Source organism: Anguilla anguilla, chromosome 1, assembly GCF_013347855.1.
Source record: "Anguilla anguilla isolate fAngAng1 chromosome 1, fAngAng1.pri, whole genome shotgun sequence".
In the NCBI taxonomy this organism is placed as follows: Eukaryota; Metazoa; Chordata; class Actinopteri; order Anguilliformes; family Anguillidae; genus Anguilla; species Anguilla anguilla.
This window is the reverse complement of record NC_049201.1, coordinates 51,066,758-51,210,936: the sequence shown is the minus strand read 5'-3', so window position 1 is coordinate 51,210,936 and position 144,179 is coordinate 51,066,758. Positions and strand designations below refer to the sequence as shown.

General features: G+C 42.8%; 1 protein-coding gene across 3 annotated transcripts; it reads left to right on the top strand.

Annotated features, from left to right (window-relative positions):
* The first annotated feature begins 51,947 nt into the window (after positions 1 to 51,947).
* nfatc1 (nuclear factor of activated T cells 1) lies at positions 51,948 to 127,218 on the top strand. 3 transcript variants are annotated; one of them, XM_035379157.1, is made up of 10 exons: positions 51,948 to 52,539; positions 56,962 to 58,003; positions 59,677 to 59,836; positions 73,859 to 74,061; positions 77,781 to 77,953; positions 79,037 to 79,177; positions 89,322 to 89,377; positions 93,297 to 93,429; positions 103,215 to 103,844; positions 123,514 to 127,218. In XM_035379157.1, exons 1-10 carry the CDS (start codon positions 52,410 to 52,412, stop codon positions 123,567 to 123,569), a joined length of 2,724 nt encoding a protein of 907 aa, XP_035235048.1. In that variant the 5' UTR covers positions 51,948 to 52,409; the 3' UTR covers positions 123,570 to 127,218. The 3 variants fall into 3 exon arrangements, with proteins under 3 accessions (XP_035235048.1, XP_035235067.1, XP_035235057.1); XM_035379166.1 differs by lacking the exon at positions 51,948 to 52,539 and adding an exon at positions 54,969 to 55,401; XM_035379176.1 differs by lacking the exon at positions 103,215 to 103,844.
* Positions 127,219 to 144,179: the final 16,961 nt, after the last annotated feature.

The window sequence follows — 144,179 nt, the reverse complement described above, 5'->3', positions numbered from 1 at the left end:
CACTATTTATTCTTTGGGATTATGAATGTGTACGCAACGCCATTGACCCCTTAATGAGAGCCCTTTGATATTACAGCTGCTAGCGATTAAATTATTGCACTCCTTAGCCCGCAACCTCCAATGTAAATAAACAGCAAATTTGCACCGCTATTGGAAGGGAATATGTTAAACGCTGGAATAACAAGCCTGATTTGGACATCTGGTGCGGCATTAGAATGGCACTTGTTGCCCAAAGTCTGGGTGAGGGACAAGTCTGGGAGTGAGAACGTGGTCTTGACAGGCCCTGTGTGGAGGCGGCGTCCAATGAAATGCTCCAGGCCGGCTCTTAAGGCTTTTGGGTCCCACCTGCGTCTGCAGCTTTGCACGTTTGCTGAATTCATTCAAAGACACATGCTAATTGGCAACACAAAGTTGATGTGTAATTTCAGTGGGTGAGAAGACATTTTCTTTTTTTGTGTAAAATAGGTGTCATTTCTATGATAGTTTTCCTGCTCCGAATAATGGGAGCTACACAGGAGTTACACTACAGAGACTTTATGGAGGACTGGGATTAATCAAAATTCGGGGACCACACACTGTTTCCCAGCCTGCAGTATGTTCATGGTCATAGTGGGGATCCCACCTGGACACTGTCCACAGTGGCCTTTACCACGGCAATGTCCTTTAGGGCCCTTACCTGAACACTATCCACTGGAGCCCCGGCCTTAACACTGGCCTGCGCCAAGCGTTGTGTCAAAGGAATTGCCAGGTTGAAAGTGTGAGGCCACCGCACATGGAACATGGAACCCAAAGCACTGACCTCACACACACAAGCAAGTCCTCGCTTTTGACAGAGCGGCCAGTTTTAGTGAGAAGTTTTCCACTGCTTCACTCCGTGTCCTCGGACTTAAAAATGCCAGCCCCCGCTTTCTTCCCATTGCTTGTAATCACTAATCAATCTTGTTGAATACATAGTTTTTTAACCTTGACTTTCCTGATAAAGTTGGGCCTGTCGATGCGAAAGGTCATTCCCAGATGTTAATTAACCAAGAGGGAAATTAACCAACCAAGGGTTTAGGTGTGACATTTGCACAGAAAGTTAATCCCGCTGAAGCTCTAGTGAGTGCCCTGCCCCCCCCCCCCCCCCCCCCACAAGGAAAGACAAGATGAATATAGGTTATATTTAGAACCTAAAATGCTACATCTACAAATTAATGCAATAAATCGAAGAGTAGTCGGCAGGCATTATTAGCGCACACGTCAGTGATTGTTCACTGTGGAACTGTTTTGACGCCAGTCCTGCCTGGAAATTATCAAGGGCTGTCTGTGAGTGGAGCCTTGTCAAACTGTTATTATTTCGACTGCATTATTGTATTATTTCCATAATAACAATTATTATTTGTGTTATACATCTAATACCTGTGTGTCCTTGCGTGTCTGAGGGTGTAATGAGTCATTGTTAGTGGAGTAATTAAAGGTTCATCATTGCCCAAGACCATTACTGCCTCCTGCTGCCGGCAAGAAGGCAATACTATACCTACTATACCTGAAGTAACCTGCAATGAAAACAAGTACATTCAAAAAGAATGCAGCACTGCCATATTTAACTTTGTACATTGAATACAATGAGAGCAGATGTTAAATAAACATAAAAAGACACAATCTTAGCTTATAGAAAGTCAGAATGAACATTAAGGAGAAGCTAATTAAGGAGCACTGACATCATTGTTGATTCAGTTTTAATCATTGCCATATGTTAAAGGATGTTCTATATATATTTTCCATAAAAAAGTGGTTTATTGTAAATGCTGTGGTACAGCAAAGGATGTGGAGAGAGGTGCAATTATGCAGGATGTGATTCATATTTACCATTTGTGTTCCTGTTGTTATCCTGTTTCTTGTGGGATATTTCCCTTAAATTTTGGTGAAACATTGTTTAACTCTAAAATATAGCATAACCAAGAATTTTTGAGAATACACGTGGCCATCTTTTTTGGGAAAATAACGATTTATGCATGTGTGTTAAACACTGGTGGAAAGGGTTGTATTTTGCTTGCTTTAAGTAAAGTTCTGTATTTTGTGATCAGGATAATACGTCTATTATTATTAATGGTAGTAGTGGTAGTAGTAGTAGTAGTATTTCTGTTGTTTTTATTATTTATTTATTTATTTATTTATTATTGAATTTCCCTCTTCTGGTCATTGTTGTTGCTGTTGCTGTTGCTGCTGTTGTTGTAATTTTTGCTTTAGCCTCGTTTGATTTGGAGTAGCTTCAGAATGATTAAGTATCTTTTTTATCGTTTTTAAGATTTTCTTGAAATAGACACTGATATTTCTGTATTACTCTCCTTCCATGTGTGGCCTGAAATTTCAGTGAAAAACGTGAACTGAAGATTATATTTAGCTGTGGAAGCCTTGTATGTCTTTTCTCATAACGGCTTAAAGTTTACCTAATTAGCAGCAAGCACTACTAAGGCCGCTTATATGGAGCTTCGATGACACAGTCCAGCATAGTTTGACCTGAAGTGTTTTGAGTTCAGTGGTTATTTTTGCAGTATCCAGCAACAATATCTTCTCTGTCCCACAGATTTGACTTAATATTTGTGCTGAGGCTTACAATAGCCCTGTACATGTGACACGGGTTAACATCGTAGCACGCCAGCAAAACAGAAGAGTCACCGGATAGTGTGGCTGACAGAGCCCTGATCTTTGCTTCTTTTTCCTCTTTATGACTTTTCATTAACTTAGTATTAGTCTGTCATTAGCGGTTTTGCCCTCTGATGTAGAAAGCGAGGGACGGGAGATAGCGGTTGCGGAACACAAGCCTTTATCCCCCCCGCGGCGCTCTTTCTGGTTCTCTGTGACCCTCACCCGCCATCTGGTCCGCACGGGGAGTGCCACTGTCATCTGCAGATAATTAGTGTCACCTGCACATTGCGTTCGGCGATAAACACGCCGCTGTTACCAACGGCAGCTATGCGCGCGCCTGTTTAGACAGTCCTGCCGCTCGCGGAGAAAGGGCGCACTGGCTGAACGTAATGGAAGGGTGAGCTAGTCACCAAGATCGGTAATTAGACGCCCCGTCCCAGGGATCAACATGAAAAGCCACTTCTCAGCAGGCTGTGCTTTCGCCAGCGTGTGCGGAGTGGCGGTTTGCAAAGTTCTGGCAGAAGAAGTGACATTAGAGAATAAGTTTGACGCTCGCCGCTTCCTGGTTTCCCGTCAGAAATTGTGTGTGTGTGTGTGTGTGTGTGTGTGTGTGTTTGCGCACGCGTGTGTGTGTGCGTGTGTGCGTGCATGCGTTAGGAGTGTGTCACCTCAGACTAATCTTCAGACTTGTGTTCCATAATGTCACATATATACATAATAATGTACACATATTTGTGTCCTCCTCAGACAACAGTACAAACATGCTTTCAGTTAAATTTTATTTTAATTTTTAGCAAAAATCTTTTTCTTGGCTATTGCTTCATATTCCTACTCACTGAATGTTATTAGTGTAACTACACATAAAACTGGTATCTTTAACCTTTTAGTCATATTTTGACCTCCCATGTGCTGATTGTGTCACACATGTGGTTTTGCACTCAGATGTTTATACTGCAAAATCATTGACCTTTGCATGTACAGGAAACCCTTCTGGCTTATACACAGTATCTCAAAAGATAAATACTTCCCGTCAAATATTTATCATGGGATCTGGAAGCAACAGGAAGATATTAGTTTGAATTAGGCCCATCTAAATTTGCTAAATTTCTCTAAGCAAAGAATTCCGACTGATGTGTTTGAAAGTTAAGCTTAACAGCAATGAGCAGTTACATGTTGTGATGACTGGTCTCCTAAATGTTAACACTTATGTTTTAAAAGTTCCACAGATGTGATACTTTCAACACTTTAGAGAATTTAAACAAATGTGATCCACATCGCCTTTAAAAATTATCCCATGCCATATTTTTTTATGCCATGGCAGCTGGTCCCCTGTGTATCTGGACTATGACAATATAAGAACAGCTGATGGGTAGGAAAACACCTTCTAGTCCATCTTGGCTTGTCATTTAAGTGCAAATAACTAACAACAATATTTTATGTTGCATATCACACTAAAAGCAGGTAAATCTATTTATAAAATAAATAATTATAGAAATAAAATACTGTTCACATTGTCAATATAAAGAAAAAACACAAAAAAGATATGCGTATTATATCTATTATAAAAGAGGGATCCTACTGATTCTAAAATTTAAACCCACATTGAAACCATTACTTTGTTTAGTTTGGTCTGGGATCGAGATTATCAAGGTTAATATAATACATTAACCTTGATATTTATTCTTTCAATATAATAATAAAAAACAGTGGCCCGAACACTGACCCCTGTGGCACTCTATTTCCTGAAACCTTCTTGTCAGTGTTACGCCTGCAGTATTTGCAACTTATACTGCAGCCAATTATGAGTCCACCTGGTGAAATCTCCTTTAAATTTACAGTAAATTCATGTCATGAGTTTTACACACAGTACTTAAAAGATTTTATGGTAATCAAAATCATGATGATTACCGCCTATACTTAATATTACATTTTTTATCTGTAAAATAGCTCTAACTTAGCCCTAATTATTGATTACAATGCTCTTCACTATATGTTTGTGGAACTAATGGACTTGTAGTTTCCTAATCCTCTAAGTGTGAACATCATTTTTATATCTGTCACTTCTGCTGTACTTTTCCCAGATAGCTGCATGCCTGTTGTACAACATGTCACCTTGCTGATTTCGCTAGTAGTTATGATGTCAATTAATAAATCACATGGCTGCATTTTTTTCACCAGCAGCATAGCAACTGTCAATTGAGGCTTAACTCCCATGCTGACTGTTTCCCCTGCCCTGACATATCTGACTGGGATTTTCCATTTATTCAATGGTTGCCTTGACTGGCTTTCATGCCACTGTACTGTGTGAGCTCCGCAGCTGAGGGAAATTCAATATTTCCAGGAGGCGTTGTCAGAAGTGCCAATATCGAGAGCAAGTATGGGAGAATGTCAGTACTGTACAGCTGAATCCACAAGAGCAGTTGTTTTCTCTCTCTTTTTTTATTTGAACAGTTTGCCCCTATACTCAATGATTTTGTCTGCTCTGGGTGACGGCTTATCAGAAGCATCTTCACGGCCGATGCACAGTTTTCAGAATGCAGTACAATCCAAATCTAAGAATGAGTAGCAAGGACGCGTGACAATAAGCTCGTTCTTTTAATGTCATCGATTTTCATTTTTCTTCTCCTCTCTCAGTGCCCTTGAATGCAGGCGAGATTAATCCTGTATGTTCCGTGCATGCATAGTTCATGTGCAAAGCGGTATTTTGAACAGCCTCCTTGGAATGCTTGTCTGTCTGTCTGTCTGTCACGCTGTCAGTCTTTCTGAGGAAGGGCCACAGTCTCATTTTCAGCTTGGTCTAACACCCTCATGCCACCGGTGCTACAGAGCAGGAACAAATAGAAAAATCTGGATTTTTATTGAAACTCAAAGTCAACTTCACGGTTCACGTGCCAGAGGCCGCTTAACAAAATGAAACTTGATGCTCGATTCTTCGTTTTTGATATTGCACTTTTTTCTCCCTTTTGGCACTCAATGACAAACGTGATCACCCTCACGATGAAGTGTAAAAACGGCGTCAGAAACGCACGTCTCAGCATCGCGTTCGTCGTTTCCTTAACAGCAGCTAAATGAGTGATGTCGACCGCAAGGCCTGCAGTAATGTAAGCTGTTCCGTTATACCGATCCCTTTGGACACTTTCAAACAGGAATATAAGCAGGTTCTCAACAAATAATTATATGCTTAGGAGAAAGAAAAAAAAAAAACATTTTGGACAGACCCACAGGTTTGTTACATAACGAGAGGCTGTTCTTATGTAGCACTTCTCCAGCTGGGGGAGTTTGTTCACCAGTCCGGCATGAAACAGGGAGACCCCTCATGCAGTGGTGCACGCTGCGCGCCCCCTTGACAGGACATTATATTAATGCATTTCACTTGTAATTTGGGGAAGGGGAAAATTCTCCCGGATTTGGGGGGCTAAGCTGTCCCCAGTGGCCAGAGCGGAGCTGATAATTGTGAGCTGGATAGATGTGTATATCAAATAGTTTACAAAATGAAGCCAGCTGTGTTTCCCCGCATACTGTGGCTTCCTGACACGCATCATTAAACCTTATTAGCTACTTCCTTTTGCTGAGATCCTTGCCGTCCTCCGTGCCACATATTAACATTTTCTGTCCCTCCAACTGGAAATTATTCGCTTTATTGTAGAGTGTCAACTTGCTCTAGTTTCTGATGCGCCTGTAATTGGTACCTTGGAGTATAATCATTGTGAAATACCGCGCAGAGCTTTTCTGTATTTGGAGATTACAGCAGATTGTCTGTGTCCTTTTTCTCTTCTTCTTCTTCTTCTCTCTCTACTTTTCTCTCTGCTGCACACTCCAATCTGGCCACCTTTTCCCACAGGTCTGCACTCCCCCCTGCCCTTTGCTAACGATCCATTTATTGCAAAATGGCTCACAAAATCAGTTCAAACTCGTGGCAGGAACAGGTAAATAAGAGGCTGCAGGTTTTTTTTTGTTTTGTTCTTTTTTTTCAAGCTTGTGCATACATTTTCTGAAAGCCAAAGCTAATTCTTTTGTAATGACACTGACAACAAAGCCAAAGTGGATGGCAATTGAAGCAGGTTACGTAAATGGTGCTGTTAGTTGACCGTATGGCAACTGTTTCATTTAGCTGCTCAGCCTGTGTCAATTGACAGACAAAATAATCCGGTGCATTATTTGTATGTGTGCATGTGTGTGCACGTGTGTGTGTGTGTGTGTGTATGTGCGTGTGTGTGTATGTGTGTGAGTCTCTGTGCCTGTGTGCAGAAGCATTTTGCTGGTGTACAGTTCTTTACAGTTTTCAAAAATATAATTTTGCTGTAAGTATACACCAGCTCTGCTCTTCAATATCAAGCCTTCATATGCCTTGTAGTAGTAGTAGTAGTAGTAGTAATAATAATAATAATTATAAGAATAATAATAATATAACAAGAAGAATAAGAAATTTTAATTAATCAGTGCTGTTCAGTGATTCTAAGCAAAAAGGACTAGGCATTTGACATATCAGACTCTTCGAACAGCTCCTCTGTACTCTTTTGTGTTTCAGAACTCATCTCAAAGTGTTTCAAGAGAATGTGTATTTACTTCACGCAGGCTTTCAAACCTGAAAACAGAGTATAAAGAACGTATTGATGTTCATAAAGACAGACTTGGTGCATACGAGGAGAGAGCAAATTAGAATTAATGTTGCTAGAATGAAGTCTCACTTCTGAACTCTGTTTAAGAAATCCATCGCTTTCTCAACTCTATAACCCGGCTGGGTAATTGCCTTTAGATAATCATAATCAAAAATCAAATTGAATTTCGGAGCAGAGGATTAACATGTTCTTAGCTTCAGCGGAGACTATAAAAAAAAAGAAAGTCATTCACTTCAGAAGTAGCAGAGTGATGCAAAAGAAGAATTTGAGAAAGACTTGTGTTTACGTACGGAGCAGGAAAACACAGAAACACGCTAATAAAAGGATGATGGAAGCGAAGGGGGAAAGCATGTGATGCAAAGGTTACTGGAGGAAACCCGAGTTGTAGTACAACCGGCGTGCTTTAAATAATGCTCTGTTACAGGCAGGGCCTGCTGATGCAGCTCATGTTATTGCAGTAATTATCCTCAGTACCTGGGTGGTCCAGCGCAAAGGGAAATGCTGTTTACAATTGATAGCTTCCTATGAAGAGAGAAATATTAATAGCAGACTGGTATGGGTGCCTGCGGAGACCATTAACCCTTTTAAGCCCAAGAATACTGGCTTTGTGTAGTGGTGCTCTTTGGACACGCCTGCCTTGCAAAATAATTCATATATTAATATAATGTATATAATCTCAAAGAAATAGGGAGCTCTGTAAATGTAGTCTTTGAAATGACAGCACACATCCTGCTTAAAAATCTAAAACGTATCTAGAGAGTACATGCTACTAAAATGCACTATACAGTACTAGTGCAATTAAAATCAGTTTTAGTTCTTAACCTGTCTACTTTAAAAATGTGTGAATCTGTAAATAAAAATAATCTGTTAATTAAGTTCCAAATTATTATTATTATTTTTAAATAAGTGGGAAGTGCTTCTTGTTGTTATATGATCTCAAATAGTTTCAATTTACTGTAGTTTGATTTACAGTATGGTCAATGTGTTCTAACTTTTTACCGGGCTCTCAAAAAACATTATCATGTGGTGCACTGTTTATTTTAAATAGCAATATCCATATAATGCAAATATGAAGATTCATTATCATTGTGCGCATTTGTACATTTGTCTGTGTGTGTGTGTGGCATATTTTCCTTTTTTGAAGTAACTTCACCCCCCCTCCTCCAGGATTTCAGAACCGGAAACAATGCTTTGCATTTTGAGAGCTCGCTCTCTCTCTTTCAGTGATATAGTGTGTCATCTTTCATGTGCAGGTGTTTTTTATTGTGTCAACCTTCCCGGCAAATCTTAAGCTTTGCCTTCCAACTCCCTTTGGTGAATTATAGCTGGAGTGTGGATCTTGCGGGCCACCATCTACCACAGTCCTAATTGTATAATTGAAGCCATTGCCTTAAGTCTCCAGGTATTACAGGTGTAGATCAGACTCTAATTGAAAGCTAGCTCTAAAAGGCTTCAGAGCTGGCTCTTGGGGCTTGGACGTGCCCATCCCTGATATATAAAGACAGAGTTCCAAGGACTCGGAATTGGAGTCACTAGAGTGGAGAAAAGCTGTTAAAATTGGAAGAGTGTGCATTTCCTGTTACTCAATCCTGGTCTCATTCCAACCACAATGTTCAGTGTTTAGAGAGGTTCTTTGAACAAAGTAAAAAAAAAAAAAAAAGTTAAAAGTAAAATGCATATATCGATTGCTCCCCATGGGATGTTTTCTGTAATGGTATGTCTAACCAAATGTGTTCCCTGGATTTTAGATACTTCTATTTATATAGATTATTATTATTATTTTTATTATTATTATTATTATATACCTTTTTGAATGGCTTGGCTGCATGGCCGCAATTGGCCAAATGGTGTTGTTAAAAAGGAAAAGGAAACTGACAGCTTGTCATGAATTGTGATAAACAGGTTATTACCCTCATATCAAACAAATTTGCCTCTAAGACCTATAAATGTGTGCCACATTGGTTTTTCAGCTATTTTGTTTTTTCGATAAACACTTTTAATCATAAACTAGGTTTGACTGAAATTCCTTTTTTGTATTAGACCTTTCCCTTAGCCACCTTTCAAAAAAAAAAAAGGAAAAAAAAATATGGCTTAATTGGGAACCATTTAAATTACTGTAATTAATTATGTACTTCATATACTACATTTTTTTTTCCAGAGAACTAAAAATGAATTCAAAGCAGTGATGCATAAGTTAGGCGATGATAGTAAGGTTAAAGTATTAATGATTTTTCACGGGGTAACCCTAGATACCCTTGGAGCTTGGCGAATATGATTGTAAATGAGAGAGCCGTGTAGGCAGGCCCTGGGTGTTACTCTGGGCGCTCCGGCGATCAATTAAAGGCAGACAATAATAAATGTATACATTTAGACTGATTTCACCCTTGTGACGAATGATTTTACCCTTGAGCTATTGACATTGTCTGGAAAAGCGGGAGCAGTCCCTGCTGAATATTCTGTCTGAAATTTCACAGCTCTCCTCAGCTGTGATGCAGGACCCCGGCGGTTGAGTTAGTGGATATGCTCGTTGCAGGAAAGCGATCTTTTTTTTTTTTTTCTTAATTTTTCACACACAAAAAAGACCAATTCCAGAAAAGCCAGATTAAATCATTCCTTTCACTTTTAATGGGATTTGGATGAATAGAGTAAAATATGCACTTTGCATTCATTGATAGCATCTTTAGGTTGAGGTAATTGAGTCCTTTCTCTCTCTCTCTCTCTCTCTCTCTTTTGCTCTCTCTCTCTCTCTCTTACTTTCTCAATCTCTCTTTCTCTCTCTCTCTCTCTTACTCTGTCCCTCTCTCTCTCTCTCTCTCTGACTGAATGAATAATGACTTCATCTGATCCTCAGCGAGGCTTGAAAACTTTGCTTGCCTTTGTCAAGGCAGAGGGGTCCAGGCTTTGAGACATGCTCCCTGTCTGCTACCCTTAATTTTTCTTCATTTTAATCCTCCGAACCTATTTTTCTCAATAATTCAAGCATAAAGCATGTGGTGGCTGGAGGGACGGGGACGGGAGAGATATTTGTCCTGGCCGCTCGGCGTTTTTAAATACAGCTGATAAATCAAACGCCGCTCCCTCCGTCCCCAGTTCTCAGGGGAAGGTCCAGAGAGGGCTCAGGAATGCCGGAGTTCTCTCCCTTGTTTTCAGCCATTTAAATATAGTCTTCTTTTCAGCCCCTCTCTTTATGTGGAGAAATGTTATGTTTTGCTGTTTTGGTAAGTGCGGCGCGGGAGATAAAAGAGCGCTGCGATGGCGGTTTTTTTCCTCCGGCCTGTTTTGGCGGAGGGGGAGAAATCCTTTCTGACATCATTTTCCCACATGCCTCAGTGGCCCGGAGACGCACTTGAGAAAGAAAAGAAAAGTTTCGACTTTTCAGAGAGAGGCCGTTTCAATATGGGAGCTTTTTTTTACCCCTCCCCCCACCCCCCACCCCCACCCCCACCCCCTTCTCCGGCACTATTCAGAGAGGTTTATACAAAAATACATTTTATGGTTTAACAGAGGAGTGACACAAACACTCCCGGGTCCCTCTGTGCGTTTCCCCGCTTTGCATGATAATGGGGCTGAAGTTGGGACGGCCCCCATAAGTGGCCACATTGATTTCGGCTCCTGTATTTTTTCCCAGGTTCTGTGTGTGTTTAAACACACGCTCCCCGTGGAGTCTTGAAAATAAAGAAATGAGGAATGTTTATTATTGAGCCGGACTACAGTTTTCTGCGAGTCTTGTTCAGAGACATGTTTGTAAATGTGAATTTCTTCCCCTTATGCTTAATTTAGCAAAATATCGTGGGTACTGTAGGTCTGTGTAATGTGGATAATGCAACTAACCCACCGTATGAATCATTACATATAGTCATATAATAATAGAAAAATATGTATTCTTATTATTGTTGTTGTTGTTGTTATTATGCCATTTCTTTTTTGTGAGGTCACTTACAAACTCTAATTTAGCAATCTTGGACTTTTTCCTAAGATCTTCCTCACTTAAATGTCACATAATTAGTTAAACATGACATCACCAAATGTAGTTGTGCTTTCCGTCTTTGCCCAGGTTGGTCCTCTGTACCTGGCACCAGGAACCAGCTGGCTGTGGCGCCACCTGTAGCTGGCCATTACTGGGCAGGTGCTCTGCGGCTTTGCTTTTGTGCTGCCCTTGGCAAGATCGCAAGGGAGGGGGTTTGTAGGTAGCGTTCCATGGTGGGGAGAGTGGGGGTTGTGGTGGTAAGGTTTGGGGGGGATTTTGCTGACTAACATGAATGCAAAGCCTTCTATGTCCCCACTTATTTCCCTTCGGCTGGTGCCCCCCCATGCAGAAGGCACCCAAGGTGACCACCGACATTTCCAATGCCTACAGCCGGCCCTGTTTGGTCCCAAAACTTCTTATTCTCCTTGCTTGTATTGTGCGTATTCCGTGCTGCCATCGTGTTACCTAACACCTGCTAGCATGTCCGCGTACATGTTCTTACTAGCATTACAATAAGAAGACTCATGTTAGCATTTCACTGTAATAATTCAAATACACATGAATTATCCAGTTCCCATGACCATTTGTGTAATTAACCAGGATAGTGCAGGTTACCATCTAAATTAGATAGCTGTGTTTGCCATTGTGACAAGGTTTCAACCTCTATGCCCCACAACCTCAGACGCTTCTCCAATTTCAGTGGAAGACATGAATAAAGTTTACCCACGGATGGACGTTCATAACGGACAATAAGCCTGCAAATAACTAGCGACGGTTCTCCAGTGAAGGGTCCAAAGTGGGCTTTAAAATGGCGCTGGCTCTGGCTCACCAGAAAGGCTCTCGGACAGGGACCGGAAAGATCTGCATTGCAGCAGTGGCGTCTCTGCAGGGCAGTGGTCGCCCCGCTCGTTACCTGTTTGTAAAAGAAGCGCAGGAAAAGGGAGACGAATTGTAGTTGTTGGGGCTGAGGAATGTCACGGCACTAACATAATTGGAAGGTGGCTGCCTTATGACTGCAAATTGGGTTTTGCGCTTCATCAATACACGTTTTGACAAGCGGGCGTCCATCACTGCGATCCTCGCTTTTTGCCACGATAGAATACAAAATGAAGTGTCCCAATAATTACATTACAGGTCCCTTATTGTTGGACAAGAAAGCAATATGGTATAATTAGGTTTGATTGGAGTGCATGTTTCCGGTACGATCTGCGATGAACGATGTTGCTATAGTGACACACATCTGTGGCCACCAGTGCGTGAAACATAAAGCCATTCATTCGACAAGCGAAGACATCTGTTAACTGCGAGGATGCAGGGCATATTGACACTGACCAGAAATACTAGACGTGGACTGATAAATGAACTAATGGTGCTGAAACAGAGAGAGACAGATCATTTGTTCTTAATCTGCTGGGAGGGTATTAATCTTCTCACTGGTTGCGTTTGAAAGGGCCATTGTCAAAGGGAACGAATTGAGGAGGAGTTTTTGCGAGTTTCACAACTCGTCTCTGGCCAAACGGCCAATTAAATACGAGTGTGTCCCTCAGCACTGTGTCAACTGGGAGCACTGCACTGTTTGCCCCAAGTCTGTCCGCAATGCAGTTTAAGTTACAATTCAAGAATTGCAGCTTTTTTGTATTAAAATGTACACGCATCGCAAGTGTTGCAGTTACAAATTTATCACTTAAGAGATTGGAAGACTATGCATTGCACTTAGATGGAATGCAGATCAGTGTTTAAGAATCTGAAGTTGATTGATTCTTGGACAATAAGTATGTGGGCCATTGCTATTTAATGCTGTTGAACTCAAGGACAAAATATATCAGGCTGTTTTTCACTCTAGGGACAAATAGATGAATCAATTCAGCAATTCAAAATTTGACTCCTGTTACAGTTAATGATACTTGGCACCAAGTTGACAATGTGTAGAATACGACGATGCTACTATACAAATTTTACTTTTTCGGCAAGCCAGTGTTACTGTGTCTCAAAGCTGGTAATGAAAAGTTTCTCTGTTGTTTATCGAAACATGAAACGAGTCACAGGCATGTCAGAGGTTTGATTTTCCTGTGTCTAGACTCAGATTGCTTTCTCAGCGGGGGACTCAACACAACTTACAATTTTTTGAAATTCTACAAGGTGAGTCTTTAATGGAACAACATGTTGCCGGAGTGTTACCAGAGTGAAGTATGTTATATATTTTTTTAATGGTATGGCATCTTTCCTCTTTTTTAAATTTTTTTTTTTTATATAGTATGTTGCGTGCCTCTTCTAGCTTTCTGCTTACAAACATGAACATAAACAAATAAAATGTTTGTTTTGAAAACAGCAGGAAGTGACTCAGTGAAAGGTATTATCTGTGGTACGGATTGATGTGCCATTTAATTTGGTTTCTTTTTTCTTTCTGTTTTTGTTTTGTCCTGTTTAAATCTTTTTGTCCAAGATGTACACAGATAACATTTGTTTAGTACATAGCTTGTTTAGTCTTTGCATGTTATTGTTATGTCTATCGTAATGATGATGATAATAACAATGAATATTACAATGAGTAAAATAACAAAGCGGACCACCAGCAGCCTGTCAGTTGTTTGCCCGAACAGACAACAATATTTGAAATGCTGGCCTTGGTGTCGGTACCTCGATTTTAGCAGGTTAAATAGTCCTTCCGTGCCAATGTAAAGTGCACATTTGGAGTGCCCTACGGGTGAAACAGTGCAGCTGAAAATGACAAATGCACCTGAGTGAATGGGGTCGGTTTGGACTGCAGAAAAGCCGGCTAGAAAACTCTAATCGTGTCCACGAATCTAGAAATACAGGTTTTTTTTTCTCCCTTTTTCTTCCACCAGGTGTTCATGTGTGTGGTCCTACCATTTATTAAACGGAAACTCATAGTGGGCATCCGAACAAGTAAATAGGGCACGCAAGTTACTGTGCGTGCTATAACTCTTCTTTCCACACACCGACGCTCATTTATTAATTTGCTTAGTCAGTTTTTCCTTCTTCCATTGATGTTGTCCTAAAAAAAAAAAAACACATTTTAACCCTAAGCTACACCCTTCAGTATTCATGTAAGAAAGGCATTAGATGATTCATTGCATTCAGTGCTGTTTGTTAATGCTCCTGGTGTTTTTGTAAGGGTATGAACTGCTTATGAAATCCCCTTTCGCTATATTAACAGCAGTTTGTGTGCATACAAAGGAAGGTAAATATAAATGATGAATGCATTTACATCAAGAATATCAAAATGTGATCTAAAACGTATCTCTGGTATATATTTTCCAAAAGTAGAACTCTTTTCTAAATAGCATGGTAAAGAGATTCAACCGCAATCACATGTGAGCAGAGGTAGTACACCAGGTCTAAAGGAACACCAAGGTGTGTTACAGGAAGAGGAATGGGCAGAGGTTGCTGGCCTCATTGTGTGTTTCACATTTCTGTTAGTCTCAGCAGGACAAGGAGTTAAAATCACCTTTATATACAGAAGTATATTTCCTTTAGATTAGGCGGTCTGAAAACACGTAATAAACCTAAGTGCTACAATTAGGAAAAAAATGGCTTTTAAAAGCTGTCTGCATTGGAGGGCTGCACTGAAAATCAGGTGGCCTTAAAGATATTAAAGTAGCCTATTAATCCTGTGGAGCAAGCACTTGCAAGAGGTAAATAGAGATTAAGTTAAAAAGCAATGGGAGTGCATGCTTCTTTTTAAAGGAACTTGATAAACAGTACCCCTAACGTAACAAATGGCTTTTTGATATGGAAAGTGAGAAGCTTTTTCTTAGGCCTGGCTGCTGTCAGTTACTAATTCTTTGGTGCATAACATCTGAAAGTCCCCTCACTTGTGAACGTGACTTAAAATATAAATAAAATTATAAGCGTGTGTGTGCAGGTACGTGGGTCCGTGTGTGTGCGCTTGTGCATCTGTGTGTGAGTGTGTGTGTGTGTGTTTAGGATGGGGTAGTCAGCTGTGGAGTAGCTAACAGAAGTGTTAATAAAACATAAAATGTCATGACGAAATATGAAATAATTACTCAACTATTAATTTGTTAAAGTATATACTGTAACTATATACTACAGTACAGTTAGGAAATTATACAGTGGAATCCATAAGTATTTGGACAGTGACACAATTGGTGGTGAGCTCAGCAAAGGACCTGGTAGACCACTGTAGCGGATGACCAGAATACTTTCAGTTGTAAAGAAAAATCCCTTTTCAACTGCCGAACCGATCAGGAACAATCTCCAGGACATAGGCACAGATGTGTCAAAGACTACCATAAAGAGAAGACTGCAGCAACAAGACCTCAGATGGTTGACCGCAAGATGCAAGCTACAGGTTAGCTTCAAGAAGAGAATGGCCATGTTAGAGTTTACTAAAAAGTGCGTCACAGAACTGTAATGAGTTCTGAAACCAAGTCTTTTGGGCAGATGAGGCTAGTATTAAACTGTACCAAAGAGATGAAAACAGGAAAGTGTGAAGAAAAAAAGAACTGGTCATGATCCAAAGCCCCCCTCCCATCTGTGAAACGTGGTGGAGGTAGTGTTATGGCTTGGACATGCACGGCTGCCACTGGAACTGGCTCACTTGTCTTTATTGACGATATGGCTGCTGACAGCTGCAGCAGGATGGATTCTGAAATGTACAGAAACATCTGCTCACATCCACCCATATGCCTCAAAATCATTGGATGGTGCTTCACCTTGCAGCAGAACAATAACCCCAACACTGCTGCCCAACAGTGCTAAAGAGTGGAATTTTCTTGACTGGCCAAGTCAATTACCCATCCTGAACCCAACTGAACATGCGTTTCACTTGCTGAAGACATGAGTGAAGACAAAAGGCCCATGAAGCAAATAGGAATGGAATGGATGACTGTAGTACAGCCCTGTCAGAGCATCACTTGGGAAAGTACCCAGTGTCCGGTGATGTCTTTGCCATCGAATGCAAAGGATTTATAACCAGGTGCCAAATATGACGACTTTAGCTAAGATTATGTTCATTTGTCTAATTACTTTTGATCCCCTTAAATGAGAGAACTGTATATAAAGAGGACTGTAATTCCTACATGGATCACTTGCTATGGGTGTAAATACCCCGGAATTAAAGCTGACAGTCTGCACTTTAACTTTGTATTCATTGCTTCATTTCAAATCCAATGTGCTGGAGTACAGAGCCAAAAATACCAAAATTGTGTCACTGTCCAAATACTTATAGACTGCACTGTATATTGCAATATTATTTGTCCTCATTTTCAGCCATGCCATTCAATATAACTGATAACAAAATACTATTTTGGACCATTATTTAGATATATTGGGAGCAAAAGTGCTTCTCAGTAGTCAATTTAAAAAATAAAAATAAAAACTGGAACATTTCTTTGGCAAACAGTAAAGAACAACATAAATATTGTTTTCTGAATGCTTTGGTAGATGCTGTTTCTTTTGGACCATCAAATTTAAGCCACTTATCACTCACCCATGCCATCTCTGTTGTGTGTGTTTGTGAATATAAAGCATGTTTGTGTATTAGTTATTATTATTATTATTATTATTATTATTACTATTAATAATAATAATAATAATAATAATAATAATAATAATAATAATAAAAGAAGAATAAGAATAATAATTTATTTTTTGCTAGGTGTATTTCAAGGTTTTAAATAATTCCTTTGTATATGTGGCTGTAAGATACGACAGTACAGACATCTGCCAGAGAGTGCATGATTTCAAATGATTCAGCATAGTACTCTTCTACTTATCCTATTCGCTATGAATAAATGCAATTGTGTGTGTGTCTGTGTGTACACGTGTGCCTGCGATCGTGGATGCATACATGCATATGTGTGTGTTATGTGCACTTTTTGCACAAGATAGCATTTTTATTTGGCTAATGCATTTAGTTTTAAGTGATGACACTGAAGATATGTTGCAACAAAAAAATGTGTTTTGGAAGATTATGGTTTAGAACTGTGAGTCATGGTTGGCTGACATTTAACATAGACCAATCAGAATCATCAGCTAGTGCTTAATTCCAGTTATTATTCTGTTTGAACTTTTGCATATGGGACAGGAGGGGGGAGGGCAGAGGTTGGCAGTAGACATCTAAATGACATTTTGTGCTTGTCTTCAAGCTCAGCCTGTCACTGTTCTAGCTGCAGGTTGGAAAATGTATTTCTCGTGCTTAAACATATTTATAGTCAGTGCGAGAAACAGGCCTGGTTCTATCAGAGACTTGTCTGAACCATTTATTTACAGATGCAGTGCATAAGATTTAGGGCCGTATCTTAAGTCAGATACACAGGTATGGCTGTTATTTATACCGGTTTCACATGAGAAAGATGTACGGGCAATTCCTAGAGATACATTACAGATAACAGGTGGTGTTTTGTGCATAATATTATCAAATAAAAAAAATGTACATGATTTAGATATTTCGTTACATCGCTGTCAATTAAAATAGTTATCTCATCTTCCCGTATTTTAGCACTATGCACATGAGGCGCAGTTCTTTAAATTTCTTTCTTCTTGTCACGTGGGAAGATGTCTGTGTGCTCCCTTATTTTTTTTTCTCTCTAGTTGATTTTCTTTCCTTTTTAACACACATTATGACACCTGAGCCAGGACTTCTGTGTTTTCGTCAAAGAGAGACCTGTATTTTTTTTAAAAAAAAAAGGAAACTCAGCAAACACCCACCACAGTTGTTCTGTGCTGAAACCATCTGCCCGGCCACTTGTAATCTCTGGTAATGAAAACTGCCTGTCACTTAGTACGGTTTGGCGGCAGCGATACGGTGCCATCGATTAGTATGCCGTCATTTGCGCGCTCCTTTATTATTGAGATGACAATAGTCTAGCGGGTCCACTGTAATGCAACACGCAAATCTATTATAACCCGATTATATTTCCCCCCTGGAAGCATTTTGTGACAGAGGGCATAATCTTTAATGGAATTTGTGTGAAATTAAATTATACAGGCATCAATAAACATAACATAATTCAGAAGAGTAAATCGGCTTAATTTATTTGACGGCGTAATGGCACCGGTGTTTGGAGAAGGCAGACGTGGGGCCGAGCCGAAAGCGGCTGACAGACAGATCCAGAAGAGATGGAAAGTTAAACCTTTTATTAGAAAACACTGTAATTTGATGGGCTGAGTGTTCACGGTTCAGGGGGCCGCACACACCCAGACGGGGGCCTGAGAGGGAGGGAGGGAGCGAGGGAGGGAGGGAGGGAGGGAAGGAGCGGAGGAGTGCGGCAGAGGCTGAGAAGAGGCGAGGGGGGCGAGGAGGAGGAGGAGGAGGAGGGGGGAGGATTGAATAAGACGGGCTTGTGATTGAGCGGCTCCGCGGCTCGAACAGTCAAGTGTTTGATAGCCCTGGCAGCATCGCGGAAGGTTGTCATTTCACATCTTAACCTTTAAGGTGCCTTTCTTCGGGCAGGAGGTTAATAATCAAAAATGATCTGGTTCAGTAGAGCAGATAAATTCTGTCAAATACAGCTGGGACAGTGTGGGGCCGAGCAGCCACCGCCGAGCTAAATTGATGGTTGTTGTAAGAGGGAGGAAGGGAAAAAAAGGGCCCTCAAACTACTGTATGACATGAAAAGACTGTGAGGTGTCGCTTTTTTTTCGCACTGTGTCATGTAGCGATGAATCACAGTCAAATAAAAGTCCTCCAGATGTAAAGCACGTTCTCTGTGATTTGTGGAAAATGGTGCTTTATATTTTTCACGCCACTCCAAGACTGTGTGAGAGAGGAACATTCCATTTTTCGAGAATTTAAATGGGAGTAATATTTAAGTCTTTCTCTTTTATTGAACGTTTGGCAATTTAATGAAAAAATTTTGGTGAATAATTTTCATGCAAACCCTATGCTAATTCCATCACCTGCTGAACAGGTTTCCCCTACAGGTATGGTACTCGTTCCCTCATTGCTCTAATCTCGTTTATCAGCTGTTTCTGGACTCTTCCCCCTCCCCATCCCCATGTTTACACCCAGCTCTCTTTCTGTCGTTGATGTCCAGATGGGGGTCAACAGCCCAAGCCCAAGATCCAATATATTAAAATTTTCAAAATTCAGTATAAAGCATGAAGTGTGTCTTAATAAAACCTATTACCCATTTTCAGATGTGTAATTATTGCATTGAAATGTATTTACTGAATTTATTTTTAATACTCCCTAAGTAATGGATGTAAATTTTTTATATTGTTTTGCAAATAGAGTGAAGGATACCCTGTGCCTGGGTACACTGAAGATTCAACACGAATGCTTTCATCAGAACTGTTGCCACCGAGACACAACTGGCCAGGCTGATCTCATTGTGCTCGCAACTTGTCCTTCATTAAAAGACAGCAGGTATAAAAGACATCATTCTCTTTCCTTTACTTACAGAATGTGCAACCTTATGCATGATGTTCCCTTGGGTATGACATTTGCATGTAATGTAAAATGTATTCAAAATTCTAGTTAATGTCTCAATGTTTATGAGATACGTAATGGAAGATTGCAGTACGACTTGCAGGCTTGTGGTAAATGTCTGCATTTTGACTAAAATAGATTTACCTTGAGTATATTTGCAAAAAAACAAATGTGTCACAGTTAAAGGCGATTTACACAGCCCCTGTTCTAGCATTTTACTCAGTCCCCTCTGTTCGCAGGGTATCAAAGGCATTCTTTCACTGCATTATAAATCAGTTTGTGACTTTTAAAAAAGAAAGAGGGCAGATTAGTTTACTTTATCATCTTTTATCCGCCAGATTTATGGCTGCAGTTGGGGATAACTTACTGTATAATCCTGTTTGTTCCTTTCTTAAGTGGAGAGATAACATCGCTGGGGATGATGGGAAGGGGGATGGGGGAGGGCGGGGAAATGTTGCGTGTCTTTCTTTATGCCGAAACGTATAGTTTTGGCGTTTACGACCCGGGCCGGCATTTGCTCCGCTTCGCGATTTACAGCCCTCCCAGCAGTTAACATAAACATTGCGTTATCACGAGAACTAAAGAAGGAACGTAGTAAATATCCAAGATACAAGGGGTCAGGAAAGGTCGCCGGCGAGGAAGGTCCCTGTCATAATTTGTTTAAAGAGCTATATTCAATAGATGTTTTAGGCTTGTCGATGCCCCGTGAATAATGCAAATGGTTTATCATTTACCCCAATGAAATTTGCCTCGGTTCGGGGGCAGATGTGGCTGGCCCCTCCACCAGTTCTTTATCGAATGAAGCTTTCTGAAAATTGCACCCCAGGGCTTTGTATAGGCAACTAGTTTTACTGAGATCCTTCTTTTTTTGCGTATATGCGTATTGTGTGAAGACTATATGTGCCGCGTATGCACACTGCTATGTGCTTATGTGAATCGGATAAATATTTTAACAATGTAAACTAAAATGTAAAGTAATGATTTATGTTGATTCTTTCAAAGTATTTATGTGGTAAAATGTCCAGCGTAAATTCAACTCTAACAGAATGCATGAGTCCCATTGGGACCACATGTCCTCTGTAAAAGTTGATTTAACATTGAACGTTTTACAGTGTATTTCTGTAGATCTTTTAAAGCTGTGCTCATCTGTTGGTGTCATCCCAGACTACTTTCTAAGTTTTCTTGCCCTTCATCAGGGAGTCCAGGTTTTGCATACATAGGCGAGGCATTCTGTGCATTTCATTAGCGCTAACATACTGTGTGAAAGCGCCCTTTATTCACTTTTCCTGAGAACTGAAATGTACTGCTCTGACAAAGCCAGCCAGTCTCTCATTAGGAGCGCTTCATAAATGAATGGCTCGTTAATAATTAAAAGCCCGGCTAAGGCTGGAATGTTGAGAGCAAAAATCGAAAGCAGAGGCCACATTTTCCCCAGTCTGGAAGGATCTCACTTTTAGACCCCGACTAGTTTTCAGGTGAAAGGAGCATGTTATTTCTCCTGGCCTTCCATCCCCGCACCACACACACACACTCACACTCGCACACGCTCACACTCGCACACTGCCCACACCCCACTCTCGTGCGAACAGAGATAACTGCTCACGCTATCATTTAAGTGCGATTAAACTGCTTGATGGTGCATCGGCCCTGTTATTGGTGTTGCGGTGCGAGACTCCCCAACAGTAAACGGAACCCACTGTTTTGATGAAACCCGGTGCCTCAATTATCTCACACCATTTAATTTAATTTTTTTTTTTTTTCCCGCCCCCATTCTGCACACCGTGTTTTGGCAAAGCAATCATACCTGTGCAAGGCCATTTCGGGCCTTTTCCGTGGGACGGTCCACCTTCTCCCCTGATGAGGGCGTGGCTGACAATTGGCAACCTTTCATCAGGTCTGGAATTGCCCCCCCCCCCCCCCAACCGGGGTCGTATATATTTATTTATTTCCTTTAATACTCTTCTTTATCTCTCTCATTGTTTGTAGGCGCCAATTGATCAATATTTAATTTTCTCGGAGAGGGACTGAGGTGGGGAGGGGAGGGGGGGACAGCCGTGCTGGTGGGTGGAGGGGGTTGGGAGACTGGCCACAGCAGCGCGGGGAACGCTTTTCGCAGCGTCGGGGTCGTCCCGGCAACAAGGCCGGCCGGCCGGACGGATCGCACTCCTCCGACCGGCCCCGGGCCCCCTGTCAGCGCCCAATCGGCTTAAGTGTAGGGGCCGCTGACTTCAGAAGCCGTCGATTCTTCGCGTACAGGAAGATGACGGCGTGACCCTAATGTAATGAAGGATCATAAAAGGAGATGTGAGGGGCGGAGAGGAAGGGAGGTCAGGGGTCACGAGACCTGCTGTTCGGGAACCATGCTATGAACAGGACCCTCTCAGGACCTTTGGTCCCCTCCGCGGTTAGAGGCCATCGCTTGGCATTGGCCTTTAATGACCGCTGAGTCTCATGAACTAGCTATTTATTATGCTGCCGGTGTAATGGGGGGCCCTTTTTTTAACCAGTGAGTTCTGCGATGGCCCGTGGTGGTGCGGTGATTTGAAAGGGAAGCTGCGTGGGGTGGAGGACTCGTGGGGGAAGGGGAATTATGATACACCTGTGGGCAGATGAGTGAAGGTGACACAGCATTAACACGGAGGGGAAAGGGACGGGCTGGTATGGGGTTCGGTCCTGCGCCGTGCGGGCGGAAGGATCAAGGTGCGGCTGCACGGCTGATAAATGCTGAGGCAACTGCTTACTCAGGCTCAACTAATCATGTCCCTTTGTCAATGTATTTGAGAAGAGCGAATCATTGTCATTGACATCGGCCATTACAGTCCTGACCTCACAGACCTAAGGAGGATAAATAACCCATAGATTTTATTTAAAGTGATGTGTTTTTGGGTTGTGTGTGTGTGTGTGTGTGTTCAGAGAGTGGGAGGGAGGGGGCGGGGGACACAGTTTGTTGGGTGATCAGTTAATACAGTACTTGGTGGCACAGAGTTAAAGGTAGACTGTGGAAAAGACAAATTCTGAGGAAGGCTGCATTGGTACCAGCTCTCCTGTGCTGCTTGCATATTAGTGTTGGTACTCTCGTACTTTCTTTTGTCTTTTCTAACTGCACAACCAGTTATTTTTTCTCCTTTCATAACTAATTAAACCAAATTTCTTTCCCACTGTATTTCGTCCAGTGAATTTACTTGAGAAATTAAGGCTTTTGGCAGACACAGGCATGTTTGCTTGAAAGGCTTAATGTGGATTCAGGAAACATGATATTTAACAGTAAGGTCAAAGTTCAAAATTTTAGGGGATGCAATATCTTTGTTTTACTTGTGTAGATATAATAACAGAATGCACTAATTCTATTCAATATGTGAATACGGGGGAAAATATACCATGTCACTTTTTTTCAGAAGTTTTACCCATAATACAACCCAATAGGAATGGAAAGTGGAACATGTTAATGCAGTGCTGCATGTCAAATTCAAAAAGGCTGAAAGCTCTACTCTTTGATTTTGCTCTTATCGTGCCCAGATTAACATGAAAAGAGTCAACAGTTATCATTCCCTGCCATATAAGGTCAAGCATGATTAAAAAAATGTGGCCCAACAACTGTCTTTCTCATTACTTAACTTGATAATTGCTCATGAGAACAGGAAGGAATTTTGCACACATGGTCTTGTTTTGTTAAGAATCTAATGCATGTTCTCTTATCCGTTGATAGTTGCGTTCGCTTTTATATACGGCGACCAAATCTACTTCTATCTACATCGCAGAATTAACTGCCAACTTTGAGATACATGTACTTAAATAGTAGCGATTAAATGTTATCTTTGCTTTCCTTATTTATTTTACTTCAACTCGAGCCAAAAAACCAGTCCGAATGCTTGAATTTTTGTTTTGGGTAACACTGGGCCCCAGGTGTCTCTAAACAGGTGTTTCACATTAGTCTGCAACCTTTGAGCACCTGTATGGCTGTACGTTTTGTTCTGCGGAGAGCTGGATTTGACTTGGATAGCTCTGTGCCTTGTTAGCGATGCTATTCGACCAAGACATTCTTTAAAGTTGTTTAGCTTTGGAGATAAAGCTGTGTACATTAAACAATTGGAGGATTCCTGGGAATGCAAAGTGGTGGCTGATGCGAGTTTGCTGGCTTGTTGGGAACGGATAAATACAGTATATCTCCTTTTGAGAATATGCTGATCAGAAAGGAAAAATACACTTTTGTTATACACCTACTAAGCCATTGCTTGATCTTTACTTGCTAGTGCATCGTGTTGTGAAGTATTTTAACTGCAGTTAGTTAAACTAGTAGTTTAATTTCATTTGGCAGCAATTTGCTGGTAGTTCAACTACATTCAGATTTGTGAAGCGGTTGTAGCAGTAGTACTTTTTGTCATTGTGAGGTCTAGTTACAGTAAGTGCTGTAAATCCCAGGCACTTTTGGTATTTTTTGAAAATATTTATTTTTTCCAAACCCCTTGGACCAAATACTGCTCTCCTCTCCTTTCCCTCTAATCTTGATTGGTGAGAAGCACTCCACTCCGCTATAGTTGGCAATTGCCAACTGCCAGTCAACTGCCAATTGCCACACAATGCAGGTTCTTCCCACTGAGCTGTATAGTGATTCTCACCATGTGCAAAAAAAGGCATGCATGTCATGTTTGAGGGATATGATAATAACATTTTTTTTTAAATAATATTTTAAAATTTAATTAGAACTACATTTTTTGAGTAGGCTAATTGTAGTTTCTCAAGCATTTCCATTTTTAGGGTAGTTTGGCTGTAGTTCTACCGCTTTCAGTGTGAAGTAATTGGTAGTTTGTACAACTACGCCTTCTGAGTAGTTTCCCCAACGCTGCTAGCCTGCACAGCATAGCGACACTAGTTTATCCGTTTGTAATAAAAGCTCATCATTGTGGTCCTGCTGGAGTCCATGATTACTGACCTCCAGGAGTTGCACACTTCCATTTTTAGCCACTTGCTTTGTCACACTGGCAGCGTTCTTCAAGTCCGCGGGTGGGCCAGGCTTAAACTAGTGGACAGTGTTTGTCTTTAAAATTTTAGCTTCCTGAAAGCCCCCTAAGAAAGTACGGCATTCATTTTCAGGATTAAAGTAAAAAACTGTGTCTTTGATATTAACGTCAATCAAATGTGGATCACGTCTGAGTTAGTTTCCTCCAAGGCTTAATCATATTATCAGAGTTAACGTGACTTTAATAGGCCCAGCGGGACTGATAAAGTGGGTTCCAGGGCCAGGTAGCCTGAAATGCAGAGCTTCAAGTCTCTAATGCAGACTGACTGTGTAGCCAAGCATGAGCTCAATAATAAACAGATGCTACTCTCCAAATATAGCATGCTTGAGTCCAAACTACAAAGGGACACAAAATGAAATGATAGGGTATTAGCAGGAAGATGCAATTTGCAGGTCAAAATGTAATAGTAACCTTTCACTGTGCAAATTGAAAATTAACCTTTGGAGTATTGAATCATTCGCAGCTGAGGCCGCATGTTGGGCGGAAATTTCCTCCGGAGCAGAAAATGCGAGAGGGAAAAGGGGGGAAACCATCATCCGCGATGATGAAACAGGATAATATTTATTGCTCCGGGGGTTTGTCGTTCACATGTTTCGAGACCAATTTCATGCGGGCGAGAGAAGAGAATCGGGCGTCGCGCGAGCGTGCCGCCGCGGTCGGGGTCGTTTCCGCTCCTCCGCCTGGCAGCCGCGCAGGCTTCTGCGGCTGGACGAGGGGCACGTGCGCGGAGGTCGTCTCGGCTGGCCGCGCTATTCCGCGCTCTCAGTGAATGCGAACGTCGGCTGCCGGGGCTATGGTGGAGGAGAGGTCCGAAACGGCGCTTAGTTCCTCACAGAATTATGATGTGCAACAAAAAAATAAACAATATTTACCTTTCACCCTAAGGAATCACGAAACAGACCCACCGTGGGTTAGGCTGCGATTAAACCCCGTCCGAGAGAAAGGCTTATAATTTCGGACCTTGTCATATTTAGCCGCCGTCAGCAAAAATGCCACTCTATTGGGGGAGACACATAAAGTGCTCCATTCATTATACTAATCTCATTAGTTAAGATCTGTTAAGTAGAGAGGGGTTTTAATGCATGCTTTTCCGTTTTAATTATTGACCATAAATACGTTTCAGTACATTAGGGTTCCAGGGAAACCAAGGAGCGTTCAAATAGATTAGAGGGCAAACACATTATCTTAATGTACATATTTAACTAATCTTGCATCTCAAGGATATCAATGCTGCCATGACATAAATTGCAGTTTGACATTTGACCTTCGGGCTACCCTCCGCGAGTGAGTCACGGAGAGTTTCCTTGATTGCCGTGTCATGACCTCAATGTTCAAGGAATAAAGGGACATTTATTTTGATTGTGCTCCCTTTTTTTTCTAAATGCTATTATAATATTTCTAAATTGCTTAATGTGTAAGCCTATTATAGATTAAATCATTTGCAGATTAGCAAAACACATGAATAAGCGCTGCATATTAACCCACATGCTAATCTCGTGGTGGAAAAACTCGTCGACTGTTGTTTGTTATTTTGCCGTTTTACTCGGACCATTGGAACACTTGTCTTTCATTTCCTTTTTTATTTGTAAATTTGCAGGCGAATAAAGAGGCGTATGGTTGCGGTCCGGTTCATCGCGCGCGCAGATGCGGTCCCCGCGGTCGCTTTCGCGCGGGTCGGGGTTGGTCGTCGGGGCTGCACACTGTCCTTCATTGTGCGCTGATTGTCCTGCTGAGGCCGGGCGAGAGCGGTCGCACGTGCGCGCACTTCCTGTGCGAGGGGGAGCCCATCCCGTCCGCTCAGGGGGACGAGGAAGCGTGTGGTAGGGAAGTTGACCTCTGACCCTACTTCCTCCGTGCGTAAGCGCTTGTGTGTGTGTGTGTGTGTGCGTGCGCTTGTGTGTGTGTGTGTGTGTGTGTGTGTGCGTGCGTGCGCATGTGTGCACAAGCTCTGTGTGGCACGAGCACTTGACTCAGCAGCCGGCTCCCACAGGCGTGTGCCTGACCCCTGACCTATGACCTCTGACTCACTGGTGTCCCTGCTGTTCCTCAGGTGGCCCTGGTGCCCTGGACAGGGAGTGTGGGCTCGTGGCTGGGGAGCACGGGCCCTGACCTCCATGCAGCTGAAGACCCCTGCTGGACAGACCCACGCGCACTACATCCTGCAGGCTGCGGACTCTCCCCGCTACGTCACTGAGCTAAATAATGGGCATCATTGTGAGGGTCAGGACGTCTCTATAATCTATAAAAAATGAGGGAACCAAGCAATGTTGTGTGTGTACAGTATGTGTGTGTGTGTGTGTGTGCACGGTTTGCGTGTGTACAGTATGTGTGCATGTACTGTGTGTTTGTGTATATGGTTTTATATTTGTGTGTGTGCAAACAGTATATTCCTTTCTGTGCCTATGTTAGTTTTTGTTGTGTGTGTGTGATTAAATCTTGACGTACAGTGAGCCAAAAAGAAATGCAGCCTGTGCCGTTTTTCTCTTTTTTTGAGCTTTTGAATTTGGTTGTCTGTACTTGGAGGTGTGGTAGGCCTTTTTAAGGGTTGAAGGTTCTATTTAGCCATCATAGGTATATGGCATAGGTTGCAATACACTGCAAACGTGTTTTATAACATAATTATGTGTATCTGTGCCTATTAAGTCGTTTGAGAGATTAAGTCCTTTCAAAGTAATTGCAGGCAGTACAGAAACATCCTTGGATAAAATTATGCACTGTACGTCGTAATGAACACCTCCATTCTCTCAGACTGAAGAAGCACACATAATTGAGTATTTAAAATAATTATGCCAACGCCAGGCAAAAAGAAAGGGAAGTATTCCTCGCAGGAAGCACAAAAGCGGAGGAACACACGTTTCTTAATACGGCACTCAGCTCAGTCCTTTATGCTCCTCTTTCTACAGTACTTTATGTAATGACCTTTTCAGAGCTTCATAATTATCTGCGCGTCCTGCCCATTATGAACTCCTAATAAGAGCAGGCAATCACGGAAGGACCAGCTCGGGAGGCCCAGTGATTTGTGCGCGTATGTTCATAATTGTATTGGCAATATTTCCCAGTCAATAACCGCCAGAGGCCGTTTTGATTTAATTAGTGACCTAAATAAACTTATTTCCCAGGAGGCGGTGTAAAATGTCATAATCATAACGATGGTGTTAATGATGTACAATTCATTGTAATATGCTAGTGTCCAGGCGACGGGGCGGCGAGGACACGTCGATAAGCGTTCTGCACGACCGATTCAGTTGATCGCATTTTAATATCAAATATAAACAAGCGGGGCGCCTTTTTTTCCTGTCCTGTCCTCCGAACTTTGCCGGAAGCCATATGTTTTCGCATCGATTCGCTCTACGGTACGCGCCGCTGTTTGAGTCTCTGAGGCGGTGGTTAATTGGGCTTTGTGCGTGCGATTCGTCCGCGGCGACCCGTCGTCGGTTATTATTCATCGATGATTTATTCGCCCTGTTTGTCTGTTTGTGCGGCGAGCGTGATGCTGATGGACCCGTTCTGTTTTTGTTACTTTTTGACTGAGAAGAATAGCGGAATGCCTCTTTTGACCCCTCGCCCGCAGTTAAAATGAATGTTTTGCTTTTAAGGATGTCAAACACCTTTACCGACCAGTGGCAAAATGCACAGAGAGAATGAAAAAATGGAGCCTCTCGGAGACTGGAGTTGCAGGCAAGGCTGTTCTGTCTGAATCGCAGGATTCAGGCTGTCATTTGTGACGTGAGTCATTTTCAGAGAGCAGCTTTTCTCTGAAAACGATGGTAGGCCTCATTCTTGCATGCTCCCCCATATTGCTTTGTGCCCAGGTCAGAACAACACAAAACTAGGCCATGCACGCTTCTGCCATATTTCACTTTTTACAAACTGCATTGTAATAGTCATGCCCAAGTTGCAACGTTTGCCCATAGAGATGGACAGACAAAAATGTGCCAGACATGGTTGTATTATTTTGTTAACTTTCCATAAATATCTACACTGGTCTCAAATTACTGGCCTAAAACCTCTTTTTGGTCAAAATTCTCTTGCCTTCAAACACTAGCGAAATGTCTGTATTCTCAAAGAAATCGGATCTCAGTTCTTCCCTGTTTTCATTTTATGTACCGTTTTATATACTTTATGAATATATCCTAATCAGTTTTTAGTGCATCAGCTACTGTATATGGTATTGTTTTCTCATAACTTTAATCTTGTAAACCTATAATCATAATTATACAGTGTCTGGGAAATGTAAACAGTATGTTAAATTATATGCATTGTGCTGTAAAGTGTATTCAGTAATTTAAAAAAAGATTTAGTAATTAGTTATTGACACTTTCATTATTTTTATAGATTTTTTGGTATATGCCTTAAACTAGGACAGTAGGAATTCCAGTGTGAAATTCAGATAGCAAATAAGCAAGTATATAATAGCATACAGATCCTTTGGTGTCCAGTTATTGACAATACTGTAGTCCTAATAACAGAAAAGACTAATCGATCTTACTTGGCTCTGTTGGCACAGTTAGCTACCCCCTCCCCCCTCCACTGACCCCCTGCAGAAGTTCCTTTGTAGCCTCCCTAAAGTCCACATATTCCTGCTGCAGAAGCCGTGTAAAACCCACCTGGACGTCATCGCGGCCACATCATTTCCTGTATGCGGCAGGGACTGCTGGTTGTGTTCTCAGGGCATCCGGTCTGTTTTCCAGCAGTAGCTGGAATACCCTGTCCGAGTGTCACTGTACAACACTAAAGGGCACTGGACAGATTCGGATAAAGCAAGTTGGAATGCATGGGCACTCATATATGTGTGCATGTATGTATATACGGCCACTTTTAATGGGTAACATCAAAGCATTACATTTCTTTAAAATGGTTTCTGCCCTTTGCACATATGGATTTTAACAGGAGACTGGCTTGAGATAGTTTGCTGAATTAAAATGAGTCTACTTTGCCAGAGGCCGATATATTCATATCTCCTAAACAGCGTTCCTCCCCACCCCCTTTGTATGTATACAATTAGATGACTTGCCCTGTTTCTCTGGTCTCTTTAATGAAATAATGCAATCACAACAAATTCTAGGCAAACTTGACATTTAGCCTTTGTACATCTGTGAAATTAGGAGGGTGAGGGTTTTTGGGAAAAAGCCCTAAACCCAGCATGTGTTATACCAAAAGCTAATTAATTTGCCGACATAATTATTTAGATATAATTTACATATAAATGCATTTGTACTAAAATAAATAAATAAGAAAAATAAATAAAATAAATCAAAGTAATAAATGACACCCTCAAGACTACAATTTACAATTAGAATGCTAAAGCCACCTGATTACATTCAAGTACAATTTCTTCTTGACCTTCTGAGCTCCAGGAAAGAGAGAGCAGTGTTGGGTTTCACACAAACCATGTCCGTTGGCCTGTTGTCACAGTCTGTGAATACTGAAACTCTGACCTTGTGTTGATTCTGAATGCTGGAAATTTCTGCCTTGTGTCACTGTCCATGAATACCAAAATTTCAGCCTTGCATAGCTTCTGAATACCAAAATTCAGACACCATGCAATATTCACTGAATACTGAAATTTTTGTCTTGTACACTCACTCTCTCTTAAGACTGAAATTTCAGCCTAGTACCACCATTGCAAAATACTGAAATTCCAGGCTTGTATTACTTTCTCTTAATACTTGTATTCCAGCCTTTTTACTGTCTGTGAATACAGAAATTCCATGGCACAAAACTATGATCATGGCAAGCAATGTGTTCTGGTGTTCCTTAGTGTCACTGCTGCTAATCCTGTTGAAAGGTTTGTACTGGGAGATATTTTCAGTCTCAAGGTATCAAGGTTTTGCTGAAAAATCCAGCAACTGGCAAGTGTGATTTAATGGTGAAATGTATAGGGAATTCAAATGTTTTATTTCCCTACAGATTTCACAATTAAAACACACTTTTAAATGCAAAAGCTGAACTTCCTAGGTCCAAAAATATTAAACCTTCATTTTTATGGTTGTGCAAAGGAAATTACCCAGCATCCACTTCACTGATCATTATCCTGCAGCAGGTGCCAACAATGGCTTTTTCAGCGTGTGACATGGCTTTTGTCATTGAATTATGCTGTGTTCCCTTATAAAACCGTATTCCTTTAGCCTCTGCCATGGCCTGAGGCTTGGAGATAATTTTGTTCAGCTAAAACGGAGAGCGTCGTTTGTTACCCCAGCAGAGGTGAAATTTTGTGTGTGCCAGCTTTCATCAGTGATGTTTCACCGCCGTGCTCAAGGGAGATGAACTGCGTAGCTCTGGCCACTTCACCTCCAACCAGTACTGTACTGTAGCGCAACGATGTTTGTTAAACTAACCGGTGAAACTAACCGGCTGAAGTTGAACCATGTGTAGGATTTACCTTCATCTCTTTTACATTAACATTTATTCATTTTCAGACACTCCAGACATTGTCTAAAACAACCAAGGCCATTATGAGAAGCAACCTAAATGCAAACATCAATGGTAACCGCAACCACCAGAATAGAGTAAGCCCTCATGCTGCAGATAGTGCAGAGCTGGTCTGACTCAGACTTTGTACAAACAAATGGACGCTTTGGTAGATGAAGCCGATGCAGTTTGTGTACTACAGGCTACTTTAATGCATCACTGTTACCCTCACAGAGCGCTTTCATAAAATGCCCCCACTTCATAATATTCCATGATGTGCTCCTTTTGTTCCACGTAAGACATTATTAAGAGCTTAACTTGACCCAGTCTGTCAGGGTCAGACATGACGCCTGTTTGTTTCTGTATGCGCAGATTTCTGCTTGAACCGGCCAGCAGGCAAATTGCATTAGCTAAAATGATAGCAACAATAAAGCATTTTCATTGAATTAGGAAAAATCTCGCTTACAGTAAAGTATCAGAATTAGTGACGCAATTGAATTAGAAGGGCAGTTAAAGCCCTCAGTGATGATTATGGCGGGTGAAAAATGAGCGGAACCAGCAACTGTTCTTCAGACGGCGAGAGCGCATGAGCGTCTTTCAATGTGAAATTGGAAATGTCTGTGTGTGCGTGGACCCCACATACGTGAAGGCCAGATTATTCACAAACCGACGATCAAACTCACTTTCTAAGTTTAACTGGGCTGGATAAAAATTAGAATCTATATCCCAAACTCTAAGCTCAAACTTGACCCATCTTTTGTAGTTTATTTGACCAGTAAAGGTGTCATTCTGTAGGCTTATATTTTAATCCAAAGAACATGACTCCTGTTAGCTACATCAATAAGAATTCTTTGTCATGCGTATATGTTCATATTTTCAGTTTTCATTACCAATAGTCCTATATACAGTTTAACTCCATACTGAAATGTAATAATTTTGTGTCTAAATTAAATCTGTAAATCTTATGTAGTAAATATAAGCATGTGCTGTAAACATGGATGATTTGTAATCTAACCCAGGATAAATGTTTTTTTCCTACGGGGAGCTAATGGTTTGTGCGAGTTATGTTATTATTTTGATTGCACTGCATTTACTTTTTTGTATATACATAAACATGTGTATGTGTGCGTGCAAGCTTCCAGTCCTCCAGTTGTGTTGGTCTTTCAGTAATTTGGTTCTGGGCAGAAGACATGACATTATCCAGCTGTAGTGTGTTATTGGGTGTCTGCTCTCACAATGAGCTGAAATACAGGGCACAAGAAAAGGAGAGCGTGGGCCTCAGAGAAGCAAAACGTTGCCATTACTACAAATGTCCACAAGGTGGCAACACAGCTGAGAACCGCAAGTCTTTCGGATGATCTTCGAAGGCACACGCAGGACAGGCTTCTGTTTTTCGGGCGATATCATCAACCGAATCCAGCACCGTGCTGAGGACCCTACCCAGAATCCTTCAGTAGCTCCCAGGTGAGGGAGAAAATGATGGTCGGCTCGAACCAGACGGCTAAGAGCGGAATCAGCAGAGAAGGAGAGATTGCGATGGAACTAGAGAAAAGACATTTGCGCTAAACGCGCCATCATTTGCGCCCTAAAAATAGTCCCCCCCCCCCCCAACCCACCCCCCCAACACCCCCAGACCCCGTGTTTATCAGTGACGATCTCACCCGTCTGCCTGGCACTGTGGGCTTGACGGACGCAGCAGCTTATTACCAGTTAGTGATGCTTGAGGAAGCCCAATCTGGGCACTGTTAGAGTCATCACTCAACTAATGACTCGCTCCGATTGTTCGGAGGGCACAGCTTATTAAAGAGATCCAAAAATAATGTCTTTATGCTACTAAAAAAGTGCCTTGCGAATAACTGAGTCCCCTTAAAATTAGCAGCGCACAAGTGGCCATTGATCCTCGTGCTTCTGTCTCTGCTGAGCGAGAGTGATATCACAATCTATTTGATTTTTTGATTTTGTTAAGCGGCTAAATGATTTCAGATCCATCTCAAGTTATATAACTCTTTCTTGCAGTTTGGATTTTTCTCATTTGGGTATTAGTAAGGAATTCTCTGTGGGCCCGTTACTGTGTGGAGTTTGAATAACTCCGTTCAAACTTCTTTCTCTCTCTCTCTCCCCCCCTCCTCTCTCTCTCTTTCTCTCTCTCTCTCTCTTTCAGTTTCTCTCTCTCTCTGTCTCTATCACTCTCTCACCCTCTCTCTCTCAGTCTGTTTCCCAGTATCTTAAGTTTCTTCATGTCATCAGCGCTCACACGCAGCTTTTTGTCTATCCGGTAAATCGATCTTAGTGTAATCGGGGCAGGCGAGAAGGCCCGGTGTTCCTATTGGTGCGTAACATCTCGACCGCTCCTCCTTTTTAATTAAAGGCTAATACCGGCGGACCAAAATGAATAGGGGGCTAGATATGAGCAAAAAATTTAAATCACTATCGCGTTTCGTTTATTACACAGACTCTGGGTCCCCGGAATGCCCGGAATGCTGGGAAATACAATTGTGCGATCAGTTAAAGGCCATTGAGCACAATTTATGCAACATTATAAACAGATGAAAGACTATCAAAATACAGTAAGCGGCGCCTGAACGTCCCTCGCGAAAGCCAGGAGGATAACAGGAGCTGTATTTTACTTATTTATTATTTCTTTTTTTTAAATCTGATTACCTTTCCCGTTTCTCCTTTATCCTCTCCCTATCTGCAGTCTACTGTGTCTCAATAGACGTAATTGAACAACCCACTCATATACTCTATAGGCATGGAAAAACCACATCTAAAGTTACTGAGATTAGACATATACTACTGTAAAATGATTTTATTAAAAGGCAAAAGATTTGTTCTCCTGGAAAAACGAACATAGTGCTTGGTCAGATATACTGTACTATCCTGCACCTTGCGCGTAATAGTTGACTATAAGCTGATTTTGTAAGGGTCATTGACTTTATGCTCAAATATGACTTTAAAATTTATTTCAAGCACCAGGCACACAGCTTTGTCTCAATGTAACTTGCCACAGTATTACACAAAGGACACACACAATGTGCTATTACATAGATCTCTGTGCCCTTAATGTGTGATCATACTGTAGGTATGCGTAATGATAAGAACAGTTGATCCTGCCCATGTAAGCTGGTTGTGTTGTCTGCTGTATAATATTTTTCCCAGCAGTTTAAACTTAAGAATTGGAGGGAGTGATTAAATAGGCCAATACTACAGCTGTGAAGTACAGTGTAATAGCTACATGCTTGTTTCAACATCTCCAAGCTGCAGCCAGCATTTTATTTTTTTTGAGGTTTTTCTCTTAATGGCTTCTTTGGATATATTTACATATATTTGGTATACACAGGCAGTCTTGTATACAAGCAGTGGCGTCCCCAAGCAAATGGCCTGACCTTACACACGCATATTCCACAGAGATGGAAAGAGAGGAAGAGAGAGAGTGAAGAGTAGGGGTCTGTCACAAGGTCTGACAGGGATACGAGAACTTTCTAGAAAATAATTTCTCTGGGCCTATGCCTGTCTTCTCATTTTGTGACCCTATCATGACCCTACCGTGAATTTAAAACCCACAAGTTTCAGTCAGAAAAGATTCTTTCCATAGTCGGTCGTGTTGAAGGCGTTCGGTTCCGTTTCATCTTGCTTTGAGAGTGGCCTTGCAGTTGTTGTGCCAAAAGGGTGACACTGCTGCCTGTTCAGGCTGGAGTTGAATCAGCTGTTCCCCTGGCTGTCCTCGTCCATGCATTACTGGTGAGCTCCTAATGGAGAAAGTATGACATATACCTTCTACTGGCCCATCGTTCGTATATGATTCTTCAGTTTTAGCTGCCGTGTGGCCCTCCTCAATTCCCTCTGTGAGTTCTTTCGTTTATGGCACAATGTGTCCCTGTAAAAGGTTTTGTTTTATTTTATTGTAATGTACTGAGCAGAGAAGTTTTGTCGTGATAAGTATTCTCTGTTGTTCTTCTCATGGTTTTTAATTGCTTTCTGCCAGTGCTCCACTAGATGGGGCCAAACTGTTGTGTTAATGAATTGAGCTTCAGGGCATGTAAAACTCAGCGTGGGTTATAACTGCTTAAATAGACACAAATTTCCACACCTTGTAAAAAGTCATTTGTGTGTCTACATGTACACATGCATATGAATCTGTGTGCCCAACATGCATACATGTGAGTATGTGTTTATATGTGCATTTGTGTATAGTTTTTATGATGCAAGAACAGCTGTTGAGTGTGCTTGCTACGTTTGAGGGTGTGTGACGGTGTCCATCTGTGTACTGTCTTTACCTCTCCTTCTGTTCCCCTCCTAAGGTTTCCCTTGAAAAAGGCTCCCTTGTCTTCTTCATGGTGCTTACCTGCAATGCTCATTCATTTTAAAAACATTAAGGAGGTATATGCTGACGGAGGATGTTGTAGTGATGGGACAGGCACAAGCTTTCATACAATCTTTCATTTTAAAATTGGTGGAAAAGAAATATATTATTTGTTAAAATTGTTTTGTCTGGATATTGTGATGAATATTCAACCAGGAGATGCTGTTTCCCGAAGTGATTGCCAAAGCATTGCCAAATGCTTTACAGTTTCTTTCATAGTTTCACTCTATAAAATTATTTGCATAGAATTTATCTTGCATCTATAAACATGTTTGTTCATAATGCCTACATGTCAAAACCCAAGTACCGGTGAGCACTCCTGTAGTCCTATGGCGTATACTTATTTGTCACCAGCAGATGGCAGCAGATTACTATTGTTGTGAGTAAAATGACATAAATGCAACTTAAACTCTTTTTATGGATGGAATGGCATTCAAAGCATCATACAGATTAATGTCAATGTATAATAAGAACATTTGCATTTGTGTCATAAAAAATATGTGCGTAATGTTATATTTTCGTTGGTCATACTCTCTGCTCCAAGCTTTTCAGTAATGTACAGTGATCATTCTATATTTTTGGGGCATTGTTATGTTGTAAAAGTGATGGGTTTAGAGTTTTTTAGTGGGGATGTTTCTGGGCGTGCATTGACGGAATTTTATTTGCATTTGATACTCTTTGACACTCAGTTCTGCTGTTTTTCCATCCTGACATTTCGTTTTATTCTTTTAAAGTTTTTAAAGCACTTTACGGAGAAAGACATTGCCAAACATTGTTTATAAAATGTGCCTTGTATTTCACATGAGCTCACTTTTGAGCATTTGCTAGTGGTTGCGCCTGACAATTTGTTTTTTATCATTGAAAAATGATATTAGTGTCTTTTGGGGGAAGATCTCTGTTGTCCACTTCTAAGGCTAACATTTAATCTATAAAAATCCTGGACAAATGCTTATGTCCTTCAAATCTTTTAACTGTAGAATTAAATTTGGATGTTAATCTCAATATTAAATAAATTCTGACACAACTGATATCAGCAGGACTGATATGTCGACCAATAGAATAAAAATGAAGGAAACGGTTATGATGATAATATCCCACTGTTAAGTGTACAGTGGACAAATTTTCTGTGATGGTCCAGTGACTCAAGGATTATGGTGAAACAGGCTTATTTTTTCTTTCATATTTATTTCATTCTGATTGCTTGGAGCAGAGCATACGTCATGGCACAGTTGTGCTGTCAGTTTCTAAATTAAAAACAGATTTGATATAATTTATGATAAGTGTACAAAACCATCAGGATCTCAAATCCAGGTGCTTAATTGCACCAGCAAATCTACAGTGGATCTATGAAAGGGGATGCCCACACCAGAACACCTGATTGTTTTCTCTGTCAGCCGAGCACAGTTTTTGCCAGTCAAATCTGAGCACCCATAGTGCTTTGCGTGCGGGAGGGGTTGGAGATGGTGTGCCGCTCCTGGTGCCCTGCTGTTTTTCCTGCTGCCAGCTCACCTCACCCCTGTACCACACACACTCCTTCCATTCCGCACAGAGCCTGTTCGGCTTATTTACATCGGCCTTAATGCTTGAGGGACAGCCCTGCTGTAGCTGCAGATTTGAATCCTTGGGAGTATAATATTTCCCTACATTAAGGCATGTGTGTGTGCAGACAGGATATGATGTCATTCACCGCACGGCTTCTGTCTCCGTGCTGAAGTTAAAGCTGTGTGTGTGTGTGTCTATGTGTGTTTTGGCACCTCTTTGGACTTAGCCTATTGAAAAGGTTATTATGTACACGTTTGCGTAAAGATTTTAGGTGCAGCAATGATTTGGAAGAAAAATTATTTTCTTCCAAATCATTTTCTGATTGCATTTATTGAAGCAGAAATGTGTACTGAACAGTTAATTTTTCAAAAAGTTTTATCTGATTAGAAGTGTTTACTTTGCATCTGTTGTAGCTCCCAGATTTTAAATGTATATCTTATCAAATATCAAATATATTCTAATATGAATCATGTATGTTCTTATGCCATTAATTTTGTGATATACATAATCGATCATATCATAATATTATAATATATAAATATTGCAAAGGTTATCTAAATTATTTTGTCGCGTGTTCCCTACTGTGCATTTATGATGAGAAACTCTGCTGAGAACGTGTTGCTTGTTGGCTGTGAAGTGGGTTCACTCTAACATAGGGAATGAAAGCCATGCTACAACCATGTAATTGGGCTATTATAGCTTTCCTTTAACAGAGTTCAGTATTTGTCCCAACATTTCTCCACCACAGGTTTGACACCCCAGTTATAACACCCAGCTGAATGTAGGGTCATTTACATTGTCAACTGTGGTATGAGGGCCGTGTACAAGATGTTTCCACCCTCTGTGCTTTTAGGGACAAGAGTTGAGAAGCAGACTGAGGTGGTAATAGGATCTGACTCCCCCTCTGTAAGGTGAGGTAAATCTCAGATGCCTCTAAGCTTACAAAATCACCCCAATATCCAGGAACTGTGGAAAGTGAGTCACTCATTCTTACACGTGGGTCAAGGCACCCCGCAACCCCCCCACCCCTTCCCCCCCAAAAAAAAGAAAACCTTAAAGTGACACAAAGTGCATGCCTAGCTTCAATCTGGCTTTGATGATTCCTCCTGACAAGAGCTAAACCATCTAATGATGTGTATGAGTGCACGTGCACGTGTGTGGGGTGGGGGTTGCGGTTTAAATTTGCAAGGTTTGCTTCAATAAGACCACGTGAGAGGTAAATGTCAGAAACCCGTGGCATCTCTGATTGGAGACCTAGTCCTGTCCATCAGCGAAAGCTGTGAATTCCATGGCTGTCATTCTTGAAAATCTGAAGGGAGGGAAACAGGAGGGGTGGGACTTGCAGGGCTTACTCCTGGGATAGGGCACAAGTTGGCAGGCAGACATGCAGACAGACACATCAGCAGTCCACTAAGTATGGGGGTTGCCAGCTCAGCTGTGAAATCTGCAGAACCTGGCCACTGTTAAAGGTGGTTCTACAGAAAGCCAGGAGTCTCAAACCTATCCCGCACTGTTCACTTTTATTGATTGTGGGACAACATCTGGCACTTTATGCCTACACTGGCTCGAACTGGCCCCAAACCTGTGCCATCGTCTCCACGTAGACAGATGACTAACTTCACGCAGGGAGTTAGGCTTCCCAGAAGCCTCTGGAAATAGAGACCAGACTCATGACACATCGCAGTGCTGAGCAGCCCTGGCTGACCTGTTGGAAGACCACACACTACAGGAGCACTGGTAGAGTTGCAAAATCGCGCGGGGGCATGATGGGGAAAATAGTTTTCTTTTTAAAAAGATTTTAAAGACAAATGAATCTTTTTAAGAGGTTTTGTTTGGACGAATTCACATTCATTTTCGTTCTTTAAAAAAAAAAAAAAAAAAAACGAAATCCATCTTCCGATGAAACATAAAAATGAGAGCCACGTTTTTATTCCATTTCTCTTAGTTAAGGCTGGGTGGGTTTGCCGAGGACGAGTTCATTTCAGGTTTGTGCCTTTGGTTTATTGGGACAGGAGTACAACCGCCTCAATGTCCATGACTGCTCTGTACATTGCCAAATATTAGGATGTCTTTTGTTTGCCCGCAGAGAGTTCTCATTGCTTAAATATACAGCTCGTGAACAGTCAGTCAATAAGCGCACCGTAGCTCACACACTGAGGGCTGCCTGTTTGTGTTGATCCTGGCTGGAGAGACGCTCGGCGTGGGTAGGTGAGGCCGCGTATCCTGTTTACTCGGTTCTACCCAAAAAACCTGTGCCGAACCCTCCTGACCCCCCGCCCCCCGAGTCTCTGCAGAGTATTTGATTTCAGCTGCAGGTACCTGCAATACTACTTAACTTCTTTAACGCACGCGTGTACTACTTTATGCCCCGAAAACAAAGCAGCTTCCAGCCCTTTGTGACCCAAGTACAGCGTATACAAGTGCAGACCCTCGGTCATTTACAGTAGCTGAACAATCAGCCATCTCAGAAATGAATGCTGTACCGGTTGTTGAATTCGAGAAAGTAAGTTTGAAAAATGTAAAAGGTTCATTGTTAAATTTTTAAACACGTCACCGAGGTGGTGAAAGAAACTGCATCAAGTAGCCTCATGTAAAACAAAGTCTATTCTTGTAAAAGCCCTCTAAAGTCACTGACATTGTCTGCCAAGTGGAAAACAGAGCAGTCACATGGAACGTTTTCAGTCAAAAGCATTTTTCGGGGAGAAAGGACCCCAATTATGTTATTATGCTATTCGGTTACAGCGAATGAGCAAACTGCATCTCCAGCGGTATTCCACTTGATTGGACCCGCTGTAGAGTTTAGGAGCACCCTGTTTAAATTAACGTGGAAGGGGGGGACCGACACAGATGGAATTACCAGCAATTGTGGCTCGGTTTCTTGGCAGCGGGCGAGAGGGGGTGCGACTTCAAACGGGCGGCTGTGCCCCATGTTTTCTGGTGAGGGATATCTTTCAGCGGCTCCCGATTACGTCTCCTTGAGCCGGGAGGCCGACCAAAATCGTTTCGTCTCGTAAATTTAGGAGGAAATGAGAATAGAATGCCACTTTTGTATTCCGCAGACCCTGCGTTCATTTGAAAGTTTTTTTCCATTTCTTTTTCTTTTTAAAAAAAATCCCGTTTCTTTTCTTTTGCCATCGCTGTCGAAAGGGATTTCCCAATTAGTGCTCTCCCAGGGTGTTTCTGTCAGAGGGAAGCCTGCTTTAGCTCCTTGCTTGGCTGTATCTGAACGGGAAAAACCGGCAAACGGACTGGGCAACGTTGTGTTTTTGCTACATTGTCCAGGGAAGCTATACCTTTCCAGGGTTTCTCATAAGAAGGGATTTCCCCCTGTGAGGCAGAACAAGGGTCCCCCCCGTCTGGGCTTTCAGACGGCCAGGGTCAAAGGTGAGCGGTGGGAAGATCCTCGAGGGGATCCCCGGAATGCAACCGGTTAGCGGGGGGACTCCCCCCCCCACTTCAGTTGACAGACGCATCGCGTGTGTTTCCCGGGTGGGGTGGGCGGGGTCTGACGTCAGCAGGACGGACGGCGGGCTGCTGGGATATCCCCGGCCCCCCTGAGAGCCGTGCCCTCCGGCAGGCACGCTGACCTCAGCTCCTCCAGTACGAGCACCGGTGTGTGTTTACGTGTGTGGGAGGCCATCTGGTCAGCGGCTGGTATGGCCGTCTGAGTCACCGCGACCCACACACAAGTTCACCCCGGAGATATGTGGATGAGGTATTCCCTGTGCGTGCAGTGTGTACGCTTGTAAGCGTGAGTGTATGAGCGTGAGTGCGTATGTGTGACTTCATGTTTTTTTTCAGTAATTCAGGAACACAACGGCGGTAATGGTTTTTGGCACAAAAAGTCAGGTTTCATCAAAGGATCCTCCTCCAGGTCCCTCTGATTGGTTAACCATCTGGCTACCCTGGGCTAGCACACATGGCTACAGTATGCAGCTGTAGCGCAGCTCATCTCTGCTCCCTTAGCATCCATAAATATGACTCAAATATTTACATCACAAGCTCCCAGTTCATACTTTCCCACATATTTCTGTCTGAGTATGACCAGGAAGAGATGGTGGCCTGGTGCCGGAGCGCATTCTTAACTCAACGTTACCTTTCAGGAAATGTTCAGTGTGAACAAACAAACCTTCTCCAGCCACGCTGCGAAGCCAGGAATGACACATATATACCGTAGTGTTTTCTTTACATTATTTTTAAATTGCGGTCCTCGCCTTATTTATTTGCTTAGTGAATGCTTGCATCTGAAGCATTCATTTTACGTGATATCATTTCGACAGCGAGGTACTGAAGCCTCTCGCTTTTTAAACATCTTGCTCACGGTACAATAGCAGCGCCACGTGTTAAATACAGATGTTCCACTACGCCGGCTAAATGCGGCAGACTGTGTCCATGGTTCGAAAGGGGAGGAGCCTGACGGGTGGCTTATTCATGGACGTGCCACGTGACTGTACTCCCCTGCTGGGGAGACCATAATGGGCCTTGGATAATATACTCCAAACGATGTGCAAACCTTTCAAAAAGAAACCACTGGCAAACACATCCGCCAAAAAGTGTGGTCAGTATGCGCAAAACAAACTCCATGTTCTTCATTTTATGTCACTCCACACCGCTGCAGATTTTTTCCAAGTTGCTTTGCTCAGCTCAGGATTATTGACACCAGATACACTTTGCTAAAACTGTCTGTTGATACCAACTTCATGGAAATTTTGTACAAGAAATTTGAGCACATTTTGTTGTCTTTAAAATCTGTGTGATCGATCATGAAGATGATGACATCCTACTTGCACAAGTTTTAACTGAAAGCTTTGTTCAAAAGTATTAATTTCAAAAGTATTCAAGTCACAACAACTATTTTACCGCTGTTGTGTCTAGATGGGATTCAGAAGATTTTAGGAACTGGAAGAATTAAATCAAGGAAATTCTGACCTCATTTGTCCAACTGAGGTTAAATGATTTGGACAGAAAATGTAGCCAAATAAAAGGGGAAACTAGTAACTAGCTAGTTACGAGTTAGCTACCTTGTTACTAGTTTCTCCATCTTTTATTTGGCTACCTTACTGTCTAAACAATTTATCCATAGTTTGGTTAACAACTGAGGTCAAACTTTCGTTATGGAAGAAGGAAAGAAGGCATGATTTAGTTCTTCTATTGTGGTGAACCTATCGTATAGTTTACAACTTCCCAAAATCTCATGTATCCCATCTAGACATGACTTGCTATGGGGCAATGCAGTGATGAGATGAACAGGAAAGTAAAGTTGAACTTGTGACGCAAACAACCATGTGATATATTGATGGAACAATTACAGACGGGGGGAGGTCTGCGTACTTGCGAACTGCTTGCGAACAGTTCACTCTGGGGTCTTGCACACACCTTGGGGTACAAACTCAAAACACGGTGTGTTTTTGTTCATCTCTTGTTCAAAAATGGGCTTTTAAAAAAAAAAATGGTTTGATTTTGAGCAGACTAGTACCATTAGTGTTTCTCTGGGAGGGAAGGTCTCAGTCAGCAGAATTATCCTAGTTTCATCATGCACCAGTAACCCAAATGGTTGATTGAGAGCCTGTATTCGATCTCCCAGATGAAGTGTCGGCCATCTTACTCAAAGCAGTTGCTCCACAGATAGCTGGTAGACTGTGAGGTGAATTGAAATAAAACTACAGCTAGTAGCACATATTACAGGGTGGGCCACCTGCTTGCATGTGGCGACTTGAATTGACAAAAGATGTTGGGGTAATGAGACAGACCTATGAATGCAACTGAGTTTTTAAAACAAATGATTGACAAATAGTTTCAGTCAACTTTGTCCTTAACCTTGATTCACAATTAAACACAAAAGCAAAAAACAATCTCACCAAACTATTTATGTGAAGGACAAAAAATGATAATAAATGGCAGTTATTTGTAAATCAAAATTAAGGGCAACTGTTGAATGAACTCAGGCCAAAGAAACATCGTAATTGAAATGAGCGGTTGGTTGGGTGATTATTTTCAGGGTCAATGAGAGGAGAGGACACAGCATCGCCAGGCTTTGCCGTGTGTTCCACTATCCAGCAGGTGTGGTCACTGCGAAGAAAGTGAAGGCATCGCCTGTCCAGCCTCAGAGGGGGTCCTGGAGGGGCGCAGACAGCAGCTCTGGCCTGCGAGGCACCTGCATTGGAAGGTCTTGTTGCCGTTTGGGTAAAACCTACCAGGAAGAGGGGGGGGGGGGGTGGGTGTCCAGTAACCCCTCCCCACCCCCAACTGTCAATGCTATGCATTTCGTCGTCATGTGAGGTTTAGTCACTTAGGATCAGAAAACAGGATCTGGGTACATTTGCCAAGGATATGTAAAAATATTAACATGAATCACAAAAATAAGCCTTTTTTTGCACGTTGTCTAATGTGCAAGTTCTGCTTTATTTTGATTTTGTGTGACTGGCCAATATCATGCTTATGTGAATTTCTTTTCCTTTTTGTGGTATTTGTTTTTACATATCATCAAATTGATGATGAAACTATTTTTAAAAATGTTTTAATTTATGCTAGTAATAAGTTGTAGGTGCGATATATGATACTTATATGTGTATGCATGAAGGTATCAATTAAGTCTATAGCAGGGACATTACTCATTTCTTATCTACCACAGCGCTGGTAGAAAAACAGACAAAAAAAAACAGGCTGCCAAAGAGGCAACTTTTCATGTCAGACCCCTATTGGTCAAGCCGGCCCCCGTGCCGGGGTTGGAGGGGGAGATCAGGACTGCCCAACGCGCCCTCGGGGAATCCGAACTGGAGGGCTGCCACGGTAACCTGGCAACCCGCTTAAACAGCAGGAAACAGACGAGGGGATTCCGTCACTGGGCCGGACAAAAAAGCGAAGCTTTGACGGGAGACAGGAAGGCTCTCTCCCGGCACCCCCCTACCATCCCCCGCCGGTCAGTCTGACCCCGTCCTACACACACAAGTATGTAAGCGCGCTCTTCTTTTTCACTGCCTACAGTAGCTGCTTCTGCTTCGAGCAGAGGAGTGTCCAGTCCGAAACGTCTCACTGGAGCATGTTTCTGTTCTGTCACTGGAAACTATGCTGCGACTATTTTTAAGCATTTTATGGCAAGGCAGTAAGACGCAGATCATAAAAGTCACAATTAAAGTCCTGCTCTTTTCTGTCTCTCCCTCTTTCTTTCTCTCTCTTTTTCTCTCTTCCTCCTCTCTCTCATGCATGTTTATCCCTGTCTTTTATTTGCTTTTGCGAATATAAATGGATTTGCTAATATTTTATAACATTCTTTTTGTCCTCGGGGTAATTACTCACTGTCTGAAAATGTCTCGGGTTTGTCTTACTTTGCCAGGCACTGTACTGTATTTCATCTTGACAAAATAAAGCGTGGTACTTTCTCATTCTGACAGATAGAGGTGTGGTATTGCCTTGCTCTGAGTGAAGGAGGTACGATATTGTTTCATTCACACAGGAGGAGATGTGGTATTGTCATATTCTGACTGAAGGAGACAGTATTGTTGGCTTACAGATGGAGTGTTCTCTTTTGACAGAAGGAGGCTTAGCATTGTCTTCTGACACATGGAGGTACAGGTATAGTATTATTTCTCACAGAAAGGTGTTTGATATTACCTGACTTCCTTAAAGGGAGGTGTAAAATAATTACTGAAGCCGCTCAATGTTGTCATCAAATCATCAACAAGACAGGGTGATTTTTTAAGATGCAAATGAGTAGCTTTTTGTTCAACATATGACATTAATCATGGAGCATTTAAACCATACCCACTCCACAGTCATTTTTACTTCTGAACTGTACAATAAGATAATTATGGTGTCCCCAATAATCAATCCAGTCTGAGTTTACTCAACCCCAAACCTGACCACAGTTATAATGTGAGAAAAGCATGACACAGACCCAGGGTCAAGAGTGAATCACACACAGAAGGACGCGCACAGAAAACAAAGGCTGGCAGCAGATTCACAGTCAGAGTCATGGAAAGAAAAATGAGCTGATAGCCCTCCCACATCCATCCAACCCCACATCCCCCCACGCTACCCTGTCCCACCCCTTGGTAACAGAGTCAGGCTCACATCAAGCGAGGTTGTAAAACCTGCGAAACGGCGAAGACCAACACGGAGCGGCATGCGGGGTCAGGTGGCCTATGACATCAAAGGGCGTCCCGCCGGGGACCGGGCGTTCCGCTGCAAGGGTGGGCGGAGGAGGGGTGGAGGGCCTGATGGTGCAGGTGTCCCATCATGCAGCGAAACACCCCTGTCCTGCTGGGAAGGTTATGGGTGGGTGGGAGGGGGGTCAACTTGGAGTCAGAGTGCAAAATTAGCTCTGGCCCTCTAGCCCACATGTTGATGACTGGCGCACTGGCATTTTTAGGGAATTCTGACAGAGAGGGTTCTGAGTAAGAGGCCACCTCTTTACCATAAAATATTTGCTTTCCATAATGTTAAGTTATACATGATAAATGCACATATTCAGAATATGTACAGTGTAAATTACCTATAATTAATTTATTGATGCATATAAAATTATATTGTATAGCATAAAACAGTATGCACACAACATTAATTCTAATTACCTTATTAAAACGATTTGGGTGTTGACATACTAAATATGACAAATTAAATACATCTGTGTAAATGTGAAATGTACATTTCACAACCTCAAAATTGGTATTAGAATGTAAGTTTATTGCTTATCTGAGGGATTTTAAGGGTAGAAAACTGCATTAAATTATAAAATATCTCCTTTTTCACCTATGTCAATTCCTATCACCAGCCTTCCATCCCTCACTCTCCCAACACCACCTTTTTTTTTTTTTTTTTTGGGGGGGGGGGTGTGTATTTACAGTAGTACATGAGCAAAATTGAAAGTTGTATTCCCCTGTACATTATAAATATACATACCCCGTCCCTTCTACCACAAACACAATGACATGTTGAATAAGAATACTATTGAAAATAACAAAGCAATGTGAAAGAGGGGGTCTAGAAACTAAAGAAATATAAATTATTTAGCAGCTGTAAGTCTGCTGAAATCAGTGGTACTCCTATAGTTACCCCTCACTACCAGCTCATTTTGTCATGACAATGTCTGACATGCGTTCATACAAAATGTAACATCTGCTCCGTGCTTCTTGGAAACTGTTGTTCAAAAAATAGCCAGGGTGGCTCAGCCTGGCACGATGGTGGCATTTGCATCCACAGGCGAATGCCAGGCAATTAAATATCACACACAGGGCTGCCTGTGCCGAGCTAACGCATCACGCAACGCGGAGACCGTCTCCAGGGTGACATTTTCTGTTTTACTGGGGTTGTGTCATATCACCAGAAAAAATAAAAATGTAAAATCGAGGGCAAATGTCTCTTGCGCTTGCTGGAAGGGGATTATCCGTTTTGCAAGTACGGCTTGGTGAGGGTGCTGTTATTTTTGCGATCTGGCCTTGGAGGCCGAACGACGCCCGCGACATCCCCTTCCAGTTTACACACCGTTCGCCATGCTCCGCCATATCGTATAAAGGCATTTTAATGCATTTCAGCCTTAGAATGTCCTCGTAATAAAAAAGAGCTTGGCATGGGTACCATGGTTTAAATCATTATAATAGACCTTGATGTGACAGTCATAGAGCAGCCAAATGAAACCATTCAGTCTCATAACACCATATCATTACGGGATTTGCAACGATACTGAACTAATAAACGATTCAGAAAAATAGAATAAAATGTAATCTGCTCTAAAATAGAATTTTACTGCTTTGCCGAGGAGTCCAGTTCAATGGCAGATCCCTCTTCCCAGCTAACATAAGATCTTCTGCATTAGGGCATTAGGAAAATGCCCTGTCAGGGGCAAGAGCAGAGTCATACTTCCCCAAACAGCAGAAAATGTTATTAGTTATATATTTTAATAAAATCATATTTTACCAGGTACTACAAACCCCCTTATCTGCAGCGTGGCCATGTCCCCTTCAACACAAAACATCAGTATAACTCTTTTCAAAAAGTTATGTATCAATTACTATGTTCTAAAATACCATGTTTGCTCTTGTATCTAATAAACATTCATAAAGCATGTCCAAATTGATGGAACGTAACTAAATATATGAATAATTCACATTTCCTCTCTCACTGGTATTAGTACATTGGTATTGTTAGAAAAGGAATCCATGCCTTGTTTGTGGCTTACAGTCTAATATTTCTTTGTGAGACCTGCATGACAAGCTTAAATAATTTATGCTTTTAAAGTTACTTAGCTTTTAAGCCAGGGTTCATATCACAGGATGGTGGGCCCTTGTTAATGACTTGTAACTTTGTTTTTACTGCATTCATTTTCCGTAACACAACACAGAGCGGGCATTAACTATTTGGTCTGTTGGCTTCGTAGCTTGAGATCACTTCAGTTTTCCTGCCGCTCATTGAAGTTCATAGCAGTCTGAAGAATGGCTTGTAAAATGAACCTATTGGTTCCACAGCAGCAGTACAGGAATTATTTTTTTTTTTTAATTGAATCAATCAGGCCACTGTGTGGAATCAGGCAAATGGTTGTCTGTATTCTGTACTGTATAAATAATCTACAATAGTATTATTTTAATTTTATCCAAGAAAAATGATTACTGTGATTGAATTCCCAAACTGATCTCACAGTAATATCTGAATGTCTGAATGTGAGTACCTGGATGATTTCCTCAAGGTTAAAAGAATGTGTTATACTGCTAATATAAGGACTACATCTGGTCATGCAGACAAGGTCATCAATGAGACATCATTGAATATTAGCAGTAAAACAGGTCAGTGAAGTTTGGGAGGTAGGATGTCGAAGCATCCAACACAATATAAGAGGGAAAACCTTTAATATGCAAGACTGCTTTCCTTCTCTCAGCGAGCTCTGGGAGCTCAGGACTGCAGTTAATGAAAACTCTCACCATCAAGCTTTTTTTAATTGTGTGTATTTTACGTCTAAGATTTAAGAAATGTGGTTCACCTAGTGACATAAGATAAGACATTGACCCTGACACACATAATGGCATGCAAGAGTTAATCGCTTTGAGACAGGTGGGCCCTATTCTGTCCTCTACACCTGTAGGTTCACCACAGCAGCCCTTCCTGTTCAGAGGAGGTGGGCAGTCAGTCTCTTGGTGCCCATGTGATATTTAGGCTCTTCCTATGGTTGCTTGATCAGACACGAACAGGAGAATCACTCCACTTGAGTTGTTTTTACTGTTGCTAAACTTACTCCCCTGAGCTGTCCAGACTTGCCCAAGATAGCTCAGAGCGGTTCTGCGTCGTGAACGTTGAGCTGGTGAAACGTGTGCCTCTATAAATAGTGCCATGCAGGGAAAAAAAAGGAGAAGTCAGAAATCCCCCCCTAGTCTGAGTTCCGAGTGAGTGGGTGCAGGAGTCACTCCCTTTAGCAGAACGATCGTTTGCCTTGTGAACTTCAGAAAAGTTTGATTTTCTTCATATTGATAGGGAGTCATGGTAGTGTAGTTGATTCATTCATGCATAGCACCATTCACAGAAGGTAGGCTTGGGGATTTCCAATGGCACATGAGACAAAATATAAGGTTATCTCAAAGTTGCATAACTGTACTGTTTTCTGCAAATACAGATATGAGTAATTTGTGTGTGCGTGTGTGTTTGTGTGTTTGTATGTGGGATTATTTCAATATACAGAAATGAATAATCTTTGACAGTTTAAGTCAAAATTGAAACTGACAGTGAACTGTGTTTTCAGTCCCATGTTATCAAAATTCTCCCATGATTTCCATGGACCTTGACAATCCTGGGAAATATTTTAATTCCCAGAAAGCCATGAAATCATCATGGAAAGAGGTTGAATATATTACTGTCCTTAAAATAAGCTCAATCATATTATTTCATTATATTATATACAGTTCATTAACAGCAAGGAAATATGTTCATCTTATTTGCTAAGTCTGCACATTTGTAAATTATCATGGTTATCAGTTCTTCACTTATCGGGTCTATCACTTAGTACTATTCATGAGTGACATTCTCCACCAAGGTCATTTGTGAAACAAAATCAATTCCCCCTGAAATTATCTCTGTAGTCTATTCTAGTTCCGCAGAAATAAAATGAATATTACAAAATTTTAATGTTTTTTTTTTTTCCTCAAATACATTTTTCCCCTATTTGGAATCACCATTTGTTGCTCCCATGTGCACTCCTATGATGTGCATACATGTGAATCGGTGACTATTTAATATCCACAGACACTGTAAACCCTCCCTACCCCTGGTGGGATGAGGCCAAAATGTGTCCTGACCACGGCAGGCTTCTCGTCTTGGTCAGGGAATGAAATGGCCGAGGCTCAATTCTGCAAATATTGGGCTCAGCCTGTGATCGTGGTGAGCGTCTTAACAGATTGAGCCATTCAGAGGCCTGAGGGAAATTATGAATCTCATTTGAGTGGAAATTCTGACATCTATTCTTTCTATTCCATAATGTGGAACATGTACAATCATGTCAGTTGTGATCCAATGGTAATCTATTGACGTAGCTATAGCCTGTCAAATGTTGGAGCCGGTCCACTTGATTTTCATTGAGATCATTTGCTTGCTAATGCTCTTTTGTGAGTCAGAATGTCTTACTGTCATTCCACCATTCTGAATTTGAAAGCTTAAGGCCTAAGCTGCAATACTTGTCCAAATTCATATCTCTCTCATAATTTCTCCTTTTTCCAATAATAACTTTCCCTGTGTCTGTGCAAACAAACCATAATTCCGACCCAATCCAGAGCATGAGTATAAACCCACAATGACTAAGAGTTGGAAAACCCTTCCATCTCCAATCCAGTAATTGTATTTATTTCCCGATTTATTTCTTTTTAGATATTTGTCCAAATAGTGCTTGCAAAACATGGCATAAATGACAATGGTTTGGTTTTTGGGACAAATAGAACAATTTTTTTAAATGCCATTGGGGAATTGCTTAAAACTGTAATTAATATATTCAAATTTGTTTCAGAGATAGTAAAACAATAGCTTTCCTTTATTTGGTCCTCCGTTCAAGGATCTCAAAGCATGCAGTACTTACTTCTGTTATGACCAGGTCTGTTTTGCGCCAGAAAGTTTACTACAAACATTAGTGGAGGTGGATTGGGAAGGATTTATTTAAGTAATTACACTAAGAGATGTTTGGATATGTTCCATGGGATTTTTAATGACCACTCATCCCTTGGTTTATTGCCTCATCTAAAAGATTGTACAATAACATTCTAATATTGCCCCAGATGTTGACTGCCCTCTACTGGCTAACCATAATCACCTCCAGTAGCAAATAGTCATTCCTAAAAGGCCTCCAATCTGACCACTGACCAAATCCGGCCCCATGTAGCTTCAGCTACCTGGCAGGAGAAAGACAGTATGGCTGCTGACAACACAGTTTTATTTGAAATCAAATTGTCTTGTGTGTTCTGACTATGATGAAGCGAGAAGAAAAAAAAACAGAACACTGCAGCGATCGCACACTTCTCAGCTTGTGATGAATGCCTGCTTACAAGGACAACCAGTAATCATTTTCATGTGAAAACATAGTTGTGGGGTTGAGTGCTCATAAATCTCAAAGTGGAGGATGTTCCGTGCTTCCAATGTCCTATGCAGACATGTTGTGGCTTTTCTTCGAGTGTGCGATTCCACGACTCCAGATGTAGCGCTGTAAATTATTTTTGTTTCAGAAATGTATTATTATGGAAAACTGAGGCCGTTGCCCCTTGGAAGAACATTGTGTTGGGTTGATGCATTGGGGAATACTGACATGGGGGCATGGTCATGGAAGCACAGGTTAAAGCATATGGCTGAAGTTCTGGATTCCTAGCTTGAGGACCATTTAATCAAATTCCAGGTGGGATGTTGCTATGGCACGTTCAAACTTAGTGCTTTGCCCCAACATCTCCATTAAAAATTGAACTGCATAAATGGATTGCATTGTGCATTTCATATAAGCCTCCCACATATGAGGGCATCTGCAAGGCAAATGAATCATTGAAATAATGCTTACTCGACATTTAATAGCTTGAAATATCTGTTTGTCATTATTTATCTATGAAAGTCATCTTTTTAAATCACCAACTTGCTTTAATGTTCAAAAGAAGCCTCCAGGTTGCTCTTATTATAAATAAATCACTGTGCAAACTATTCAAACTGTCACAAATCCCAGACACCTGGGGTAGATGCAGATAGCTGTGTTTCTCTATGCAGCTCAGCAGTAGTATTCTCCTCTAATGGGAAGGTCAAATTAGGTTTTTTTCTCTCAAATGAGACAGAAATTCAGCATATAACGACCAAATCCAGATCTTGTATTGCATTTTGGGCTGGTAACAAGATCGATTCGTAACACTAATGTGCAGAACTATACTGTACTCCTTGGTGCTCGCTGGTCCCTATTTTTAAATGCAATGTTTAAGTTATGTAGCTAATACTGGTCTGTTTTGTTAGAATAAATGTAAATTTGCGTTTCCAGTGATTTACCTTATTTAAATCCTAGTTTTGTCAGAATGATTTGAAAAGAATGTTCACTGGACAGTAGCCGTTTTTTTTTTTTTCAAGGCTGTATTCTGTAATTTTTTCAGACTCAGATCACACACTCATAATTATTTTTTATGATAGTGTCATCCAGTGTGTGTGCTCTGGCAAAACCCGTGGCCTGCAATATACATCGTCTATGCGCAGAAAAAAATGATCACTTTTTATATTTGACAGCATATTAATCGAATATTCGAGAGCATAACAAACAAAAAAGCAAAAAAAATGGGAAAAACCTCTGATCTTCAAAACAAACAGGTTGCCTTGAGCGCTCCGCCCGCCGAGATCCCACGTCTGCAGCTGGAATCCCTTGGCGGAAAGGCTCGCGCAGTCTCGAGGCGTTCAGTCTTTAAACCAGTGAGGAGCTTGGCAGTGAGGCAATAACGTCATGCTTTGAGGGGCGGTACTCTGAGCTGGAGGTGTTTTCCAGCTTTAAAAAGGAAGCCGTCTGCTCTCCTGACAAGCTCTGCGTCACGTAGAGTCTCTGGAAATCTCGAGCACTATATCGCCCGGGACAGCAAAACACAGTAAACCATTCCCTGTCTGAAAGAAAAAGGGACAGCCATTCTGTATTTTACATAACTTAACTTAAGAAGCCGTGCAAAGGTCCCTCGTGTTCACATTTAATATCTTTTTCGTTGCCTTTTGGATTTAATGCGTAAATAGACCGCTTCCAGTAAGAGTTGGGATTTTCTCTTTTATTTTAGATATTTACATTGTGTTTATTCCTGCATAACCGATGTTTTGGGTTTTTATTTTTTTATTTTTATAATATCATCAATGTTTTCGTTTCTTTTTTTCCATTTCTTTTTATTTATTAATGTTTTTACAAGTGAGTAGCATGCTTTGAAAATACTATTATTTGGTAAATTATCATCGTCACCATACCAAGAGTAAACCTGCTACAAGTTGGATGCAGAACAGCTGCCTGCAAGTCTTTTCAAAGTTCAACTTCGGATCGCTCGTCCCTTCAGCCGGAGGAAAAGAAACGGGACTGCATTTGATCGCGCCTCTCGCCACCAACATGAAATCTGCTGAGGAAGGTAACCCACTCTTTCTCCTTGTATGGTGGTTTAATTTATTCAGTGTTAGTCTACTTTGTTTTGTTTTTCAATAATTTTCCATCCGGACAATACTTTGCGTTTTCGCTGTAATATTAATGTTAGATTCGTGTAGGTTACTTTAGCCAATCACAAAATAGTAAATTTAAATGGTAAGCGTCGGGAAAGAGCGAATCCCCTCTATTTGCATGATGCTGTGCTTTTATTAGTGCGAGGTCTACCCTTCAGGTAATCGCCAATAGGTGTCTCCTTTGAATGTTTGTTCAGCGTTTAGCCCGGTGCCCGAGTTTGTGAGCTGCTACTGTACTTATTTAGACTACTACTGCTCAAGTGTTTGTTACAATTGATTTTCCTTTTGTGTGTTTTGATAACACTACATAGTGCAGAGTAATAGCATTGTGGCAAGTGGACAAAGTTTGGCCTTCTTGGTGAAAGAGGGTATCATTTGCGCCTGCACTTGCTAACTTCAGACTAATAAGGGTGGAGTAGGAGTGGCTCCCGAAGCCGCCTTCACTGACGTTTATTAAACCATGCCTCCTGTTCTTCCAAATATTACATTAGGTCAACATCTGGCATTTTCACTTTCCACAAAGTTCTAAGGATTTGCAAAAGATTATGCATAATGTAATCAGTGACATTATTTTCAAGAGCTTTAGGAATCGTTTTGTTATATCCTAGGCCTTTCACAGTCCCAAGGAAATCCCAAGGAAAGTTAAATAAAAACAAAATTACATTCTCATATGTTGATGTTGTTCTGCGCATTGTCTGAGGGAGGGGTGTTTGATGCAAATGTTCTTTTTTTGTTTTTTTGCTACGGACCTACTGTACGACATAAGTTAGCTTTAATAATTTTTATAATAATAATAACAATAGCAATACTACTACTACTACTACTACTAATAATAATAATCATATTTATTATTATTATTATTATTATATTATTATTATTCTTTTTATTATTATTATTATTATTATTATTATTATTATTATTATTAGAGCAAATAGCTACCTACTAAAGAAAAGTTCATTTGCATAAAACACTCCTCCTCCAGACATCAGGATATGAAGCATCATTTTGCTTTAATTTTCATTTATTGAATTCAATTATTATTATTATTATTATTATTGATTGGAAGGGAACACTTGCCAGTCACCCATTAATAACTAATTATAGATGTGGTGTTATAAATTTTATGTGTCAGGCCAAATAATTGTCAGTGCTGTTGCTCTCACTATCAAGCGTGAAAAATGGTATAGCTCTATTGATATACTGTAGATTGTAAGATCAAGAACATAAGTTAAAATATATCCACCCTCTTGTCACCCTTGAGTGCATTTTTGTAGTGGGTGTGTCATTAGGCCCTGTATCAGTGCCCAGTTCTGCGCTTTCACAGTGAACACATTATAATTAGGGTTACTAGCATCATCACCCAGATACACATACTTCATGTGGCATTATCCCATGGGCCCTAAGCTTCTATGCTGGTGCCACGGGCTTTGCGGATTTGGAACTTTTTTTTTTTTTTTTGTTCTTGCGGGGTTGGGAGCTTGGATTAGTATTATTCATTTCAGTCACCGCAAATGTTGACTTGCAAGATTTTTGTAATTGATAGCAGACATAAACAGTGGTAAACGTGCGCTCCTAAGACTGGTGGAGACACACCATCTCTCGTTATTACCAGTGTGCTGACTGCAGCAATTTGTTTGCCCCCCTCGCCAGCCCCCCCCAAGCCTCCAAACCCCAACCCTCTCTTTCTCTCCCCCTCTGCGGCTGGCTCTGCCCGTACCGCAGCCAGACGGCCATGATTAACTTCGCTGAGACTTCAGACAGCATGGGCATCTACTTCTGAGGTTTCCCCTGGCTTGGCCGGCCTGACCAATGCCAGCAGACTCCACAGACACGTGCAAAAGGCACTCTGGGGATGCCACCAAGCTGATGTCTTTGAAACGCTTTAAGTCTGGTTGCTGGCTGTGCTCGGGCACAAAGTTGTTTGCGCAAGCTCAAACCACATTCTGAGCAGCGCTGCGCTGAAAGATGAAAGCTTGATATAATTTACGATGCACTGGTCAGCTGCTTATGACGGCGTATGTGCTGCGTATACGGTGGTTTGCTGGTAGCTCATTTTAAACTGTGTGTTTATAATAAAAATGGAGTCCCTCATGCTGGGCATTGTAGCAGATATGGCTTGGTGATAGTAAATGTCTGATGGCTTCATGTGATTTTGTTGGCTGTTATTATCATGGCTGCACAGATATAAGCTTTGCAGTCTACTTTTCCTTTTTCTCATGTGCTGTTTGCAACATGGTTTGTGTCTTCTTTTCTTTTCAAAACCGACGCTGTCACAGACAGCTTATCCTTTTCGCCATCTCGTGTCTTCCGTGGTTTTTAAAAAAAAAAATTTCTTTGCAGACCCGGAAATGTGACGTCATGCGTCTGCAGAGGCAGGATGAGCGAGTGAAAGTTGAAGAGGGAGCGCAAACCCATAAATGTGGGTGCGTGCATGTGTTACGCAGGCAGCCGGCGACAGACAGTCTAAAGTGAACGCAGGGTTCACAAAACCCCCCAAAACGCAGCACCTCGCAGCCAACCCTTACTTCCTCCGTCTCTGGGTGGCGTGAGCTGTGGCATGCCTGCATGCGGAGGGGACTCTAGGAAGAACCCATCAAGAACCCGGATTTCACTTCACCACTTTGTCAAGCTGGTGAAGTGAAATCCACTTAGCTGACACTGTTGAGAACAGACAAGTCCCAAGGCCCAGAAGATGTCCTCGTTGCCTGAAGAGCAAGAATTTGATTTTAACTTTCTGTTTGAGTACAATCGAGGAGCGGAACCCGGCAAGCAAGGTCTGTAAAGGGAAGTGGTATTGACGTAACTGAATCATGTAGCTGTATGCAAAGGCAACAGGTTGTTCATTCATACAGTATAGGGCATCTCAGTACGCTCTTGTATTTTATGCTTTTGGACAAAAGTGTAGTTATCTGTGAGGGGAGAAGCAATGTTTTGAGCTGCACTGTGGTAAAAAAAACATAATTGTACTGGAGAATGTGTACCCGCTGGTGTGATTTGGAAGCCCAGGCTAATTTATAAATGTATGCTGTGCCTCTGTACCTCTTCGAGTAAACTAGTAAGTGATGCTGGTGTAAGGATTGGGCCTGGAGTCTGTGAAACCTGAGCACTCATGATAGAAACACTGAGCCTTGTTTCATTGCTTCTGCTACATTTCTGCATTTTCCATTTATTTGGATGTTTTAAACATTCTTTACTTCTGCTTCCACATTTAATAATAAATAGTGCCTGTATATGATAGCAAACTGTTGTGGAAATTGGCCGTCATTGACTAATTTTAGATCGTCTGCCCACGCATTCTGTGTTGTGTGACAGATGAGTCATTTCACTTGGTGATCTCTATTTTTAACAAATCTATAACCTGACCGTAATATTATATTGTGAGTTGCAACTGTATGCAACCTGTTGCAATACTGCATTACATTTACCATTTGGTTTACATTGGCTAAAGGTATTTGGTCAAATACCTTTAGCCAATAGGTCACTACATACAGTAGTGCAAATATAAAGGCCTTCATATTAAAGATTTACTATGTCGGATATTTATTTTGAAGGTAACATATGTTGTTTAAAAAAGTTTACTGATAAAAGTGGCCCACTTTATATTTGAACTGCCAGCCTTTTTATTGCACCTAGTTACCCAACTGTAATGCTAAACTGTTCCTTATTAGAAGTTGTCATAACAGTGATAATCTTTATTCCTATATTTAATCCCTGTAATCAGCATGGACAAATAACAAAAAACATTTAATATAGAGCTCTGCATGAAAACCTATAAACTTTACATCTTCATTTAGAGTGAAGGCTGTTTGGCACAGTGATCTGTTGTAACATTAAAAAAAACATATTTACAGTGTGCCACATAACACAGTTTTCAGATGTCATTTATTGCTTGTTGCAAACTTTAGAGTCTTGAAAAGTCTTCACCTGGCAGTATGAGAGAAGCTGATGTCCCCTTCGAGTCCAGCCATATAAACGTACAGGTTTAATCACAATCCCAGCTTGGAAATCTGTCTGCTTGCGTGGAGGAAACCGGTAATCTACTCAGCAAGAACAAAAGTGAAGCTCTCAATCCAAACTGTCAGGGTCAGGTGTGCTCACTAGGGTGTGCTTGAAGTGTATGCATCAACAGATTGAGTTGCTCTTGCGTTTTCAGTTGTCCATTGTTCTTCCACAGTCTTATAAGGTGGCCTTCACCAGTCACACACAAAAGTGGTTTTGTGGCAGCTGAGCTTGTTTGGGGGAGACATTATGACGAGTGTCCATAAAAGGTTAAAATGCCTTCGTAGCAGGTTCATAAGAGTGACATAACCCTCCACCTCGTTTTTGTCTTCCAGATGCATATAGCTACACACCCAATGTCACCCTCTCTCTGCCGATCAGCATGGGAAACCCCTGTCTGTCCACGCAGTACCACAACCTGCAGTCCAGCTCCATCATCCCCGTGTCCTCCTGTCACCAGGATGGCTACAGTCTCCACGACAACAGCGGGGCCTCCGGTTACTACCTGACCCCCAACCTCCGTCCGAACGGGGCCCCGGCCCTGGAGAGCCCACGGATCGAGATCACGGCCTACGGCCAGTTCCCCGAGGACGAGATGGAGGAGAGCACCCTCCCCATCGCCAAGCGGGTCAACTCCATCGTCACGCTCACGCTGCCCAACGCCGACGGCTACCGCGACCCCAGCTGCCTGAGCCCCGCCAGCAGCCTGTCCTCGCGCAGCTGCAACTCAGAGGCCTCGTCCTACGAGTCGGGCTACTCCTACAACTACGACAACTCGCCCCAGAACTCGCCCTGGCAGTCGCCCTGCGTCTCTCCCAAGGGCTCCTCCTCCCTCCACTCCTGCACCCACGCCGGCTCCCCCCGTCACTCCCCCTCCACCTCCCCCCGCACCAGCGTCGCCGAGGAGAACTGGCCGGCCCCCCCACGCGGCTCCCGGCCCAGCTCCCCCTGCAACGGGAAGAGGAAGTACAGCTTCAACGGCGCCCCCTGCAGGCACCCCTCGTACTCGCCCGGCCACTCGCCCACCGCCTCCCCCCAGGGCTCCCCCAGGGTCAGCGTGCCAGACGAGTCCTGGCTGGCCAACACCAACCAGTACACCAACTCGGCCATCGTGGCCGCCATCAACGCCCTCACCACCGACGGCATAGTGGACCTCGGCGACAGCGTGCCGGTGAAGTCCCGTAAGACCAGCCTGGAGCACAGCCCCGCCATGAGCCTGAAGGTGGAGCCGGGCCAGGAGGAGCCCGGCCCAGGGGAGGCGGGGCAGGATGACTACCCCGCCCACCGCCTGCCTTTCAAGAAGGAGAATTACTGCGGGGGGTTCCTGGATGTCCCGCAGCACCCCTACCCTTGGTCCAAACCAAAGCCTTACATCAGGTAAGGAGGGAGACTTTACTCAAGCATTAAACCCCAAAGCATTTACTTATAACACATAGCATAGGCAAAGTGTGTGGGTGGCCTTAGCTTTATTCAACATTTTTTGAATCTGAGTACAATTCTTGATGTGTCCCAGAAAATATCACGTAATCTAGTACATGTGTGCATGTATTTTATTACTTGAGGTTTTCTGGGACAAATCAAGAAGCGCACTCAAAGTCAAAATGCTGAACAGAAAAGTGAAATACTAATCTTTCAAAAGAATTGCCCCACGTTAAAATTAGAACACAAACAACATATTTATTTTTAAATTAGCTGCTGTGTAGGACTACTGTAAATAATGTTTCAGCATTTGCACACAGCGTTCCTGAGAGCAACAATGAACCTGGAATGTGTTTATGCTTTTTCATGATTAATGGATGCTGCTGTATCCAGCTCAAGGTCTGCCCCCTGGTTCCCAGACAGGAGAGATCATTTCGGTCACACAGGAATTTTTTTTTTACTGCATCCTATGTTCTTTTTTGACCAAAATTAGACCTGTTTGTTTATCGCAAAGTAATGTTGTTGTATCTTCAAAGGCTGGAGCAAGTGCAGCAGTCGCGGCTAAGTCACTGTTTGCTTCCAGAAAGGATTTTCTTTGAAGATCAAAACATGTCATAATTCATATTTTCAGGGAGGAGCGGCGTATGTGTTCAGGTTTCCATAGAAACGAACCCACAAACACACAGACATGGACACACACATGCACGTACGCACCTATGTGCGAGCGTGCGCGCGCACACACACATGCATATACACACACGCACATACACACACACACACACACACACACACACACACACACACATACACACAGTTACTGGCTTGACCTTTTTTATGACACAGTTTCTTTTAAATTTGCTTTGTCTCCTTAGGTTTTGGTCTTTTTTTGTTCTCGCACTGGCACACTTTCCTGTAGGAAATCAAGTGTTTGATGAAGATAATCTCTAACAGGAAGTGATAGTGACAGGCAGGCAGAGGAAAAGGTTCGGTGGGATAATTGCATTACCTTGCGCCTGCAAGCTGATCCCCTCTCTGTCACCGAAGTGATGTCACTCTCCGAATGGGGCAATGAACAAGACGGGAAATTGGTTCATTTTGGGTCAGCGAACACACTGGGAGCTGGGATACGGCAGTGGGATATTTTGTCTGCACACATGCTCACGCTGAACAGATATCCGGGACAGTAGAATATTTACTTAGGAGGGTTTGTTTTCCCTGAATGTTTTCCCAGCCATGGCATGACAAGGAATTCTCTTTGACCACTGAGCTGCAATCTGAAGTTTATTCTGTGGCATTCTGTAGGACAACTATAGTTCTCACTGTAATTTTCACCATATTTATTGTTATTATTGATATTTTTCAGCTCATAAAGTGATACTAAGTTTTGTCTCAGAGTTTGTCCTTAGAAATACATTTGAATCTGGCTACTTAATTTTGGTGCTTAGCAAACTTAGAAAAACTTAGATTCTGAAGAAGAAAGTAACAGTTGAATTTATTGGTAAGTCAAAGTTAAGAGCTTATTGATTGAATCCACACCACAAACAGCAGATGTACACGCACACATAGGCACATACTCCATGCACGCATGTGTTTTCATGTATCTATACTCTTTTCCCTTTTTTCCACTGCAGCCCCTCCTTGCCTGCTCTTGATTGGCAGCTGCCATCCTGCTCCGGCCCGTACACCCTTCAGATTGAGGTGCAGCCCAAATCCCATCACCGTGCCCACTACGAGACAGAGGGCAGCCGGGGGGCAGTCAAGGCCTTGTCTGGAGGACATCCCGTGGTGCAGGTATCGTCTGTTGTTCTTCTATTAACCTTAACACCTTTCATTTCCCCTTGACAACACCACAGCTGTCCCCCGAATGTTGAAACTGCAGCCTGGCAGTATGGTGACTCACCAACCCTCCCATTTTACAAAACGGATTGATGGCACCTTTGCTAATGAATCTGGGATTAAGCTTGTACCAGGCTGAAAACGTATGACCATGCATTGTATTCTTCGAAAAAAATGTTCAAGGTTGGCAGTTTATCAGGTATTACTGCCAAATGGCTTCATTAAACCCATTTGATTGCACATTGCAGGCTCTGCGAAGCTACAAAACCAGACCTCGGGGTTGGGTTGTCTTATGTGTGCTGGGATTGAAGGGGGTCCGCATGAGTCCTCACACCATTGTGCGGGTGCCAACTTGAATGGTCTGGCTGTGCTGGTTGATTATTGTAAATGACCCGTAGCCAGGGCGTGTTGGCATTCATTCCAAAGTGGTTTCTCACTGCTTCGACAGAACCTGTCGGCCTCCTTGCGGCTTGAAAACTTCACGATTGTGTGTGTGTGTGTGTGTGTGTGTGTGTGTGTGTGTGTGTTCGTGTGCGTGCGTGCGTGCGTGCATGTGTGTGTGTGTGCGTGTGTGTGTGTATATGTGTGTGTGTGTGAGAGTTGTATTCATTGCTGAAGGCTGAGAGCCAGACTTTTGCCACACAAGGTCGTGGTGGACCACCGTCACACATATTGACACAATTAGCATCACGCAGGACCATCATCCTTGGTTATTGTGCTTGGCAGAGGTTAAACGGTGCACGTCACCCTCACCACAACAGTCGCACAGAGAGCTCTTTTCACTGCTTGCCATTTTCGTCAGATTGTTTATACATCTTGGTTTGTTCAAGGATTCAAGTACGAGACCTTTGTGCGCTGTAAGATTATTAATCATACATCATTCATTTTGAATATCCCTGATCTCAACATGATACATTTAATAATCCTTCAGTACAAATAAATTTGCCACATGCTATTTTTATGTAGAATAGCTTCTGTTTTTGTTCCATGGTTCCATCATGTTGGTCCAGTAAAAAGGGTAGCCTTTAAAAGCTAATTAAAGTATAAATTAGATATAATTAAGATGTGTATGACAGCAGACATGCACAACTGTTCTGCAACTATAGAACCCCAACCCTCTATTTCAAGATGATGAAGCTTGCCATGCTACCGATGACAGCATTTCATTTAAGTCATTTTAAAAGCACTTCATTTTTTTCATTGAACAAATAAAAAAAACATTAAAAACCCTTTCTGCCACATATGACTGAGTAAGGACACCACAAATCATGTGAATAAACTTCTTGAGAACATATCGATGTACAGTTTAATCATGCATGTTTATGAGCTCACTTTTTTATGTTTCTTAATTTAAGCATCATAAATGTGAGTATCATCTCTTGTTTTGTTTGAGTTTAATTTTAGTCCAAAAACACAATTTGATATACCATTGATAAACTCTTAAAATGTTTTCAACATGATTAATGGTGTCTTTCAGTGATCAGAGAGGTACTGGCTTTTTTTAAACACGGGTTTCTCCATTCACTACAGTTGAAAACTCAGGCCTGTACAGTTGCATTCTACTACAACTCTAGACTGTAGAACAAATATGGACAAAGTGAATGTGACGTCACCCATTGAGTTTCCCTGGGCTCACGAAAAGAGTTTTTGAAACCACTCAAGTGCAGTTCTTGTTCCCCCTTGTTGTACAAATTGGAGCCAGAGACTGCGCAGTAGGGAAAAGGGGGGACCCTTATATGGGCATGAAGTCTTGGCCAGGTTCGGATCATCCACTAAGCGCATGAGATACAGTGATGCACAGTGACTCGGCAGTGATGCAAACTGTCTCTAATTCATCCACAGAATATTTAAATATTATATTTTTTATAACACAACAATTTAACAAATCGGCACATGGAATGACATCAGACAAAGGAAAAAACGAGACCAGGAAGTGATCTACAAAAACGAAGGCCGTTTTTGGCCGCCTTGCTGCAACTATACCACGTCCTTTACCAGAATAGGAGGTTTTACTCTGGGCTTAAAGGGCATGGTTTGGAATGCTCAATTGTGCATGTGAGCGCTTGATACCTACTATAAAACATCACATGGAAATTTTTTTCACCAGCTTCTCCTTAACAGTGGCTTAGGATTATCCGTTAGCTGGCTGAGTTGTCTGACTGATACTACCCTTGGAATGTTTTTTTTGGTTTTGACAAAACATCTCCGCCAAAGAGCCGCGTGATGCCAGCTCACCAGCTCACCAGCTCAAGTGAAAGCAATTTATGTCCTCACATAAACAGTTGGAATTGTACCTCTCCACAAAGCCACATCAGTTAGCGCCAGGCTATGGTATTTGTGTGCTTTTTGGCACGGAATGCTAATTCTGCTGTGATTCACCGAGTGATGGCGCAATGGCTACTGCATTGACGCACTTCTGTCATTCGACTCATTGCTCCACGATGGATCCAGACTGGATTGCTTCTGTTCTGCCATGATTTAGCATACTTTCCCCCACAATGATTTAATGCATAAACTATTCATTTTTCAGTGCGATATCTGTGGGGAATATCATTCGGGCCAAGTATCTCAGTTTGTGTGCAGACGGTACTGAATTGCACTTATTTTTCTTGGTTTCAGTGAAGCAATCGTGTGAATGGAGCAGAGGTTAAAGAGACTGACTTAAGTTTGGTCTCAGACTTCCCTCTTGCTCTGTATGTTGATTAAAATCATATTGAAATATTAGGTGCAATCAGTACCACTACTCCTTCCAGTATAAATTATTCCTCATGCCACTTCTCTTATCTTGGGGAAATTTAGATTTTAAAATAGAACAAGTACATATCAAAAACCAGTGTTCCGTTTCATTGTAATTCAGTTGTCATTTGTGATACGTGAACCCTGGTATTATTAAAAATGAGTTCTGACTCAAATGTCAGAAAGAGAATCACTGTCAAAAAAAGGGAGTGGTAGTTCCTCACTAAACGTGTCAGAAGTTTAGTCAAATCTTGACAGAATGTGTCATGTGACTCTCAAAGGGGAGGAGCGTGGTAAGTCAACGTGGGACCCATCTCAAAATCAACCGTGGCCCTCAATGAGAGAGGCAGGCTTTAAAGGAAGCGGACCGCCGGGCCGCACACGTCGGCAAATTTTTCTACCATTCCTCCAAAACAAAACACAAAAAAAATCTCCGGGGAGGTGGGGGGTTGGGAGGGGGGGGAGAGATGGGTACACCGCAAACCTCGCTCTCCCTGCAGTGTAACCAGGGCTGTGGGCCCCGTCCCCAAAGTCTGGCGCTAATGAGTTCCAGGCCATGGGTGCCGTGGCAGAGAGGAGGAAGAGAGAGAGAGTGAGGGAGAGAGGAAGCGGGGGATCTGCAGGCAGCTGAGGCTCCGGTGCTCCTCTGAGGACACCGTTTCCGGCTGATTAGAGTCCCTCCCGCCCACCCCACCCCCCCCCCACGAATCCAGCCTCATCACCCGACGAAGCGCAGCACCCACCTGATGTTGCCTGGCTCTTACTCCGATCCGCTTCAGTGCCGGTGTCACCTTTAGGAGTGTGCTCATTCCTCAAATACCTCCTGGGCTTCATCCCCCCATCTCAACGCTGCTCAACAAAAACCCTCCAAACGCCGTCTGCTGTTTTGCTCAGGGCCGGACGGATGCACACCCCAGCTATTGTGACACCTTTATTTTTGAACCTCCGGCGAGGCAGTTAGGAGAAGTGTCGCGTCCAATCTTTCTGTAAGATATTACGGGTGCTATGATGCCTGTGTTCAGAGCCTAGATCACGGGGCTGTTTGTTGATCGGTGACTCTTCTGGCTGTTGTTGTTGTTGTTGTTATTATCAGGGCAGCGGAATCGTCTGGTGGCTTTACACCTTCTTGTCCCTCTGGGATTCGTTGCATCCCAGGCTGCCGATTGGCCATCGCCCAAACTTCTGCATCGCTTCCCTTTAGAAAAAAAAAAAGAGAGTTGTTTTTCTCACCTCCCTCTCAGCTGTTGCCAAAATTGTGCAGGCCTCCCCCTTTGTTTTGGAAAGTTCCCGCTCTGACGCTGACATCATGGCTAGCGGCGTCTCGTCGAGGCCGGCCGTCTCCGACCGCACAGGGGCTCCGGCGCTCTAATGGGGCCTGAATCGAGCCACTCGATCGCGGAAACCTCCAGATTACATGGTGCTCGGCTCTGCGGCCTCTCGCGTGTCAACCCCCCGACTCCTTCCTCCTTTTCCATCTCCCCCACCCCCCCGACCGCGGGCCCCCGCCTCTCCGCCCCGCGCCGCTTTCCTGCACCTTCTCCAAGACTTCCAGCGCGGTTCCTCGGCCCCCGGGGGGCGACCCTCCCGCTGGAGCGCGCGCGGCTCGTTCCCACCCCTCCAGCCGCTCGGCTCGTTTACGTTAGCGCGGCCGGCCCCCGCAGACCGCACGGCCATTATGGGGATGCCTGTTCCTGTCCGCCAGGCAGACTCTCTCCCGCCACAGCTATGCACCGCGTCTGAGCGCCCCGTTTCCAGGCCCGGTCAGGAAAAACACGGCCCTTACCCACCTTCGGAAGAAAACACCGCCATGTGACAGAACATCAGGCACGAGGCCGTAACCTGACACGCGAACCTCAGTGGGCGCTTAGAGTTGCTTTGTGACAACTGGTCATTATATTAACCAAGAACGATTCAGAACTGAAATAATAGCAAGTACATTTTTACATCATTTTCTGTGCTTGTGAGATCATTTCAACAGCCTGGCATGTAGGGATGGTTGTCTTTCCAAAGATGCCAGGTAAAACATTAGGCTTTTGTAGAGGATGTGTTTGGTAATACTGTTGAGAACATAAAGTACACAAACATATGCAAACTCACATGCCCAAGCACATTCACATGCATACAGTCCCACAGACACACAGACACACACAGAAAGAGAGAGTGAGCGAGGGAGAGAGAGAATAATCACAAGAGTTTGACGGGAGACAAAGGGGCGTTGTCCAGCGTACGCGAGCCAGAAAAATCACAGGCAGAGCCGACAACCCCATAGAGTCTTCACTACGAAGTGAAAACAACACCTGCAAATTATTACACCTACTGCAAGCTGCTGTGGAGTATAATAGCTGGCCTTAAAGGATTCGCTTGCCCTGGGCTCTGCTTGCCTCGGGGTGGAAAAGCCCGGCAGAAAAGAGGTGTCTTAGGGGTGCGACCGTCAGGAAAGCAAATGTGCAGATGCACAAGGCTCAGCGGCAGTTGGCTAGATACAGATTCACTGAGGGGTTCCCGAAAGAAAGTCAAGAGAGTTTTTGTCTGAGAATATTTCAAATGTCCATGCAACCTTCCTGCTTTTCCAGATCCACTTTCTATTTGAAATATTTCTTCTTTGAAATTTATCAATGTTTCACATATGCCATATATTCCAATAATCTTCTCATTGCCACTTTCATACTGTAGATGTCATTCACACACATTATAGAAAATATATTCTATAATGTGTGTATAAAGTATGACATATTATACAATATTTGTGTAGAGATAAATACAATGGCCAATAATTACCTACTTTCATATTGCATTTTTCACATTTTGCAATGAAGTATGCTTAGCATTTAATGTGAATATATTTAACTTTTTTTCAGGGGTTAGACTTGTACGCTTTAACAAATATTAGGTTTCATCAGGTGCAGTGTAGGTATTCTATTCTGTATGTATACCTGTGCAATCAATTTGGAAAATGGGGTAGTGAATTGCACCTGTATTTAAGGGAAAAATTACACTTAGTTCATATGGCCTTGCAAAGGGGAAGAAAAAAAAAACAACTTAAAAGAGTGTGGTTTGCTCTAATTGGAAACATATTGTGAACGCAAGGCAGTTTCAGACTAGTCCTCGTCTCTTTTTTTTTTTCCTTGGCAGTATCAGGCGATACTCCTGATGGTGAAAAACTGAACGCTGACGGTTGAATCTCAGAGGGAGTGCGGACAATTCCCGAACCACTCAGTGAAATAAGGGCTTCCTCCGGAGCAAACGGCAGCCCATTGCAATTGTAACTTAACATTAAAACACCGTCTGTACTTTTCTCTGGAACTCTTCTTTCTTTTTTAAATACGTGAGCAATACCGTGTCTTCAGTGAAAGTGACTTGGCAGTTTGAAAGTGTTGCTGGGATATTCATCTACAACTCTCTCGCCGCGCGGTAATCTCTTTTTGGGGAGCTACCCTTACTCATGGTCATGGTATTGACTAACCACTAACTGGGGAGTGGCAACTGGAAAATGACACAGGGAAACTGCATTTTAGTGGTTTGAAGTGGTGACCAGAACCGGAGATTTACGAGGTAACATACCGACAAGCTATAGTGTAAGCCATCAAAAACTACGTCACCCAGTCTTCTGCACATCTTTTCTCCGTCGCTTGTCTACAGTTTCTGACAAGTCTTTAAGTAACTTGTCGTTCTTTTCAGTCCTGTTGATTTATAAGGAGCTGACATTTTTCACAAGGTGCCTCCCCCTCTCCTTGCGAAGCCCAGCAACCTTACTATAAACGCACTTAGCAATTTGTCCGCCTGTGACCTGCACAAAACCGTGTGTTGTTCACCAGCGAAAGAGTCTTACACAATAAAACTTTTAAAACGCGAATGTTGCCCAGACGTCGTTTTCAATTTGTGTCAAAATAGCTGCGATGGAAAGGGGGAGGCATAATTTATGTCAAAACGGCGGAGATGGAAAGGGGGATGCATAATTAGCGAAACTTTCGTGAGTGAGATGAGCCGGTTTTGTGGAGAATGCACGCGGCGCGGCTGGAAGACTTGTTACTGTCAGCACTCGGGAGGGAGCGTGGTAATTGGAAAGGCCTGCGCTCTCCGACAGGGAGCCCCGCTGCCTCCTCTCCCCTCCTAGCTGCGCCACGTGGAGCCGCAGTCATGACATTCCTCCCCACAGTGATAAAATGCGCTGGAGAGGTGGGAGAGCGCGCCCCGCGCCGGGCCTCGTGTTTTATCACTCCTCTCGGCTCAGCCTAAACAAACAGCAGTGCCAAGCAGCAGCTCATTTTCTTAAACAAATATGTGCTTTGCAAGTCATTAACCCCTCACGTTGTCAGCCTTCAGAAGCACCCTGCGCACGAGCTGCTGGACAGCGTCATTTGACCTGTGATTTTCACCCACGTGGCTACCAATTGCTCCCAAGATGCAACTTCTTCCAACCAAAACAGGTTCATTAGACTGGAGAAACTGTAGATACTCCATTTTCAGGTAATTATCCTGCAAGACACACCCTATCAGCCATTAATTGTGAGACATTCAATCTTCTACCGCAGAGAGGGAAACTTAATGCTCCTGCTTTGATTTTGGTTTGGAATAATAATATAAAAAATTCTGAAATAAAATTTAGATAATGGGTGTCATGATTTGTCAGAACTCTGAAATATAAGGCTGTGCATTTAACAGGTTTATAATGTATTATTATACGAAAAGAGTTGGGGTGGTGAACAGTACAGCACATCATAAAAAGTACAAGAAGGCGAAACAGCTGTTTATGATTAAGTAATTGATTGGACAACTGACAAGTAGAGCATTTCTTTGAGATTTAATAAATGCATTTTGACAAGTGTTAGGAAACAGCGGTAGGTCTGTCCATAGGTGGTAGTTAGAGATGGAAATGGATAGGGCATCAGCAGTGGCAAAGGCTGTCTTTTTGGGGAAGTGTGTGATGTCTACACAATGGCAGATACATTACATATCCTGACCCACACTGAGCACCAAATTTATTTTTGCAGCAATTTAAATATTTTGTACTGATTGCACAAGTAGCCAGAGCAAACGTGTCTGGTATGAATTTAACTTCATGCTTCCATCAAAGACAGCCTCTGCCCATGTGGCAGGTGCTCAAAGTTTCGTCCAGAATTTTTCTTGGTAGATTTGCAATCATAGCTGATATTTCTCTTGATATTTACCCTGTTGAGCGTAAACAGATGAGGTCAGCCCTAATCCCCATGGTGCATCTGGAGAAATACTGAAACATGGAGAGTAGGTCTGATGGAGTCAGGAACAGTCCTAAGCAGAGACATATGTTAAACAATTTTGGTGACGACCCTAGAGGAGGTGGGTAGTTTCTAGGCTATCAGCCGGGCCGACCGTCACTGAGGTTTGTGCCCTCTCATTAATCACTTCCTCTCGTGGATGAGGTCATTGGTGCTGCAGTAGCCCGCTGCACCGCAGCACTTGTGAATGGCTGAAATCACCCCCTCAGTTCTCCCCACAACCAGTGCAGAAAGATCATATGCGTCACTGTTAGTTAAGACATCTAAGATAGAAAATTCCAGCAGTCCAAATATAGTACCACAGTGAAAGCAGCACTTAATACAATGTTTGTCATTTTAATTAGCTTTTTATTTAGACTTTTAAGAAAGGTCTTGGTGTGCACTATTAAAGTCACCAGGCCAGTGAAAGTGGGTACCAACACATTTGTTTAATTTCTGCTCTCCCTTAAGTAACAGGTATGATACGTAATAATGATAATGACTGCTGTGGAACGGAGAGTAAAACGTAAATTACTGAGGTTGCCACCTGGATAAACTCATAGCTGGAGAACTCTTGGGACCTTGAAGAAGCTCCTGACCTCAAAGTAACTCACTGATGACTAGCATGTGTGACTAAGGACAGCCAGGAGAGCTACTGGCCTCTAAGAGACTGGAGGGAAATGTTAAAACGAGAGGGAGCCAAATGTCCAAGCAACCACCATATCTTAAGAGCTTTACTTTCTGCTTTCACTGGATCAAATTCAAATTTTATATAACAAAGGCCTGCATTCAGCTGAGCCACAATGGGCTTTGTCAAGAAGACTAAGTAGGGTGTAAAGAGTAGGCATAAAATAGAAAGGTTACTGGCTTGACTGTAGAAATATAAGGTCCCATATTTTAGAAATCAGAGTTTACCTAGTTTTGGAATTCATTGTGTAGTGTGACATGATACTTACTATATGTGCTGGTAAAATATTAGCTTGCTTCTACTTCACATCTTTTATTGTTGTATAAAAAAAAAATTACCTGGCTAAACGATCAGTTCAATACCGGCCCCAATTTGGGCTCCTGTAAAAACAGCCCATCATTTTATTTTATGTTATTTGCATAAACCACACCCTTGGCGAGCCTCTTCTTAAAATGAGATAACGCCCACCATTTTATGATTTACCATCCACGACCACAGAGTATAATAACGAAGGAGCAAGCAAGCGAGATTTCAAACATAACCAACAAGACATGCCATGTTAAATGTGGTGTTTTACATTTTTTTTTATCTTTCCAGCAACAATCAGCTATAATCAGCTACAACAGTTAGAGCTTGGAAAATAAGTGCTGTACAGCTCTCTAGCTAGGCAGCTAGATATGTGATAGGTAACCAGTATTTTATGATTAGATGGAAAATGCTTGCAATTCAGACAGTTCACTGCCTCCTGGTTGAGGTCCGACTGTGGCTCAAACATATACAGCGTACTGGTCGATTTACGGAAGTCATGTTCGTTTGTTCCCTTTTCCAGAGTGGGAGTGTGGGCAGGAGATGGGAGGAGCACTAGTGTCATTCACAGTCAGTTAACCAATCAATGCAGGTGGATTTATATTTTTAATAAATGTACTGCACAATTTTTTCCCTTAAAAAACCTTATCAACATGTTTGGTATACCTTGTTGACTAATATAAAATTGTAAAAAGTAGCATACTTTAATAGGGGACCTTTAAAAGTTGGAAGTATAAGATTATATTTGGATGGCCTTTATTATCAGTTACAGTAGATTACTTCTTCAAAACCCACAAAAAAAAAAAAAAAAAAAAACAATTTAAAATTTGATCTGCGTACATCTCTGTATGCAAGGCAGTGGTCTTGGTTCAATCCACATTTTGCTTAGTTTTTATTACAATTGCATTCAAATTGTATTTTCTTTCAATGTAAACACAATTTTTTTCCCCATTCATTTTAGAAATCACTGAATTAACTGTATTTGTGGAAAAAGACAAAAAAAAACATTTGTTTTAATTTAATGTTTTAAAGTTAAAGTTTAAAAATTTTGGTTTAATCTAGCCTTTTGTCTGAGAAGGATCTCCATTATTTAAGATGTCATTGTATGAGTTTCAGCAAAATATTGCAGATTTGACGAAATGTACAGTGCAAAAAAAAGTATTTTCTGTTCTGATCTGTTTTACATTTGCTGCTCCAGGGTTAACTCTTGATTTCCCAGCTGTGTCTAAGTTGTCCACCATGCTCTCTTTCTCTGCGCTGCACAGTTATGCCTTTGTAAGTTCTGCCAAGGAACTGCTATACGTAGGTCTCAGAGGGAAACACGGCATAACTTTATTGTCATATAAACGAAAGGAAAATAATGATCCACAGGCATTTAAATAGGACAAAACAATTGTACAAACTGCATCTTTAATGCATCTTTAACCAAATCATTACAGTTATATTGAGTGGAAGCCTTTATCTGATATATTTCTCCATCCCCCCATGGTGAAGAATTATCCAACTTTTCCTAGCTAAGTCTTGGCTTTGCTTGGTCTGAAAGTGATTAGGCATTTGAAAGATTTGCATGCTTTCCGGGAGGCTGAAGAGATCGGGCATAGGCCCTCGTGTGTCAGGCCGCACCTGGGGAGAGCCAAGATTTTATAGCGAGTCGACAGGCGCACACGGCAGCCAATTTGCGCTCTCGCTAATTAAATCACCCGACTCCCTTTACAGTTACAGAACAGGCTCATTATCGGATTGACTCAAAGATTAAATGGATTTAATTAAGATTTTTTTTTTTTTTCTTGGACCTCTGAAGCGATTTTTCACATCCCTGCCATGCTAACTCATACAGTGAAGCCTTCATCAGTTGGTGGGGTATTATTATTTTTACAGCATGACAACATCTTTAAATGCCATGGAATTTGATTATGCCACATCTACATCATCTATACCCTCAACCCCACACGCACAAACACACACACACAGTCTGTCACACACACACACCTCCACCACCACCAAACCCCCTTACTATGGTAATTAAAAGTTCATCCATCAGATTATATCATAGGTTACATGTGGTCTACTTCTGATATATGACTCGGTCTGTTAAATGAAGACTGAACCTTTATTTTGAGAGATTTGCCATTCTTATGTGCAATTTGAATTGAGATAGATAGAACTTAGAACGTACACATAGATATGCATATAAATGTAATGGAGAACAATTTGCACAGCATTCAGAAGACTGTTCCTTCACAGTCCATACAATCTCGCACGTGGACGGGAGACCCACATGTTTCCATCCCAGACCACGGCAGAGTTTGCTTTGAGTGTTTAATGTTCCAAATGCGTACCCCGTTTTATTAATGTTGCTGGATTGGAGCAGCCTTCCCCTGGCCCACACACATCTGAACAAATGCAGCCGGGGAGGGTAATGGGTTAGAACAAACCAGAAGCTCTCCTTTCTGATTTGGGAACACCATGGCCAGGATTCTTTCCCAGAAGACCTCCCTCCAGCATCTACCACCGTGCTGGTGACGGGGCAGTTCTGCTACCAGGAATGTTGTTGTTCTGCCAAATTATTCCACCATTTTCCCCATCTCCTACTGAATTCAAACCTCAGTGTGATCTCTTTCGGTGTAAGTAATTTCCAAAGTCTGGCTGAAATTTGAGGTTGGAGCAGCACATCCTGTGATTCAATGGCCAAATCCTTCAGGATTAACTATCTGGCTACCAGCAGAGGAGGTGTTATTTCAAAATAAATGGCTAGAGACTTAACTAGACTAAAAATCTTTTCATTATCTTAAATGGTTATTATCTTTGATGGGGAGGACACTGTTAATACAAAACCAGTGGAAAAGCTGTGATGGAACACAGGAGATTGGCAACTAAGATGTGTCTTAGTCTTCGTCTTGTGTTTTTATTGTCATAGGGAACATTTTTATATTCAACAACAGGTTCTGGAACTTTCCAGAAGAAATTGTGACCACAAAATGAAGAAGGAATATTATTCAGTCTTGAGATGTGGACAAGTGTCAATATGGAACATAGAATTGAAACTGAGAGAAAGGAACTTTTCAGTCTTAGTTAGTCTTCCCTCTTTCCTTTGTTTATCGAAAGGCTGCGTTCTAACCAAAAACAAAACAAAACTAACAAAAAAAAAATTCCACATTTATAGGTTACAGTGCTGCAGACCTATTACAAACTGGCTTAGAGCAACCAACCACACATTTAATTAAGGTCCATAAAAATGACCCACAGATCCTTTCCACATGTAAAGGATCTGTGGGTATGTGATATGTGACAGCCACAGTTCCAAAAGAGGTCCCTCTGTCCTCCTTTCCCATAGGACATGTTTAATGCTGCTGTCTGGCTCTTAGATGCACCAAACCTAGATGGAGCCAACAGGGTCCTTTTAGAAGGAGAAAGCAGCACGGCATCAAAGACACTAGAATTGTACAGTTACAGTATGAGTAGAGCTGTAGTACTTATACATGACACCCTACAATTCACCATCTGTATGTAGAAGTTTTTCTTTTTCAAATAATAGTGATTAATAAAATGGATGGCAAAAGTATTTCAGTAAAGCACAGTAGTACACCATGAGACAGCAGTGCTATCTGTCTAACAAACCTGTACAAGTGTGCTTTCCTCCTGTTTTTATATGAGTATGAGATCACCGTGTGGCAGACAGTGCAAAGAAAATATGCAAAAAAAGCAAAGCCAATTATATAAATGTTAACTTAATTTTAAGTTAGAGAAGTTAATTAAAAATGTAGAACAAGTTCAAATGTGGCTAGATTTAATGGATGCCTGAGTCAGTTTAAGTGACACACAGTAGGGGACTAGCATGGAATAACTGCAATAGTAATAGATTAAACAGACAAATTGCTTTACAAATCGCTATGATTAATGAATATGCTGAGTGTACAACCACAAAATGTAACTGCGGCTGTTTGAGTAAGCCCACATTCTATGGTATTTTATGCTGATTATTACAGTGTTCTCATCTCTCTTGTTTTATTGGGGAGCGGTAGCGTCTAATGGCTGCCAGTGAAAGGAAGCAGTACCTGTTTGAAGTGGCAGCTCTGATACAGTAGCCCTTTCATCTCTCTACGATGCTTGTCTTGGCCTCCAGCCCGTTGTTCATAAAGCATAATGAAAATCATAATGCACGTCGATTTCCATGTGGAGAAGGCGGACCGCACGACAGGAAGGCTGAGGCGCCACCGTTTGCAAGTTTTCAGTGCGAGTGGCTTTTTAATGAGCATTAACACAGGGGCATGATTAAACGTACTGTTTTGGCATGTAAAAATGTGAGTGCTGCAGTACTTGTGATATGCATATGTTGTTCTTGTTTTTTTTCTCTTTCATCACAAAGTCTAAAGCAGTAAAAGACAAATAATTATTTTTCTGAGTTGGATTATATTAGTTCTGTAAAATACACATTTAACCATGATACTTCATACTTCAGTTACATAAAAAATGTCATTGTTTTTCTTGGTAAATTAACAGTATCAACTTACAATTCTGCTCAATGGGTCTTATGTTCCTTATTTATTAACACATCTACGGGCCTTCTGGTTTTCTTTTTTGTTTGAAAAAGGGTCCCTTCTCATTGAGTCACTGGGAGATTAACCCCAGGTTCCCCATGGGGATTTTTCTTTTTTATAAGGTTGAATGAATAAATGTAATGAACAGTGAAATACAGACGGTATGTGACTACAAACTGCCTCGGGCACGACTGCAAACTACAAACCTCAAAGAGATCAAAAATATAAAGAGAGGATGCTGAGAGGGATGGATGAAATGCCTCCTCCCAGCATCCCAAAACAGAAACAAAGCAACGTTGCAATTTTTTAAAGAGAAACTCATTAAAATGGGACTGTCAGTAGCTGTCAAGTTTTTTTTTAGCCTGTCTTTATTTTGCAAATGAGGGCCTATTAGTGAAGGCTGTAATGGGGTGGGGTGGAGGCAGCGGGGTTGTCTGCCCGGGGGCTTAGCTGGATCCCTCTGTTCTGTCGCCAGCTGTATGGCTACATGGAGAGCGAGCCCCTCACCCTGCAGCTGTTCATCGGGACCGCAGACGACCGCCTGCTGCGACCGCACGCCTTCTACCAGGTCCACCGCATCACCGGCAAGACCGTTTCCACAGCCAGCCATGAGGTCATGCAGTCCAACACCAAGGTGCTGGAGATCCCTTTGCTGCCAGAGAACAATATGCGGGCCATGTGAGTCTGTCCGTCCGCATGTCTGTCTGTCTGTCCTGTTTAGCTGTGCTGGGTCTTTCTGTGACTACATGGCTGACCCTTATCCAAACCAGTCTCTAGATTCTGTCTTTTCTTTCTCTTTCTCTCTATTGGTGTTTCTCCTCTTTTGCTTTTTGGTCATGCCTTCACTCTCCCTCTCTATCACACATAGAGTTTTTTTCCCCTCTCAACAAATTTATCTAGATTATTTTCCAAGATATACATATTCAATTTTCAATTTACTCTATAGCAAACATTTGCATTGCCACAGAGTATGCAACAAAGCAGGAAAATTCAGTCTTCCTTTTTTCCTTGTCTGTTTGCTTCAGTACTCTCTCTACTGCGTGTCGATGATATGAGGGAGATGTGGCCATGTCCTCCCCTCCCTGGTCGACGCCCCCCATGTGATTCACAGAAATAGCGAGGGGGAGCTGGCCGTTTGAGAGGTTTCTCACTGGTGTTTATTATGGCGAACATGAAAGAGGAAGGTTCATTTGCTTTGTGGGTAGAATGTGTCAGCTTCAATGATGGAAGAAGCTTGTGGGTGCCAAACAATCCCTACTGACTCATGCCACAGACTGAATGTACAGTGATTCTTTCACCGAGCTGGACTGCGGTAGCATCATGGAAGCCAACTGCCATTGTAACATAACAATTGGAATAAAACTGTAAGCTGGAATACAGGTTAATTTAGAACTCCTGAAAACGGCATGCCCCTCCATTACTGTCGTAGAGGACCTGTCCTCAAGCCTGGTGCAGGCTCTTCTGCAAATACGTATTTCAAATAAACTAGGCTCACGGTACGGACCCCATAATAGTCACTGTTTTAAGACCTGTCTTTAAATGAGAGAACCAGCACAAATTTGAGTTATGTATCTAATCTTGCCCACGTGTGTCCTCTACACTGTTACCTACTACTAACCAATGGGACAGTCAGAGGCAAGCTTTGCCATCTCAATGACAAGCTGTTCACTTCAGTTTCTTCGCCTGGGGCGCCATAGTTCTCCCCTGTGCATGGAACTTGCCAGGGAATGTCACATTTCTGAGCCCAGACACTCAGGTTCTGAGATACCCAGGCCTTGCTCCCAGGAGGCCCGTTGCCAGACGATCACATTCGTCAGGAACTCAGGGCTGCAGGCCACTGGCCAGGAGTTCACCTAAATCAGCCAATCACCTGCTCAGCAGCGGACTGGGCCTCAGCAGTGTCTGGAAGGGCTTGCGGGTGTAATTCTTCAAACCGGAGTTATGCAACCGCGTCACCTCAGCGAGGAGTTTTCTCAGTTCAGTCATGAGACAGCCTCGCTCTCGCCTCGGCGAAGAATGTTGGCAGAGAAGAGGGCTTCCCTGAAATTAGATTTTTCAAATTGATTTATTTTTATTCTAGAATGCAATGAAGGTTTTTATGACCTGGCCACCGGGAAATTTTCACACATGGGATCGATCGAAATATATCAGATGGAGCATAAACATTACAAATAATATAACGCTACTAAAATGTCTCAGGAAGATCGACCCTGTTTTGTGATATTTAGCGTTGCACAGAGGGACTGCTTTGGATTGGAAAGGCCCATTTCGGCATCATAATCTAAGGATGGAATTTATTTAAGATTTATTAAAATGTTCCTCTGTTGTGATATTTCATGGTCAGAAACAGGGTTCACTCCAACGAAAATAGAATCAGTTTTTTTTTTAAGAAAAGCAAGTGACAGTTGTGTTTGTAAATGGCAATAAATGAGCTTCTGTCGGGCTTCTGCACAGCAGTTGCCTTCTGTACGAAAAAGTTTTGTACAAAACTCGACTAACTGTAGCCAATTAACAAAAGCGCGTGCTTGACATTTGTCTTTTCAAGCGCAGTCAAACGATATTAGCCGTTGGAAGCAACCGCGTCACAGGGGTTAAATCTTTACTTCTGAACAACGGAATCAAAGAAGAGATGCAGAAGTGGACTTTTTTTTTTTTGCTCTCCAGGGCTTTGACAGGAAAGTGTAGGCCGGCGGACGCGGAAAGGTCGCACCGGGTACTGCGCCGCTGATTGAGTCTTTCCATGGGTCGTGAAAAGGCATCTTGATAGCTTCAGCCATCACTTTGTTCTCATTCCAGCGCGGCGGGCCCCGCGTGGGAGGGGGACAGTTCAGGTTATCTCGGCTCATTGTTTTCGGCCCGTATTGCATCACCAGATGCCCGCTCGCCAAAGGATTTATGAAGCCGTTAGCATGTGTTCCCATGCGGGCATGCATGAGTCAGACACAAGTGTATTAAAAAATGAAGGCAAACCTTGGGCACAGACACAATATATGGAACTGTAATGTTTCATTTTATATAAAGAACATCGTTTTTCATATAATATAATTAACTATACTGTATATTGAATAAATATGCTTCTTTTTGCTTTCAATTTGCTGAACAGTGAATCCATTATACGCAGTGAAATTCATCCGTTAATGTCCTCAAGGACATTATTGTTTGAATTGATTCAAACAGCCTTCAGACAGTACTCTGTCGAGTACACACATCTGATTCCATGAAGAGTGCATTGCAAAAAAATTACTTCATGCAAGACTACTAAGCAGCTTGTAGTAGGTATTATTTTTTTTATTCAGTCACATTTTAGGCACTGAATTCTGGAAAATATTAATATATAAAATTTGACATTTATCATGTTCCAGGAATTTAACCCCAAAGTTAGAATGTAAAATTAAAAAATGCTAAACCATCTCCAATTCGTATTCCTTTTTTTTTTTTTTTAATCAGCCAGTGTACTTTTATTTAATTTCATGAAAGCCCAGGCTGAGAAGTGAAGCATTTTTCCACTGAGCAGTTATTCAAAGGAAAATCCCCTGACAAAAAAAAAGATAAAATGAAAAAAACTCCAATGCTAAATGTGGCAATGGTTAGTGAAGTTGAAACCATAAATGTTTTGAAAAGGCTAACAGCACTAAACTGAGAGGAGGATAGGACAATGAAGATGTTAATAAAGAGCATGATGAATGGTCGAAGTGGGTGTAAAATGCACGGCAAGAGCCAACGGACTTCTTGAGCTGGAAAGATTCACCGAGAGTCCAACGTGAAGAGGTCTTGCTGGATGCTCCTTGGTGGACCATTAAAACTCTGACATTAAGTAATTCATTTCCAAAACAGCACTCTTTGAAAGGTTTGGATTGGATGTGAGGGACAGTGTGGCCGATTCATGTTTCCACAGAAAACTCACAGTGCCGTCGCTTTGAGGTCCAAGGAGGCCCTAGACAGATGCTGCTTTTCGTTGGCGACTGTCACGTTGAAACTCCACAGCAGCGAAGGGCCCCGGCACTCTCTGATTGGGCTGACCCCACTGTACCCTGTGAAATTATTCCAGGGTTCGAGTGGAAATTTAGGGTAGACATTCAATGGAAGTGTTTTTTTTCAGTGCCTTAAGTGAGCTCCTCCTGTTGTTCCATTGGGTAACAGAGCCCTGTTTGACTGCCCAATCACAATCCCTTGTGCCCCACTCCTGATCTCACCTCACTTTCTCACTGCAAATGAAAATCGATGCCTCCGTTCACGTATCTGGATAAATAAAGGTTAAATAAAATTAAGTTCAAATAAAATGGACAGTTGGGAGGTGGGTACAGGGGGGAGTTCATTCACCTTGGGGAAGAGGGTCACACCTCTTTTAGGTAGGCTTCGCCTTGCAGTTCATTTGTACTCTCCTTCCCCTTTGGCAGAATCGACTGCGCGGGGATCCTGAAACTGCGCAACTCCGACATCGAGCTGCGGAAGGGCGAGACGGACATCGGCCGCAAGAACACCCGAGTGAGGATGGTCTTCCGCGTTCACATCAACCAGCCCAACGGTCGGACCGTGTCACTGCAGGCAGCGTCCAATCCCATCGAGTGCTGTGAGTACCCTTTGTCTGTCCACTGCCGCTCTGGTTGTGGAGCCACGCAAACTGTTATCAGCTTAGTTATTGCATGACTTAGTTATTGCACTCTGGAAAACCCCATGTCCAGATGTTTTTTTTTTTTGTTGTTTTTCTCAGTGTACTTTAGAAGAAACATTTGGTAATCATTCTGAATAGAAATTCATTTAGAAGCCTAATGTCGACAACTGTGCACCTTATCTCCACCATTGCAGGGGCTTTGGTAAGAAATCAGAAATCATTTAGAGCAATATTACTGACTGCCAAAGGTTATTTAAAGGTGCAGAGGCTCTGAATGCTTTGAAGACCTAATACGTACCAAGACGTTGAGCAGCTTAAAGCACTTTCCAATGTTATGGCCTTCATTAATGTTTCTAATGTTTCCCATAAATTTACTATGATGCTATTACTGTATCTAGTGGGAGCTCACTGTTGATGACATAAAAATAAATGGATTATGTCATTACAATTTAAGTATCCCTGGCTGTGAATGCGATCACAATGACCAAGCACAATTAAGACAATAAGTGAGAGGTTGAGAGTTAAAAATGAACTCGGCCATCTAGCTACCATGGTCTTCATCATGCAAATATGAATTCATTTTCAAACCATTGCAGTAAATTCATGCTAATATATTTGTGCAATTTTTTAAAATGAAAACATGTTTATTGCACCTTAAACAATTACTAAACAAATGATACCTTATAAGAATACTTCAATTTTATAAGCGTGTGTGTGTGTGTGTGTGTGTCTGTAAAACCTGCTTAACTGTGTGAACAGGCCTCAACTTATGTTTGTCAGCGGGAAGTTATTGTAAAAAAAAGTTTCATGTATTTGTTGATCTCATGAGAGTTATTGTTTTCAAGAGGTGCTAAATAAAACAGTTTTCTGCTGACATATTCACTTCCCTCTGAAAAACAGTGGAAAGGAATATCCGAGTTAAAAAATAAGACGGGGGCAGGATCCCTGGGTTGGAAGATGTGGGCTGGAGGTTCGGGAGTAGATGGGGAGAGGGTTAAGGGGTGTGCGTGACTGAGGAGCTCTTTGCTCTTCCTCTGGCAGCCCAGCGATCAGCCCAGGAGCTGCCACTGGTGGAGAAGCAGAGCGTGGACAGCTGCCCGGCCACAGGGGGCAAGACCATGGTCCTGAGCGGGCACAACTTCCTGCCCGACTCCAAGGTGGTGTTTGTGGAGAAGGCCCAAGGTAAGCCCTCCTGCTCCGCAGTGTATAACCCCCCCCCCCCCCCCTCTCTATTTAGCTGCGTGATCCACGCTCAAAGCCAAAGTCTGTCTCTCTTTTTCTCGATTTCTTTTTTCTCTCTCTTTCCCGCTTTCTCTCTCTCTCTTTTTCTCCCCACCGTCAAAATATTCCGGGTCCTGCCAGCAAACCACATGTGGTGCGCATTAAAGCACTATATTTTTAACTGAACGTATTTACATTTGCAAGAAGTTTCCATTGCCTGTTCACTGACGCTCGCCACAAGTCGAGGAATGAATCACTAGCAGGGCATGTGCACTTTCTCCGCCGCTCTCTGGAACATTTGTTTCCTTCGTCCTGGATGGGACGGGGCGGGGAGAGAAGAGGGCGGCCCGCTCCAAGATGTTGATGTTACTGGGTTTACAAACACCAATTTCCGCCATTCGTTTTTAGAAAATGAAAGCGTGGCACGGGGCCAGTGCCGAGGAGCGTAAACACACGTGATTGAGGGCCTTTTCAGTCGGCAGAGGGGGGGGATGCGGGGGTGGGTGGAGCAGGAGGGAAGCAATAAATCTTTCCACCTGTGAGTAGAGACTTTCTGGAAGAGCCTGGATGCTAGTCTTAGCGCCACAGAACGACTGAGACATTTGTAAACACAGCACACCAGAGGGCATGATGGCTGGAGCTCTGTGCCCAATGTTTGCGTGGCCCATAGTCCTTCATATCCTTCCCTTCAGTGTGTGTTTACTTCTTTCGCCCATATCTGAACAGCAGCAGATCACACTGTCCAGTCTTCAGTCAAAATTTATCCTTAATGTTGGCTTGGATTTAAGAAAAAGCTGTCCTTAACTTTTATTCACAGTTATTTGCAGGTGTGAATTTTTCCTGCTCAATTTAATTTGGTGAATTTTAGGGATCACTGACCTTGCCAACCTGTTTGTGAAGAAAGGAAGTTACACTTTAAATTCAAGTAAAATTCAATGTCAGATTTAAATTAGTTACACTTTAAATTCAAGTAAAATACAATGTCAGATTTGAGTCAAAGTTTAAATAAATCAAAAAACTGCCTTTCTCTCACTTTAAAGAAATCCTGCTTGCCTTTAAAGGACAGAATTTCCATGTGCGGCTTATTACATCAACACTTGAATGTCTGATATAGCATTCAGTCTTAGCCCAGAAAGAAAAAGTCGCTCAGATGCCTTTCCACTTCCAGTATCCCTGCTGGCAGACAGGACACTGTGTTCCCGTGGGTCTAAACAGACTGGCTCTAGGACCCAGGGCGCTTACCGGATGAGCCTTTGGCTGTGTGGGCTCTTGTTTGTGAAGAGGGTTTCCCTGCGCCTGGTACCGGCCTTGGATTCCACTGTGAGCCTGCCATGGAAACATCCCTCAGCCAACACCCTCCCTCCCCCACTGCACACACACACACACACACACACACACACATACGTATGCGCGCACACACACATACGCACACACACTCCCCTCCCTCTTCCTCGAAACACAAGAGTAGTGTGACATCCTGACGGATGGGTCCTCAACCTTCGAGAGCTCCTAAGAGCCTGCAATTGACTCCTTAATGTGCCGAGAGTCTCTCTGTGTTAACCTGGTCCTCGTGAGGGGAATCCTCACGAGGAAACTCTTGCAAGCCCCTGCCCCCACCACAGACACATGCACGCACACACACTCACACAGACACACATAGTCTCTCTCTCTCCCTCCCTCCCTCCCTCTCCCTCTCTCCTCCTGCCAGCTTCCTAGCCTGCTAAACAGATTAGAGTGGTGTGGAGCACTGAGCTTCTGGGAGTGCACACTGTTGCCTGCTATTGACATTTCAGAGGGTTGTTTGCGTTCTCCGCGTCCTGAGAGATTCCGGAAAGTGCATAAAGTAAAGGATTTCTTTATTCAAGCCCTGTCTGTCTCCATTAGCCGCCTTTCGCAAAAAGCTGTCGAGACCTGTCGCCTCCTGGTTCCTCCGCTTATCGACAGGAAAGCTTAATGCAGAGCTCCCCTTTAAAGTGGTACCCAGGACTGTTCACCCTGGAAGGGATATTCATGCTTAACTTTGTTTTTATCATGTAACTCGTAAGTTAAAATGAGGCCTTGAACTGAGTATTTTCAGGCAATGAGTATTTTAAAAATGTAGGAAAATGGCATGGCTACAGTAGCTGGATGGTTGATCCACACAGCAAGTTAATGATCCTTAAAAGGACCAAGTACATCCACCAACTTTCCTTAGTTTTTTCCTTAGTTACATGCAGTAGTGAGCAAGCCCTTTATTATCCTGTGAAAATAAATTTTATTACAGTACACACAAGGTATGGATTAATTCAGTATTGTACTTTCCAGGTTGGCCCTTGTATCATAAGCATTGAAAATCTTCCAACAAAGACCAGCATGTTTCAAAAAATGTTTTCCCTCCCTCTGATGAGACGAATCTTCTTCTTAAAAAAATTTCCGTTTCCGAAAGCAACAAGTTTTCTGTGCTATGTCAGTGGTAGGAAAAAATAACAACAATAAATTGGTCATAATATAATGTTTTATATCATAAACCAGAAATTATATTACTTTGGAAAGTTCGTGAATAAGCCCAGTAAATCTTAGTATTCTGCATAATATCTGGCTAATTATGGCCTGCTATATCACTGGCATATGTTACTACTACCATGATCAAAGTTTAGGGGTTCTGTTCATTTTCCAGAATGTATTCCAATAAACACCTCTCTGAAATGCTGGGATTTTAAGTGGCAACAGACGAGTCTGCATTCCATTTTGATATGCGGAAGCTATATCGTAGGCTTTTTTACCAAGAGAAGGAATTACAGCGTGCCGTTTAATTGTGCAACAGGTAGGTAGATGGTATTCGTGGACAGCCTTGTCATCTGAAGAATGCCCATTCAAGGCTCTTGCCAGCAAGCAGTACTCACGGTTGCCACAGTCCTTAAAGGGAAAATACTTTTTCCCGTCATTTGTTCCTGGAGATTTTATTGAAGCTAATTTATTAGGATGTGTTGTGGCCATTTTAGAGAGCAGACACTGGACAGCCTCAACAGCTGTTCGACTCATTCAAATGGAAAACCGGATACAGACAAAAATTGGTGGAAAAAGCATATAGATTGGCAAAAGGAAAATCACGATCATTTGGGAGTTTTTATGATCGGACAGAACAGAGCTTGGGGCTGCCCCAGAGAATTTGAAGTTACAATCGAACAGGTCTGGTTCAATGGAAGCATGATCAGAAGCAGTAATTTCCTGAATAATAATCGGAATTTTACTTATCATTTGTCCTTAACTTTCAATTGCAAATAAATTAAATTGGTTTTTTTGGGGGTTTTTTTGCATTTTGGCATGTAAAACCATCATCGGAATTGTCAAAAAAATAAAATAAAACTTTAAATTAGTTTGTAAGTCAACATTAAGGAAAATTATTGAATAAATTCAGGCCAAATTGCAGCCACTCTCCTGTAATTTTGAAAACCAGAAGAGCCTGTGCTTCTTCCGAGGTGTTCCTGTTAAACATACTGCAGATTGAAGGTTTGCTGTGGCCCAGTAAAGGGTTAAATTCTGTGTTTGCCTGTACGTGTGTGTGTTTGTGTGGGCGTGCGTGTGTGTGTGTGTGTGTGTGAAGAGCTTGCCTGAGGGCCTGTTTGTGTGTTAAGTAGGAAGGCTTTCAGTGACTCATCCTGGAGGGAATCCCATCAGAGGGGCAGAATCACATTGTCTTTGCAGCTTTTCTCATGTGTCCCATTGATAAAAACACAGTTCTTACAATTCTGATTGACATGGCAGGCTTGTCTTTCCACGGTTACCAGCTACTGACATGTATTGTTGCCTTGCATAGTATTAACAGGTTCATTTGTTTGCAGAGATATGTGATGCAATACAAAAGTGTGTGATGCAAAAGCTAGGTCATTTTTAGCAAAAAGTACAAGGAACAAAACTTTGTTAATTGGTGTAAAAACTTTTGTAATTGTCTCAGTCAAAGCAATGTGTGTGCGCCATCATTCTCCCTTTCCATTTGAAGAATTTTACAAGAAAGGTACAGTTATTGTGATTATAGCTTCAGAGCACATATTTTCTGGAGACATCAGTGTTAGGAAAACCTATGTACAGTCTGAAGAGAGGATACAAGCCTCAAACCAGCTGCCAGTCGAGGGAACTTAATGAGAAAAATTGCAGCGAATAGCAAAAAATGATGTTAACCAAGAAATTAAACAAAACAAAACAAAAATGGACCAAGAATAGAGCCTTGCTGCACTCCGTTTTATGGATAAACATTCCAAGAGTTGATGAGGCAACAAAACACAAGATGAGTTCCTCAAGCGTTTGCGTGCATTTGGACAGTAGAAAAAACAGATGAGAAAGTGATGGAAGGCATTAAATTGTTGAGAAAGAATCACAGAAGGAGGGAGGAAAACAAAATGGAAGAAGAGCAGTCTTCTCTGCCAAGTTGAGAATAGCGATGGATCACTTAAGTTGGTAAATCAGAGTTCACTGTAAGTGCCAGGTGTTAACTGAACTCTGGGTTCCCTTGCAGAAGCACCTAACACTTACAGTGAACTCTGATTTACCAACTGAAGTCATCACTATTCTCAACTTGGCAGAGAAGACGGCTCTTCTTCCATTTTGGAATAATCATAAACTTTTTAAAAAGAGATTTAAAGCAGCTCAAGTATAACACTACTGTTGCCTTTACTTCAGGCATTGCAAAACCCTCATTTGTATCTTATTTCTGGCATTCATGTTGTATTTAATTTAAAAGAAAAAATAAATCCAAACCAAAGAATGTAGGTGCCACCTACCTTAATCTGCTTGCCAAGCCATTTTTATGCTTTATGACTCATGACAGAGCAGTTTGTACAAACCCTCAGTGTTGAACCTAGCCGTGGCTGATAGACAATAGTGCTTTGTTCCACTCAAACAAGCCTCACCTTGCCTTTCTGACCTGCAGAAGAAAAGCACATCATTGTTGAACGTTATATTTTATGGGGAAATATTGCCATAGGGGAGACCTTTGCCCCGATTCCAGATTTTTAATGTCGTTTTTGTCTTTCCCCGCGCTTGCTGGCTTTTGTCTCAGGAAGGTATGTGAGGCACAGCCTTTGTTGCTTTTGCGGGGGCTCCCACCCCTGTTTTGGCACCGCGGCGGACGGCATACCGGCGCACCTCGCCGAGCGTGTGCGCTCTCCGGCGTGCCCAGGCCTCTTGCGGGGGCGGCGTGTGGGGAGGGAGTGGCGGGGAAGCCTTCTCACTGACTCAGACCGGAGGGAATTCCCTCATGAGTCGGATTGCTTTTACATCTGGTCCGGCTGGACCGCTGCCTGGACTGCGGGAGCGCCACGGAGCCTGTATCCATGGCGATCGGCAAACCGCCCCTGCCACAGTGGCACGTACGCGGTCACCGTTCCTCCAGAACCCCGCCGCCCTGCCCCCCCCCCCTCGCGGCTGAATGGCGGGACCTCCCTCAGGACGTCCGACGTCCACGGGTCCCCCCATTAAACGAGGGAGACAAAAGCAGGTGTTGCGCAGGAGCGCCCTGCAGAAACCCAGACACGGGAGATTGTTCTTGGCCCTGGGCTGCGTCTGCCACGGTTTCCAAGTTCAATGCTGAAAGATTACCATCAAGAGGGCTTGCCAGGTGGATGTCAGATTCACACATTAATAGGTAAATAAATAAATAAGCTGCGAGGGGGACGAAAAAAATTCCCCTCGGGTTGAAAAGGAAAAAAAAAAAATCCTGGATTGTTCTGCTGGTGCTTCTGTAATTAGCATGTGAATCGGATTTTCCATTCCCAGACCGCAAAAGTAAGATTCCTTGGGCGGCTTTACGGGTTTATTGTCTCTACCTGTCTTGCTTTATAATAGGGGTTTTCTCCTTTCACACCTTGGCCTCTGGGGCATTTCCATCGAAGCCAGAAAACAAAAAAATCCACATTAGAAAACAGTGGAAAAAACGGGGGGACGCGAGTCTGCTTCCGCGTGCAGAGCGCTCTGACAGAAACAGGAGCAGCCGAACGGGAAGATTTAGTTGTCTTTTTTGGAGTTCTTTTAGATTGTAATCTAAGAAGCACACATATTTCAAGGAAAGCCTATGTGGTTACACAAGAGCCGGAGCGCAAACAAGTGGTTTTGGCCTGAAATTCTGGAGAAAAACCATAATATAGGGATCACTGAATCTAGAAAAAAATAGGCTAACATCCACTTTAAGAAACAGCTTTATTTTGGAATGTATGGAGTAAGCAGTATATGAAAATTGATGTTCTCTCTGCTTGGGCATTGGAGAGTGGACGCGGTTAGGCGAGGGGTGGACTGTTTAGAAGTCTAAAGCTGAGATTCATTTGACTGAGCTTCTCTGGTACATATGAGGTTGGCTGAAAACAGGCCATACTCACTTCTGTTATAGGCAAGTGCATATACAGTAATATGCGCGCAAAGCACACCCATCCAGCACCACAAACAGACCTCTCCCAACCATATTTATGTCTTCACTGTGTGTATACACAAAGTGAGTGCTCTCCCGATGTTCACTGAGGCCTTATTATGTCTCTCTACCAATTAGAAGCGGAGGCAGCTGGCCAACTTCCTCTTCCTCCCCATACATCAAATTGCAGAATTGATTACATTTCATCAGAACAGGCCATTAAACGGCTCGCCCCTACCTCATTCTCAGCTACTCCATGTTATGTCTGTAACAGCAATTAACGGGAGGACGGCGCAGAAGAGATATTGCTACTCCGGCTAAAGGAACATGGGTGGCAGCCAAGGCAAATGGGCGGGAGGGGAGGCCGGGTTGAGGCTGGGGCGGGGCCCGCCGGCAGAGTTGCCGAGGGTTTCGGAATTAGAGCCGAACTGCAGATGTTGCAGAGAGCCAACGGAACGTTCTGCGGTTATCGGTCCTCTGGCGCGCGCCGGGAGGAGGAGGTATGCCACACATGTGGCGCGTTCCCAGTTCATCTGGAAGGAGGAGAAAGAAAGAAAGAAAGAGAAAAAGAAGGAAGGGAAGAAAAAAAATATTTGTTTCAATGTGGGTTTTATTATGGCTTTTTTTTTCGCAAAGCGATTCGAGTACGGGAGCCCAACAAATTGCAGCATTTTCGTTTCTGCTTCTGAATTTCTACAAATCTAGAAAAGAGAGGAGGAAAGGGGGTTGAGAGAGAGGGAGAGAGAAGGGAAAGGCAGAGAGAAGGAGAGAGGCAGAGAGAGAGGGCAAGAAGGAGAGAGTGAGGGAGGGAAAGAAAGAGAGAGGGAGTGAGACGGAGAGAGAGGACACTAAGGAGAGAGAGAGAGAGAAAGCAAGACACAGAGAGAGAGTGTAAAAAAGCCTCAGAAAAACATGTTTACTTCTGAAGGGCTGACGTCGAGGTGTAAGGTTTCCCCTCTTGGACTCATTCCCAGAGCGTAGGCGGCGAAATCCCCCCCTGGTTCTCCAGACGTAATAAGAAGAATCATCTGCCACTCCATCTCTAGCACATGGTTGCTCAGGCCCTGCGTCGCTGCCTTTCCCAGCACATACACACCCCCCCACACCCCCCCCCCCCTCCTTCCTGGCTGCTCTTATCATCAGTGAGGAGTCCTGTGTCCCCACGCACACCAGACCTCTCTCTCTCTCTCTCCTCTCTTTTCTCCCCTACCAAAAAAAAATCTCCCTCATTTAATCTGTTGACCATCTGCTTTTTTTCTCTCGTTTTCATAACGTTTACAGGTTTTGGAAATAGATACCTGGTGGTTTCCACTCCCCGACAGGAGACTCCGCCTCCCACCCACACTCACTTTTTTTCGGTTGCAATCAAAGTGCAAGCAAAGTGAAATCTGGGAGATAGATGTATATTATATGTATATTAGAGATATTCATGTTCCTAGTGCAACATGGCTGAATCATTTTCATATAAATTTGGCTTTACGAATCTGTTGCTTTTAAGAGGAAATGTTCATTTCAATATGAAATGTTGATGGACTGGTTCAGTTATCATCTTATATGTAATATATGCAATTATTGGTCCTTAAACAGTTACCAGTTTATTAATTGGAAATAATCCAATAGAATTGATTGGTAACGATTTTAAGGCCCTTTGTGTGCCTTGAAAAAAGCTTTTGTGCTTATTTTGGTTTTTAGAGGTTTATTTAGAGTATTTTGAAGTTTATCACGGTACCTCATGTCTTTGGCATTTTAATGACACTGCTGTCAATGAACTAACAGTATTTTTAGGTTGAATGTCGACAAAGTTCCCAGTGGACGAAGTGAATCGACACCGATATTTTAACCTCCCTCAGCAGTTATCACTTGATCTTTTTGCCATTTTTCAATTGCGCCAACAGCCGACAGCTATTTATGACCATGAAATATTAGAGCCCTGCTTCCAGATTCATGTTTAGAGGGCTCAGTCCTGCCTACAGATTGTATATTCTCAGGTTATATTGTACCTGCCTGCTTACTCTGGTCTTTTCTGCATTTCTGCATAAAGGCAACTGACAAGTAAATAAACAGTTGTGATAATAATGCTGACCCTTGCCTTTTGGTGTTGCAGAGGCGTGTGGCAGTAACAGCACTCTTGCTTCTATATTCAGGCTTAGGAAGGTACTGTGGTCTTGCGTTCCCCGCCGCAATCTGTCTGTGGAAGGGTCAGCAGCGCTGCAGACACAAAGACACATCTGTACGGTGTCATTTCTATTTCAGACAGTGCTAATGAGTCATCGCCGTCACAGAAAAAAGGGCAGTGGTTTCTTAATGATTGTATAAACAGAGCTAAAAATGTCTGTACACCAAAGTGTGGCATGAAATCACAAAAGGACTTTAATATATGCGGCGTGGATTTCCCACAGCTGGAGAAACTGTTTTTATTGGTCGATGGGAAAGCATTTGCGCTGCAACAAGTTGAAGTTGAAAAACGGGGGTGGGGAAAATGAAATGAATGTCTTTTAAAGGATGGGGGTTAAAAAAAAGTGTCTGGCTTTTAATGAGGACGACAAAAGGCAGTTGGGTTATTGAAAAAGGCAGCACATGCAGGGGGAGAGCACGCAAGATGTCACTTGCCAGTTATGCGTCGGCTGTCTTTATTAGAGAAGCCCTTTTACTGTGCCCTGTTTATGAGTCCCCGGCCTTCCCACGACGTCGGGAACGGCGGAAGATATAAAGCCTCTCTCTTTCTTTCTCCCTGTCTCTCCCCCTCTCTTTCTCTCTCTCTCTCCCCTTTCTCTCTCTGTCTTCTCTCAGACCGAGAGCTACTGCCTCAAAATCCTGAGGCCTGGCTTGCTCCTTAGCGCTGCGTCGGGTTTCCCTTGCCCCCAAGTGGGTCAGATTGCGGCAGGAAATGAGCTCAGCGTAGCACCCCCCCCCTTCCCCTATCCCCCCCTCCGAGAGCTCCCGGGGACGACGCGCCGTACGCCGTCGTGCTGGGGTTCGGATAACACCCCACCCCACCTCACCCCCCCGCGCTCCGGGCCTGGCCAGGCCGTCCAGACATTATGAAACAGCTCCGGCAGCCTAAGTAGGCACAGACGCAGCTGCCGCGGCTCAGAGGCTCGTTTACCAATCATTATCCGGGAGGCCAGACTTAACCTCACCGCGCCGAAGGGGCCAGCGCTCGCCGTGGCGACGCTGCGCAGAGTGTGAACCGGAGATGCCCGTCGTCACAGGCCTGGCTTTGTGGCACTGACTTTCCTCAGCTGTTTGCTTCTGTAATTACTCTGTGTATGCTGCGCTCTGAATAAATAAAACTATTTCCCTCCTTATTTGTAATAGAGCAGCTATATAATAAATAACATTTATCCCCCATTTCTCGTCTCGTTTGGCAACCGTACTTCTTAATTTTGGTATTCGGTCAACTTGCCTCAAACTGTGTTTGTGATGAAAAAACACAAGTCCTACATTAAATCTTTAGCCAAATGGTGATTGAATCCAGGCCATAGTCCACTAGAGACACATGCTGGGCTCAAACCTGCATGTGCGGATTACAGAACCCAGTATGTAGTCATGTGACCATTGTGACTGCCTATACCAACTCAGCCACTCGAGAGTCTGCATTTAATTTGGATTATTGTGCTCATGATTACTGAATTATTGCGACCCTTTGCCGAATGAATTGCAGATTTTTTTCGGTCTTATTGCTGCAGATTGTGATTTACTCTTTCTTTAATCTCTCCTTTCTTGTAGATGGTCACCACCTATGGGAGACTGAGGCCAAAGTTGACAAGGACTCCTTCAAGTCTGTAAGTCTGCCTTACGGCAAAGCCCCACGCCCTTTGTGGCAACTATAAACCAGTTTCATCATGTTGATGAAAAACTGCCATTCGCGTGTTAATTAAGACAGCTGAATTAGGGCAGCTGACTAACACTGTGGTTTACCAATTGTAGACTTTTGAAATGGATATTACAAAGGAGCATCTCATTTCTGAAGTGCAGTAAACAGATTTTATTGGGTTGGGAGGGGGTTGAAACAAACAAGCAGAGTTCATAGTAAAGGAGATTCTTCATACACAAATGTTTGTTGTTAATGCATGACTGAAATGCTATTAAGAGACAAGTGTGGTCTAAAATAGTAAATATTCAAAGCAGCTATCTTGCCTGTAAAATTTAGAATAATATAGAGACAGAGTGGACAGAAGTTACCACAAATCCCTTAACAGTATTCCAGAAATGAGGTGAAAAATGACTAGACTGCTGTTGTAAAGGGAAGATGGGATTTAGAAGGGAAGCAATGTCCTAATGTGATTTTTTTGGTGTAAAGCTGTGTGTTGAGGACAGACACTCTTGGAGCATCTCTTTGCTTTTTAAAAAATGGGTCAGTAGCTCAGCTCCCTGGGAAGGTGGGGGTGAGTGTGAAGTTCACCTGCTAGCCAAGCCAGTGGGGTAAACAATTCACAAGACTTGCTCAGCCAGTGAACTCTGGGAGTAAATCCGATTTTTGATGCCTCATCTCCCCCACCGCCATCTCTGGGTCTCCCTCCCTCCCGCTCTCTCAGTCTATCGGGACAGAGACCTATTGGCTCTCTTGTAGAACCCCCCCCCCCCCCCCCCCCCCAGCTCCATTTGGACATGTCTTCCATTAAATTCAGTTCGGCTGCGATAAAAACAGTCTGAGGCAGTCTGAGGGCTTTCTTCACTGCGCAGTGTGCTGGAGCCGGCCCACTGTAAACACCGCCTGCACGTTGCCTGATGTAACCTTTGCTAGCCAATTATTCCAAGTTTTCTACTAAATATCAGGGGCCGCACTTGGAGCTCTCAGATTTGAACAGAATCTGCTTTTATCTGCGGTAATTTCCCCTTTTCGTTCTTGATGAAAGCTCTGCACTCAGATGGGGCCCGGCACAGTCAGAGTATTAGTTCGCCTGTGAGCCAAGCAGGTCATGAATGCATAAATAGAACCCAGAGCCGTTAAAGAAAAAGTTCACATTAGAATTTTCATTTAATGTGCATATCATCAATGTCATGTACTAGCAAGTCAAAAAAGTTTTATTATATCTGTAGTTTTTGCACATATTATACGTTTTTTTGTTTATTCAGATCTATGCAGTGTGAATGTCTCATTACTCAACAAACAATAACATTATTCTGTGTTGGTCTAAAGCATGTTATGTTGGTTAATGGAAGTAAGAAACAGTTTTTTATTCCTGAGAATTCCGATTTTTTGTGTGTTTTGCATGATGCTGATATCCAGTTGTTAGTTGAATGTGCTGTTAATTAAATTGCCTTTACATGGCTGACTTGCAATAAAAACTAAAAAAACATTTGGTACATTTGACCAAGCACTCTTTCTGTGGTTCATGTCCTCATAGAGCAATGTACACTCAACCAAACACTCTCCCTGTGATGTATGTCCTCATAGAGCTACATACACTCAACCAAACACTCTCCCTGTGATGTATGTCCTCATATACCTACACACACTCAACCAAACACTCTCCCTGTGATGTATGTCCTCATAGAGCTACATACACTCAACCAAACACTCTCCCTGTGATGTATGTCCTCATATACCTACACACACTCAACCAAACACTCTCCCTGTGATTTATATCCTCACAGAGCTACGTACACTCAACCAAACACTCTCCCTGTGATTTATGTCCTCACAGCTACGTACACTCAACCAAACACTCTCTGTGATTTATGTCCTCACAGCTACGTACACTCAACCAAACACTCTCCCTGTGATTTATGTCCTCACAGCTACGTACACTCGACCAAACACTCTCTGTGATTTATGTCCTCACAGAGATACGTACACTCAACCAAACACTCTCCCTGTGATGTATGTCCTCATAGAGTTACATACACTCAACCAAACACTCTCTGTGATTTATGTCCTCACAGAGCTACGTGCACTCAGTCAAACGTTCTCTCTGTGGTTCGTGTCCTCACAGAGATACGTGCACTCAGTCAAACGTTCTCACTGTGGTGTGTCTTAAACACTGCGTTCTTTTTCGAAACTCATTTTAACCTTTTTTTTTTTTACAAGAGAAAATGATCTACTGTGCTGTGTGCAAAGGGATAGTCACGCATTTAATCTCTCCTCGAAAAAAGGCATAAACTGGTTTTTATTTCAACAGAAATGAATAGTGTCAGTGCATGTGTTCCTGAGGCCTGTTCTCGCTTTGCGCGTAATTGAAAAAACCCTCATTGTCTATGACTAGCGCGAGCCAGAGAAGTCTGCTTTTAATATGCCAGTTTTTTATTGTAACGGTCTGGCCCTCTGGATTGGATGAAGCGCAAACCGGTGCCCTTTCACACTCGCCACAAAGTCACCTCGATTTCCACCTCTCCCTGGGGCCCTATTGCAACGATGGGAGGGTGGATGGGGCTGGTTTTGGGGGTTTTCCTGATATACGTCTCCCCAAGTCTTTAGCACCCTTAGCACCCATAGTAAACAGAAGTTGCTGCTGAGCCCTTAGTTTATTTCAGATATTTGGCTCATAAAATAAATTCTATTTGTAAAAACGATGTGATGCAAACAGTGAGCTAATCACACGGAGAGACAAATTAAAAATGGTAAAAAAAACTATATTCAAGCTGCACTGGTTTGGAAGGAAAGCTGATATCCCCGATCACCAGGACCCCAAATTTGCTTGCTTCAAATGGTTGGCTCGCTTGAGTCACGTTCGTCTTTGTTGTTGTTGAGGTTGTTGCATTTGTTATGTCAGGTGATGCACCTTGTTGCATCACTGGGGTTAAATGCAGAATGTGCTGGAAAGACTAATTGGCCTTTAGGGCTGGGTGAAAGGGTTCAGCCCAGATGTTGGGATAATGTGGGGGGCAACAGCACATACCGTATGATGTGTTCGTGCCAAGTTTTTTTTAAAGATTCTCGCAAATCTTTCATGGCCGGCACGGTGTGTTTTCACTGCTTTGTGGTTGTTTCATGTTCTGAAGGAGCCCTGGGCAGTAAGCGAAGCCCAGGTTTGATGGCAGCTGAGAGAACAGCCTGGCGATAAGCTGCTTCCTCTACGACCTCCATCTTTTCTCCAGACAGCTTTGCTTGAGATGTCATGACATCACGCGTGCTGCGAGAACTCTCCTGGAGCTTTGTTCCCCGAGCTTGGGCCCATTAATGCAGTCAAAAGTTCACGTCTGTCCAGGACTGACTCAGAAGCGGCGGGGTAGACAGCAGGGGCGACAGGGGGAGGGGGGCTCAGTATATGAAGTCGGGGGCCGACTATCGTAGGAACAGTTCAGGACCGAGCTTTAGACCGCTCAGACGGGAGCGCGTGCTCAACCCAACCCTCCCGCTCAGCCCACCCAGGCGGAAGCCCCACACAGCAAGTGCACTGTGTGTCTCAGGCCACTTGCATTTTTTAATCCATTACCAGAATATTCCATAATATTCCGACAGTGTAAATGAATATATGGCCGAATGAAAGTGTACAGGTACTGTATGATCATGGTGTATTAATTGATCTGCATGTGATAAACTTAATATACATCACTGTGTGCAATAAAAATATAGAAATCCCCAGGGAAGGTTTGCAGTTTGAACATACCAAACGTGGGCCATGTCGATTAATATTGAGAGGGTTGGTACTGTACGTGCAAACAAGCACTTTTTCTGGGTTTCATCATAACATAGAATCTTGCATTTTTACGCATTGCAGAGGGGCTTCTGCTGAATGTGTGTGTGTCTCCATGCTACAGACTACTCTGTTGGTTGACATCCCTCCATATCGGAACCAGAGGATATCCAACCCTGTTCAGGTGAACTTCTATGTCTGCAACGGCAAGAGGAAGAGGAGCCAGTACCAGCGCTTCACGTACCTGTCCCCAAATGGTGAGTCTTTCTCTCCCTCTTCTCATCCTTTCATCTCTAAACCTCTTTCTCCTTTTTTCTTACCCAGCACCAATGGTGCATTTATAGAGTGCTCCTATTGTCTCTTCAATCCTTTGTCATCCATTCACCTAACTTTCTGCCCAATTGACGAACCCACCCTGCTGATGTTTATCTCTTCAATCACAATTGCTTGAACCAGACCACTTCCTCCACTCATCCACTTCATTTGGTCTTAATTTTGAGGCTTCAAGGCACAGAGCAACAGCACACTCCTCAGAATCATAGGTCAGCAGGCATTACCCTGGCTTGGGTTTTTTTTTTCCGGTATTCTGTAGCTGAAGTGCGGCCATCGGGCTTGTTTGGTCATGTTTCTGAGTCCTCCGTCGGGGAAGGGAGCAGAATGCCGCAGTTTCATCATCGTATGATGAAAGGGTAATCTGTTGCATCAGCGACCCGAGAAAATTTTCCAAACATTTACTGTACATGTGGCTGTCTGCGTCTCCCAGCCCTCTTAAAACAAGCAGCCACTGTTATTTGGTGTGGATAGCCGTGCTTTGATTTGATGGGGTTGTTTGAAAAGGAGAAGCCTCGGATTCCTCTTCTGGCTTCATCTTGTCAGTCGCGCAGGAACAAAGACAGCCCTTGAGGAGCACAACATCCGCTATTACACAAGCAATTAAACCCTCCATGCAAACTGGCACCCCACCAAAATTCTGTGTAAATGAACTGCCGTTTCCGTTTGAAGACCATTTTTCATAATTAAGCATTGTGCACCTGCATGGGGCATTGTTTAGCATAGCAAATATTGGGGTATAATAATCAAACATTTGAAATATAACTATTTAAAGCCTAATTAGGAGGGTTTAAAATACATAAAGCATTATTTTCTGTGTGAAGTAGAAACAGTATATGGTTTAAAGTAGCACAGCTTTGCCAAGTTGCATTCTGCAGCAGTGGACACGTTAACTGGATGTGTATAACATGTTTTAGCAGTGATGTCAGCGTGGACAGGCAGACCCTCCTGGGCTATTGATGCTGGAATGCCAATCTTCCCAACCCTGGTCTCACCTCTCACACAGTAAACTTTGCACACAGCTTCCACAATCGTGTTCAGTCCTGTCAGATCCGAGACCCAGCCCATGTTACCACGTTAGCGCATTTTTCTTTTCACTTTGGAATTTCAGAGTTCACAATAAGAGTTGGGAGTGCCCCTTATTGAAATTCCTGAACAGTAAAAGCAATGGCAGCAGAAAATGTATTATTATTATTATTATGATTATTATTATTATTATTATTATTATTATTGTACAGCCATATGTGCATACAGTAAATTTCAGCAAGATATTTGTAAGAGTCATTGTAAATTTTTTTGGTTTGTGGTTATTGGAGTGAATGTCTTTTCATCCTGGTTTGGGATGTCCAATTCATTCATAGGCATGTCCGGTCATTGGTCATTGTAGTGTCCTCAGACAAACATGGTTTTCCTTTGACCAAAATTATACATTGCCCTGCAGGGCTGTTGGCCTTGCTGGTATGGGCAGGCTTCGATACTAGATCATGGGGTACAACTGAGAATCAAAAGATCATTAGTGTTTGGTGGAGTGTTGGACACTTTCTGGCAAAGGAGTGGTGTTGTTTTTTTCAGGTCAGATAGCTGAAAGATAGTGATTACATGAACGCTGGGAACTGTATTGCAGGTACTGCAGAGTTCAGGCATGGTTAGCTGAGATACTGAGGTGTATTAGCTTAGCCAGGCATGACCCTGCAAGCAGCAGGCTTCTTAAGAGCTCCTCCACGGCCCAGTGCTACAGCAACAGCAGTTCATAACCTGACCTCTGAAGCCTCTTAGAGCAGAGAAAACACGGCTAGCGCCGTCACACGATCCATCACTCACCACTGCCTGGCCTTTACTGTATTTAGGGGGGCTAAGGGCATTTCTCACTCAGCGACTGTTAAAGGGGACACCCCGCCCACCCCCTTCCGCCCACCCTCATGCACAGAGAAGGGGGAAGAGGTTTCTTCAGAACCCCTGGGCCTTGCCTTTCAAAAACACCCTGCTACCGCTCACTCAGTTGCTCGCCATCAGAAGCCTTTCCTACATGGTTTTTTTTGGCTGGGGGAGACAGAAAGACCTTAAAAAGAACAGACTGAATGTATGCTCGGTGCAGCACTGAGTATCCCCAGAGCTCAGCGCTGGAACCAATCTGTCTGTGTGCTACTAGAGCACAGGCCACCTTTGTCTCAGCATCCAACAATAGCGCTTATCCCATGTTGTGTGTCTATTACAGTAGTCCTCTGTTGTTGATGTTATTCCAAGTTAATTAAAATATGGATTCTGTAACAGGTACAATGAGGTGTATTTGTGTTTTTAAAGAATGTCCCTGCGCCTCTGTAAAAATAACCTGATGCTGCTACAGTGATAAGCATGAGACCTGTGATTAGGAAGGTTGAATCCTGGATTATCTTGACACATTGGAGCCTCTCTTATACATAAATCACTGTCTTAACAACAACAAAAAAAAACTATATTAAATGGATAAAACTTGACAGACACACGGGACTGTTTTATTTTTTAGTTTTACTAACTTGCATGATGCACATAAATGTAATACATATATGAATTCAATAGTGTTGAAATGTATTTTTGGCTTTATTAAAAAATTAAATAGAGAATTAATTAACATAGGTTCTTGAGGATTGTCTACTGTGTATTTCAAGACTTAGCATGTCCATGGTGAATGAAAGTCCTAAATGAAAGGAATCTAGTGTCTGGTTGTGGTGCGTAATAATTGCACGGTCATAAAATTGGTGAATTGGTAGTTCAACAATGGTGAGGGATGGCAAGTGTTGCCAAAACATTTATACATTGGTTGTGAGTTCAAAGCCATCAAACGTGTGCCGATACAAAAAGAAATCAAATGAAAACAGAAAACAAGAGGAAATTGCCCCTGAAAAAAAAATGCAGAGGCTAACCTGTCGTGCAGTCGGCAGGCCTGGCCCCTGACCTGTATTTCTTGTTATGATTACGCTGTTAGGAGAAAAAAAAAAACGAGGGGGGAAAACAAACCATTTTCCCCTGGCGTGGCGCACCTTAACAGGAAATGGCCGCTGGCTTCCCTCTCTTTTCGGCGGTACCTCTTTTCCACTTCCTGCCTACCTCCCACTCCCGTGCCGCACGCGGGCCCAACTCTCCCTGACGCGGTCGCTCGGAGGAGAGCCGGCCATTTTCACGCACGAGATGTTGCATGCAAACGGATAACAAAATAGTGTAAACAACGACAAGCAGGCCCGTCACCGTCACCTCAGCCCACGCTCTGGTCTAAAAACGGCTCCTGCCTTCCTGCCCCACTTCAAACGCTCTGCGGTGGCTAGTGATATTTGAAAAGAACAGCTCATTCACTCTTTAGCGTAGTCACAGTTGTGTTCTTTACAGAGAGGCAACCGCTGCTTTAAATAGCTCCGCTTGCGGAAATGCATGCATTAACCGATCTGGCTGAAGATACATACATAAAGGTTTCGTATTTTCCAGTGTGCATAATTATTGAACTAATTAATTTTCTGAGCACTTCTAATTTTCTGAGATTATTTAATTTACTTAGAATTGTGTTTTGCCTTATTTTGATTGAGCAGATATGTATAATAATTGTAGGCCTTATCATCTGTGTGAAAATGAGTTAGATAACAAAGGAATGGGAAACTATAGCATGTAATCATTTCCATTATTATTCCTGTTTTAATCCAAAGCAGCTTTCCCTCCCACTAAATGTGTCCATGAAATGGAGGCTTTTACGGTTTAGGAAATAATTCCAGTCAAGTCAGGCTGGAATTTAAAATACTGACAAATTAGATGATCATCACTTTATATTTCCAGTTGCTTGAGTTAATAGCCATTCGCAAATTAAGTGAAAGTGAAAACTTTGGAAGATTCATGCTTCTCCTAGAAATTTATAGGATACAGCTAAAAAAATTGTTTATGAGGGGAGTTGGTGTAGAAGGAGCTTCTGTATCTTTCTTTCCTTCGTGATCTCCATACTTCTTTCCAAGCTACTCTACTGCAAGCCCTGTGTGAGCGAAATCGTAACATGGCGTCATTTTTACTTTGCTTAAATTAAGAAAAGCTTTCGCAGCCACGTGGAAGGACAGCAGCAGCAGAGCTGGCAGCGGTTGAGGTTGGTTCTCGGAATGCCTTTGTTTTTACAGTGAGTTGGAGATTCCTTGACTGTATTGGGTTCTATTAATAACAAACCGGGCAAACCGGGTTCGTCATCAGCCAAGGGCTTGTGGTCAGATCAAGGAAACAAGGAGCATGTTGAAAAGAAAAGCTAGACGGCGTCCAAAGATGCTAGGAGCTCCCTCTGCTTTTGCAATGGCTGAAATGAGCCAAGCGCGACCATGTGCGAAAGCACGGAGAACTGAGCCCAGGCCACTGGGGACGAACGCGGGCCAGAGCGATACGGCTGAGTGACCGTTTCACGATGTGACGTGCGCCTCGTGGAGGTTAGGGACAGGCCCGTCAGGGGAACACAAGAGAAAGTCAGCCAGACTGTCAGCCCTCCATCATGGTGGGGGAGGTGCGGAGGAGATGGCCTGCAGCCATGGTCAGGTCGCAGGCTCCGTTGAGGCCTGGCTCACTCTTGCAGGAGTTAAAACGCTCCTCACAGTTCAAGAGAGGCAGCTTAGCCACGTAACGGCCTTTGAAGGCGCCTGGGTGGCGTAATAATTCAAATTCAAAAGAGGACGGCCAAGTAATGGGGTGTTTGTCTTCTACAATTCCTCTGTGGTTTGGTGTCAAAAAACTTCAAAACGTCCATGTGTCACTTTGATATACAAGCTTATTTAATCTGTAGATCATTTAAATACATGTATAGTAATATGAAGGCCTTTATTATAGTAATAATAATACTAATAATAATAATAATCACCATCACCATCATCAACATCGTTGACATCATCATAATTCTGACAATCTGCAACATCAGTAAGGCTCTCAGTCAATGGATAGTCTCATCAAGTGCGCTGAGCAACCAGACAGGGATTGGCGTCACTTCAACACTGTCAGCTAATTCAATCACGGTGGCTACTCCCACTCGGGGTTGATCCTTAATGAATTAGTTGCTGAAAAAACGCACGGCTCATGTCCTGTCACGACCTCTGGATCTCTCGAGCGCTGAGCCGTCGTGCCGAAGCCGTACCGTTCGTGTAGTACCGGCCCGGTTCACTGTAAAGAAGCAGCGTTGGCTTCCTTGGGGTGGAAGGTCTCCGTCACCAGAACCCCAGCGTGTGTGTGGTTGAGGTGCTGTCATTGTCAGAGAATTTGAAGTTGGATTAATGACCACAGCCTTAGGGCTGTCAGTCAGAGAGAGGATGGATAGATGGATAGATAGATAGATAGATAGATAGATAGATAGATAGATAGATAGATAGATAGATAGATAGATAGATAGATAGATAGATAGATAGATAGATAGATAGATAGATAGATAGATAGATAGATAGATAGATAGATAGATAGATAGATAGATAGATCTATATTCACTGGACCTTGTGATGGTTGGGGGGGGTGATGTTTTCTGCGGTCATTGTGTGTGCTTGGAGAAAGCCCAGATCAAGCCCAATTTCCCTAATCTGCACCGACAGACGCAAACAAAGGAGAAGGAGGGAGGGAGGGAGAAGAGGAGCAGAAAAAACAGGCAGCATGCAAACTGTCTGTCGTCTGCAACCCGCAGGCAGGGAGGAAATGGGAGACAGCTGGGACCAGGGCTCCAAGAGCAAATCTGCCTTTCGGTGACGCGGTGTCGCCAAGCCCTGGCACAGATAACCAGGCGAGGGGAGGGGCGGTTAGGGTGGGGCGGGTGAGGGGAGCCGTCACCACCGGTGAGTCCACTACCAACTGCAAGCGCACAGACAGGCCCTTATGTGCAGACCTTTCCCCCAGTGGTGAATTCCCTGGGCTGAGTTCTGCTGCCATGCTTCAAATGCTGCCTCTTGCTTTCGTCTGTTGCGAATGATTGCATTTGAACAGCCCCTGCAATGAGCACTAGTACTATACTGTCTTAGTACAGGCCAGGCTCACCCTTCAGTAACTCCACCCAGCCCACAGCCCCACTTAATCAGGCTTAAGGACATTCAAATATTTTTATCCCTTTTGTGCGGGGGCAGTTTCAACGGGCGAAACAAAGCCAGTTTTGTTATTCCTCATGTAAAGTAGGCGAGTAAGGTCAATGCAATTAAGCACATTTCAATTCTTTCCTTGTTTAGCCTTTATTCCGTCTGTTTGTCTGTAAGCGGTGTTGTTGTGAGCAGTGTCTGTCAGGAGGGTTGCATGGCTGTGTTGTTCTCTGTGCGGCCAGCCTGGTCGCCGTCAGTTACGCGTGTACGCGTGCGTGAGTGTGCGCTTGTTTGTATTTGCCCATGCCTTTGTGTGGGTGTGTGTGTGTGTGTGCGCACATGTGCGTGTGTCGCCGCTGCCTCTGAAAGAAGCGCTGTGATTTCCGTGTGCAGGGGAGGAGGAGGGGTGGGGTGGGGGGGGAGGTGGTGAGGCCTGCAGGCCTGGTTAATATTCCTCCACGCCTGGGCCTCGCCTTGGAGGGCTGCCTGGGCTAGGTGCCCCGTAGGGAGCCCTTACCTCACTCACACGCCGCTCGGCAGGCGGCTGTGACGTAAATGCTTTTCCCACTGAGTCCCCCAGCTCCGAAGGAGCGCTGGGACTGCACTGAGGAAGTCAACTTCTCTGGATGAATCCCCTTGAATAATAACAACATCAGTTCAGATGCTTAATGACCTCAGTGGCGTGTATTCGCCTAGATCGGTTGAGAATGCATGCAATAATTGCAGAGAGATAAAGCTTGCTATTGTGAGTAAATAATTATTTCAAAGTATTTTTGTTTCTTAGTGAAGTGTGTAAAGAGAGATTTAGATTTTGTCGTCTGCAGACAACTTTTTGTTTGCCCTCAGAAATGTGGTGAGTGGTTTTAATCACTCGGTTATTGTAGTACATTTATATGTAATTGGTGCTTGTTTTTCATATTCGGGGAAATGCTTTGAAATTAAACCTGGAGGTACGGCCAACCAAACAGGTTTTCTGGGTTTATTTTCTCATGAAACCACCCCGGAGAGGCAGTTTTGAGCTAATTAGCACATTTGTGGGTTCAATACACAAGAGAAAACCTGCCAGACTCAATCGAGTATCATCAATCCAAAACATAGCAGAGTAATTGGTTTGCTACATACATCAAAAGCTTAGTATGCATACGTGAGATGTTAGAATGGAAAAGTGTACCAGTCGCATATTTTTCTAGTGTAATTATTACTTTAAATGAGTGTGGAATCTTAAATAAACCCAAGTCAATCCCAGGCTCCAGGGCCATCCTTCAGAGAGGCTCTTTTGGCAGCCTTACAGAACAGAAACCACAGAGGCGTGCTGACACCTGGTGCCTCTATCCTGGGCATCTGCCACACTTGTTCCGCTATCATAAAATCCTTGAACCAATAATCACCTTCCAGGCCCACCCATCTGAGTTTGTATTGCCCCGGACGCACCCGAACACGTCCACAGGTACCGTGCCGTGGCAAAGGCAAACATTCGCATTCCTGCTCATCTTAGTGTTTGCCAAAGAGCAGCATCTGTGTGTGTGTGTGTGTGTGTGGAAGGGGGGTGGGGGAGCTAGCAGAGAATCACGCTTCCTCTTATCATGACTAAAATAAGCGGGTAGTTGCTATTTTAAACAAGCATTTACCTAGTCTTTCATCATCGGAGTCGCTTCTCACATGTTGTTGATGGAACACATTGTGAAACAAAACCCCCAGGCTCTCTGTTGTACATCAAGGGGAGTGGTTGGTTGGAGGGTTGGGCAGCTCTTTTAGAATATAATAGAATATAATAACTATTTTTCCTGGGGCAAACTACAGGAGAAAACTTTAATCTTTCAAAAACTTTAGTTTTTGTTTTAAGCTGTTTATATTTTTTAAAAGGTAAAGAACTGTGCAAATGTACAGTATCCAGACTGGATCTTAGAGGAAATCATTGAGTCATGGCTTAGATTAGAGAGTCTTAACTGCAATGTACATTTCTTTTGTGCTCCTCTCCACTTAATCATAATTTATCCTCCGTGCACTCTACTCTGTTGCGTTTTCTCACTGATTCAAAGATGCGAGTACTTAGAAGGATATCATTTAGACTAGTTTGTGGTTTCAACAAAAACTTTTGACACTTTTTAGTGAAGGGGAATGACAATGTGCATTTTGTGCAGACTGAATTAGACCCATGGGCATATGGCGAGAACATGTTTCTACTGTGATAACATGAAATCACAAGAACAGAGAAGACCTGTGGCAGCTCAGAGTTCTCTGGAGCAGGGACTGAGATCACAGGGAAAGACAGGGACTGAGATCACATTCAAATGTGACCACCCTGCATGATCAGATCTGTGACAGTGGGCCTACAAACCAAGAAAATTTGTAAAGGACCCTGGTATGTGGCATCACATAAACTGGTGTCCTTCAGCTGCATTCATCCTTCGACAGAAGATCATTCTGGGATTTGTACTATGTCAGATGCCAGGCCTTTGGCCTGGTTGAGCCAAAAGAAATTCTGGTGGTGCAAACCCCAGATTACCTCGGTTGTAAACAGCTTTGACATGGAGCATAAACAACAGCTACTTTAAATTTTTTTGACACAAACTCATATTTATTTGGAACTCAACCCCTCCAGTACCTCCATCTAGACTGACAGCCAAAAACTCATTGGGATTGTGGACTGAGGTGTGCGTGTCTGTGTGTTGAGGGGTCTGGGCTGAACAGAGCTTGTGTCAATTTCTCAGTTTGAAAGAATTTTGCAGCTTTTGGGGATGTGCCCACACCTCACTCCTACAAAACCTGGAATTAAGCATGCTTATATTTTCTTTTTGATTTCCTATGACCATGGCCCCACACTGTATGCCATGGATTGTGAGCTCCATAAATGTCCCTTCATCGGTAACACATGCTACTGCGGGAGCAACTTCTGAGGTTTTTTGCTATCTAAAACAAACATCCCATTATAATACAAAATGTGTTGGTATTATTAGTCCAGTCTATCTGCATGGACGCACATGCCTTCAGATTATGCCTTGAATGTTTTTCTTCCTTTTTTAGAGAACCATAACTTTGTAGTGAGTTAAGGCCTTGAAAAACTAGCCCCTGAGCTATAAGGGAGAGTGATGATTATCAATCATAAGCCTGACAATTGCCAAAGCATAGCACAAACGGAGCATGACATGGCACTGCTGGGTATAAGCACAGGTGGCCGTTGAAAAGGTCTCCTTCAGTTAAAATTATAAACGAGGGCGAGTCGTTCTAAAGGAGCGCTGTCCATCCAGTCTAAATGGAATCATGTTATGTCTCTAGAGCAGTAATTATTGCACTGGAGCCCCGGGTTCTAAGGCCCCTGCAGAAGCACCGTGTTCTAAAATACACTTTTATAGGATATCAGAGCTGGATGAGAATCCAAAGAAAATAAGCCTTTTTCTACTGTATATTAGAACCAGCTGTGACTTTCTTGGGTGATGACTCATCCATTTTTTTCCTTCTTTTTTTTTTTTTCTCTCCCTCGCTCTTTTTTTATTTCAGCTGGGTGGGAGGACTGAGCCAGTCACACAGAGTCCCATTCAGCTGGCTGTTTGTTTGGCTGAGGGTATCCTAGCCACAAACCCACTCTCTCAGTCACATGAAGCCCAAATGTGTGTTTGTTCACTTTTCTCTCTCCTTTTCTTCCCCCCCCCTCCCTTTCTCTCTCTCTTTTTTGTCAGTTCCCATAATAAAAACAGAACCCAATGATGACTATGAACCGCAGGGGGCTGCTAGGCTGGCCATGCGTTCGAAGGCCTACTACGGCCAGCTGGGGGTGACTCCGGCCATGCCTGCGGACCCTGGGCACTGTCTGGTCGGGGGCTACACATCCTCGCCCACCAGTTCCAGCCCCAAACTTCACGACCTGTCCCCCACCGCCTACCCCAAGTGCCTCTCTGGCGGTCACCCCGCCGTCCCGGGCGTGCCCGCCATCCAGGAGACACCCGGCCGCCCAATGGGGGTGCACCCCGGCTCGCCTGACCACGCCCCCCTGGTCATGCTGCAGCCCCAGGTGGCCCCCCACCTGAGTAGCCCCGGAACCGGCAGTTGTTCCCACGGCTACCGGCCACCCGCTGTCTACCCCAACGGCAGCCCCGCCTCTTCCCCGGTGTCCCACCCCTCCACCCCTGGGGCGGGGCCCGAGACGCCGTTCGCCCCTGCCTACAGCCCCCCGCAGGCCCCGCCCACTGCCTCGCCCCACCTGAGGAGCAGCCCGCCCGCCCTGCTGAGGGAGGACAGCAGCCCGCCCGCGCTGGCCGTCACTGTCAAGCAGGAGCCACAGGAGCTGGACCAGATGTATTTAGACGATGGTGAGTCATGGGAACACGCCCACTTTCCCAATGACTAAACAACATCCTCAGGCCTGCACACCCCTTTACAAAAAGGACTTACTACACAAAGCTACACTACAGCATACTACAATACAGTATTCATTCAATTTTGGAGTAAGAACATACACATACTTTATGTAACTGATTTAGACATGCATGGCATATTCTTATTAAACATGCATTCTGTCAATTTTGGGTTTACAATGCATAATAATATTTGGATAATTCAGATTATTAAGTGAAAAAAAAGTTCCAGTGCAAACCATTTTTAACAACTACAGTTTATCATTCTCTTTTACTCTGATACAATGACAAGCCCTTAAGATCACATCTCCTTCCAAGTTTTAAATTGTCCTCTTATCTCTAGACAAGTGTGAGTCAATCACCCCAATGTATTTCATGCAGCAGCTTCTCAGAAACGCGCAGGATCCCATTTCAGCCTTTTCAGAATTATTTCAATGCACTCGAGCAGTTCAGTACCAGTCCATTGCGACTGCAGGTGGCCTGGCCAGTATTTTTTTTCACGGCTTGATACTTTTAGCGTAGCGTACCTCGATGGGGGTATCGAAACAATCTGTCAAAACAAAGAGCGCCAAGGTCAGGCAGGGAGAGGCAGAGAAAACAGAGGCACACGCATGGCGGCACAAACTGTTGACACGGCGACTAATGAAGGAAGCAGAAACAATAGGAAGGGGTTTCCTGTCCTGGGGTTTTTTTTCGTTCTTTCTTTTTTTTATCTTTTTTTCCTGCGGAGAAAATCAAACGCGGCCGTGCCCCGGCGAGGGATGTCAGGAGGCGGGCCCGCTCTTTGTTTGGCTCCTTCTCCCCGCGGGTCCTCTGCTGCCATGCTGTCGTCATTGGGATTACGGGGTCGGGGGCTGGGGGCGGGCAGCCAAGGGTGGTTGTCCTGGCGCCTAACCCAGTGCCACCCCAGTGCTGGGACGTGTTCCTCACCATTGTGTTCCCTGTCATTGTCCCCGAAGGCGGTTAATGACTAGCATCCTAATCTCTTTTGGTAATTTCGGTATGGGGCAAACCTTGATTTGAGACCGTAGCATAACGTACTGTATACCCCGGTTGTGAAACGAATACCAGGCGTCCCGCCAACAAATCTCGGCTCTCAGCATCCAACTAGGGCAAAAAGCACGTCCCGCTCAATGCTGCGAGATCACAGTTCTCGTGCATCTTTTGTGTCTGTTTTAAATGGGTGGCAGTTTAAGCCCGAGGGTGAGCTGTGAAATGAGAAATGGGGTTGGGGGTTGAATGGCAGGGTAGAGTCTGAACGTAGATGTCAGTGAAACCATAAGCCTAATGATTCTTCTCATCTTCACCTAGTACATAGAAGAGAGAGTTCCAAAATCTGTCCGTCATTAGCACAATGAAACTCCCTCAAATGTTCGTTTTTGGACTTTCTCCATCCGCACGTGTGCAGCTAACATTCATCCTGTCGTTTATAATGCTGAGCTTTAAGACGGAGGAGAATGGACACTGTAATTCTGGGGTCTTCATGTTCCTTTCAAACATATTTTCCGTGAAAAAATTATATATATATCTCATTTATGTTTGGTCCCACAAGGAATGAAGCACACCGTAGCCAAGAAATCTGATGCGCACAGTAGACTCTGGAAGAAGGTTTTTAGTGGATCGTTTTACCTTGTAATTGATATGCATTTTGATGCAATACGGAGATATTTCAAATTTGTGTAATGCTCATGTCTAACTAATTTGGTTCAGAGTTGAGTAACCTGCTTACTATGTTCCACCATCTAATCTCCTGTCACTTTAAGAAGACCCATATCTCATCTGTGGACAAATGTTTTCGGGGGACGATAATGGCTGCATTAGGGATTCTCAGGAATGCATATTGATTGGCGAAGGATGCCGAATTACCTCTCGTAAACCACAATAAGCGGCACTCTCCCGACATCTCATCTCTAAATAAGCGTCTTCGGTCGGCACGCGGAGACGTGCGGTGGTAACAGCATACTTTGAAGGCATTTGCCGGATGAAGCAATGCCATTCCAGGGGCCCTCAAACTATACAGCAAAAGATTAACTCGTGGGCAAAGGTTTTTGCCTCCTGATACGTTACCCTCGGACGATAACGAGGGATCCTCCGATAGGGGAACGCATGACCTCACCCGTGGGTGATTTAGCGCTCGCCGCTAAGTGTCCCGGCTGGCGGCTTGTCGCTTCCAGTTTACGGGATACGTGAGCTTTGTGAGAGCCGGGCCCTGCGCTTACTGTGGCTCGTACACTAACGGGTGAAATATGTATCCATCACGGGTCCGCACAGACGATGCTAACTGAGCCAGGCCAGCTACTGAAAGGAGAATTCAGCGATCTGTGCTGGGGCCTCCAGCTCGACTGTCCAGGCCTATGCATGGACTGTGGAGAGGGGGGAGGGAGGGACACCCCTAGAGAGCCATGAATTTAGAGCACTTTCCCTCGGTTTGATTGTCTCAAATAACGACCTGAGGTGACTTCTCTGCAGCTATGCGCACACACACACGTATAAGTATGTATGTATAACCTCAGATTTATGCTTCTTTGCAAATATTTCACCAGTTATATGATTGCCTGATGTTCATGCATCAGCATGTTATATTTCTTGTGTACCCAGAGGCCACTTTTCTTGAACGGGGCTAGGGATGAGGGCAAAAAGGGACTACTGGGAGGGCTGAGAACCAAAAAAATAAGCAGCATGAGGTAAAGGTTGCGGGCAGGGTTGGGATTAGGTGTGGGATCATTTTGATTTATTTAATTGCACTTTATCCATTTCGATGCAAGGGCCATTTGAAAAGCTATAATAAACTCGTTGTTATTTTTGAGAAGACCATAAAAGCATGCATGACTGGGTAAGCAGGAATACGGTCACAGTCAGTGTGTGGGGTGGGTAAGGGAGGGCTTCAGGGGTCGGTTAAGGTGAGGGCAGAAGAGGATCATTGTCAGGGGTGAAGTAAGGTTAGGGGTAAGGTTTCAGATACGGGAAAGTAAAATAATAAAAACTTGCAATATGTAGCAACATTTAGTTGCAAGTGCCTTTCGTGCTTTTCATTGCACAAAGAGAACTGAACAAAATGGCTTCCGTAGAAGGCTTGAAGCAAATTGCACAAAGTGACCCTTTTCCAGGTTGAGACACAGTCTGTACACCATCAAAAATAGCAGGTCACTTCATTCAGTAGTGAAATATTTAATTAGCTATAAAAAACCACAATTAAGTAGGTCTTCCAAATAAAAAACTAATAAAAAAGGTTTGAGCCCGAACTCACCGATGTAAATTAGGCAAGGAGATGACAATGACATAATCTTTATGACTTGTCCATTTTTTGGGGAGCGCACGATTTCCTTTGATCCCCAGCCTGGCAGATGTGCGGAGCGAATCGGGGGCCTGTGGGCCTCATTACCGCGCGGGGACGAGCCCAGAGTGCGGGGCTGATGAAGGTCCCTTTGTGCTCCCGGGGCGTAATGCGACGGAGGGCCGCGTGGGGAGACCGCTCCACGTCCCGGTCCCGAGGGGCCGTTGTTTGTCTTTTCGCATTAGTCCCGGCGCAGGGAGTGATATCATGAAGTGCGGCTGCGCTCGCAGCCGGCTGGTAATCAGCGGCACAGATTTCTCCCAGCTGTGTTTGAGCACAGTGAGCCCTATTCACAAAAGCCGCTTTTATAACAGGCCACAGGCTCGCAGTATTTCTGGCAGCCAAGGGCACGAAATCTGCTCACTTCTGTACACAAGAACACGTAAAAAAAACTCAGCCTCCTGCGGGGGTTTTTGTCCTTAAATACCTGATTTTGTATTTTTTTTTATTTATTTTTTTTGGTAAACGGGGAGTGGACTAAGGTGCAGTTTTGACATTAACAAAGTGGAGCCCTTTTGAGCAGAGAAGGAGGAGTCTTAGTCCTGATATTGGAAAGGGAACAACAAGCCTTCCAGTTTTTTTTTTTAGGCAGTCTCTTGCTCCCAACCCTTCCCCCACCCCAGCAGCCTCCCCCTTCTAAAATTTCCGAGGATCCCCGCCCGTAGTCCCCTGCCTCCGCTCTCGGAGTCCGCAGACGGCTTTCCTCACGGAAACTTTTACACATCCTGGCGGCTTGCCCAGGCCCAGGTCTCCGCAAAGGCCGGCTATGATTGAGGGTGTCCGCGCTGCGATAAAACGTGCTGACTCGCTAACATTGGAGGGTGCCGGAGCCCAGCTCTGCAGAGAGGGGAGCCTGTCATTAGGGCCCGGGCTTTAATGGGAACGGGCCGGACTGGCCGCTGGGAAGGGGTGGGGGGGTGGGGGGGTTGGGGGGTAGCTTTGGGGGAAGCGGTAGACCATTTGATGGGAAGGCTGAGGCGACGGTGGTTAGACCGTGTGCTTTTACAACACTCGACCTTTGACCCCGGGCCTCTTCTCCGAGACTGAGAAGGGCTCAGGACAGGCCCCTAATTGAGCAGGATGTTTACCGCTCTCTGCTGGTTAAGTGCAGTGTCAAGACAATAATCGGCCGGAGCCCGGCGGTTTTATTGACAGGTTAAAAAAAAGAATGCAAAGGGGTTTTTTATAATTTATGATTTTAGAAAGGATATAGATTTTTTTTTTCTTTTATTGTTACCACTTTTTTTTTTTAGATATATGGCATCTTCCTTTCTGCCTGTCCCTGAAATAACTTTTCAAAAGACCTAAAAAGATTGTATTTTCATGGCTTTTGGAACCATAGATGAAAAAGTAATGAAACTGAAATATTAGCTTTACCGCCTTTGAAAGACTTGGTTGGACAACTATGAAGACAATTGTGAATCAAAGGCTAGATGTAACCAGCAGATGTGGTAGATTTTGGATACAAATTATAGTTTCTTAAAAATTGAAACCAACTGTCTATCGAGTTTCAAAATGTTTGTTTTAATTAACTCTAAAGAATAAACGGCTCATCAGTTTGCCAGTTTGGGTCGCATTTAAAATTCCGTCCTGGCCAATTACCTAATGACAGAGCATCAAGGAACTTGATTTACAGGGTATTGTTTGATTTGAGCAGACACTGTCATTAAACAAAAAAAAAAATGAATACTGTCAGTGGCTGTGCTTTGGCATGCAGTACTTTGTTTCTTCTGGAGTATTTGAATCAATATTTGAGAACACGGGTGGGTGGGTGGGACGGGAGTTAAAATTGGCGGATGAATTAGGTCACCGCGGCGACCTTTGAACCGTCACGCTGCGATGATCACAGGGCTAGCGCCAGCCTTCCGTTCCTGCACAGCAGGTAGCCGTCAGCCCAAGTGATCCGTCAGCGCCAGTAAAAAAGATTTCTATTTGTGAGTTTTGGGCAAAACGCATCAGCTTCCCTAGCCTGCACCCTTTTCTTCTGTGGATGTTTCCAATGACTCACTGTAGTTTAATTCGTAAAGGTTATCATAATGGATCTGTCTAATTTTGTTGGGAGTAGTTTATTTGAATGCTATTATACAACAGGTTTGATGCCCTTGAGGGAGTTCTGCAGCATTATGGACACTCACAGCACACTCTCTTGACTTCATTAATCATAGAATGCATTTCATCTATTTCAAAGTTCCAGACTTACGATGTGCATAGGTAATTCAATCAGATATCCAAAAGGTGGAAGAAGTAATTATTCTGAATCATGTGCATTTATTTTTCATTATTTAAAATTTAACACATTTTTAATTATGTTTTTAAAAATTTTGAGAAATGTGGGATTAAAAAGTGATATTTGATCATGAGACTATATCTAATCATAAACATGTTAAAATTAATTTGTAGTATATCACACATGTATCTTATGTAGTTATTGCTTGGTGAGTTAGAAACCACAAAACTCAGCCATTTAACACACTATGGGCTGCACAGAGATGCTTTACCATGACCTGGGATATGCTCTGCTGAGCTGAGGAGATGCAGGAGAAGCACCTGCTGAAGCCCTCTGGGTTACTATCTTTCCTTAAATATTTTCAGAGCTCGACCACTAAAATAAACTTTAGGTAAAGCGATGACCAATTATTGTTAAGCCTTACCTCACCATCAGATTAGCGTTTCGCCTTTGATGTTAAACGACGCCATTTATACCGGCAGAGGAATCCAATTCCAAACGACCCCATCATATCTTCGGTCATGGCTAAGGCATTTGTCTGGTGGGTAAATGCTGCCCTATCTAAATAAATTGGGTTTTCATGTCTGAAGCTTGTTGCAATTAAATTGGAAATCAGATTTCTCTTTTTTTTCAAAGTGATTTGCGTATTTGTGAAAGAATGCAAGGAAAGTTGTGAATGCCATAAATAGCCTGCCATGGAGAAAGTATTAATTTTGGATGAATTCATGCTGTGCGCTCTTGGGTATGAGAAAATAAGTTGTGTGAAAAGCAAACCGATGCCATCAGAAGTTCCAGCCCTTTGAAGATTGGTTCTTGTGTATATAGTTGCCAAACAGCTAATGACAACCACACATACTGTAGCAGTTGCACGCTCCGTCTGAAAGGTCTATGTATGCATATCGGCGCATGCGTGCGTGCGTTGGCTCGTTGCGCGTGTGTGTTTGCGCAAATTCTGTGGCCGCAGCCATTTAATCAGTTGTTGGGTTAAGAATTTATGGTTTCGCGAATATGCCGGCGCACAGAGTAAACACACTCAAAAGCCACCTAATTGCGAGATGGCGGGAGGTCAGGCCCGGAGGACGGAGAACATCTCGAGGCCTGTGGCTTGGCCCGGTTGAGCTATTCCTCTGCAGCAAAGCTCCCGTGGCCCTTACTTATCTGTTTTTGAAGATGATGGATATGCCTGAGGTTTGTGGCCAGAATGGATGATTTAAACAGTCTTCAAGCCGATTCAGCCTAGAGTGGCAATAAAATACTTTACAGTCGTTTGTCCCATTGCTATTGGTACTGTGCGATACTGGGCAGTTGTTCCTCTCCCTCGAACCCATAACTTTTGCCATTCGCCATTGTTTAATTTCTAATGCAGATGCTGTGATTATATTGCACTATTCTTGGTTTTAATGGAGTAAATTCATCAAGATTTTTTTTTATTGTAAACCATTTTTAGAAACTCAGCCATATATCTCACTGTTTATTAGAAGTTGCAAAGCTGAAGTTGAATTAGACCAATGAAGCAGCCTCCCTCATTAACAATGTATGGTGGACAAAATCAGCCTCCAGAAAAATCTAGCCTTTATCTAGTCTTTATCCTTGATATTCAAGTGCTAGTTTCAATGTTAGCGTTAGATGCCATTATTGTGTTACCCGTATGTTCAAGTTAAGAAACGTTTTCTAGTTTAATGTATTGCTACTGTCTTTCATTTGTCTGTTCTTTTATTTTCTGTATTTTTTATGGCATAATCCATATCCCATTGTAAACATGTAAAAATTCACCACTGCTGCTTTCTTGCGTCTCTCATGTGAAAAGATTTAGCGTATCAGAAATGTATCCCGATAGTGACAGAGGTAAACAAAGGGGGGTATTCAGCAAAACAGGATGGGAAAGCCACGGTGTTTGCTGCTCTTGGCAAGTCTCCCTGTCTTCACAGCGTTCAGGCGAGCAACGACCCTTAAAAAAAGAGTGAGAGAGAGAAAGAGCAGACAGGGCCCCCCTTTTCCTCACAGTAGCTGCTGTCACCGGTCTATAAACCACCTCACATCAACCACGTTTCATGTGCACGCCCTGTTGTACAAATCATCCCCCGCGTGGACGCTCAAAAAAAAAAAAGCACAGTAAAATCGAACACTCCAGTGAATTAGCATTCCGAAGCGGCATATTAACATTCCTTTGATTTCCTTTTATTTTTGCAACCATCTTAGCCGGAGGGCCCGTTTCCTCTCCTGATGACAGGCAAACATTCTGAAGGAGAGAATGATGAGGTGGATGCTGATATAGAAGTCTACTTTTTGAGCATTTGTCACCTGCAAAGACCCGACAATGTCCAGGCACATGTGGGCTGTCTCAAGCGAAATGGAGTCATTGCTGAATTTTTAAATAAGAAAGATGAAATTAATCAGAGAAGACGTAAGGAATGAAACATATTTTCAGTGTTGAGTTGTGGGTGCTCTTTGTCTGAAAAAAAAAATGTGGCATTTAAAATACATTTTTTTGGGCTGACGAGCATTTCCCAATGAAAGGCATGTTAAGGAGAATGTTCGGACCATTGTTGAGATGGCTAAATTTCAGTGCTTTTTTATTTCTTTTGTACCTTTTGGTTTTTACACTCTTTGAGATCCAAGTGGCAAACCATGTACATAGTTTGAAGTCCCTAAACTGATAGATCTGTTACTTGTATCCCAATTCAGTTTTTTTTTGTTGCCAAAAATACTTTTGTAGTCACTGCTGTCATACCGGACCAAGGATATCGGGTCGTCCAAATGACAAATGTTTTTAAGACTCGAAAATGCTTAAATACTTAAATATTGAAGGTCGTTCCCCCACAGTAAATCAGCTTCCTAACCTTCATCAACATATTTTTCGAACCGTTCCTGGTAGATCTGTTAGAGCAGTGCTCATTTCTGATAAATCAAGCAGGTAATAATGAACAGGAATGCTTGTTTTTTGACCCGGGACCAGCTAGACGTATTTCCCAAAGTAACGATGGCTTTCTGTGAAGATGGTCAAGCTCCATCGCTCTGATACGAACGCCAGCTCAAGTCTTAAATCTGCAGGTGATGAAATTGCGCGGTTGGCTATGAAATACAGATGACATTGTGGATTGATGTATGTATTGAGATGCTGGAATGAAACCCCCCCAGAATCCTCTTGTGATTTGGAAGCCTTGAATTCACTGTATGGATATTTCAGAAGCTCCAGATGGGGGGTGGGGAGTGGTGTGGCGGTAAGGGCTGGGGGACTGTACTTAAAAGCCATTTCAGGAGATGGGTGACAGTCAGCCAAATGCTCCTGGTCTAGACAAAAGTAGACTGTACATGGCAGGGCAGGATTTTGAGGTAGTGTGAGGCCAAGTCATTGGTGAGAGGGGATCTGAAGCATTTGCAGTGAGAGCTCGAGGCACTTGAAGAAAGGGGTCTTGACAATTCCCTCATCAGTCCCAAGCAGTTACTGCCCAATTAAGGCTGTTGAAATAGCTGCTCTGGTTGTTTACTGCAAGCAGCAGTAGATTTCACTAGTCTGCTGTCCCAAAACTATATACTATACTCTAATGCCACTCTTCACTTCTCCCTTCATACCAAACTCAACCAGTCCCACATGGTTTAGGCTGACCCCGTGAATCCTGGACACCTGTTCCGACCGCAGTGCTTGGATGACAGATGGGCGTTTACTATGATCCAAAAGCACAGAACATTATGGGGACGTTAACGGACCATTTTACGGCACCGGGCCCCAACCCTTTCACCCGCCATCCAGAGACAGCACTCTTAAGTCATACCGTTTTATTCTTTGCGAATGGAATGTGGATTCGCCAGCCTGCCCCTGGGGCTGCCATGTTTTTGCGTGGGCCTCCATTGGCTCTGAGGACCTCCGGGGGGTCCAGCCTTCGTCTCCGAAGACCTCAACGGCACCCGGAACGGCAGCGCCGCCGTTAATCACATAGACGGCCGTGCGTCTGACCGATCTCCCGTGATAAACCCCCCTCCTTTGTCCGCTGGCCCTGTCCTTCATTGCGTCGTGAGCTTAATTCAGATCTGAGAGAGGTGCTTGGAAGTGTTCCATCGATGACGAATGCCGCCGATAAAACTCTGCACTGAGGTAAGAATTTGGACATTGAGTAGGTTTTTGGAAATCCCATATGACGAGTGACAGCAAACAGGTGATTTAAAGTACCTGACTGTAAATGATGATGTCATAAATCGCACAATATGCAGGTGTACAGCCAAATTCTCACTGAGATGCTTTGACAAAAAAATATACGCCCTCCCCCATGAAAAAAGTTATTGTTTCAATATGTACATATGTTTCCATCGAACCTCAATGCAAAATTTTTATTCTGAATTATATTCACCGTAGCCAGATATTTTCTCTCGGTTTTCGGGTTTCATTCTTTTCTGGAAAAACTCTTGCGGAACAATTACCAAGTGCTTTTGGCTGCCTGTGGTATTTGACTCACTAGAGAAATCACAATGCGAGCTTGTTTGCTTTACTGTTATATTTACCAGAATCTACGCAAGTTTAATTAAACAGCGTTGGCTCACAGATAAGGAAGTGGGGAGAAAGAAGACTGAGATTAGATAGTATGCAGTTTTGCCTGTAAGCTTATCGCTCTCCTTGGCCTGCCTTACACATGTGAAACAGTTGAAATAACTGAATTTGTTTGTACTGATGGTCTAGTTTGTGTGCGCATCCAAAGCCTGAGGAATTTAGACCAGGGCCTTGCGGAAAAGGGTGGAGGCGCCAGCCTTCCGAGAATATGGGAGCCTCGCGAATGCGTCCTGCAGTCCCGTGATTAGAGCCCTGGAGACGGTGGCAGAGCGTGTAAACACCTCCTGGCTTCCCCTCCCGGGATGAGCAGTGTCGCGCACGCCTGGGTCCCTGGGGACCCGGAGGAAGTGAGGGAAAAGGGTTGGGGACGAGATCAGATAGGGTGAGGCCCTTTTTTCGGCTGCAGGTGGCGGACTGCCCCGCACCACCGGAAAGGGAAGGGGAGGGTTTTCTCTGCCGCTTCGGAGCGAGATGGCCGCAAGTCGTGCGCCTTCGCGTAAGAGGCTACCGTCTTCGGATTCAGCTTTGGATTCTGGGAGTCCCGGGAGCTGCCAGGCCAAAGGGAATTCCTCCATAGGATCCAAGGCCTAGCTGCCCGCCAACGTGGCTTGGCTCTATGTCCAATCCCCCCCCTCCCCCTTTGTTGTTGCACTTGCTGGTGCATGAGGGGCAGGGATTGGCCAGCCACCAGGACACAGAATAGCTGCTGGAGGTCATTACATCACCCAGACAGACGTGCAGTTTTCTCAGCTCCATATTCAAACAAATTCACTTTCTCCTCCGTCTCTCCCCCGCCCTCCCCCCGATTCAGTCAAGCAACTAAACACTTCCACATGGGAATCACAGATCACCAGCTTTTCAGTTTGACTTTTTTCCCCCCAAATGTGACATACCCGTCTCAGGGGGGTGGGCCTCTGATATTTACTGCTGTTCATTCCGAACAGTATTGTGTAATCATGACATATATTACCATTATCAGTTCCTTTTCATCTCAAGTCATTACTCAGTATTGTGTTTGGTTTTGCTTTGTTGATTGTGCTGAAGAAAAAAAAATTCTATTTTGACTTCAGGCCCAATTATGTGTACTCAATGGTATGTTAATTACCTACCGTGGCAGCATAACTGCAGCAATAGTTGTAGATCGTAGACACTTTCTCTCTGTTTGTAGTGGAAGGAAAGCTGAACTATGCTACACTCTACAAACACATGGGTTATGAAGTGGACCCGGTGAAGAAAGATGTTTTTAGTCATTATTGGTCATAGACTTTATTATTAAATGCAACTGTTTGTATTCTTCACAAATACAGTTTGGCCAAGATCACCAACATTAACTGGACAACCTGTTTTTGAAGAAAAAGAAAAAAAATACTAGTTTTTTTTCATGTCACAGGACAAATGTTGAGTGAATACAGGTGACTCTCAACACACTTTTTGTGTGCGAATGTGCATATTTGTGTGCACACGCATGTGTGTGTGCGAGTGCATGTGTGTGTGTGTGTTTGCATGTGTGCATACATACAGTATGTGTGTGTTTGCACACGTTTATGCGCATTTGTTTGTGCGTGCGTGTGTGTGCGTGTGTGTGCGTGTGTCTGCATTTCCTGCAGCATGCACTTTAGGACAGGCAGTGCTCGGTTTCCTCTTACCTTGCATTCCGCCCACTAGATTTTGCGGTTCAGTGTTTTCCTATGATACCAGGTCGAGTGGCTGCCAGTGTTCCTCCGCGCCCCTCTCCTGTCATCGGGTCACGACGGCGCATGAATCAAGCTGCCACACCTCACGCTCTCTGCCGCCGGCTGGGACCGGCGCAACGGAATACCATAACGCAAATGGTTGCGCCCTTCCTCCTTATCATTTTAAGATGCGTGTGGGCGGCAGCAAATTGTCCATAAAGCATTTACGATGAAACTGAGAGAGCAGATTTGATATTGTGGGGAAACAAAAAGTAATATGTACTAGGAAATTCAATTGCTCCAACTTCTGAGCTAAGCATCCTCAACAGAAGTGAAAGATAAATTAGATCATTAGGGTGTTTTTTTCTTTTTCTTTTCATCGCAGTCAGCTAACACAGAGGATACTGTCCTAGATTGCCGCACAAGAATGACACCTTCAGTCAATCAACAATACGTCAAATTGTGTTTTGTGTTCGGTGTGTTAGGTGGAGACTTTTCTATAGTATTTCTGCACGACAATTTTTGGGCAGACTGCAACTAAAATGGTTTGATATGATTCAATGGCAAGGGTGCTTTCTACTGCGCATATGACAGTGCGAATGAACAATTAAATGGTTCAAATAATTTGGTAGTTCAGTCATGGGGAGACAAACAGTTGCATTCGTTACTTTGTCTTTTGTATTATTCAGAAATGTTTTAGAGGCGTGGTGTGCTCTCTGCGCTTTCTGCTTAAGTTAGAGAAGTCTTTTCAGGTGGGATTTTGATGAATGTGTGTAGTCGCTGACCCTACACGACTGTGCTCAACAAATACGGTAGAAGTTACAGCTGTTCAGGAAGAAGACTATCCTTGATGTGTAATATAAGCCTTGGGGAAGGAGCCAGCTGGGGTGGACAGAAGGATGAACAGGCAGAGGCTTTGTTACTGACATTGGCTTTAGATGTGTGTTTTAAAGGGCTGGGGCCTGCTCTCCCAAAAAAAGAGCATTTAAGAGTGTCAACCTGGAGCACGTATTGTATATCGCCCTGAAGCTTGAAATGTATATTCTTTATAAATAAAAAAACGACAGCAGACATTTTAAAACAAACCCCAGGGGAACATTTTTCATTCGAAAGGCTGGTTTAGAAACCTTTTTCATTTAAAAGGCTGATTCAGAAGTGCCTAGTAGCGTACATCCAACTGAGCGCAGGGATTTCTCCCCTCAGAGGACAACCCTAGGTGCCTTTGAGGCGAGCTCACCCGTTCAGACGAAACTAACTGATCTAGAACCGAAATCTGCGGGACTTCCGGAAAGATCACGGCCTTGGCAGAATATAATCGCGACTAGGAGCTTGTGTCCTCAGAACGGTCCTCAGAACAGAGCGAGCTGCCGGTCTTCGCTGCTTTGTCAGGAAACAAATGTTAGGATTACAGACACAGGAATATCAGGGGAAAGGAGCTGTTCAGCACCTCGGGTCTATTCGTCTCCTTAAAACCGCACTGTATCCTCAGAGCTGGAGTTCATCTGTCATTTGATCCGCTTTGATAGTCCGCTTAGTTGATAAAGCAAGCGTTTTAAACACTGTGTCAACTGGTGCAGGTCGACAAATGAAGCAATAAAACCCGTCTCACATAACTGAAAGTTGAAAGTAAACACATTTTCCGAGCTTGATGTGATGGTGTTTCTCGTAGCCTCAACAGATCATCGATGTCTGATCGATGTGAGGACAATATAAACCACTTATTTCATCACATTTATCATAAAGGCCGTATTCTTTACAGTTTAGAATTTTAATGGATCCTAATCTGAAAGCTTCACTTGAATTTATCTGGCATATTATGTGATTTGTACCACTTTAAATATCAAAATATGCTATATCTATATCTATCATGTTAATGTTTACTGGTAGAAATTCATATCACCCAAGGTAACAGAAAATTTGAATGAAAAGTTGGATTTGAATTAAATTTTGAAAGAGCAGGGTATGTAGCAACTGGTTTAATACATGAGAGCAAGAAACAAATTGGTTGAATGTACACCTCTAGTACAATGTGATTTAAGTATTTGACATTTATGTTTAATATTGAATATTTTCAGAGCATGTTGACATAAATGTTATGTAGATAATGCAACACCTGGGTGTCAGCTACATCTTTCGAGACCCTAAACAAAAATGTGCGCCAGCGTTCATACTGAAGACATTACTTATTTATGAGGGAAACCTAGCAACAAAAAAAGTCTTTTTGGAACTCTCTAATGAGTTCCAAGGAAAAAGTCTGCAGATTGAAAATCACCCACTTGTTAAGGCCACAGAAATTGCCCACATACCACAGGTGCCTGAGATTCCCCCAGTTTGTCTTAATCGGATTGGTTCTGGGTGTTTTTATGGGGCGGGGCAAGACCTGCTTTGGTGGCCAAGGGGATGTAAGAGTCCGTCAAAAAAAGGGAGGGAAAGGAGCAGAAAATGGAACGCGGTGGACCCGCTCCAGAAGCTGAAGCTGAACGTCTCTGTGGGGCTAGCAGCAGCCTGGGTGTGTTGAGGGCACAGGGTGTGCTTGTGTAAACGTGAGAGAGGCGGGCGTGGGCTCACGCCCAGGGAAACGATGCGAGGAAAAATCTCCCATTGTTCTCACCGGTGGGCCCTTCCACCATCCACTGCTGGCAGATGTGAAGAGCGATCTGGGAGGGGCCGGTTTTATTAAAGCCTCCCTGTTTGTTGTGTCAGCAGCAGACTCCTTCCAAAAATATCCCACTCGGCACTTTGCGATTACAGAGACAAAAATAACATTTTGAGGTTTTCAACCAATCAGAGGCATTCAGGGTAATAAAGGTGTACCTCTTAGGCAGAGATTGTGTGTGTGTGTGTGTGTGTGTGTGTGTGTGTGCACGCATTTTTTTCACAGACGGAACCCTTTCAGTTGAATTTTCCATTACTGCATTGTTTGTTTGTTCGCCACACCGTTGAATAACAGGAGGTCTCCCCAGACCCCAATTTAAGTCCACAAACAGCAATAACATAACATGTAACATGAAATTAAAGTTGCAAAGCAGATTGAAACAAAAGAATTTCCAATGTAAAATAAAGTTTGAAAAATGGTTTTTTATCCCATACATGATGATCTTTATTACTACAACTGTTTTATTAACTACTGTTCCTCATTCCAACTTTTCTACCCAGGAGACAAAAAAATAGTTGGACATTTGGTTTTACCGTGTAGAAATTACAGCAATGTTATACATAGCCCCCATTTCTGGGCACTATAATACTTGGGCTTCAAAGGTGTTTTTGATTAGTCAGGTGCGTTCAGTTGCTTCCTTAGTGCAGGTATAAGAGTGCTTTCAGTATCTAATCTTAATTCTTGACTTTTGAGTACCTTTGCTCTCTATTATTGGCATTTGGCTACATGAGGACCAGAGTTCTGCCAATGAAAGTCAAGGAAGCTACTATTATGAAGAAAAATCCCCAAACACCGGTCTAACCAATCAGAAACGCTCTTCAAGAGGCAGGCGAGGATGTGTCAGTGACTAATGTCCACAGAAGACTTCACAAACAAAACTTCAGCAGCTGCACTGCAAGATGCAAACCACTAGTTAGCCACAAACACAGGATGTCCAGGTTGCAGTTTACTGAGAAGTACTTAGAAAATTCAGTAGAGTTCTGGAAAAAGGTCTTGTGGACAGATGAGTCTAAGAAAATGAACTAACAGCACCGCCCCCTCATCTATGAAACATGTTGGTGGGCGTGTTATGGTTTGGACATGTATGGCTGCCACGGGTACTGTCTCACTTTATTGATGATATAACTGATTATCTTTATTTTACTTTACAACTACTTTTCGTCATTCCTTCTGTCAACTTTTCTGCCCAGGAGACTATATTAGTTATTAGTCATGTAAAAATAGTTCTGTTGAGGCTGTAACTGTTGATAGCAGAATCAGAATGAATTCTGAAGTGGACAAAAGCATCTTATCTGCTCAAACCCAAGGAAATGCCTCTAAACTCATTGGACGGTGCTTCATGCTGATGGGAAATGATACCGAACATACTGTTGAAGCAGCACTCTAAGCCAAAAACTGGAAAATTCTTGACTGGCCAAGTCATTCACTCGAACTGAATCCAGTTGAACATGCATTTCATATACTGAAGCGAAAACTTAAGGCAACTAGCCCCCGAAACAAGCAAGAGCTGAAGATGGCTGCAGTGCAGGCCTGGTAGAGCATCACCAGAGAAAATATTCAGCACCCGGTGATGCCTATGGGTCACAGACTTCAAGCAGGCATTGCATTCAAATGAAACGCAACATTATTATGGAGCTGTGTGTGTGTGTGTGTGCGTGCAGTATACACACACACACACACACACACACACACACACACTCACACCATATACATTGCAATATATACAATACAACATATATAGTCTGACACTGTTTAAAATCCATTCTTATCTTATATCATCCTCTTCACATGGATCAATAGAGCTTGTTTGCGCTTTACGTCCCGATTTTGTAACAGTGTTGTTTTGTAAATATGCGTGTTTGCATAGGTTTATGTACCTAGACAAAAGGGGCGGGATGGGGTTGGGGGGGGGGGGCGTAGGCAGATAATACAACACCCTAAAGGACCTCTCAGAGGCCAAAGTGCCGCTTGGATCATGATGACACAGCTGAAAGGGCAGAGTAGGAGAAAGCGGCCGGGCCTTCCCCCACTGCCGCGTAAGCGTTGAGAAATGCACCGAGAGGCTGCGGCCTGACCCCTCTCCTTCGTTCGGTCTCTGCGCTGCGGTGTGTCTCTTCCCTGGGTGTGGGGCCGGCTGAGTGACGCGGCGCAGGCTTCTCGCTGCGTCCTGCTGCGTCCTGCTGAAGTCTGCTCTGTGAGATTACGGCTCATAATCTCGTAGCCGCGGAGTTTACGCTAGCCGCGGAGTTTATGCTAGCCCTCGAGGGCCGTTTTCCGTCCCCCTTATGTGAAGGCCCTCTCCGTTGTTATAAATCAAGGGGCAGGACGCCCCTCCTTCGGCACACTTTGGCTTTGTTACTTGAATGTTTCTTGTGCGATACCTGGGTGGGCTGTTGTAGCCTTCAGCAAGGTATTTAGTTCAGTAAATCTATAGATTTTTGTATGGATAGTTTTGCAGAATCACCGGTCATACAGTACAGTCACCCTTGACATGTCTACTGCCATGCTGATTAATTAATAAAAACAACAAAAAAAACGAATCGTGAAGACTAGGCAAATACGGTTGAACGCCTTCCATCCGAGGCCTTCATTTTGTGCTAAACTGTCAATAAATTTTGTTCTCTTTCCAAACGGGACTCGTTCTTTGCGGTAGCTATGTGCAGTGATCAGCATGATTACCTGGCTAAAAATAACCCTGTTTTAAAGTTGTGTGGCTTAGCCGTTCACCACATCCTGTTTCAGAGGCTTTACGTCACAAGAAAACAGTTTGCATGTGCCTCGGGCCGCCAAGGGTCCAGTCAGATGACTACCTGTTAAACATCTTATTTTCTCTCTCAGTGGAAAACCCGAAGGTGAAAATGGAAAATATTAGTTGAGATAAAGAAAGCAACGCTGCGGTTGACATGTGGGTGTTAGTATCGTCAAAGATAACAATGCCAATGTGATGAAAGAGCGAACGCATGTCTTTTTCTCTGAAAACTGGTAAATATATGCTGTTTTTCTGTTGCAGGGCAGTTGACACCCCCCCCTTCTTTAAAAACATTAATAATGGGGGTTGCTTCTACTGTTTTTCCAAGTCGTACAATGCCATAAAAGACTTGCATTCCATTTTGATCGTACAATAGTTACATCTGTTACAGGTAACTGCCTGTTTTGCCTTAGGCGCTCACAGGTAAAAACAGAATTCTGGATTAGAGTGAGGTTTTTTTTCCACAGGGAGTTCCACACACTGTCAGAAAGTGAATGTTAATCCTTGATGTGTATACGTGTAGGTACACAGGCAGACTGTCTGAGTTCTCACTTTTTATTGCTTTCCTGGTGGTTTCTCGGTTCAGTCAGTTCAAGCTAATAATGTGCAATATACCGTAAAATTTCAGTACATTGAAATATTTCTATAGTCTAATGTAGTATAACCTTTATATGTAATTGTCAGGTGTTGCAGTTGTCATATGTTTCATACTTAAACAATGTATTTCATGTACAGTATATCGTACACTGCATTTCAATAGTTTTTATGTGTGCATATATAACAAAAAACCCACGTTTTAAACAGATAATGAAATAAAAGATAACAAAAATATATAGTATATAAATGAATAGAAATATATAAAAATTCATTTATACCTCCAGTGAGCAGTGAAATGTCATGAGCACACTCATTTTCTTATGGGATAAAAAAATATAAAGGTGTATCATTTTCTTTTTAAGTTGAGGAAACTGGGAAGTGGTTTCTGCTATTGACTCAAGCGCTGAACTTCAGTGAATTTGTGATACCTTGCAAACTATGAAATCACTGTTTTGCTTTCTCTCGGCTTGTGAAAGTAAGCACCTTGCATTATTGAAGCAACCTTGTCAACCTCAAATGGAACAAGCTATTGGGGGATGGGGTTGAGATTTGTTTGTCAAATGGAAATGCTAATCGAGAGACTTCAGTGGAGGCTGCGTGTTTATGCTACTGTTCTCAGTCTGACAGCTTGCTCTACTACTGTTTGCTGTTATTGCCTTATAACCCTGCAATATCTAGATGTTGAAATGAGTATGAAGGTGTTTGATTTTGAATATAATGTTTTGTGGTGTTACAGTGCAAATTACATTTTCCCATTTATGAAATCAGCAGTCATCTAAACACGTCATATTATGTTCTAAACTGTTCATTTCTAATCTCACTGATATCTCTAAATCCTAATCTTGCTAATGCCCTTCAATATTGCAATGCAATAGCCAAACGACTAACCAAATGACAACTCTTCATACATTGCAGAATTCTGAGACACTGTGCAGTAGGGTCATATTGGTGTGGTTATGCAGACTTCCAGGAGCTGGAACTGATAAACTGGATAGACTTTGGCACTGAATGGAGGAAGATAGAGAAAAGGGGGAAGAGAGTCAAAGCAAAAGATAAAGAGAATGACAGGGATGGACAGAGAGGAAGAAATGTAAAACAGAGATAGGAATGAAGAGAAGAACGAGGGAGAGCAAAAAAGAAAAAATAGGGAGGTAGAGAAAGAGGCAGAGAGTGAGACATCTTCCTGTCCTGGCTCCACGGGGCTGAGTGTGACCTCATCGCAGGCTGGTGACTTGGGGGTGGTGGTGGTGTCATGGCAGCCGCGTATCTTCCTTTATCACCGAGCCCACGGACGCAGCACTGTTTACTCTGCCCTGGCCGGCCCCCGCTGTGTCCTGCCGCTTCCTCCTCAGTGGCCAGAGAGCCCTGCCGATAGCGAGCGAGTGTGGGAACTGTGTGGGGTCGGTCGTGAGCAGGGAAGTGGGACAGACAAGACCGCAAGTCTCCGGGGGTAGGGGCCAGCCAGTTTCTCACACTCGCCATCAGACGCCCCAGCTCACGCAGTGGGGATGTTAGCTTTTTTTCTTTCAGGCCTCAAGTTCACAATGAAGTGCAGTTTTTGTTGTTTTTTGCCCTTTGTTTTATTTCTTTTTTTCCCCCCAACTTGAAATAAACAATTGTCCCATTACCACTAACAATTTGGTGGAGTATATTGAGGAGATCACTACAGCTACCTAACTTTCCATGTCTTTGCTAGATTATAGTTATTTCTTGGGAACAGAAGCCAGGGACTAAGTGTGGTGTGATTTTTGACTGAACACTGGTGCAGACACACATTGCTGGCAGTAATTATACAGAAGTAAGTTATTAACAAATGCGCCTTTTTGTTCTCTTTTGTCTCCACAGTTAATGAAATAATACGCAACGACCTCTCCAGCATTTCAGTCCACAGCCACGCCTAGATGTTCAAGACCCGGCAATTGTAATCGTCGAATGCTCGCTCAACGGAGCACAGGAAGAGAAGGGGACGGAACGGATCCATGACAATGCATTCGTGCTATGACAGTGACCTTTTTCAGGGCCCACATGCTCCCAGTTCTCACCCCAGTCCCACGCAAACCCAACTTCCTGACCATCAGAATCCGGAACACGCTGTGTCTACGGAGACCGCACTGTTGCGTTTCAAGCTTCAAAAATAACGCGATTGAATGTCGTGTTTGGAAAAAGCCTTACCTCGAAAGAGAAAAAAAAATCAACGACAATCACCAAAATTCACTCTGCCTTAAAAAAAGATGCTCTTCCATGGACCAAGAATCCTTTTTTTGATATTTCAAAAAAATGAACTGCTCTTTGTGTTACTCACACAACAGGACAGTTGACACTCTGGGCGGCATTGTTCGGTTATAGCATCCTATCAGAAAGGAGCAGCCATAATAGGTGCCTTACATCGCCAACAAACTGAGACGCAAAATGTGTTGTTAGTTTTAACCTAGTCACATTTCGTATCAATATTATTGCAATCTTTTTTTTAAAGTTTCTTTCTTTTTTTAATAATGTTTACAGGAAGACAGCTGGAAGCAAAGTCCAAGGATTGTACTTGTATTGCCTTTTATCTCTATCCTAGGGTCCATTGATAATTAAGCATGCCTAATGTCCTTTGTACCAATAATGTATGCCTTAATCTTGTTTAGAAATTCTTTGGTAGCTATTTTGCCGTTTTCCTATTTCTCTAAGTAACGAATGAGTCATGCCAACAAGAGTAAAAACACCAACATTTATATATTTCTTAACTGTGGTGTAGATTGTTGATTCCGGCAGAAAGCACAAGGAGTGTGACACACCACATTGCTGAATTCTGGATGGAACTTAAAACCAATCAGAGTTAAGCAGAACTTAAAGGAGCGCTGTGCTTTCAGAGACTTTGAGTAGTGAGACGTGTCAGATTATGCTATAACATCAGATGTCTGGGCTGAACAAAAAATAGATTGTTTGACAAGAGAGTGCTAGATGGGTAAATTAACAAATGGAGCATTCCATGTGCTGTCAATTATTGACCAGTCTGCTCTTCAGTCTGTTCTCCGTTGATAGTTCCGCCCATCTGAGTTTATAATTCTGTGCCCTCTGATCAAAAAAACTTTAATACTCTACTTCAACAAAGATCATCTAATTTCTTTGGGAAAATTGTGTTTGTTGATGTTCCAGGAACAGGTGTCAAATATGTGATCTCGTTCAATCATGAAAAATATTATTGGCATTTTCTAACCAGTAATTAACAACCGGGCCTTTCCCAGCTTTTGTATCAGCTTGCTTTGAAAGCTTGGGTCTACATACCGTGAATGGAGTATTTTTTCTGCAGGATTCCAGAGATTATTTGAAATTGTACACAAGAAATTATGCCTGGCCCAGCATTTTGGTAAGACTAAATGTAAGTAAGAGTGCATGTAAATACAACTGATATTTCCTAATATATCTCAAGTTTATTCTCTGTCATTTCTTTTTTCCGTCTGAAGGGGAAAAAAGGAATAAAGCTGGCAATAATGGCGTACTTGATACCAAAGGATTTTACTTTTGGTGTGGTTATTGTTCGAGCTTCTTTGGCTATTAGAATCTGTAGTAAGTGATCAATAGGTAGCCTTGTCAGAGAATGAATGCACTTTAGGTAGTATTTTCAGTCTGTACCGGTTTTGGTGTCCACACATCTACATTTTGAGAATCCAAAGAAAGGATGTCAAACTGAACAACAAGATTTCTTCTCAATGAAGATCAAAGATCTTCCACATCGTTAAGTGTCATTATTTGTGCATTGTAAATATCTTTCTCGAGCATGCAAGCAGTACCAATGCTAATTATAATTTAGCTTAATATTACCTTTACATAGCTAAGTAAATACATAGGAATGACTTTTCCACTCATAAAGTATGTGGTAGCATGATTAAGTATGGGATAGTTATACTTAGTGCCTTATCGTTCTTTTCTCAGCTAGACATGATTGTAAATCAAACTCATAGCCTGGCACACAGTGAAAATGTATTTCCTTCTGAATATGAAATATTTATGGGGATTTAAAAGGGCGTTTCATGTATACAGTACATGGTCTTCAAAAAAAATATTTAAAAAGCCATATTCGTAATATTTGCACATTACTGTGAAGACAAGGATATAATGTGGCTCCAAATGTGTATAGGCATTTTACAAAGAGACTCGTAATGGTTTTTGTCAGCCTCTGCTTTTTTATATTGCTCTCTTTGCCCTTGGCATGATCAAGAAATAGTGGCATACTCCTCTCTCCGTGGCAGTTATTAACAGATATTATTATGTTATTTTTGATTCTTCTGACTGTCCTGGGTGATATAATGTGTCAGAGCGCCATGGCAAATTTGCCTTGAAGGTTGAAACAATATTTTCCATGTAAAATAATCATATTGAATCAATTACCCCCATTTTTTATTTGTCTGTGCATGTTGAATGTATTCCGTATTTCCTTTCCATTCCTTGACCATATGGCTACGTTTTAGTTTAAGACCTTCAGCATATTTCTTTGCCTTTTCCTCTTTTTTTTTTCTTTTACCAATTGACCGTATAAAACTAGGGAGGAATTAGGCTTCTCCCTATATGCCTAATAAATGTTTAAATATAAACAGACAGATTGATATATGAGGCTCTTTCCCCCCTATGCAGGGTTTCAAAAATGAGGTTCGCTTTTCATTAAGCACAAGCCCCCTCACATAGAGGTTATATATTTTAGAATATAAAATCCCCATTTTAGGAATCCAGTTTTGTCAAACACCCTGCCTATATTTAAATTTGAACCTATTATCCTCACTCTCGCATTTGTAATTTTAGGCATGTATCGTGGAATATATCTTAAAGTTCATTATACTGCCAAATATGCTCCATAACAAATGCAAAACAAAGCATGTGTAAAAGTCTAAATAATTTACATATTTTAATGCATACAAGGAATATATTCACACATGCATTATGTATTCCTGGTTTTTTATTTTTATTTTGAAAAGTTCAAAAGTGACTGGCTAAATTAAAACTCACATTAACGTATGTGGATAACTTTGCGCTATTTGTTTCACCCGACAGATTGAAGCTTAGCCATTCGTACTTTGTAAGCGATGGCCGCAGCGAGGTATTTATAGTGAAAAGTTCCGATATAGCTTTTGATGACGTCTTTTTTGTGCATCAGCGGGGTGGGGTGGGGAAGGGGGGTTGGGGCGGGGTCATGGTGAAAAACAGTTGTCTGCCATGGGACCCATGCCACGCTCCTGTGTACCACCTGCCAGTCCTCCAGACTTTTTCCATGGAGTGAAATTCCAAATCCGCCATCGCCATGGTGACAGAACACAGCCCTGCCCTCCGCGTGCTCGTCCAAGCCCGTCCCAAAATAGTCTCCCTATTTAAAGCTCCAGTCACACTTTTTTCCCAATTTGTTTTTATATCCAGCTTTCTTCTTCTTCTTCCTCCTCCTCTTCTTTCTCTTCTTCTTTTAAATCAAGTTGTAATATTTATATGTTATGGTTACCTCTGACAGATGATAATGTAATGTTTGCAAATACCCTGTATTTTGTGTCTGTATATACAATAAAGAAGCACAAAAACATACTCCAATGTATGCATTTTCATATTGCATGTCTCTCATGTGCAGACTACATTACATTTAATAAGCATATGCTGTTATCCAGAATGACTTTAGTGTAAGAAAGATATACTGTACATACGTTCACCTGATTGGTATGAACAACAGTACCATTCCTGGCTAGCAATACTCACAGAACGGTGAGTATAGATGTATCATTTAAGCACTATTGCAAGTTATCTGTGCTAACCAAAAACCAAAATACAAATTTTTAATGCATACAAACTACAAATACAAACATAAAACCATAAAAATATAAACCACATCATTAAAATACTATCACCTGAATTAGCAGAAAAGATCATTTTCAGTGGGCATAGTAGGGGGAGGGGAATGAAGATGCAGTCTGAAGAGGTGGGTCTTCGGTCTGTGTCAGAAGGCGGCCAATGATTCTGCTGGCCTGACTGCTCTGGGATGCCTGTTCCGCTACTGTGTACAGACAGACATTGTGACTGGGAGAATCAACCATGCAATGAGGTTGTGGAAGAGAGACATCTGGCCAGAGTGTAGGACTACGCAGGTGTGTGTGTGTGTGTGTGTGTGTTCGTGCGTGCGTGTGTGCGTGCGTGCATGCATTCGTGCGTGTGTGTGTGTGTGTATTTGGGGAGGTGTATGTAAGATTCAACCGGATTTGCATAGTCATGCCCACAGATGTACAATGTGGTTAAAGCCTAAACAAACCTGCCAGGCTTAAATAAAATCAGACAAATCTACAGCTGGTTGTTTTACTTCTACTGGTTGGAGACCATTGGCCCCTTCCCAAGCAAAAATTTCCAAATTCCCAAAGTATTTTTATTCATGTAAAAATATTATATTGTATTATCCAGATCTACTAACAAGGCCAAATGCACATTACCAGGCCAAAGTAGAAGCATCATACACAATGTCCGAAAGTGATTGTCAAAGATCAGATTTGCGCATGTGGCTGTCCTTATGGTCTGGTGGTTAGAGAACTAAACTGTCCGGCTGCGGGTTCACAGCCAGGTTGGCGTGATACAGCTGTAACCTGCTAAGCAAGGCACTAAATCAGAATTACTCTCATCACATAGCGTCGTGCATAAGATATGTGTAAAAGTCTAGTCACCACAGAAAAGGGTGTCTGCTTTGCGGATAAACATGAAAGCCCTGCATATTATACCATACATAACGCATGTCTGAGGAGCCCATTTTTCCTTCTCCCTGCACGCAGGATAGCCCCAAAGTTACAGCTTGTCCATTCATCTTTATTAGACCTCTTCTTTTCCTATTGTAATCCCAGAGTGCCTCTTATGCTGGCTTTTATAAACTAAGCACAAAGGCAGAAGTGGGGGGGACGTGCTGGGATTCATTTAAGTGACATCGCTCTCACCCCCTCTGCCTTTGAACATCTGTGCGCCATAAATTGTGGATGCACCTCGGTCAAGGAGGGCACCTCTGATGTCCCGCAGGGGTGACATTAATGGGATGATTACTTGACCATGCAGGACATTCATATTTTTTGTCTTATAAGAACTTGTAAGAAATAGGATTTTTGTCTCTGTTCTTCTAGACATAAAATCAAAGGAACAGGAGGCGTTCTTTGCCCAAATGTAGCGCAATAGCGCTCAAGGACTGGATACCCCACTGGCCCAGTGAAATTATTATTATTTCCTTTACAAAGTCATACAGGTGTGATGGAAATGGCTCAACGTTTGACCTCCACTTTTACTTTTCATCACTTTCCACTGCTGCCTCGTTTCCTAACGTGCGAAACAAAGCGCTTTGCTTGTGTCGACTCGCACAGAGCACAGAGCTTCCAGATAGAACAAATGCCGCTCGCGAACTAACAAAGGTGTTTCATCGATGCACTGTATTTGTCTTGGGTAATTTCAAGTTATTTATCATAAAGACCAGTGAAATATTCATGCGCTATCTGGAACTGGCACACAAATGTGCTCTTTTGAATGGCCATGCTCCGAGCGGACATGTGGACGCAATCATATTGAGCGGCACGCGTCGCTCTTAAGGGTTTAAAAGCAAGAGTCTTAAAGGTCTGAAAAGAAGGCTTGTCATCGGACATCCTTGTGATCTCGGAGATGAGTTCCTGACAGCTAGAGGAGCCTTTTAAGGCCTCACTCTCTTTCAATCTTCCTTCCCCTGACACTGATTTCACAATTAGCAACCGGAGAGAAAGGGACATGCATCTATTCATTTTAATGATCTTTCATTATTGATCGCTCGCGAGGGTGGGGTGGGGGGGTGCGGATAATGATTCTTTTTTGCTGGTCTATCACTCCCACTGATGAAATAATAAGCTAAATAGCCTTCTAATGGACAACCCAGACATGGGCCAGCTGACCTCTGGTTGACACCATGAGGCGTGCGCCACCCGGCCTTGCATGGGGAGAAGGTCCGGAGACTGAAAACTGTTGACATAAAAATCCTCTCTTCCAAAGGCCATTCTCACATTTGTACTTCAAAAAGATCTGAGTTAGTAGACCTCTCCAGCCTCTTCCCTGTCCTGGTTTAAGCCCCTGCCATGACGTAACCTGGAGACCTTGATGCATCACCACACCCCTCTGAATTGCATATTACTATGCATCTCTCTGCTCGGACTGCTTGTTTTACCAGCTAGCTTAACTACCTCTGAGTGTAACCTGCCCAACCCATTGTATTGTTTGCTCTGCTAGACCCCTCATTACATTTCTGTTACCATCAGTTCTATATGAACTATTACACTGGCCCAGCCGCAGGAGGACAGGGTCCCCCTCTATAGCCAGGTTCCTCTTAAGATTTCTTCCCATCTTCCCATCTGTTTGAGAATTTTTCTTCACAGTGGGTGTTTTTCCCACGGCGCGCAGGACTGCCTGCAGCCGTGGGCTATGCGTGGAAAATTGTGGTCACTCACTCACTCACTCATGGACGACCTGAGAGAGACATTTGGTGGGACGCATGCGCAGGTGCATCTCCCAAAATCATCACTTTGAACGGCACAAGATTTTTAAGCTCAGCTTTATCGCCTAGTGTTACTTTAGCTAACCCTAACATGTTAGCGTTTCACCTACTTTAGTTAACCTAGTTAGCGCCTACCACCAATGCAGATGTATGGACACACGGAGGACAACAAATAACATTACAGAGGTGAGAACATGCCATAGCTAGCTAGCTATATAGTTAGCCAAGTTTTACTCATGACACTTTGTACAGGTGCGCCGTGGGTCTGGACGGTTTTGTGCTTGTTTTTTGTTTTTTTTTTACCTCAATTGCCCACTCTTTAGGGGTTTCAGGCTTTGTTTTCTGCCAAATTTTCTTTTGTATTCCCTCTGTAAATTGTATGTGACAGTGTCAATGGAATAGAATTGAACTGAACTGAACTGAACTGAACTGAATTGAATTGAACTGAAGGCCTCTCGATCTCCATTGTCTGACATCTGGAATTACGTTCAGCCCATGGGGCAGTGAACAGAAAACAAATAAAATACATTTCCTGAATCCTTGTGTGAGCACTTCTTATTGGAGGTTTTCTGAAAGCACACATTTTCAGTAAATGGATCATATGAAAAACTTCCATTTCAAATCGGTTTCAAATGCTCTTGGAGCCAAGCGAACTATTTTCCCTGGGCTCATGAGGTTTTGGTGCACATCGTATTCACTGATGTAAACACCCCAGTACTTCCTGTTGAATCTGCAACTTTAAAAGTGCTCCTGCCAGTGTTCATGCATGGGAACTTGCTTCCATAATACATGCCACGTGTGGTAACAGCAGAATGCTGAACAAAGATAAGTCCACATCTGGCTGGCATGCAGCACATTGTCTCATGGTAGCATAGTAATGGGTATACAAACAAAGCTTATTTGGCCAATGTGGCCATTCTCAATGATGGTACTGGGCTATATATGAGATGTTCCTGAAGCAGAAAATATATATTTTTAACTGTGTCTGATGCGTTCCAAACTCATAGCCTCCTGAGTCCTGACTAACACGAGGATGACAATCTTCCTATGGACGTGACTGCTCAGTGCCCAGCTGTGCTCTAGCTGGTCTGTCACCAGCATCTGAGAGGAAGTACTTCCACAAAGGACAGGAAGTCCCAGAAGAGCCAGCAGAAACTATCTATATTCAGACCAGACCTAGCTCAGGAGGTAAAAGCGGTTGTCTAGCAGTCGGAGGGTTGCCGGTTCGATCCCCGCCCTGGGCATGTCGAAGTGTCCCTGAGCAAGACATCTAATCCCTAACTGCTCTGGTGAATGAGAGGCAGCAATTGTAAAGCGCTTTGGATAAAAGCGCTATATAAATGCAGTCCATTTACCATTTACATTCAGCTCCTGTGTGTAATTCTGTATTCTACAGTAGGTTGCTCCAGTTGGTATCATGACATGCTGGTGCTGTGTGGTTTATAATGTTAACAATGGGAGTTTCATCGCTTCATGAATAGCTAACAGCTAACAAATCAGAGCTACCCCATTATCATCATTATACAAGGGAAGTTATGGTCAGTTGGGTGCCTACCAATGACATAGCTAGGAATTCATCATGGGAGCAGGGTGCTAGCGGTGGTCAGCCCACAAATTCATTCCTGGCTACACAAAATACACACACACAAACTTACAAAATGTCCAGACTCCTGTCTGTCACAATGTTATGTTTGACTAAACTGAAGAAAGAGAAGGCTCCGCAACCCAAAAGATGCCTTAAACACAATATATTTTCATTGAAGACATGTCAAACATTTCAGCATTGAGCTTTCTTCTGTATGAAGACATTTCAGTGATTCTCCACATTGAAGAAAGCTCAACACAGAAACGTTTGTCGTAAGTCTTCCATTAAAAGATTCAGCTTCAAGTGTGTTTGAGGCATCTTTTGATGTGTGGAGCCTTCTTTCTTTGATTCATTAATTAAATCACGCGCCCAATTTAAGTCTGAGCGCAGTCATTTTGGGACTATGATTAAATTTATTAAAAATGAAATTTACAACAGAACCAGAATAATAACAAAGAAGACTGCTTCCTACCTTATAGAACCAAGCCTAACCACCTCATATTTGAGCAGAAGATATAATCTCAATGTCCCTGTGTTCTCACAGCAAAGTCAATCTGTTCAGAGAACAGCTTTCCCTTAATTCTGTTCAGCTTTGTAATGCTTCTTTCTTTGTGGGCTGTAGTGACATGAAGCATTGCAAAGAGCAAAGATGTTTTTGGAACACTTCGACTGAATTCTTTATTGCAGGCATTTAATACATCGATTGGAATTTTCGGGGGAGGGTGGGGGGGGTGCTCCCCCCAGGCTTACTCACTGGTGCCTGCATTCTGACTGCCTCTGGTGCACATGTGATGGTCTGAAAAGTGATGACTGTACTGTGCAACTCAGCTGCTCAACTTCAGAGAAAATGGAGCTGCAGCTGGTACAGTGTGTCTCAGAGAACACCAGCATGTACCTTCCCAAACTAACATTGCAATGACAAGAAAATGTTTTTTTAATGGATAAAGAATTGGCAGAAAAGCCGTATACACATTGGGTCACCCAAGCCTGAGAAGGGAAAGCGTCTATGAATCAGGGACACTGATTAGGGATTGTACACAGTAAAGTGTTCAGTGTTAAATAAACTCTTATAGAGTGCATATGGTCTGTACGGGACTCATATGTACTCTATTAGAATTGAATGAACACTGGCATGCTACTGTGTGTCTGTCAGGACAGGTTCAAATGGACTGGCCTCTCTCAGAGCAGTCTGTCTATCCGTGCAGCCTGAATTAGGACAGCCTCAATTACAAAACCCTCCACCAGCAGAGCCTCCATCGCAAATACCCTCTCTCTGAAGACCCTCAATCACAATACCCTCAATCTGGACAGCCTCAACCACAATACCCTCTACCAGCATAGCCTCCATCACAATACCCTCTACAATGAGAGCCTCAATCACAATATCCTCTACCAGCATAGCCTCCATCACAATACCCTCTATCAGGACAGCCTCAATCAGAGCGGTCTCTCTCCAGATAGTCTCTCTGTCTATACAGCTTGAATTATGGCATCATAAATCACAATGGCCTCTAATTTCACAGTTTATCAGGACGGCCTCTATCAATAGTCTCACTCAGCGACAGCCACCACCAGGACTGCCTCCATCAGCTCCGCGCTGTACTAACAGACCCAGACCGCAAGTGCAGCTCTGTAATCAATAATCAGACAAGCTGCTTTTTTAATGAATGTTTTATTATAAAAGGCTTTTTGTTGAAGATCAGTCTCAAGTGTTGCTTTTAACTTTTGATCATACGCAGGCATCTAATGGATGCAATATTAATATCGCATTAAGACCAGCCAAGAAGTTAAAAAAGTGCGTTCCCTTAAAATGACCTGAAGCCCAGCAGGCCCACGCGTGCACCTCTGAGCGAGTTGAACCCTGCTCCAAAATGGCACCCGTGATTATCTTGGACGGGATAGCGCAGTAGCGAGGGTTCGTGTCAACAAGCGAACGTCTTCACTCCAAGGTCTCAGAAAGCAGAGAAGCAGGTGGAGATAGAGAGACCCAGACATGACTTAATCACATAAATAAAAAAGCATTCCTCTGCACAGCCAAAGTCCTATAGAATCCATATGTTTCAGACTGCAGGGAAATATAGAATTTCACACATCAGTGTGTAAAAAAGATAAGTCACTTTGTCTGAAACCTTTTAACTTTCCCTTTGTGTGATCAGTGTAAAAGAAAACTTGTATTGATTTCAATATGGTATCTCAGGCTGTGAAAAAATAACTACAGCCTGACAGGAGTTTTTGAGAATCGCTCTGGGGTTTGTTGCTCTTTCGGATTCTTCCGTCTTTACTAGACTATATACTGTGGCACAGGAACAGTTGATTACATAATGCTAGGCTAGACCTGAACGTTCTTGGCACTTTCACATATTCAATCATTCACTGCATTCCTACATCCCAGATCTAGCCATTAAAAAGAGTTTCCTGAGCTAGGATTTCCCCTCATGTGTTTTAAATTGAAATTATGATCCTGAAGCATGCCAAGCGCATGAACAGAGAGAACTGAGAGATCCAGTGAAAGTGGGTAACTGTAATTATGATTATTATTTTTTTACGACAAAGTCAACAAGGATGCATTGTTGCCACCCCAGAAACGGTCCGCATTGAGGCAGGACCAGTTAAAGGAAACAGTGGTTAAGCAAAGCAACATATTCAATAGACAAACATTCATATCCTTAACACTGGAAATTCTGTATAACTGAAGTATCAGTTACATACATGTTATGAATATTATGGGAGCATTAGCAAAGACCAATAGCAAGAACAAGATAAGGGTGGAACGGAACTTTTTGTCACTATATAAAACTCTTCATGAATATCCAGGAACTGTAACATACACCAAAATGGTCCTGTTACCAAGTGGAAACTCCTAAAGTGAGGAAAAACAGAGGATAAAAGGCACACTGGAGCTGGGCATCTGGTTACTAGAGAGTGTCTGTGGCAAAGTGCTGCATCCCATCATCGGATGCCCAATAATAAGGTGAGAACTTTGTGTGACCGTGGTGCACTCAGCAGGACGGAGTCAGGGAGAAAGAGAGGGAGGGGCTGAACTTCCAGACAGTAGCTTCCACCAGCAATGATGTCTAATCCCCTTCCCTTAAAGAAATGTGGGAGCACAGACAGGAGGAACGCTCACAATTAAATCCCTTGGGAAGCAGAAATCACGTATAATAACTTCAGCAATAATGGAAAAGCAATGCATCAGTCGTGCTATGTTTGGCTGAAAAAATGCTAGTAATATTACCCTGCTTACCAGACACCATCATCTGGGAGAGAATATTCACAAATTTACTACTCCGTTTATGGATCTGGTTTTATCTCGAGGCAAATGCCTCTCTTAAAGTGGAACTGCAACATTTTATAAAGTTTTGGTAATGGTAGTAGGTAATGTCAGACATCAAGGCTGTTAAAATTAAATTAGTTCAAAGTAAGATGTTTGGCACTGCCCAAAGCACACAGCCTAATTCATTGACCTCTCTTCTTGTCATTAGAAGGATGGTTCCACCAGAACATGCATCTTTTGTTTACCTGCTGTCCAATAGGCTATGGTGGCAAAAGATTAGGCAAAGAAACAAAGCGTATCATTGCATTGCAAGCAAGAGATGAAATATTCAGAACCTGTTAGGTGCACTCAAACTAAACCCATACAGTCACTTTTTCCAATCCTTGATTTAAAAATGTTATTCTTTGTGTATTATTTTGCATGTCAACACAGCAATCATTGTTGTTATATCATGATACAAGTGTGTTCATATGATTCAAAACAAATCATAGCCAGGACAAGAAGTAATAGTACTGTTATGCACCAGTACATTTAGTCAAGGTGAAAATATTTTCTGATGAGACTCCCTGCTTGGTGGGTATATTGGGGGGTTCTATTTGCATACCATTTCGATGGACTCAGTTTTTGTTGGTCTGTCTGAATTGCCTGCATTGCACTTATTAAAATCAAATTTTGAAGAAATGGCTTCTGGGTGAGGATGAGGTTTGATTTAAACTGGCTAGGCTGTCCGGAGTCATCAAATCTATACAATACTGTATCTAATCTTCTGTAAAATGAGCAGCGCAAATGTGGACATTGGGACCAATACTTCACTACTTAAGCCAGTGTCTCAGTACAGCACTTCAATTTACATTACATTCATTTAGCAGACGCTCTTATCCAGAGCGACCTGCAATGAACGAGAGCGTAAGTGCATCCACCAGAGATATGTGAGCAATGCCAGACTTACAGCTAATAACATTCACAGACAAGTGAGCGTAAGCGGAACATCAATCGAACCCTAAATGTAAGTTTACTTAAGCCAACTTAGAACTATAGTACAAATCATATTCACATAGCTAACATCCTGTAGCTACAGTAAAAACCAAGGCTGGAAAAAGTGATGCAATATTGAATGGGATTGTCATGTCAGTTCATGTGACAATTTCTGAAGTTTTCATCTCTCTTGTCAAACATGCTAGTAGGTTGCCTGACAATGTAACACCAAGAAAGCAATAAATGTAAGTTAAGTCATGCAAAATTAGAACAGTAATACAAATCAGATTCATATGGCTGACATCGATATAAAACCATACAGCATACTACTACAATCCTAATATAGCTACGTTAACAAAAAATAGATTTGTGAGAAATTGATGTCTTTGTTACAGTAAAAGCTGTTACTGCACCCAGGGGCGAGCAATGATACTCTTTGTTTCTTTGCAGACTCTTCTGATGTCACAGCCTGACAGCATGCGGAAGAAACTGTGGTAGAACCATTCTTCTGACATCAACGCGACATGTCAAAAAATATGGCTATGACCTACATAGCTCCATTTTGAATGATTTCGAATGAATTTCACCTTGAACTAATCTTTAGCATTTTGCAGCAGCTGCAGTATTTTACAGTACATTACCTATTACCCATTTTAAAAAATAACTTGAAATACCCGGAAATCCATTTAAAAAATAACCCGAAAGTTGTAGTTCCACTCAAGGGTATATAGGATACAGGGTACAAACTCACACAGAAGTTCAGCTGCGTCAACAGTCACTCAACAAAGCTCTTTACCAATTTGAAAGCGAAGGGTTTGTGCTTATGAGGGTGACTGTTGCCAATTTTTTTTTACAAGGTCTTGAGTGACATCCACTGGTCTAAAGGAGGAAGTGCCCTTTGGAGTGTTTTTAGCAGCAATTCAGGAGAGGACCCTTATCCAGGTCATTGTAACATATCTGAAGCAAGGCCCATATTTGATGCCTGATTATTTATCAGGACCAGCAGCAGGGCGTAGGCCTGGCAGCAGAGATGCTTCATCCATTGTATGGGTTGAATGAGACAATGTCACACATAGGGTATAATGATGTGCTGGGAGAGTGAGAGATTCCGGCTGCCTCCACCCATTGTCTCATCAGCATCATTCCCAAGGTTACAATCAACACACTCCAAACCCAGTTCTACTTACAGCATTGATGTTATATTGCGTGCGGTAAGGAATAAGCACATGGGATAGAAACAAGGGAATTTTTAAATGTCAGACTCTCTCCAGAGTGTAACATGTATGCTAACTATCTCTGACTGAAACGCAATGTCAATGAATTGAATAAAAATGCAATGCTTGTTACAGTAAGCCAGTTAGTCAATAAGCATTCCAGCTGTGCTTATTCTCATAATATGACAGTACCATGGCTAGGAATTAGTGCGGAACAAACTGATTTGTGTGAACAGCTGATATGAATTTGATTGTCGTGAATTTGAACAATGGCTCAATATGAACAATGCGCAGTGCACAAAACCATGGCTAAACAGGTACCCTAGACCCTTGTTTAATTCCCATTTGTACTGCATGTAGCCTGCACGTGCAGTAGTTATTGCTGAGCTCTATGAATAAGAAAGCTGGGGGCAAGAGGTCTTTGAATCTTCGGGGCACTCACTCTCGCTGGCCACTGTTCTAATATGTACCTGTCAAAGTAAAGTTTTCAGTGTTAAATCAGCTGATAGATTGCGTTGTACTCTGGTTGAGTACATTTGCTCCCTATTGGACCCATATAAACTCTGTTAGAGATTAATGAACACTGAGCATTTTACTGTGTGCATTCTGGTTTTGAGAGACACAGCGTGATGAGAGTGGTCCATTATCATCCTACTCTAACCGTATCCAAAAAGGCGCAGTGGCTGAAGGTCTGATAGTGTTAGCCATTAATGTATTCATAAAAGCAGTAAAGATGTTTCCTCCATTTAGGGGAAATGTCGACCTCACAGTGTTAGTGTTGTAGCTGACATGAGAGTGGAACAGACTGGGGGGAGCTGATGGAAGACTGACAGGTGACTTCTGTTCTCTGTGCTTTGTTCCTTATGGTACTTGATGTTCTTATTGTAAACCCTCCGTAATGAGCAGCATAGGTTTAGACACGTCATTATTGAGGCTAAATGATACGTTTCAATTTGATTTACCTCATCACCGCAGTAATTTTGAGTACCAGTACTTCTGTTGGAATTTGATATTCAAGGACCTATGTTAGTATTTTGCATTGATCAAAAGTAAGTAGAGAATAGTTGCATATGTTTGAATTTATACACCTTTAGACAAACAACATTATTGCAGTTGAAAACGCAGCATGACTGGTCTGAATGTGAATTAAGGCTATGGAACAGTTGTGATGCATTGCCCTGAGGCCTGTTCGTCACACTGTGTCTCCCAGCCTTCATCACCTCAGCAACCTTCAGGCAAGAGTCATCCTCAGGGACACTGTTTCAAGCAGAGCAATATCTTAGCACATACGCACACACACACACACACACACGTGTGCACGCACACACACACACGCACACACATGCACACACACGCACACACACACACACACACATACACACAAAGTCTCGCCAGCTTTGGCTTTTTCACACACTGACCTGTGGTTTTGAAAGCTAACTGGCTATCTGTTTTATTTTTTATTTTTTTTGTGAGGGGGGTTCTGAAATGATGTTAGCCTTACAGAACAAAAGCCAGATGGTACTTTGCTCTTTTTTTTTTTTTTTTTTTACCAATTTCATGGTTTAGCAGATAGATTACAACAGATTACATCACTCTGACTTGATATTTTGTAAACAGCCAGGGAACACCTTCCCGTCATTGTTATTATTATTATTATTATATTATTATTATTATTATTATTATTATTATGTAAATATGCAGCAAAAGATAACCAAGGATAAATAAACCACGCATAAACAAACAGAACAATGAGAGCAGACTCAGTCAAATACATACTCTCCAGGCGCCAGTGAGATTTGAAAACACTCCTGCAGATCCCTGCGAATTACATATACTGTGTATAAATTGTTAAAGTATTATGCTTATGTGGTCTGAAGACGGTTTGAAGAAGAGTGTAGTCCTTCAAACCTTGTAGTAATGTCACGGTCCATACATCTAGCCAAATTGTTTTTCAAAGGATAAACAGACAACCAGGCGAGTTAAGTACACACGCTTCTCGGTACGGTACAAAGCAATGAGTCATGAGAGGATGTGAGAATAACAAAAAATAGTTTGCAGTAAGTCACTGTGAAAGGCAGCACAGGGCAGAGGATATTACGGGAAGAATATTATTTCATGATATACTGGAACCTTTAGTAAAACGCATGACTCAGGTCTCAGGTCCTCCCGGTCTCAGTAGAAGTTTCTGGCAAGGCTCAGGTCCATCACATAGCATGATGGCTCACAAAAGCAGATGAGATTCAGAATGCGGAAGCTACCCAGTACTAGCTTCCACCCATTCATGAACATGCATTGTAAGCAACAGACGAATCAGAATGCTTCTGCTTCAAAAGAAGGGAGAAATAAAATGAAATGTAAAGACTACAAAGCTGAACTTCTGTTGGGTCTACAGATTGTGTGCTTTGAATCAACTGGCAAAATGAGTCATGGCAAAACAAAGAGTTATAAAAGTCCAGTTGAGATTACAAGTGTTTGAATAAGTAACAGTGTAGCCTCTAGGGTGAGGAAGGCGTGGCCTCTCCTGAGCATAATATTCCAGGTCTGGGATGAACTTCATTCAGCTTTAGTTTGCAACCACTCTGCTGTCTATGAAAGTGTTCTGTGTAAAAGATTAATTCAGGGAATTAACCAACATCTTTTTGGATTACAGTACATGAAGGATATCCTTGTGTTTACTGCAACTGTATTTGTTGTAATTGTAATGATTAGTATTATTGATATAATTTTAACATCCAATAATCAAAGGGGATACTGTATTCTGGATTTCCATTTTAGAATTATTTATACCTTGCTATCGTGTCAACCAGGGAATATTGTGTGGAAAGGAAATCTGATTAATTGCACTATGGCTGTAGGGCTGTATACCAGGTACTGTAGGTTAGTCAGGTTATAAATAAAACATAATGTAAATACCTGTAATAAATATACTATAATGTAGCACTGTGAATTAAAATGGGCGTAAATTGTATGCGATGTAAATAGTAGTTATAGTATGATTGTGTTTTTTAGACTGTGGTAAGAATCTTTGTATGTCATGTTGTTCTTTTGAAGCCTGATATTATCTTGCTATGGCTGATGGAACATCAAGGACCACGATGGGAATAAGTCCTTGTTTTCGTGTTATCCTTGTTTTCGCGTTATCCTTGACAATTTATTCACATGCAAGTCTTTTGATATATGTGTTTTAATTTTGTCAAATAAACTAAACTAAACTAAGCATTTACATGGCATTTCACCTGTTTACAGGCATCCGAAAAAAGGGGAAGGACCCAGTCTTATCCAATACTTCTGCTAGTCAGTGCTGAAGAACAGCTCCATTCCAACCTGACAACGGTTACCCCGCCCTGCTGTGCTCTTACACACTCCGTGAGAAATGGAGCCATTGGGAAGAATGTAAGAGGTTTCCATTTCTTCATCTTTGTCTTTGCAAAGAGTCCTGAAGAGGACTATAGAAACTCAATAGGATGTTAAGATTTTTATTTTCATTTTTAAATGAGCAAACAACATGGAACCCAAGTGAGCTAACTGAGCCAGTCTCTCCCGGACCTGAGTAGGTGGCCTCTGGATTACAGGGAAAGTGAAATCTTACAGGCAATCGGTCTGACTGGCAGGTCCCTTTACAGACTGTGCCAAGTGCTCCCTGCTCCAGTAAAGCTTCTTTTTCCTACAGTCTCTAAAGGCCCAGCAGCACAGAACAGGTAGAAATCAAGAATCAGGCCTCAAAGTATTGCTGTTCTCACTGTGTTATGATGGGTTAGAGGAAGAATGTTCATTCTGCTTGCTAAAGCACAATGCCAACACAACACATGTCATTTTTATGTTTCAGTAACATCCACAAAACAGGGGGTTAGTGTTAGAGTTACAGCTATAGTTAGGGTTAGGGTTAAAGCTAGGGTTAGGGTTAGGGTTACAGCTAGGGTTAGGGTTAGGTTTAAAGCTTGGGTTAGGGTTAGGGTTACAGCTAGGGTTACAGCTAGGATTAGGGTTAAGGTTACAGCTAGGGTTAGGCTTAGGGTAAGAGTTACAGCTAGGATTAGGGTAAGGGTTACAGCTAGGGTTAGGGTTACAGCTAGGGTTTGGATTACAGCTAGGGTTAGGGTTACGGTTACAGTTAGGTTTAGAGTTAGGGTTACAGCTATGATTAGGTTTTGGTTACAGCTAGGGTTAGGATTAGGGTTACAGCTATGGTTATGGTTAGGGTTATGGTTACAGCTAGGCTTAGGGTTAGGGTTAGGTTTATAGCTTGGGTTATTGTTAGAGCAAGGGTTAGGGTTAAGGTTAGGGTTACAAGTAGGGATAGGTTTAGCGTTAGGGTTACAGCTAGGGTTAGGGTTAGAGTTACAGCTAGGGTTAGGGTTAGAGTTATAGCTAGGGTAAGGGTTACAGCTAGGGTTAGGGTTACAGTTATGGTTACACCTAGGGTTTGGGTTAGGGTTACAGTTACAGCTAGGGTTAGGGTTAGAATTAGCGTTACAGCTAGGGTTCCAGCTAGGGTTTGCATTACAGCTATGGTTAGGGTTAGGGTTACAGCTAGGGTTAGGGTTAGGGTTACAGCTGGGGTAGTGTTAGGGTTAGGATTATGGCTAGGGTTAGGGTTTCAGCTAAGGTTAAGGATAGGTTTCAAGCTAGGGTTAGGGTTAGGGTTACAGCTAGGCTTAGGGTTAGGGTTATAGTTTGGGTTAGGGTTATGGCTAGTGTTAGGGTTACTGCTAGGGTTAGAATTAGGGTTACGGCTAGGGTTAGGGTTAAGATTTTGGCTAGGGATAGGGTGAGGGTTACTGCTATGGTCAGGTTTAGGTTTACTGCTAGCATTAGGGTTAGGGTTATGGCTAGGGTTGGGTTGGGGTTATGGTTACAGCTATGCTTAGGGTTAGGGTTACTGCTAGGGTTAGGGTTATGGTTATGGCTAGGGTTAGGGTTACTGCTAGGGTTAGAGTTTCCAACAAAATTCAGTGTAGACTATTTTTTCCAGAACCATTATTGGTTCAGCAAATGGAATGGCAAGACATCCCCCTGATGACTTCTGACATTTGATTATATTATTGTCTCTATACTACTGTATAATAAGGCACTGCATATTTTGCATGCAATTACCGGGCACAAAATGAAACTTTGATTCAATGGTCCTTGCTGATCATTTGTCTTTATCATCAGTCACCACAGCAGCCATTTGTGTGGTTAGCTAGCAACCATTATAGCTATTAGTCCTGCTAATTATACATAGTGTACATAGTGTCATTCATGCAGGGATGGTTTCAGTTCTCCCTAGTTTTGATCCCTGGTACTGGTCTGGTGAATCAATATTAGAAATCAAACAAAAATACAAATCAAAATTACATTGATGGCAATTTATTTTTTGTACCCTAATATGGAATGTCCACAGCATAAATGTAGGTCCTCTACATTGCTACAGTGCAGGGCACTAGCAGACTAGTGCAGACTAGCAGGGGAGTTCTCTGAATGCAGACAGCCACCCACCTCTGTTGTCTCCCCAGACAAGCTGCACAGCCATTGCACTTGAGAGATGTAGACCTGGATATAGACCAGAGGATTTGTTATATGGCATAGAGACTGAGGATATCCTGCTGATTGGAACTCTCCATGTATGAGTGAGACTGTATAATTAACAAGACTATATATCTACAGTATAATGACTAGCTAACTGTACAAATGGCTGATGTGGTGACTCATGATGAAGACAATGCTCAGCAAGGACCATTGAATCAAAGTTTCATTTTGCATCTGTTTGGTTGTTTCCCAAAGGGGAGGGAAAATCACAAATCCATCTAACAATCGTCTGGGCAACCAAACAGTCAAATCGGGGAAGCCTAGTCATATTGATGCTAGTCAGAATATAATGGAATAGTAGAATATCATATGTGTATAGCTGTACTAATACTAAAAACTACATCCTTTTTCCCATATTTAATTTGCTGAGCATTGAAAAAGAATTGTCCAGCAGTTCGTAATTTTCTAATATTAGAAATGTGATGATTAAATAGAAATTAGGCAGCTATTTACTTTGCCAAGAAAATGACATTGTACACTTAACCAAGCTCTTACTTTCTGATTTTGGCCTACTCTTTACTTTCTTAACTCTGTATTAAAACAAAAAGCATTTTTATTAACTTAATTTCCTAAAAAGAAAGGGAGCACTAATGAACTCAGAAATCACAAAGGGCCTGGTAGGCCAAGGAAGACCTCTACTGAAGGATTCTCTCCAAAACGAAAGATCCAAAACACCTCATCTGTGAAAACATGGTGGAGGGGGTGTTACAGTATAGTTTGGGTATGTATGGGTGCTGACAGCAGCAGAATGAATTCTGAAGTGTATAGAAGCATCTTATCTGCTCAAGTTCAAGCCAATGCCTCCAAACTCTTTGGACAGCACTTCATCCTGCAGGAAGGCAATGATCCCAAACATACTGCCAAAGCAACAAAAGAGTTTTCAAAGGCAAAAAACTTCTTGATTGGCCGAGACATTCACCTAATCTGAATCCAATTGAACATGCATTTCATATACTGAAGAGAAAATGTAAGGCAACTAGCCCCCGAGACAACCAGGAGCTGAATATGGCTGCAGTACAGGCCTGGCAGAGTATCACCACAGAAGATACTCAGCGCCTGGTCTATGGGTCGCAGACCTCAAGCAGTTATTTCACATGGGATATGTAACAAAGTACTGAACATGTCTACTTTAATTTACATAACATTAATATGACCCAAACATTATGGTTCCCTGGAATGTGAGGGCCAAAGTTTAACAGAAGATATGGATATCTGTATCTCCTAGATTCATATCTTCTGTTAAACATTGTTTGTTTAACAAACAATAGAAGATATGATATTGTTAGATTTTTGTCTCCTAGAAAACTATTTTCAGTTTGCAAACATTTCATGAGAGAAATATGTATTTGTTGATTTTTACTTTTTTTCTGCAGTCTTATTGCTATGGGAAGTACAAAT

Excerpts from the sequence above, each read along its gene's own strand:
- nfatc1 (XM_035379157.1), top strand. The coding sequence starts at position 52,410 with ATGCAGAACAGCTGCCTGCAAGTCTTTTCAAAGTTCAACTTCGGATCG. Across the intron at positions 58,004-59,676 it reads AAACCAAAGCCTTACATCAG|CCCCTCCTTGCCTGCTCTTG; the intron begins GTAAGGAGGGAG and ends TTTCCACTGCAG. Across the intron at positions 77,954-79,036 it reads GTCCAATCCCATCGAGTGCT|CCCAGCGATCAGCCCAGGAG; the intron begins GTGAGTACCCTT and ends TTCCTCTGGCAG.